A 140,665-nucleotide genomic window follows, 5' to 3' on the forward strand; every position below is an offset into this window, starting at 1 on the left:
CCCGCTGACCTCACCGCTCCCTCCCCCAGCCCCACTTTTATACAGAATGATTATTTCAAGGAAGACCTGCCTTGGCAGCCCGACCAGAAATCTGGTCTGTAGGAGTGACCAGCAGTGCTGTCTGAAGGACAGGTCATGGCACGGCGCCAGGCTATTGCTACCATTGCGCCTGCCAAGAGTGCGCAGATGAAGAGCAAGGCTCATTGAAGACAAGATGGATTACTCTTCTTGCTGCAGCTGATTTATCTAGCAGCGATAACAAACACCCCACAGATATAACATAAATCTGGTGGGCCAGATAGAGCTGCCTTAAGGCCAAAATCGTTGGTCTGGAGCTGTAATTAGCCCCTGGCTGTGGCCTCCAGGTGGTGCTCGCTCGGGCCGTGCCTGGAGCCCTTCCGTGAGCGCGTGCTGCGCTCTGCCCGCACGGAGCTGAGCCCCATGCTGGCGTGGGACACAGCGCGGGTCCTGGTGCTGGCGTGGGACACAGTGCAGGTCCTGGTACTGGCGTGGGACATGGCGTGAGCCCCGGCGCTGGCGTGGGACACTGCATGAACCCCAGTGCTGGTGTGGGACACAGCGTGAGCCCCACGCTGGCGTGGGACACAGCGCTGGTACTGGTGCTGGTGTGGGACACAGCGTGAGCCCCACGCTGGCATAGGACACAGCGCTGGCTGCTGGCGGGTGCAGCGACGCGGGCCTGGCCGGGAGAGGGTGACTGAGCCCGAGCCGGGTGCATCGCGGGAAGCGGGAAGCCCCGTCCGGGTTTTGCTCTGCAGGCTGTGCTGCTATAACTCTTCCTGTGCTCTCTCCTTTCCAGGGCCTGTATATATTCCTCGTCTATGCAATCTATAACAGTGAGGTAAGAGATACCGCAGTTGGGGTTCGTTCGATCTTCAGAGCAATGGTTTATTAGTAATTAAGGGGATGATTGGGATTTTGGCAGATGGAACAGGCAGCATAGCCCGGACTATGCTGCTGGGGCAGCTTTCACTTATGCCCCATGACTTGCTGGAGGATTTCCTGCTGTTATTGTGGCCTCCTCTAATGTCCTTGCTCTGCTGCAGGTGAGGAATGCCATCCAGAGAATGAAAGACAAGAAGAAAGCGCTGTCATTCACAGTAAGTTCAAGGAAGCCCTGCTGCTCAACGTTCATCGTATGTCTACTGGTGAGAGGCCCTACATAAGCACCTGGACTCTTCTAAGGGGACGGAATTGGAAATATAGGTCATTTTTCTCCCCGGTCATCCTGTGCAGGGAGAGTGGCAGAGTGGCAGAGTGTGCGCCTTCTTTGCAGTCCTACTGAGAAATGCAGTTAATCTACCCTGAGTCAGACTCAGTAGCAGCAATGCAGATGTGCTCAGTCCTTAATTTAAGAGCTGGGTTCACACTTTCCTAGGAAGGCAAATGTTGCAGTTTCCTGTGTCCTGTATCCCTTCTATGTCATTACAGAACTGCTCTCATCCCATCAACTACTTATCAAGCCCAAGAAATACAACCTCCTGGGAGACAGGGAAACTGAGTCCCTCTGCAGCCGAGGGTGTCGTGTCGAGTCCCGTGCAGAAAGAGCCTCCAGTGAAGAACATCACCAGCAAAGGTAGAGCTGTCTGCTGGTCCAGGCTGTGTGAGGAGGCTTGAATTGTAGTGTACATTCATTTGGCTCTGTGTCAAACCCGTTTGCACGCTGCGAAGGATACAGTTCAATGGCTATGTGAATGCTTTGGGATTGGTGCCAGAACCCCAGGGAGGGCAGGCAGCATGTCCTTATGGATTGCAGAGGGAGCAGGCTCGTTCCTGCTGGCTGGCTGAGCGTGGGCAGGGGGTTCTCCTAACCACATTACGCAGCATTGCATTCTCTTGAGTCAACAATCTGTGCTTGTATTTTAAAGTGAATTTTCTGGATAAAGGGAAGCAGTGGTGGCAGTAGGAAATAAGTTATTAAGCTTCAGGGGAATAAAGGTATTACATGCTCCAAACAATTTATGGATGCAATGATTTGCTTGCTTGGAATTGTGCAGATAACTTGGTTGGTCCCTTTGATTAAGTGGGAGATACTCAGAGGGCACAAAGCACAAGTTCTTGGAAAATGTAAACATTTCTAGCTTCCACACTCACTGTGCTGTTTCTCCCCTAGGAAACTTTGGAGCCAAAATTCCCATGGGGATTTCATCAATTATGTCCCCAGAGAGACCGGTATGTAATGTTTTGTGTTATTTTTTACCACCTTCACCCATATCCACATATGTAGAAATGTGTCTAATGGTTCCAGCAAAGGGCTAGGGCTCTGGACACCTGGCAGTGTTACCAGCTCTGGCACAAACTCAGTGTTTTATGTTAGGCAAATCACAGAAGCTGACTCATCCATCCTGTTTGCAGACTGAGGATAACAATAAATGCCTCTGTCCCAGGATGTTACAAAAGTTACTCAGTGTTTGCAGTGGACTGAGTCTGTCAGCACAGCATATATGTGCTCTTCCTGAGGAGCACTCCAGACATGCAGCCTCTTTGTATTGAAAAGGAAGGTTTTAATACAAATTGTGTACATCCTGCTTTATTAAAATGTATACTTGTTATTAGCAGTGTGTTAGTTTATTTAAATCATTTGAGATTCATGGTTTTGATGCCCATAATTACTGCTCTTGGTAATTGAAAGAAAAGATAAGAAACGAGTATTTATTGTCTTCTGTAGGAGCATAAAGGAGCGCAGGGTGGTGGCGAGGAGCAGCTCCTTGCCAGCGAGCCCTGCTTGGCTCTGGCAGGGTGGCAGGGCCTTGGTCATGTCACCTGGCGTGTCGGGGTGGCAGCGCCGGGGCAGGCAGAGGGTCTAGGAAGCGACTGCTCCCCACGATGTGGGGCCAGCTCCGAGGAGGGAGCTCAGCCCCGCGTGGGGCTCAGCCCTGCGTCCCCCGGGGGCCAGCGGCTCCACTGCGGGAGGGGAGTGTTGGGACAGCGATTTATAGCGGGGGATATAAATGAGCAGAAAGAGATAGTGAATTTGAGTAAGTAAAGCATCACACAGAGGGTGGCAGAGGTCAAGGCTAGAAACTACCCCCAGGGACAGCAAATTAAAAAAGGGCAGCGGGGGCTTGTCTGTTCGTGTAGCCAAGTTACACCCGTGCAGCGAGGGCAGACCCTGTATTGTTCTGCTGGCCGTTTCACTCCCCCTGCAGAGGTGAATCAGATCTAAAGCTCAGCAAGGCATAGCCTAAAGTGAGGAACAATTTAAATTTGACTACTCTGATACCACTTCCATCTCTCACTATTGAAATGATCATCAGTCCTTGTGCACTTGACATACAAGTGCTGTAATTTTCTCAGAATAAAATCTAACACTTCTTCACTGAGAGCCTCATATGAGAGTATCTCTCTCTCCCCCTCTCTAATATTTATCCTTTGAAAACCTGTGTCACATAGACAGCTCTTATTTATCCAATAGATAATACTTCTGTAGCTGGCATATCATTCTGAAGCCACTCAGTAAAATCCGTATTATCGTTTCTCGTTATTTCTGTTGTGGTTAACGCTGTTCCTCCCCTTGTGCTAAACACCTACCAGGAATCAGAGGTGATGCTTTTCTCAGCCAGCCAGGTGCTTGCTGTGCAAGCTGGGACCAGGGCTAAGCTACCTGGCACAAAATACGAGATGTGGGCTAAAGAGATTAGCCCGGAGGCCTGTGTTTTCTAATGCAGGGAGCATTAACATAGGAGGCAGCAGATTTCCTAAATGCCAAGGCCATGGTATTTCCTAGCAGGCAAAGATAGAAACTGCTTTCCTCCATGTGAGGGTCACCTAGGACTTCTCGGTATCTTTGCTACTTAAACGTATCATCTAGAATGGATTTGTTTCCTTTCCAACTAATGTGTCTTTGACAACCTTCAAAAGGCAGGGCTGATCCCGGTGACTGTGTGGGGGAGAGGGAAGCAAGGAGCCTTTTCCCCTGCAATTGGCTTCAGCAGGGCAGCCCTGCAGCTCCTGCTCTTGCAGCCCTGGGCCTGAGCCCAGCTCTGGGACAGCTCTGCGCCTGCGCACAGGGTGACACGGGTGACATGGGTGACACTACCCTCAGCTACAGACGCTGCTTTCTTTGCTCTTCAGTTATATAAGTCAGTGCTGTTTTTCCTGCTCCCTGAGTGAGTCATGCAGCTCACTGGAGGAGCTGTGAATTAAGAATGTCACTGGCAGCTGCACAATAGTTTGGAGAAAGAGAAGATGCTACTTAAAATGTTTGAAAACACTTAAAATGACAAAACACTGACAGAGTGAAGGTGCAAACACAGGCATGATGTTCTTTGTGTTTCAGGATTTAAAATTTTTTGTGGTATCACTCTGTTCTTGGGCTGGGAGCAGGAATCCCACGTCTTGCAGTGTTAACCATCGCCTAGGCACACGGTGCAGGCTTCTGTGCAGTCTCTTCACCGCAGCACGGGGGAGGAAGTTCACTCTACTGTTTTCCTGAATTTTCCTGTTGTCTCCAACATGATTTTCAGCCGCTGGGTCATCCCGGGGCTGGAGGGAGAGTCCCAGGAGAGCGTGCGCCGAGTGCAGCTGCAGCTCGCGGCCGGGGCGCTCTCTCTGCCTCCTGCTCCTCAGGGCACAGATTTTCCCAGGGAAATTCTCCACAGTATCGCGTCTCTCTGGGACGTGGACGCAGCCTTTGGTTCCTTGCGTTTGCAGCAGCTCGGCTGCAGGGAGGGCGCACGGAGGCAGCTCGGTGCCCGGAGCCGGGCGCGCTGGCCGCGAGGCAGCCAGGCCTCTGCTCCTGTTAACAGATGTTCTCTTCTCTTTCAGGCTGTAGAGCTAACAGCATTCAAGTCCTCAGGTAACGTTGGCCTGCCCTGTGGAGTGCCGGTTGGAGGGTGGAGGGCAAGTGATTGATTCTCCTCTTTGTTTTGTTTCCCCTCTGCTTTTAGAAAGTTTTTTATTATTATTATTTCCAGAACACCCTAGTGGGTTATTTAGCTATTTTCTCGTGCAAGTCGTCAGTATATTTTCAGAAAGCAACAGTGTGCATGCAGAGGAGAAGGGGAACATCGCAGCAGAGCATCTCTCTGAGTTTTCCAGCCAGTTTAGGTGAAGTGCCTAGGATTGCAGAGGAAAAGCCTGAGTCAGGCCCAGGCGTCTTGACCTGCAGGTTTCCTAGTGCCTCCCTCTCTGCAGATGAAGCGCTCGCGGCCGCGGCACAAAAGCTGCGGAAGCCCCGGCGCGGCGCAGAGCCGCCTCGCGTGCGGCCACCCTCTCCTCTCGCAGCGAGAGCAGCTCCTCGTGCCCGGGGGTGGCGGAGCCGCGTGGTTCAGCTCCTTCAGCCTGCGGGTGAATGAGAAGATCTCCTTGAACCACAAGAGCACTCCTGTGCGCACTTGTGCGCTCCACGCCGGAGCGCGGCGCGCGGCTGCTGGACCGCTGCTCCCGCTGCTCCCGCTGCTCCCCGGCCCTGGGCTCCAAGTCAAGTGCTTCCAGCTACTGCATAAAAGGAGAGCGGCAGCACTGCCCGGCTGCAGTGACGGCCCAGGAGGCTTCGGGCAGCTCGGCGCTGCGTGGGCACGTTCTTCAGCAACCCCGAGTGCTTGGAAGCAATGAGGGATAACAAAAAGCAGCTGCTAACGCCGTGTGCGTATCCAGGCAGCACCCGCGGGGCCGGGCACACCAGGCTGCCCCTGCGGGAGCAGCAGCCCCCGGGACGCTGCCGCGGGGGAGCAGCCGCCGGCCCCGGGGCCTCCCCGCGGCGCCGCCGGATCTGCAGCAAAACGAGGCTTGGGAGAGCAGAGAACACGCGGAATCTGAACTCTGACTGTTTTTGGCACTAATTCCAAAAGGACTGGAAGAGTTTACGTGTATGTTTATGCATCTAGCTATATATTTTACTTATTCTCTTTCCTTTTCCAACTGAGGAATACTTTTGTTCAATTATTCTTGGTCTTTATTTTTTTTCCTTGGATCATTTTTGGAAGCTGCTTTGGAAATTGATGAATGGGAGACAAATCATTTCAGCAGAGAAACCACTTCCCCTTTTCTATTTTTTTTTCCCAAAATAGTTTAATGAAAAGAGGCCTATTTTGTCCTAAATAGTTCCACTTGAAGCATCCCAGCCAGCTGTAGGGAAAGTTATCATGATACCAGGGTTAGTCCCAGAGGAGGCTGCACAGTGAGACAGGAGGAAAACCTCCACCCCCAGGGCCCAAAGAGGGGGAGACCCAGCGGGAGGGGAAAAGCTGGACCCAGGGTTTGTAGACGGGGAAACTGAGGCATAAGGCTTAAAGGGCTTGCCCACAATCTCCCAGGAGGACACCCAGGTAAGCATGGGCAGGCCTAGGGAACGCAGCAGTGAGGAGCGTTGCAGCGTGCAGGCCCTGTGGGCTCCTCGTCCCGCCGCGGTACCGGCCTGTCCCGCGCAAGGGCTCAGCGCGCCGAGCAGCCGCGCGTTTCTGCAGGGCTGGCTGTGCCCGGCTGCACGGGATGCGTTGCACCCTGCATGCACCAAGGGGCTGGCCGGGGGGGTTCACATATTTGCACAAACAATAACTACCGTCTTCCTTGTCTTGGAAAACAAGAGCTCCGAGAGGCCTCCACATCCCCGTCTCTTCAAGTGATGGCTTCATTGTTTCCCCACGATAATTTCATTATTCTGTTTGAATACGTTTATATGTTGCTAAGCCACACATAGCAACATGTAGCTCCTGGTCTCCATGGCCCCCTCTTGCTGTGATCAATACTAAGTAATTATGAAACTCTCCTGAAACCGTGTTAAGTGAAATTTATTTTAAAATGGCAAGAAAATTACTGATCTTTGGGATGCAGAGCCAGTCAGACGGCTGACGTGGTCATGGGAATGCACCTGCTGAGTGCCAACGGTGGGAGCTACGGACACGGCACGGACCTGCCGGCCCGTGGGCAGCGCAGCCCGTGGGGCCGCGGTGCTCCAGTCCCTGGCAGCGCTGGTGCTTTCGCGTAGCCTCCTCCGACCAGGCTGGAGAGCCGGGGTCCCCTTTGCGCCGCGGCTGCCACCGCGCTCTGCCCGGCAGGACCCTGCCCTCCCGCCCCGGCACCGCTCAGGTCTCCGTCCTTTCCTTGCAGGTTTCTGAGCGGCGGTTCCTCGTGTCTCCCCACGACGACACAGCCTGGAGGGCGGCAGGTCGGAGCAATTGACTTCCCCGTGGAGGGCAGCCCCGGCCGAGGCAGAGCTGTTAACCCGTGCGTCCTCCTCCGGGTGTGCATGGACTAACCCAAGGCAAGGCAGGGTAGCGCGGGGCCCCGCGGGCTGGACATCATCCTCTAGGGAGGACGAGGACCGCGCTGCTGCTCCCGGGCAGGCACCCTGGGCGCGGGGACCACGTCCCGCTGCGCCGGGACGGTCAAGGAGCCCCGGGGCTGCTGGCAGCACCGGGCCATGTTTCTGCCTGCCCGGGGTGCTGGAGCGTGTTCTGCGGGAGGCCCTGGTGACACGGGCAGTAGCACAGATCTGCCTGCAGCAGCAGGGCCGGGTGCTGCCTGCGCGGTGCCCCTGCGGCCTCCCTGTCCCTTGTCACAGGACATGGTGCACGGGAGACGCGGCGCCCAGCAAGGCACTAGCTGGCTTTGACTCTTTTTTCTAAACCATCTGAGTTTAATAGTGTCTTTTGCTGTATTCCTGATGAAACCCTCTCCTGCTCCTGCCTGGGCTTCCTACCCAGGTGGTGTAGCTCTCCTCTGCAGCCGGGTTGTTTTCCCTCACTCTCTTCTCATATCAGACTGTTTCTGCTGTTACTTTCCTAGTGTTTAGAGCACATGAATGTGTTGGGTTCTTTCCTAATTATTATGACAGTAAACGCTGATTTTTAAAGGCAATCTTTTCCTCTTGTATTTTGTCCATGTGAATGGCCGTGCAAGCAGTGCAATGCTCAGCGGCTCTGGCTAGTTCAGCTGCACTGCGTGGGATCAGGGCACCTCGTCCCGGGCAGTCTCTGTGCTGTGTTCCCCGGTCGGGAGCACCGTGTGTGCTGCTTCACGTGCACTTCACTGCTGTGAGAAACCGCAGCCCTCAGCGCAGCTCTGCGCTGTGCAGAGAGCCAGGGCTGTAGCCCGGCTCCTGCGTGTGCTCCGGGAGGCCGCGACAGCCGCATCACACACCGAGCATCTCCCGCTGACGAACATCTCGCCAGCACAAAGCTTTGTCATTTGCTATGATTTTTTTTTGTCCCCGTCAGTACATGGAAGGGGCTCCTGCCCATAGCAACAACCAAGCGCTGCATGAACAATCCTGCACCTGAGATGCTCGTCCCCTAAACGCCATCATTCCCCAACTCACTTGGAAAACGCACTTGGAGTCGCTATGGCAATTCACAGCAGCACTTTGAACCAGAGCCATGAACCGAATTCCAGCACCATTCCCCCTCATTCTGGTGCTGGCGTCCGGGCCCGGAGCAGTGCAGGCGAGCGGGAGCGCTGCCGGAGCAGCCACGCGGCCAGAGGAGCTGCAGAGGAGAGGTGGGTGCGAGGGGAGGCTGAGAGAGGCACTCAAAAAAACACCATGTCTGCGTTTTTAAATGAACTGCAAAATTTACTACAGTGGTTTGCTCCTGACAAGGAAGTTAATAACCTCCTGCCTGGGAAGGAAGGGTGGGGAGTGAAGGAGAGGGAGGAGAGAGAGACAGACACTTAAGGACACTTTTCATTTTCTGAAAATAAAATGTCTTTTGCCTCCCAAACCATTTCCTCCAGTTCTTTACGTTCACAAAAAGAAGGTGAAACTGAGCCACAGAATTCAGGAGGAAAATGCACAAACATGTCGAAAAGCTGAAAACAAACATGCTCTTCTGCATAAAACAAGCGGCTCAAGCACGGGAGGCTGCAGCACCCGAGCGCCTCGAGGCAGCAGCTCCAGCCGAGCCCAACCACGGCTCCTCCGAGCGAGGAGCAGCCGCCTGCAGTGGAAAATCTACCTGGAGCAGCGCGGCCGCGGTGCCGAGGGCGCCGCAGGAGGGGCCGGTGCCGCCGGGCAGCAGAGCGCGGCCGACGAGGAGCGTTTGCAGCCAGAGTCCGCGTGCGGCTTCGGCCTCCAGGACTTGCCGTAGTCCAGGACCCCGGCGCCGCCGGGCGGGAAGGCGGCAGGGACGGGGTGCGGGTGCACGGCCCGGCCTTGCCTCAACCCCAGGGCAGCACCCAGCGCCCCGCAGCGCGTGCGGGCGCAGGAGGGCAAGGGAGGAGCTCTGCGGCTGCACCCTGGTGCATACGGGAGCTGCTGCGGCATCGGGGCAGCCCGGACCCGGCTGCGGCTCCGCTCGTGGCGCCTGCAGGCCCCAGCGTGTCCCGTCCCCGCTGCTGCCCGCCGGGCACCCGTCCATGGCCATGTCCCGCCTTCAGCCTCTCTCTCCGTGGACACCACGGAGGAGGCCAGCCCTGCGCTGCTGGGGACGCTGTCCCGGAGGGCCCCTCGCCTTGCACGTCCGAGCGGCCCGGGCTCGGTGCCCGCGGTGCCGCATCGAGGCTCAGGGAGCGACGGCGGCTCCGCTTCCTCCTGGCCCCGCTCCTGCCCCACGCGAGGGCTTCACAGGCACAGCGGCTGCAGCACCATACGTGTCCCAGGACCCGTCCCACCGAGCATCTCGGTGCCGCTGCAGCAGCGCGCGGATGTCCTGGACATGAACCGGCTGTGGCACCTGCAGGCTCCGGCACCCGCGTGGCGGCCGCGAGGGACCCCAGGGCACCCCACCGAGGAGGGGCAGGCCCGGGAGGACGGCAGCGGGAGAGGAGCAGCATAAATAAGAGGAGACACCGGGGACAGGCTTCACCCTTCCTCGGCCGGGGCGCGCGGGAGACGCCTCCGGCCGGCGTGGCGGCAGCGGGGCCGCGCGGGTGGCGGGCGCCGCGGTGCGAGGGGCCGCGCTCACGTGCGCTTGGCGTGCAGCATCTCGATGAGCAGGTTGTTGCAGGGCACCTCGCCGCTCAGGTGCTTGTGGTAGAGGTACTCCTCGGCCTGCATGCTCAGCGCCCGCACCTCGGCCAGCCGCAGCAGCAGCTGCCGGAACTTGTCCGCGGCGTGGGGGTAGTGACACACCGTGTACTCGAGCAGCGCCGCGTTCGCCTTCTCCTGCGCCTCCTTAGCCAGCGTGTGGTTCTCCAGGTACTTCACATCTGCAGCGGGCAACGCGAGAGGGACGGTGAGAGGTGCTGGGCCCCCCTCGCACCCGGGGGAGCCCCAAGGGACCCCCAGGACAACTCCAAGGGACCCCAGGACAGCCCCAAGGGACCCCGTGCTGCTGCTGCAGCGCAGAGACTCCCAGGCCCTGCTGCTAGAACCCCTCCCTACAGCCATTAATCTCCGAAGGTCTGGGCAAGAAAAGCGGAATTAATTCCCCTATAAACCCGGCCTTTCCAAAGCGGCAACAGGCTCAGCGCACATGGTAACGCTAATCCGGCAGCGCGCCGGTAATCCCGCGAGGGCCGCGCGCACCGAGGGCGGCGCGGGGCAGCCACGGCCGGAGCAGGAGCCGCGCGGCCAGCCCTGCCGCACGGCCTCCAGCCCAAAGTCCAGGAAATTCCCACAGAAGCGGGAACCCACTGGGAGTTTGGGCTTTAATCCTTATGAGCATACAGAAATAGATGATATAGAACTATATGGAAATGCTGATATTAATTAAAGTGCTTCTATTAATTAAAATCATTATATAGACATGCTTTCAAAAGTCTCCTGTTTCCCAAGAGAGAAACCTCAGGGCGCAGAGGTGGCCCTGCACTTTGGGCCCCGTTTCTGGCTCTTCTGCCCCCAGCAGCTCCGCTTTTGGCCAAGCTGCACCTTATCAGATCACGGGTCCCTCTGTGCTGCCGTGTCGGCTCCCATCACGGCCGCCTCCCTCTGCCCGGGCTTGTTGTTATGAAATCTCTTTATCTGCATAAGGTTATTGTGCATGTCATTAAGGAAAAAAAGAAGTTATATTGATAAATGTCAAACCTATCCCCTGAGCTGGCTCAACAATAGCTAGTTCTGCTCGATGAACTCACCTGGTTCTCTGAAAGACCCTATTCACTGTTTAATTGAATATTTGAATAATCTTTTCATTCCTGCAAGGAATAAAGAATGTTGTCCAAATAACATTGACTCACTTCATTTAGAGACACTGCAGCAGTTGCAAAGACTGTCCTGTGACAAAGCCGCCCATCACACATACAGATATGCCTGGGATTATTTCTATGCCCTCAAGTGTTCTTCCTATTCACGGCGCCTTTTGTTTGGGAGAAGCTGCTGATAAATTGCAAACGCTTAAGGGAATGTGGGCTATAAAAGCCTCTCTTCCTCCCCTCCCCGAGAGTAGCTGCTTCATGAATGTAAGTCATGAAATCGAATGATAGGTCAATCCATTAAGGCTCTATTAAGCCCTTCTGTAGAACAAAGCTAACCTGTGCCGTCCTCATAAATATTGCTATTTTGAGAAGCCCTAATTTTAATTAAATCTCTTTACCTGCTCAGGAGAGAAATCTATTTAGGACTCAAATGGCCGCTCTTGTGAGCGGGGCTCGGCTTTGATTGCACTGTGGCCGAGTGGGGAATGTGGAAATTCTCTTGTTAAAGGCAATTACATCCCGCACATAATACACGGGCCCGGCCACTACAGCTGAGCCTGCGAAGGGCAAATTGCGCTGAGAGCGCCGCAATACGGGCAGGAAAAGTTGCCTTTGGGGCAGGGGAGCTATGGGAAAGCACAGCTTGCTCGGTTGGGTTTTGTTTTGTTTTTCATTTTTTGCTTTCTTTTCTCCCCAAACCATCCAGAAAACTGCCGCTAAAGGAAAAGAGGACTAACAGGAGGCAATCCCAGCTCCTTGGGGTGCTTCCTGCTGCCGAGCCCACGCGGTGCAGGACCCGGGCCGTGCATGCACCGAGGAGGCCGGTGCTCAGCAGCTCTCCCACCCCGGCTGCAGCGCTGCTGTTCCCAGCGCGGGCACTGTTTGTGTTGCTGCTTATCGCCGCCTGAGCAGCAAATTGCCGGATTTGATTTCCCTGGGTTCCATAACAGCTTCGGAGCAAAGGAAACGTGGCGGGCGAGGGCGGCACCGCTGCGGGCGGCAGGGCTGACCCCAGCGCCGCGGGGCGGCGCGCGGGGCGCAGCTCCCGCTGCCGGTGCCGCTGCGGGGCCGGGAGGCGCCGCGGCCGCGGGGCGCGCGCTGTTGTGTCTAGGCGAGCGGGCAGCGCGGGAGCCGGCCCCGCGCCGCGGCCCGGCTAATCGGGAGGGAGCTGCGGCCCCGGGCGCGCCGCTCCGCGACGCTGACGCAAATGCCGAGATAGGGCCGGCCCTGCGGCGGCCGCCGTCAACACGGCTGTTTTGCAGCGCCCCTATCAGCCAGCTGGGCCTGCGGGCCGGGCGCCGCGGCGGGTTCAGCGCCAGCCTCCGCGCTCCGGCACGACGGTGGTTTGGGGCGCCCCGTCCCACGTCCCTGCGCTGGTGACACTCACCCAGGCTGAAGAGGATGAGGAACTTGAGGCAGACGAACTCCTGCCGGTCGAGCTGCAGCGCGTGCAGGTGCAGCACCAGCTCCTGTGCCCGCAGCACCAGCCCGTGCAACACGGAGCCCGCCTGGACCGCCACGGTCGACACGTCCACCTGCAAAGCAGGGGTCAGCGCCGCCGCAGCCGCACAGGACGAGGCCGCGGCGCTGCCCATGCGGGATCCTGCCCGTTCTGCCCAAGCACCTCTGCAGCCCGGCCGAAACGGCCCCCGCTGCAGCGCCCGCCGCCCCCCGCGGCCCAGGCCGGGCGCTACCTCCTGGCCGGTGACCAGCAGCACGCTGTGCTCCTTGCCGTGCTGCACCTGCCGGTAGACGTGGTCGAACACGAGCAGCTCGCTCCAGCAGTTCTGCAGCAGCTTCATCTGGTCGCCCACCTGCAAGAGAAGCCACCGCATTGATAAGGTCCCCACTGACACTGCACAGGGCTGCATTTTCCCTTGGGCAGTGCTGGGCAAGCCTAAAACCCTGGGCTGAGCTGCTCTGCAACCCGCAACGCCTGGGCTGGCCCCATGGGATGGGCTGGTCCCTGTCCAGGCTGGGTTTGGTGCCACGTTCTCTCTCCCGGGATCACCTGTGAGAGCCAGGTCTGGCCTGACCAGAGTGGAGGTTTCTCCACCTACATGGTGGCTTCTTCACCAGCGTGGGGGACCCGCGGATCACAGCACCATCGGCCTCACACACTGGGCACAGCGCAGCCCTCTCCCTGAGCCGGGAACGCGCCGGCGGGAATCACTCCGAGGCCACCGCGAGTCTCGGACAAGGCGCTCACGGGGCACTGGGAAGGCGCACGAAGAGCAGTGTCCGTGCCGGCCGCTTGAGTGCTTGTAAAGCCAAGGAGCCAAGTGTCCCTGCGCTCTGTGGGACGTGCGGTGGCCCCTCGCGCCGTGCGACGCGACGCATGGTGCGGCCCAGCCGCTCCCCACGTGAGCGCGCGCACGCGGCGCGACGGGAGCCACACGCACGGCGGGACGCGGCCGCCCGCGCGCCCGGGCACGCGCTGCCCGTCCCAGCCGCAGCGTCGCATGCGGCACCGCGCGGCCAAGCCTCGAGCGCGGCCCCCTCCTCGCCCTCGCCGCGACTTCGCGGCCGCCCTCCTCATCCTCACACCCTGCACGCGCAGGGCCCGGGGCTCCAATTCACAAACGGCCCCGCACGGTCCAGCTTCTCCAGCACAAAAGGTGCCTGCGATTGCCCGGCTCATCCCGCGGGAGCGCTGCAGCCGGAGCGGCCACCACTGTCCCCAGGCTGGTCCCTGCGCCCGCAGCACACGGACACCAGCCCTGGGGCACAGCTGCCCCTGCAAACGCAGCCAAGCAGGAGTCCCTTTTAACATCTCGTCAAGTGAACGCTTTAACAAGGACCTCACATGGACTCTCTTTAAAGATGACTTTTCTCTTTTCTAAAAAGAATAACCCAGCATTTAACCTACGCACTAAACACAGTGGCAAAAGCACACTCTCCACGGGAATTGCTCCCTGATAGTGGCTCGCTCTGGTGCTCAGTGGAAAATCCCAGCTGACTCCGTTGGTCAGGAAAGGCAGCGAGCGGGAGCGAAGGGCCAGGGCTGCTCCTGCACGCGGGATGGGGCGAGCAGCAGGGGCAGCTGCGTACGGAGCAGCGCAGGGCCCAGGGCCCGGCCCTCACCCCGGCCACTGGCCTGCGGCTGCTCCAAGCCACTCAGAAAGTCCTGGGTCGGCATCATTACGCCACACTATTACCAGGAATTAACCCAATGCCCATTTCTTTTGCCTTTGCATTTTTTAAGAAAAGATGGCAACAACAAAGGACACTAAAGGGGTGGGCAGGGAATAATCTTGTTTGTAATAGCCACAAAGGTCGGTATCATGGGGGAAACCCAAAAATGCCATGAAATCCTCAGCTGAAAGCAGGGCGCAGCCGCCCGCGCAGCACGGACACGTCCCGGGCCCCGTCCCGGGCGCCGCGGGGTGCCGGCCACGCGGCAGCCGCCGGAGCGGTTCAATCTGCTGGCGCGGCGCGGGCTGCCGGCCAGGCGAGGGTCAGGCTGACCCGCGCGGGCTGCGGCTCTGCATGCGCTCCGGACGGGCCTGCAGCGCTGCAGCCCGGCCCAGCCTCCGGGCTGAAACCAGGGGCGTTTAGTGCCCGTTCCCGGCTGCTCACCCCCGTGTGCAGGTCACCTCGCGTGGGTGTGCGGCAGCTCGTGCACAGGCAGCTCAGACACCTACAGAGACCGGGCGCTGTGCACGACCCCTTCCTGCAGCAGGCGGAATATGCGAGCCAGGCCACGTGCGTGAGCCCACCCCGCTCCCTCTGTATATATATGAAAAAATTACAGCTGAAAGGACAAAGTTGCTGGAGACTCGCGACCTGGCAAAATATATTTCCCCCCCGCCCATATTTTTCTTCCCGAAGAGCCGCCGCAAATCTTCCCCAGGGGTGACACATCTCATCTCGGCCCCGTTAAGGTTGGTATTTATGGGCGCCGGCGGCGACCTCGGCGGCCCCAGCCCGCGCGGCCCCTCGCTGCCCGCGCTCGCCGCCCGCCCGAAGGCCACCACGGCCCGTAATTCTCTGCAGTGACACAGGCTGCGGGGCCACCTCCACTCGCCCTGAAGCCAAGAGACACCCGTGGGGGCAATGCCAGGGCTCTCCGTGCTGGCATCCCAGTGGGGCATTCCCATGGGAATGGCCTATGCCTCGGGGGCTCACGATCACTGCTGGAAAACACCCCCCCCACTGTTCCCAACGCCCAGGCGGGCGCCAGCACAGTCAGACGGGCCCGCGCCGCCTGCCCGGCGCTTCCGGCCACTGTTTTATGTGGCGGGAGGCTGTTTTGGTCAGCAAGAGCCCCTGCGCCCTGCACTGCCCCTCGTAGCATGGAGGCAATTCCCAGGGCTGCTGCTGGGAGGGAGCAGGAGCGGCTAGAAAGCCGGGCAAGCCAGGATGCAGCACTGTGCCATGCCAGGATGCAGCACTGTGCCATGCCAGGATGCCGCATGCAATGCCGCACTGTGCCATGCTGCAACATGCAATGAATGCTGCCCTGTGCCATGGCGCACCCTCAGTGTTTCAGCCACCAAGATCTCCCCTCACACTTTTGCACCCGTTTGAGAGCATGGGCAACTCGCAGGCACAAACCCCGCTGCCGGCTCCCCACCCTCCACCCCGTGGTGTTTGAGACCATTTGCCTGAGTTTGTGCCATGGTTCCACCCCGGCGCCGCGTGGAGCCCGTCCTCAGCCACGTGCCCCGTGCCCGCCGCGTCCCGCTGCCCCGACCCACCTCCAGCTCCTTGAAGAAGACGCAGCTCCGCGCCCACTCCACGATGGAGAAGAGGGTCTGGTCGGCCATGCGGCACATGAGGCCGAAGGTGCTGAGCTTGTCGTGGCGGCCGCGGCCCTGCTCCTGCTGCAGGCAGCCCAGGATCCGCGCCTTCACCTGCGCCTCGTCCGGCTCCAGCTGCAGCAGCTTGAGGATGAGCTCGGGCAGGTCGGGGGCGGCGGTGCCCATGTAGCCCTCGCTGTAGCCGTAGCCCCCGGCCGCCGCCGCCGCCTCGGCGCCCGCCGCGTAGTGGTCGGGCAGCTCGGCCTTGATGGCGCGCCCGGGGAAGGCCGGGTAGTGGTAGGCGGCGAGCGGCGCGTGGGCCGGCAGCGCGGCTGCCAGCGCGGGCGTCCCGAAGGGGCCGCGCTCGTAGTCGAGGGGCGCGAGGGCGGCGGGGCTGGGCGGCAGCGCCTTGGGCCCCGCGTGCAGCCCCTGCAGCGACGCCGGCAGCCCGTAGTCACCCGGCGCCGGTGCCAACAGCGGCGGCACCGTCTCCAGCTTGAAGCCGTTGGCCCGGATCAGCGCCTTCTTCTGCTGCTTCAGGGCTCGGTCCCGCTTGTACATGGGGCCAAACTTGTTCCTCCCTCCTCGCATGCGGTCGGCTCGGACGGCTGCAGGGCAGAGAGAGGCCATGGGGCAATATTGTGCTGTGCGCCTGGGACAAGCATGGGAAAAGCCACGATGCAATGGGAAAAACGCAGTGCAAAGGGAAAGGCAGCAGCACACGGGGATGGATGGACACATGGGAAAAGCCATGGCATGCAGGAGTGGGTGGATGCATAGGAAAAGCAGTGGCACTTGGAAATGACTGGACCTGTGTGGCAGGAGGGCACCGTGGAGACCTGCCTGCGCTGGGAGGGCTGAGTACCTACTCGTCCTTTCCCAGATCCTTCCCAGCACTGGGATATGCCCAACTCCAGAGGGTCCCCAGGACACCTACGAGTGCATCCTGGCCATGAACAACAGCTTCCCTGCAGCTCCCTCCTGCTTTGCATCCTCCCGCAGCCGGCAGCTCCGCCGGGACTCCGCTCACCCCGCTCGGCTCGGCCAGAGGAGCCGGCCCCGCGGCGCTCGCCCGGCTCGCAGGGAGCAGATGTTTCCTCCGAGGCCAGAGGAGACCCAAGAATGTGTCACAGCGCGAGGAAGCAGGTGCTTCTCTGCAGCGCGGTGCCCCCGTGCGCCGGCCCCAGCCCCCGCCTGCAGGAGCTGCAGCCCACGGGAAGCCGGGCGGATGCGGGGGAGAGCCAGGGAGCCCTCAGCCTCCGCAGAAATGGGAAAAAATATATAAACGTACACATGTACATATATATATATATATATGTGTGTATATACACACACACACACACACACACACATATATATATATATATATCCCTGGAGGAGCTGGCATCACCGCTGCCGAGCACAGGGGGCAGAGGCTCCCGTTTCTCGGCCGCCCGCAGCAGCTGCCCAGGCAGGCGGAGCACAGCCGCTCTCCCGGGAAGCTCCCGGGGAATCTCCTGCTCTCCGTGGCCACACTCCATCCCTGCCCATGGAAGCGGTTGGAGCTTTTGTCCTGCCCAGCATCTGCCCCGGCGGTACCACTACCTCGGGAGAGGGAGCATCAATTTCACCCCAAAGCAGGGACAGTCTATCCGGATCATCCTTTCTGCTCCGGTGATTCCCCCGCGGGATCTCTGCAGGGTTTCCCAATGCAGCTAGCAGTGAAGCCACAATCCAGCAGCTACACGGATCAGCTGGGACTTGCTCTGCCGGCCGCTGCCCCCCAGGCTGCCAAACTCAGAGCGAGGGAACAACTGCCAGGACCAGGCAAGTCGGGATGCGGCGGTGTCTGCACCTCCATCTCCCGATGTGTCCCAAACCCCGGAGCAGCGGCTCTGCTCGGCCTGCCGGAGCGCGGGAGCTCGCGGGGCCGATCCTGCAGCGTGGAGCCGCCTCTCGCTCCCGCTCTCCCGCGCTCACTCCCCGCTCCCGCTGCTGCAGAGCGGCTGCTGTTCCCATGCAGGACGTGCAGCACCGGCTGCTTAACCCACCCTGTGCCCGGACCGCACTGCACACCAAGCCCCAGAGACAGCCCCGGCTCCGTCCTCTCGAGCTCCATGAAATGGGAAGGTTTCCCCTCTGGAAGGGTCGGGAGAGGGGGGTGGTTCATCGTGTCTTTTTTTTTTTCTTCCCATTTTTGCTTTTGCTTTTGCTTTGCAATCGTTTGCCGACAATTTGTGCCCTGACTGAGTTTTGTTGGGCTGTGGCAAGTGCCACAAAAGCCACAGTGTTAATATCTGGGCTCAGGCATTTGAATTAGCATCGACTTCCCCGACACGAGTGGAGTGACAGCAGTGCAAAGCTCACGGGGAAGTGACTGCACCTCCGGGAGCCAAGCAGCCCCAAATCCGTTATCCTCTGTGTCACCAAAGGGGGAAAAATAATTCGTAGTTTGTCTTTAGCAGTTTAATTTCATGTCTCCTAATACTGATTTGCTTTAAAACCCTAGCTTCTGCGATTATGCAATTGGGAAAAACGAAATTTCCACACTATTTTCACCTCCTTCTGCCAGTCCAAGCTCAAGAACCCCCCCTCCCCCCCCAAAAAAAAAAAAAGAAAAGAAAAGAAAAGAAAAAAAAGAAAGAAAGAAACTTAAAGGAACAAAACAAAACGGAGCCGCGGGTGAAGCGCGGAAACGAATTTGTCCTCTGCTCGGGAGGAGCAAACGGAATCGGAGCCGCGCGGGGACCGGCGGGGGCGGCGGCGGGCGCAGCCGCTGAGCGCCCGCGGGCGCGGCCGGGGGCAGCGCAACCCCCGCGAAAACGCCGCGAGAAAACGGGAAAAGCCCCCAAACCCCGCGCAGCCCCCGCGCGCCCCGCGCAGCCCCGCGCGCCCGGCGCGGCGCTACCTTCGAGGCGCATCCCCACGGTGAGGCACTTCTGGAAGCGGCAGTAGGGGCAGCGCTTGCGCTGGGTCTTGTCGATCTTGCAGTTCTGGCTCTCGGTGCAGGTGTAGTGCTTGTTGTTCTGCACCGTGCGCTTGAAGAAGCCCTGCGGCGGGGGGCGGCCATGCGGACGGGCAGCGGCCCCAGCCCGCTCCGGCCCGGGTACCGGCCCAGCCCCGGCCGCTCGCGCTCCCGCCACCCATCGCCGCTAACGAAAGCGGGGGACCCGCGGCCCGCAGCGCCCCGGCCCCGCAGCGCCCCGGCCCCGCCGCACAGAGCCCCGGTGCATCCATCGGTCCCTGCCCGGCCCAAAGCTCCGGCCCCGGTGCCGCCGTCCGCGCGGAGCCGCGGCCGGTCCCTGCGCGCGGCTCCCGGGGCTGCCCCAGGGCCCCGCTCAGTGCCCTGCTCTGTCCCCGCGCAGCCCGGCCCCGGTGCGCGGCCCCCGCGCAGCCCCGGTCCCCGCGCGTCCCCGCCGTGTCCCGTGCCTGGCGCCCGGTCCCCGCGCAGCGCGTGCGGCTCTTACCTTGCAGCTCTCGCAGGTGAGCAGCCCGTAGTGGTACCCGGAGACCTTGTCCCCGCAGACCGGACACAGCTCGTCCAGGTCCTCATCATAGGAATAGTCCATCCCCTCCGGCGGCCCGGCTGCGGGACAAGCTGCGGGTCAGCCCGAGGGGACGGGCGCGGGGAGCGGGGCGGCCCCGGCCCCGGCGCCGCTGCGGAGCGGGAGGGCGGCGCGCAGAGCGAGCGGCAGGTGCCGGCGCCCGAGCCCTTTATAGCGCCTGGACGAGCAGCTCGAGGCTGGTGCGGGAGAGCGGCCGCCCCCCCGGGGCTGGGAACCTCCTCTGGGGAGCGCGGGCGGCTCCCGCGCCGGGGCAGCGCGGGGGCGGAGGGAGCCACCGCGGCCACCACGGCCACCGCGGCCACCGGGGCCACCGCGGCCACCGGGGCTGCGGGAGGGGAGCAGAGCGCGGGCCCGGCCGCGGGGCTGGAGCGGATCCCGCTGCCGGCTCCGCAAGGCCGCGCTGCCTCCGGAGCCCCCGGACGGGGCGCGGGATCCCATCCCAGGCAGGGGCCGGAGCAGCCAAACGTGCCTGGCAGGAGAGACACCCCGTTCCCGTTGCGTGCACTGCGAAGCCCCACCAGGACTCCTGGGCTCTCCCCGCTCCGCTGCCCGTCCATCACCCCTGCGGCCGCTGGACCCTGCTGGGGAAGCGCCCAGAGGAGAGCGGCTCCCGCCGGCCGCGGCTCCTGCAGCTCCACGGGGCTGCCGATAACAACGCGAGGACGAGTGCACCGCGATGGCCGCCCTGACGGGCCCGTGTCCCGGCGTTTGCTGGGTGGTGGCGTCTCAGAGTTGGGATTTGAGTCGCTGAATTGCATTTCGATGCTGCAGGGCCTGCTCAGGCCCATCGGCACAGGCCATCCATCGGCCCAGCGATGGGCATGGCTCATCGGCAAGGCCCTCCATTGGCACAGGCCAGCGCAGAGCCCCTCGGCACAGCTATTCCACAGGGAGGAAGCACGTCCGCAGCGGGCTCTGGGGCAAGCAGGAAGCCACCTCCTCATCGGAGCGTGCTGGGACACCGGGAATGGACCCCCGGCTCCAGGGAAAGAGCCGGAGCGCAGCCCGGATGCCAAACCACGGTGTGGGAAGCCGTGAGGGCCGCGCTCCCGTGGGAGCCGCCATGGGGCCAGGCAGGAGGAGTGGGAAAAGGCCTGTGGAATGCGGCCAAGGCCGCAAGGGCCAAGGATGCGGGGCCGGGACGCGGAGCGGGATGCGGCGGCGGCCGGGGCGGGTACTCACGGGGGCGGCTGGGCACCGCGGCGGCCTCGCGAGCCCGGAGCCTCTGCGGTAGCGCTGCGGCGCGTGGGGCCTCGGCTCTGGCCCGGCGCACGCCGGCGCCGCCAGGACACCGCGCAGTCTCCTCCCCGCGGGGCTCGGCTCCGGGACGGGACACTCGCTTCGTTGCCTCATTGGCCTCAGTCGCCACGTGACCGTGCCGAAAACCACCATAATTAAGCTGCAAAATCGCGGCCCATAAAGCAGCATTAGAGAGTGACAGGGGAGATAAGCAGGACCGCAGCCGCCAAGAGCGTGGAGGGAGGCCGCTGCTCGCCGAGGGAGGCCAGGGCACCGGTGGGGAGGGAGGCCGTGAGCTGGTGAGCACGCGCCAGCGCCCAGCTGGATTTACGGCCATGCACAGGGAGGCCCATGGAGGAGGCAACGCACAGCGTGAGCAATGCACACCCTGAGCAATGCACACTGCAAGCAATGCACACCACGAGCAACACACACTGTGAGCAATGCACACTGCAAGCAATGCATGCTGTAGGCAATGCACACCATGAGTAACACACACTGCGAGCAATGCACAGTGTGATCAACACACACTGTGAGCAATGTGCACCATGAGCAATGCACACCACAAACAACACACACTGCAAGCAATGCACACCATGAGCAACATGCACCATGAGCAATGCATACCGTGAACAATGTACACCATGAGCAATGCACACTGTAGGCAATGTGCACCATGAGCAATGCGGATTGCAGACAATGTGCACCATGAGCAATGCACGTTGCAGGCAATGCACACCATGACCAATGCACACTGAGGTTTTCCTCGGTGCAAGGGGTCGAGGCCGGGGGCCGCTTGGGCTTCCCCGTCCTGCCATGGGGCTCCGATTTCCTGTGAAAACACGAGGAGGGTGAGTTGAGGCCCAGGGGTGAGAGGCCGGCACCCGCCACCTCCCTGCTCGCCGCCCTGGGGATTTATTCCCCGTCCGGCACCACGTTCCCACTATCCATCACCGCTGCGCCTGGCCCTGCAGATCCCACGGCGCCACAGGCCCTAGAAGAAGAGTCATTGGGGCTGGGCCGGGGATACAAACAGGGCCGGGGACGGGGACGGGGAGGGGGACGCTTGTTTTCACCTTACTCTGCAGCTGAAGCCGGGGGACAAGGCACGAAAGCTGCTTTGGCAGAGGCGCCCGGCCTGGAGCAGTGGCTTCCGCCCCGATGGCGAGCGATTATCAGCCGGGTGCCAGATGTTCCCATGCAATGCCAATGTCATGGAAAACACATCTCCGGAGGGTTCAAGGTCCCCAGCGGCCAGTGCGCAGCGGCCCGTGGGGCGGCGCGGCGGGGCGGCCGCTTCCTCCGCCGAGCATTGTTCCCGGCTGCCCGTCCGCGTGCCGCGCGCCTGCTATTTTTTGAAGCGAGGTGTTTCCAGGGGTAAATGCGTCCGCATCGGCCTTGGGCGCCTTCCTGCGCCCGGGCTCGCGCCAAGGCCACAGCCCCAGCACATTAGCACATGGGTCCGTGCGGCTTGGGAGCATCACATGGGAACGGGGCTGCGGTGCCTCCACAGGCTGCAGGGGCTCTTCCCACCCTGCGCCAGGCAGGGCTGAGCACTGCTGGCTCATGACATGCCAGGGGCCAGAGATGGCTGGTGGCAGCACCATCCCCATCCCTGCACCGGGCACAGACCCTGCTCCAGCACCAGGCCAGAGCACCAGGGTGTCCATTGCCAAGCTACGGGGCCGCAAGTGCCCTGTCCCGTGTGTCCTGGCCCTGGAGGAGCATCCAGCATGCAGGCTGCACCGGAATGTGGAGCTGCACACGGGATGCAGAGCTGCACCGGAATGTGGAGCTGCACACGGGATGCAGAGCTGCACCGGGATGCAGAGTTGCACCGGGATGCAGAGCTGCACCGGGATGCGGAGCTGCACTGGGATGCCGAGCTGCACTGGCACATGGAGTCGCACCAGGCTGAGGAGGGCTCGTGGCCAGCGCGCAGCCCCGGTGCTCCGCGGCGCACGGCTCCTCGCGGGCCTTTATCTCCATCCCGCGGGTTATCGGCGCGGGGCCGCGCCACGTTCCCGGAGCGTGCCGGCGGGGCCGGCCCTCCCTGCGGCCGCGTCCCCCCGCCCCGAGTCCCTGACTCCGGGGCCGCGGCGCTGGCGTTGCCAGCGACATCGCCTTGCCCCCGCATTCCCGCGATGCCGCCGCGCGCAGCTGGAGCGCCGCAGCGCCCGCCCCGGTGGTCCCGCCCGGGGGGGCTCCCGCGCGGCGGCCGCGGCCGGGACGCAGCCGCTGGTCCCGCTCGCTCTTGGCAGCCGCGGCAGCGCTCCGGGGTCGCGGCGACGGCCTTTTGTTTACTACTGCCGTGGGCGCCGCGCTTCCTCCAAGGATAAGAGCTCTCCAGAGGGATCTCCGCGCGGAGGGAGCGGGCAGCGGGGCTTCTCTCCCGCCCACCCGCCCTCTCCTGCAGCCGGCGAGCGGGAGCGCAGCGAGGAGCCAGCGCCCGCCACGGGGTCCCGCCACCGCGCGCTGCTCCGGTGCGTCCCCAACGTGCCCGAGATGCCTCCAACTCCCAGCAGGTGCCAGGACTCCCCTTTGCACCCGCACCGGCCCCGGGCTGCCGCGCACTCACAGCGGCCCCGAAAGCAGGAGCCGATATCGAGGGCAGCCGCGTGCGCAGTGGGCGGCTCCTCGGTCCGGCGCGGGGACCGGGCAGGCGATGGGACACCTGGAGGTGCCGGGCGCCCTCCCGCCGCCCCGCGGACACCCCGGCGCGCGGCCGCGCGGGCCCCGTCCCTCCCGGGGCCGCCGGCAGCCTTGAGAGCGCCGCGGCGAAGGTCGGGAGCGGGGCCGCGGCCGCGGGCTGACAGGCGCGTCGCCCGAGGCCTTGGGCCGTAATGTATGCTCCGCGCAATGTTGACACTAGTGATCCACCAAAGATCAGGTTAACAAGTTTGACGCGGGTGACAGCGTGATTTGTTCTGCGCCGGCTCTGGATTCATACAGCCGCTGGCCTTCGGCGATAAACTATTGCACGGCGCGCGCGAGGCTGCGGCACTTGTCACCCGCCGGCGGGCGAGATGAAAAGGGGGCAGAGCTCTAATCAAAACACGGCGGTCAGCGCAGGTTGAGCTGGAAATTAAAACGTGCTGGTACTTTTCCTGTGCGGGGCTCACTGCCCGCGCAGCCCCCGCGATGGCCGGACACCCTCTGCGCCCACGCGGGCCCCCCGTGCCTGCAAAGTGCCCCAATGCCGGGAGAGCCCTGCGGCAGCGCGGGGAGGAGCAGGAACGCTGCAAACGGGAGCGCCCAGAGCCGCGGGGAGAGCAGCCACCAAGGCCCGGAGCGGCAGGGCGGCCGCGCAGGCAGCCGTGCAGAGCACGGACAGCAGGGACCGGGATGCAGGCGGGACCGGGATGCAGGCGGGACCGGGATGCAGGGAGGGCGGTTGCCATGGCAGAGCCTTCCCGAGTCTCCGGTTGCCAAGGGAACAGCTTTCCCTGGCCAAGGGGAGCCAGGGTCTCCCAGCTCTGGCTCCCGGGGTGCTGGAAGGGGGTTCCTGCGCTGCAGGGGCCCAAGGTCGGCAGTGACTCGAACCCTCTTCCCATCACAGGGCGGTTGTGAGACCTGGTGCCAATGTCCCCCACGGCCAGTTGGTCCCGGGACCCTTTGGCTTCTCCAGTGCCGCGGGCAGGGGTGCCTTGGCGGGGAGGCGCGAGCAGAGACGAGAGGGGCTGGGCTGCGAACACGTCACGTTTATTAGTCCGTACAGCTAACACTCGCTAAACATGCGGTCAACACTTATTGGTCACATTTCCACAGGTAGTCAAGTCGCGGAGCGGCGGAGCCGGGGACCCGCGCGGCAGCTCCGGCGCGGAGCAGCGACATCCTGCTTCCCTGATTCAGGCAAGGGAGCGTGCGAAGGAGGAGCCTTGCGGAGAGCATCGTCCGCAAGGCGCTGCCGGCGGCGCCGGGCGCGCGGGCCGGGAGCTCCTGTGGGTGACACGGGCTCAGAGTGTGGCCGCGTGCTGAGCCCGTGTCACCGCGGGAGCTCCCGGCCCGCGCGCGGCACCGGACACCGCGCGGTTCCGATTTTCACACCGTCCCTTTGAGCTGATGAACAGGATGTCACACGAGGTAGTTTTGTTATGGAAATTGAGTCAATAATGTTATCAACTATTACAAGACATTTTATAAATCGAAAGAAAACAATGAATCACAAAAGGCTTTGTTAAGGTTGATCGTCATCTGGTTTCAATTTCGATTTGCCCTTGGGGGCGTTTTTCCCACTGAACCTTGTTGCTTCCTTCATGGCCCTGCCGGAGCTCGAGCGCTCGCTCCATGCGCCTGGGCACGTGCAGTCGCTGATACCAAACCGCTTCCATGCTTGGGGATGTCTCAAAACGTTCCGAATGGACCCGCCACACTGTGATGGGAAGGCGATCCAAACCTCCAATTTGTGCGCAACGGATCAGCTACGGCAGTACCACAACGGCGCTGCCGGCCGCGGCGGCAAACACCCATTTCCCTCCTTTCCAAAGGCACCAAGTGTAATACACTTAACACCCAGGGCAAAAAGGTAGGTATTGGCCAAGCGCTTTGAGCACGGAAATGAGCACGAACCAGCCCCAGGCGCAGGCTGCGTGCGGCACAGGCGTCCCAGGCTTCCCAAAGCCACAATCCACAGCTCGGCACGCGTGGAGGCCGCAGGACGGCACCGGCACCGGCACAACCAGGGGTTGTCCCCCAACATCCCTACTCGGGGAGTTCGTTCAGATTTTAAGGGTTCTCCAAACAGGTCATGAAGGAAGCAGCTGCTGCAACATCAAAACTAGGGTTTCTCTGGGTCACATTTTAAATACTTATCCCTGAGCTTCTGTGTATTGCAAACAACACACGGAGAACCCAGAGAAACACCACAGCTTGACACTGACAGCTTGTGTATCACCCTCAATTTACACATCATCTAAAACTTAAAAATTAGTTTCATATTTAAACTAGTTCCCCCAGTTTCCCCCTTTCTCCTGCCTTTCACGTGGCAGGGATGATTGCCGCTTATTATCCTGAGAAATACAGAAATAACAACATTTTCACAGACACCAAGCTTCATAGCTTCAAATCAAAACCAAGGAAGAAGAAAGAATGAATGGTAAATAGCACATTCACAGGAGAATTCTTCTTTTTTTGTTCTAAAAAAGGCAATAAAAGAAATTCAAGTTTTTTTAAAAAGGTTGGTTTGAAGGACAAGACAAAATGGTTAATGCGGGTCGGCTGCGTCGCGGTGCTGGAGCGCGCGGAGCGGCGGGAGCCGGCGGCTCCGCACCGCGGCCGGAGCACAGCGGGAGAGCTCGGCACCGCGCCGCGGCGGAGCCCTTCCGAAGCGCCAAATCCTGGAAAATTCCTGCTCGCTTTCCTGGCCCTGTCTGCTCCTCTGGACTCCTTCCAAGCGATATGAGAGCCCCGAAAAATCTCTTTCTGGGTGCTGGTCTTAAGCAGCAGCAGCTAACAGGCTTGGAAACAGGCTTGGAAAACTCTCCAAGGAGCCAGAAAGATCCTCTGCGGTGCAGAACACCCTGCAGTGCTGCCTCTGGCTCCTTGCTCTCACAGAACAGAGCAGGGTTTTCCACAGCCCTCCCTTCCCCACTGACCAGCGTGTTTGCACGGATCATCCAGAAAACCTGTCTTCCCTTTAGCCTATACTGCGGTGTCACTGCAGGCTGGGAAAGCTCCTATTGGGAGCTACAGACAAATCCAAAGGTCCCGTCTGCTTCCCAAGCCTGTGAGGGCCGAGGGCTCCCCGAGGCGGCAGGAGGAGCGGAGCGGGGTCGGGAGCGCCCGCCGCATTCGCTGCAGACCCACGGGACGCAGCCCCAGCGCCCGCAGCGGCAGCGCCCGCCGCATTCGCTGCGGCGCGCGACACGCTCCAGGCTGTCAAACCCCAGTTAAGCGGCCTGGGCAGAGCCCTCCCAACAGGGGAGCCAGGGCATTTCAAAATTTATGTCCCAAATCTCTGTTCAGATTAAAAGTAACTCTTCAGCTTTCTATTTGCACAAATACTGTGAAGGAGAGGAGGGGGTCAGTCAGCCAATTTATCTTTCAAATCGGGGATAAAAATTGACTTGTCATGGCAGAAAATTCTACCAAAGACTATTATTGTTGATTGATTCCTCTATGACAGAAGGTCAGATAAGCAACAGCAGATAGATACCAAAGATAATGAACTTCCCCCTACTAGCATTAAGCACAAATAAAATATGAGTCCCTGTAAACTGCATGTTACGTGAAGAATGGAACAAAAATTCCAACCTTTCCAGGGTGTCCTTCAAACCAAATTCACAAATACATCTAGTGACTGACCTAACATCTCTACATTTCTATCTACATTTCTATCTTCTCATAATACCTGAGTTTGCAATGCAACACATTCACTTTACCCTGTTTAAAAAATACAAGTCATTAGAGGACTTGGTGCAGAAGATATTAATAAGGACTGTCCAATGAGATAGATTCTGGTCTGGTACATGAGCTTCTTTACCTGTACGTTTAGCAAAGCTCTCCTACTCCCTACAATAAATCCATTATTTGTAAATGGATACTGTTGCCAATCAACCTTTAGAAAATTTGGTTTATACAACAGAGAGTAGAACATCCCTGTCCTTTCATCATCACAAATAAGTTTAGGGTTTTTTGGACTCTTGGGAGTCTATTTTGGCTAAACGCAGAGTACCTTGTAGATGCTTTCTGTTGGGTATTTGGCAATAAGATAACCACTTTTATGTACACTAATTAAAACAAACTCTTACTCATTAACAGATTATAATAATTCAGTAATTGTAGAATAAGATTACTCCTATGCAAGTTAACATTTCCTTGAGCGTATAAAGCATCAAGCCAGAAGATAACCCGTCATAAAAAGATCGTATGAAGCTATTTGAAAATCAATGTTAAAAACTGAGAAATACTTTCTAACTTACAAACAGATATACTAAAATCTTCCCATTTACACTTGAGGTATACACGGTATGCAGAAGGCTTTCCTGAGAAATATGTGCTTGTCTCATTTTACAATCAGAAAATAAACGAGATTTACAGAACTAACTTTGCATTTGTGAAGCTCTATCAAACTGAGCCACTGCTGGTCCCAGCAGCTGTTACCCGTAACATCATATTTAAATAATGAAAAATGAGCAGCGTGTGGACTTTTAGAAAAGGGAAACCACCAAGCTGGAAGATTCCCAAGCAGAATTACAAAGAACGCAATGCTGCTTTGGGTCTACGTGGTTAGTCAACAGCACATCCTTAAGGGTGAGTTCAAAAGGAGCCCTCGAGGTGTCTGCAGAGAGGAGCGGGCAGCGCTCGGGCTCCCTAACCTAGAGCTGTGCCAAGCTAGCGGGGTGCAACGTCCCTCAGGCTGCCCCAGATGGGAACGCTCCGGTGTGCAGGAAACACGGGGGAAGGAAAAAAGCCCGAGCTGAGTGACATTCTTGTCCTGTCCCCACGACACTAACTTTGATCTAATATCAGCTGCAGTACTTTCAGGAATACCTACTCTGTGCCATGAGCAGCTGTTAAGACAAAGGTAGTCCCTCCTGCACTGGAGGAACAGAACTTGCTTCCCAAAGTAGTTTAAAAACAGCATTCCAAAACTTCTTGACTAGCCCTAACTCGCTACATAAAGACCAGATTCACTACTAAGGATGCAGGGAAGAGAATTCAGCCAGGGCCACACAGCTGCCTGGGAGAATGACTGAGTCTCTGGAAGTTAATCCTCAAAGAAGGAGGAAAGAGGAATAGTATCTCACCTAACAGCATCACCACCACGAGCAGGAGATAACGAGAACACCCATGTCTACATCAACACCAGTGCTGAGCAATTGCTCAGACCTAACCAGTAGTCATTAAACCATTTCTCCATGCAGCGTGATGGTGTGGACTTGCTAGGTGGAAAATCCAAGCCTTTTAACAGCTACGGTAAAAGAGCTTACCAAGTGTTGTAATAACACTAGTTTTTCCTGGTAAAAAGGCAGTAACACATCCTGGTGGGATATGAATCATGCATTCCCTGAGTCCAGCAGAGAAAGCCATGACGGAGGATGCTGGAGTCCCTTACCACCGTTACACAGGCTACACGTAGGCACGGGGAGGTGAAGGGCTCCCAGGAACGGGCTGCTTGAGATTGCTGCAGCGCAGAATTCTCCTCAGCAATCAGGAATCATCTTGGGGGAAATACACTGAAAGGGACAATCCTGCCTCTTCTCTACATAGGTTTTCTTCTGCTTTCGTGAACCTAAAATGGATGTGAAGGAAGTGATTAGAAGTTATTTGCAGCCCACCTGGTTTCTACCAACAGGGACCCTGTTGCTGGGCACTCTGAGCTGCCCCTGGGCACGTGCAGTGGGGCTGGGCTCGGGGCTGAGCTGCTGCAGCCTCCCCGGGATGGGAACCGTCTCGGGAGCCCTTCTCAGCTCTGCAGCACCGAGGAAACGGCCCGCATCCACCTGCGTCCAAAACCTGCCTAAGGAAAAGAACCTAACCGGCTGGGCAGACTTTCCCTTCTTCTCCCTTCCCTGCTTTTTGTTGTCGCTTTTTTAATTTTTTTTTTTTCAATCAAAAAAAGCTTGGCACTTCTCTAACGCCCTTCTCCAAAACTGTCCATTTGGGATGCTAACGGCTCTGTCAATGCAGTGAGGCAGTTTGCTCTCTGTGACGAATGCTTTCATACACAAATCATGGAAAGAGCAGCGCGCAAACAGCATCTTCTCCTTGAGGTAGTCTTAGTCATCTCGGTCCCCAAATTACAAAAGACCTAACCCTAACAAACACTGTAACATTAAACATCTTCACATTCTGTAAACTGCTAGGGAATGCATCTGCTGCACTCCTACAGAACCATGTGCATTGTGTTGAAGATCATACATTCAACTCTGTCGTGAAATAAATATATAGGAAAAAGAGTAAAAAAACAAACAAACAAACAAACAAAAAGATTCTTGCTACAATAGCAGGGGCACCCATTGCCCTGTCTCAGCAATTCCCCACTGCCTGGATCACGTTTCCCCCTCTCCTCGTGAGCCGGGTCCCTGCCTGAGGCACCGGAGCAAGGCACGGGCCGGGGCCTTGGGCTCACTCTTTGCTCACGCTTGTCTTGCAGGAATGCAGGACGGCCTTAAAAAGAAGAGGCAGCTGCTCCAAGGGGACATTCACCATTTTTCCTGTTAAGAAAGAATCAGAATTAGCAGCCGTTCCTGAAACGGGTTTCAGACACCTCAGCTGGCTACGCAGCAAGAGACCGTTTTACCTTGAACCTTTCTGAGAAACAGTTAATCATCCTATTGCTACATTAGACATTTGATATTCATTTGGACACAGCAGGATTTATTATTTACTGAAATGAAAGCTAAATAAATGGGCAAAGTCAGACCAAAAGGATTTCTCCACCATGGAGCTGTTTTTCTACAAACTGGGAAAGACGACCCGCCGCCTCTCCCTAGGCTCCCTGCAATCTCCATGCGTAAATTATGGCAGTTATGCTGTGATTATTATCTGGGTTGTTGCAACAGAGCAGGGTGAAGTATACAGAGCCCTGACATGGGCAGGCAAATATCGTCCCCTTACCATAACATCCAGGAACAAACGATGTTTTAACGGGACCAAGCCCTTCAGATACAGTCGGTGACACAACTCAGTTTGAAAATTCACCTGTAGATTTCAGCTGCCCTAAAGTCCAGAAGAGCTGAAACCTCTAAGCTGGGGTTGAAAGGAAGAAACTAAGTGGACAATCCAACTAAAGTGCTCAGAAGCATCACCGCGCTGCGACAGCTCCCAAGAGCCAGTCCAGCTGGGTGAATCAGATTACCTTAAAGACAAAGGAAATGCCTAAATAGAGAAAGGTCCCACATAGGCAGGCAAGGTGTCCACCTCAGTAGACAAGACTTTACTTTATAAATGGGGCAATATTTGCTTTTGGAAGTATATTCGCTTTTGGAAGGTTGGAAATTTCATAATTTTCACATGATCCCACAGGGAGAAGAGCTCAAGAAGTTACCTGCAATGTATCGTATCTCTGGCAAACACATCATTAAATCTGGAAAGCGGTTTGGCTGATGTGGGTATTTGTACTCTGTGAAATCCTGGCACACGTACCAATACCGCTTATTCAGCTGCTCCAGTTGGGACGCATTAGTCAGACCCCTGATGTCTGAAAATAAACATGATTAGAATAATGAAAGCACAATGAAAATAACAGAACAGCAGCAGACTTGCACTCACTCTCACCACCATTTCTTCAGGAAGGAAAAGGCATTTCTAAACCTCTAAGCTGGGTCACTGCTTTGGAGAGGGACTTCAAGTGTACAGTTACACGGAGATTAAAATTTCCATCGCCTCTCCTAATATACCCATATTGCAGCATGTGGGTACAAGATTTCCTTCCAGAAAAGACACGGCCAGGAATAGGCAATGTCCTAAGCTGCTCATCTTCAGAGATCAATGAACTCTCGGGGAGATAACAGCTCTAGCAACCTTAAATCCCTACCTGCCTTTTGTAAAGTAGCTGTATGTCAAGGCTTTAGTCCCCGCACTGGCTTCAACGTAATATTTCCTCAGACAGAAACATGTTGATTTTAGCTATATCATCTTGGCTGAGGAAAGCGTTCAACTCTATAATACAAGGTATCATCATATTTCTCCCCATCTGCCTATGAATTATATCATATGAGCTTTATAAAACTTGTCGAGCTTTTATTTTAAAATGTAGCTTTACCAATGCCAAGCCACGCACACAAAGGAAAAATGGGCATTTCTGAGCTCTCCCAAGGGCAGGAAGCCCCGCTGCCGCGTTTCAGCGTGATCAACGACACTCGCACGCTGCTTGGTGTCCCGGCAAGGACCCGGCGCGGGCGCAGAGGCCAACGCCGCGACCCTCGCTGCGGGCTCACTATTGTAAGACAATATGACGGAAGAGGCATTTATCTACCGCCCAAAAGCTGACTTTCAAAAATAATTTTCAGGTATTTCACATAAAAAATTGCCAACTTCAACTAAAAATAAAAGAAGACAGGAAGTTAATGAAAATACATTTTGGAAAACAATGGAAACAGCTAAAGAAGTGTATTATCCAGTGACAGGAAACTGTCCAGGGAAGCAAACCGGAATCCCAGCCCCGGGCACACACTGACGCGTCAGCACTATCTCCTGCTGAAAACGAGTGGGGGAGGAGGGAGTTTTCAGCACGTTTTTACAGAGTGCAACTATCTTCCACAGCACGGAAAGCTCCGGAGACGCCGATTTCCAAAACGACTGCTGAACAGCACCAATCCAGCACTTCCCTTTCACAGTTTTCTTCGCTTAGGCGCTGCAGCACAGAGATGCTAAGAGCCCCCAGACCCGTCATCACAACCGCTCCTGGAAGGGGCCGCGGCAGCCGGGCACCACGCACAGGCGTGGGCACAGGGACACGCGTGGCTGAGGAACCCCCATCTATCCCAAACTATTTCAGCCCAATAGATGGGTTAAGAAATGACTGGGATTTTCAAACATGTTGAAGAAGCAATTTGCATTTCATTTTGCACTGACTTTATGGATTTTGAAACACCCAGGGCCTTGCAACAGACTGGACTACCAGCTTCAATCTGCTGGCTAGTCCTTGGGGGTCACAGTGCCCAATCAGACAGGATTCACTGCCTGCAAAGAAATACTTCATCAGTCACTACTTTTCACTTTTAGAAGTCAACATCAGGCACAGGGAAGTGTACTGATGAATAATCTAAACAGCAGGAATCCAGCAAGGCAAAAATCATGAATGTAAACGTTTTAAGGAGTCACTAAAGCTCTAAAAAATATGGAGAATCAGGAATACAAAGCCATTCTTTAAAACAGAAGAGTGAACAAATATATTTTTCAATAAGGAACTTTTGAAAGCTCTTTGGAAAAAAGGTCATGCAAATAATGGTTTTATGAGTACCTTAGTTAATTGCTGAACAGTTACCTGGCACGAGAGTGTTTTTAGATGACACATCCTTGACTGGAGAGAAGGTTGCTAGAGCAGCTGGTAAGAACCCAGTTACCCTTCCTCCCATTTTCATCAGTGTAGCCAAGACTGTTCAGATGTTTTAGACAATTTCGCCAGTGGGATTGATTCCTTCCTTCCCTTTGCTCACCTTGATTTAGGAAGTTAATGGCTTTCATACACGCGTACTCCTCGTTGCTGACCTTCAACTGGTTAAACTTGCGGAAGAGGTAGATCAGGCGTTCCATCACCTCCATCCCCTCTTCACTGAACCTGGAGGACAGAGATCACACAGCAATTTATACAAAGCAGAGTCCCCACAAGGCAGGCAAGAGGCTTATGCCAATAACCTCAGGAATCCTAACATCCTGCAATAGAATCCAAAAAGTCCGTGTCGCACTGCTTCAGGTCTGCTGGCATTAGTGGATAAAAGCAGAAGCAGAAAGAAAAATCACTCACTACAAACTTGACTGCTACACATTTAGTAAAACAGAGGTTTTGAGCATAAAACTGTCTCTTGGTACTGCAGTTCAGTGTGGGCCTCCTCTGATGGAGGAAAGGTTTGATGGAGTCTGCACAGCGCTCTTGAATTAACAGCGGTTTAAATGCTGAGCAATCAGCCAGCCCATGCACAGAGTGCGGCCGGGTTTTCCACGTCACTCTCCTAATGGGCAGGCAAGGGAAAACACCCTCCAAAATTCCCAGGAGTCACTACTGATAGAGTCTCTACCCCTTCGCTGGGATTGCTTATGGCCCATGGTTATGGTTTGTGAATCTGCTGGGGGCAACACGTACCATGAGGAGGATGGGGTCCTTTCCTCAGACCAGGACGGCTAAAAATATAAGTATTACAAAGTGAAATCCTGAGTTATAGATTTAATGGCTAAGCAGACTCATGATTCTGCTCCCTGATTCTGTACACCATGCCCTCTGAAACCTTTTCCCCAAATGCGGCATGCAGGATTCATCCCGCTTCATAAATGCTTATCAAGACCAAATGAAAAGAAACACAAGGACTGCTGATAGAGCAGATGTCCTGGATTCTGGGGTCTAGAATGGCACGTGCATGAGGAGCCGGTGCCGTCCGCACGGAGCGCTGGCAGCTCGGGAAGGCCGCGCGCGTTTGCGTCGGTACGTGCGGAGCCTGCAGCAGGTGAGCGGGCGATAACGGGCCCGCGGGGGAGGCTGATGCTCAGCACACGATAATAAACATCTAAGGAGCTCCAGAGACAGGAGGGGCCGGGACCTTTCCAAGAACGCCGTCAGCATGGGAAGTCTGCTGGAAACGAGCTGCACCGTGAGCTGCCCGCGTGCCAAAGCAGCCTGGCAACGGGAACAGGGAGGTGGCAGAAGGTGCACAGCTGGAAGGAGTGCAGCCTCCCCAAATCCCCTGGGAAACAGCCCGATGGAGAGCTGGGGGTGGAGAACAAGGTGGTCAACGCAAGGGAGAGACGGGCTTCAACAGCAGCCATGTCCTGCATCAGCGAGAGAGAAGTGGTGCAAGCAGGAGCGGGGCCGGAGCAGAGAAGGCACCAGAGCTGCGCTCCCGCACCCAGCGCCGGGCTCCAGAGAGGTCCCATTGTGCCCACGACCAGTGACAGGCTCTCCTGAACACGCAGTGCAGCAGAACAGCAATTTGAAAGAACCTGTGCGTTGCATAAGCACTCAGAAGTGGGACAGAAGAGCCCTGGCAAACTTCAGCTGCATTCTGGTATTGTGCAGCACAAAGAGCGAGAGCACAGGCAGAAAGGCGGCTCTGAATAGAACAAAAATAGAACTCTTTTCACTGAATAATACCTTATTTTGGCATGTATGTTTGTTTACTTCAAAGTTATTTGTAAAATGCACGGTGGAGTTTGGCCCCAGAGAAGTGAAAACAAGCTATTTGAACCTCGGGTCAGTTCTTCAGGAAAGTAATATTGCCAGTGATGAAAGCCTTGTCGGCTAATCTAAAGTTGTACAAGTTTTCGTGCTCTCAAGTTGACATTAAAAATCTTGCAGGTGCAAGATTGCAAAGCTCAAGAAGTTAATGAGCACAAAGACCACTCAGTCGTCTGTTGGGTTTAATTGTTTTTAGAGCATGCACATTTTTACCAGCCACTCATCACTTCATAAATCCAGGAGAGCTCTTCTCTCATTCCTGTAGTTGAACTGTCTTACTTTTCTGTGCATACTTTCCTCCCCCTTTCAAACAAAGCTGTTCTGTTTTTCACAGCCCTATTTCTTCTCGAGGACCGACTCCTCCACACACTCTTCCTCGCAGTTTACACCAGCAAGGCTCGGGCTATGAGTTATCGGGATTAGCTCCGGAGGCGGGGGAAGGGACGCGCTATCCGAAGGGTGTTGGGGGAGGTCAGGAATCTATTCATTTCAAATTCATCTACAGAAAAACAGCACACAAGGAAGAAAACATTTGATCTAGGAGGCCAGCAGAACGTGTAGCCTGTTGTTAGAACTGATTAGAGCCCCGGCGCTCGTTGGCCAGATCAAACAAACATCAATCTGCAATAACTATAAATCGATGCTAGCACTCGCCAAGGAAATGTAGGCTCTGGAAGGCAGCACAGGAGTCAGGCACCTCTCTGCAGAATTCCCTTGGGATTTTCAAGGAACTGGTCCCAAAGAAGATAGAGGATGATGCAGCTTTTTAAGAGAATCTTCTTTTTAGAGAGTATAGAAAAGATTAATACTGATGTACTGTGCCATTGGCATACACAGATATTTATAGTAGATTATCCATGGCTTAAAGACAACTGAAAGACCAAAAGGGACTCATACAGCTTGAGATCTCTCATCTGTCCGACTTCCCACTAAATGGACTTTTTGGTCTACACTTTCCCATTTTACTAATGACAATTAATGGTACTTGAAGAGCTAAATCACAAAAATAGATTACAGGAAACATTCTGCTACTAAGAACACCTCTTTTAATCCACACGCACGGATCTTCTGTGAAGGACTTCCCAAGCTACCAGCTTTGAATTGCAGCTTCTGAAGGGCCAGGACTCCTCTTTGTCTTGTTGTTTTACCTCTCGTTCATATTTATCACAAGCCCAAAATGAAACAAACACTTCTCTTCTGAGCCTCTGACCAGGACAGCACGAACAAAAGGAAGGATGAATATAGGAACAAGTGTTACTGTGTTTTTCTATGACCCTTAATATTCCTCATAGGAGCGGCACCAGATGCTCGGTGAATGGGCAGGCAGAGCAGGGCTGTGTTTTGGAACCCACCCTAGGAAATGAGGCACCTGGGTCCAGTTCTTGGCTCTTGCACCTTCTTCCTCTGCCGTCATTAGCAAGTCAACCTCGCTGCGCCTCTGCCCCCAGGGAGCAACGACACAAGGGTCCCCGGCACGGGCAGGCTGGGAGAACGGAGACACGGAGAAACCTCAGGGCAGGGGGAGACGCTGCCGCGACCGAGGACCAGGGAACGTTCTGAATCTCTGCTCACCAAACACTTGGGTTCCTCAATGACCTGCAAAACTGCCAGCCTAGCAAGAAGAGCCAGAGCAGGGCAAATATTGAAAGGGAGGCTAGGTGGCAGGTTAGGCACATCGCACCTCTTTTGTCATAATACCCCCTGCCAAAACAAGGCTCTGCCTGGCACCAGGATGACAAAAGGGAGAAAAAAGAAAAAAAAAAAAAAAGACAAGACCAAAATGATAAATGAAAGGCAGGTTCTCCAGATCATCAGATAACACAAACTATGGAAAAAACAAGAGCCAAGTTGCAACATCCTTAAATTTATGTAATCAAAACAATGACATAGCAATTAATAATACGACATTGTGTTAGTAAAGACAATCAGCTTGGGAACAAGCTTTCCACTGGCGCAGCTGACTTAAGCAGGGCCTTCCCCCTGCAGCTCCGGTCCCTGAGCGTCACACGGGTGACGTTGTCCTCTCCACTCGTGCTGCAGAAGGGCAGCAGGCCCTGGGAGAGGCGGCCTCCACCAATTTTACCAACTCGGATGAAAGAAATGAGACAAAACACAGATTTTAAAAATGTAGCAAGGATTCCTAAAGATGGGTCTGGAGCTAGTTCAGGAGAGCAGTCACGCTCCCCACAAAGCGGTCAAAGCAACCGGCCACAGCAACCAGGAGGAAGAAAACAAAATCACCAGTCTCAAAAGAAAATATAAACTGAAGTCAAGGGATCAGTGTGAAAAATATTGTCTTGTCATTTTTCTATGTATAATTCCAAATGAATACTTCAAAACATGATTTATATGTGGCTGTCTTCTCACAGTTTGAGGATGGAGGTAAGTAAATCAGCTCAGAAATCCTGTACTGAGGAATTCTAGCACAAGTCACCATAAGGGAAAGTGACATTTAAACCCTACGTTTTTGTCTTGAAGTAATGGGCGGTTGAAGAAGGACAAAGATTTCAAATTACCCAAAATAATATTTTAAAAAAGAGAACGTTTAAACAAAAATTTCCCTGTAAATCCAGATATGACAGACTGTAAGCAAACATACATAGGGTTTTCTAAAAAAGCCTACACAAACACAGTGCAGAAGTGCTGCATCGACATGAGCTTTGGGCACCCAGCGACACCAGAAAATCAGCCCGTGATATTAAGAATTTACACTTGAGCTTTGTAAATGCAACCTCCCAAGTTTGTCTGAATGAGGTCTGCAGTGCTGAATCCTGTTTGTGATAAAGAAGCTATTACAGCTGAAACACGGGGTGCCCATCCAACGAATCTCCTAGCTCCCTCAATGCAGATTTTTAAGACAGCCCTCATAAGGCAACTGAAGTTTTTCAAAGCGTGCTTGAACTTAATGTGAGCAAGCCTGAGAGCAGAGCAGGAGGCACCCACGGTGCTCCAGGAAAGGGGAGCGTGTCCCACGCAGCTCTCCTCCAGCTGCAAGAGCAACGGGAGAGCTGCGTACGGTCAGCAGAGCCCTGTGGAGGGGGTCAGCTGAAAACAAGTATTAAAAGACCCTCTTCTCCCTTGCAAAAGACAGCTTTTATTCAGTATTTACCAGGCACGGCCAGTCATGAATTTTCAAGTGTACTTTATAAGCAAAGAATAATCCTTTCTTGGATATAGAAGAGGAAAAGAGGAGCAGGTTAAGTGACTTGTCCCGGGAGACGTGGTTAGGTGGTCCCGGAAAGGCAGGGCAGAGCGGCTGCCTGCCCGCCGCGCCGTGCGCGCCGCAGCCCCGCTCACCTGTGCAGCTCGTCGTCGGAGGGGGAGTACTTGGAGGTCACATCTGCAAGGTCACCGAAGATCTGCTTGCTGTAAACCGTCAGCGAGGAGAGCAGAATCAGCTCCTGCCACGTGGAGCTCAGCAGGCAAGTATAGTCCTTGATCGAGAGCTCGCAGAAGAACGGCAGCTTCTTGATCCAAGCAATCTGCCTGAAAAGCAATTCATCCGCCAGGCGACACAGCAACGCAAACAGCTCTGCCTGAGTCACTTTATACCTGCAGGAACAGTTAATAGGAAGGCATAAAAATAATTAACAACATTGAATGACATAATCTGACACGGCACTTGAAAAGCAAGGGAAATGTCATAGGAATTTATCTTCCACAGCCCGAATCCCGGGGCCCGCAGTGGCACCTGGTGGCAAGCACGGTGAATGCTCGCTCCCCGGCCCAGCCTCAGCCGAGCTGCAGCAAGAAGCCCCTTCTCTCCTGGCCCCGACGAGCTCCAACAGCCCCTTGGTGATTACTCTGCTACCCTGGGGGCAGCCAGCAGCCTGTGCTGCACGAGCTGCAGGAGCAGGGCCTGCAGCCCAAAGCGACCAGGAACTCGGAGCTCTGCGAGGCCCGCGGCTCGCGCCGGACACACTCACCCGTCCTCAATAAGCATCGGAGTGCCAAGCGGCTCCAGGTCCTCAGCCGACACCAGCTGATTGATGAGACTGTGCGACTGGGGGTCCAGGCTGCGCGGCTGCGGGGGCAGCAGAGCCGAGTGGGCAGAATAGCTAAAAAGGTGCGGGAGGTACTGATAGTGCGTGGACACCGGCGTCCCGATATACTGATCCCTGAGTGCAGCGAATCCGTTCAGCTCCACGGACCTGCTGGAGAAGCAGGGTCTTTTTAATACCCAAAAAATCCTACCGTTAAAACGCAGCTCGGTCAGAAATGTTAATAAAAATAGAACAGGAAACAAAAAGCAAAATGAAAAATCCCTTTTTATCTGAATTCTGCAGTAGAAATAATTGAGCGCGTGTAGATCGCATGCCTTGCACCTGCACTGCGCTCAGCCTGACCTCCTCGCTAGCTCCATTTAATGTGAAGAGCTGCAAACTGCTGCTTAGCAGCCATTCCTACTGCAAAAAAGAAATCCAAGACTATATTAAACACTTTCATGTCTGCTTTCTTAAATTTAGGATTGTAAATTAAGTGCCTTTATACAAAGAGTGAACACAAATATCTCCTTATTTAAGAAGAGATATTTGGGAGTACTTGAAAGCACACAGAATGCAAGTTTGAGATTCTTGCTGCATTTAGAGGCAAATGCGAGTTAGAAAGGCAACATTAAAGATAACTGACCTTAACACAACACTATCAATTTGCAACGTAAAAGAGTAGTTTATTTCAAAATCTAAGCACAGTGGGAAAAAAAGAGTTTATACAGAATGAACACTGAAAGTTAACCAAGTCCATGTGATCTGCAGAAAAATCAATACAGGTTGATTTATTTTAAATATCAGAGTTTTAACTCAACATTGCTTTCCTTTGGGATTTCCTCATGAACATTTCATCTCTCATTTCAGACTGACTTTTTGAATTCAGGGGGTGTTGGTCTGAAAAAGCACCTGGAGATATAAGAATCTGCATTATGCTCTATTTATGCAAATGTGCACCGATGGCCTATTTTTCTACATTAACCCAATGTATCATTCAGGAAAACACAGCCAGAATTAGAAGAATTTGGATCTGAGGGACGTGAGGGAATTCCCACCTTGAAGACGGAGTAGACACTGGTGAAGGCTGGTTGCTCTCAGAAACTCCATTTCCAGGGGAACTATGGTCACTGTCTCCGTTGTTGCTCCATGACACGTTTGCTTCTCCCTCAAATTCTTGTCCAGACATGATTCTTTCAATCTCTTCCTCTGATATCTTTCAGATACAAGAGCATCACAGTCAGTGCCGGGCTGCTGCTTCAGCTGAGAGCACAAGCAGAGCACAGTGTCCCCACGCAGCCCCCTCGGCCGCGCTGCCACCCCGAGCACCTCAAACCACACAGGGAGAAACGCATCACCATTCCTAAAACTCACCTGTTTTTCCTCCCTTACGTTTAATAACACAGATGAAAAATCCTATTTACAGCAAACCAAGTGACCTTCAGTTCCAGTAGTACAACTGAAGTGACAATAACACAGCAGCCAGTAATGGACACATGAAAAGATAGCATCGAATATACACACAGCAATGAGCCATAAATCAGCCACTGTCACACACGTAAGAAAACTGGGAGTAATTGAGTCCAGTCCATTGAAAACATCACTCAATACTCAGCAGAGGTATTAGGCAAACAGAAGGCAGACTGGGCTTTGGTTTGACACCGCAATTGAAAAAAGACAATGTGACACAGAGAAATTAGTAAGGAAAATCCTAATAGGGAATTGTTGCTGACCGTTTTTTCTCAGATGAAGACCAGATTGCACCTAAGCGAGTAATAAAGCTTCAGATTTAAAAGAGGTATTAGGAAGTATTTTTTATATAATGCATATAATTAAAAAACAGAATTCCCTGTCTCAGGATACCGCAGAGGCCAACAGTATATATAGTTACAAGGAAGAATTGAATATACATCAGCAGCAAGAAAAATGCACCATAAAGCTTTCTATTATTGATGTATTTTTTTTTCCGTGCACGTCCCCTAGCAAGGGTGTCTCTACACGCCCAGACCCCGAGTTGAGATGCTGCAGGAAGCGGGCTGAACTCTGAACCCTGCCCATCGTTTTCAAGAGGCATAAAGAACCCAGCGCTGCTTTGACGCTTCATTCCAGGCTTGCAGAACTGTCAGGAGGACGTACTAGAGTCACCCCGGTCCACGGCCTCCGGAGCAGCCCCATCAAACAGGCTCGTGCTGGGACAGCGAGCGGGTGACAGCCCGGCCCGGCGCCGCGCCGGCTGCCAGCAACGGGCACGCGCTCCTCCCCGCCATGCCCGCGCGGCCTTTAAGAACCAGCAACTAACACTGGTACAAACACCATGTTTCCAAACATTGGAAAATGTCAGGTAATTACTAAGAGTGTTTTTTTTCTCTTTTTCAGTTGAACCAGGTTCCCATGCTGTCTGAGCCAGGGGGCTGCTCTAACTGCACCAGACCCCTTGCTGCCTTCTTATTTAATGCTGGAGGACCTTGCTGAGCTGGGCAGAGCTTTCTCACTGCTGGGTCTTTTGTGCTTTCAGTTTTGCACTGGAGCAAGCAGTACTCTGACAGGCACAGAGTTACAAAAATAGCCTCGGTGTTATTTCTGTTTTATTAAAATGAATAGTAAACTTTTTAAAGAGAGCTTTCCTAGAGGCAGGCTGGAAAAGGGCCATCATTTCTCAGGCGTGCAGCACAAGCTATTGTGCTGAATTACCTGGCGTTTTACAGGACAGCTCCAGACAAGCTGCGCCATCCATCAGCTTGACATTTACTGGGCGCCCCACTTGCAACAACTTAAGAAATTGCAGTCCGGAGACTGCGAGATTTACTGGGAGCTTTGCAGGGATTGAAGCACTTGCGCTGCTTACAAAGGAGCAGCCGCTGCGCGCGGCCGCAGCGCCCGGGCGCAGATTGTCGGTTTGTGCATGCAGCCAGCGAGAGGCCGGCGCTGCGGGCAGGCCGGCGCGGCGGCGCTCACAGACCCGCTGCTCGTGACACGCGCTGCCCGCAGGAAGCTGAGCAACAGACATTGAGAAGAATTTGGAAAATGCACCTACTGCGCACAGGCCTCCCCCTTCTCCCACCAGAAAACTACTCCACTCTCCCCTGCTTAACCAGAAACTGCTTCACTCTTCCCCGTACAGAGGCAGGTTAATATCCTTATTGCAGCGGTGTGTGCAAAGCTCAGGAGAGCCATGACTAAAGAGAACTGCAGAGAAATCGTTACACGTGCTCACCTGGACAGGTCCAATACTTTTGTTTCTGCCTCCTGGCATGCCATCCTCTCTGATTGCTGAAAGAAACAACCAAGCATTGGTTAGGAGCACTGCTGCTCAGTATCCCCAGAACAGATAAGAAGATATCCACAAACTTTCAATAAATAAAATAAAGGAATCTCCAGAGATTGATTTCTCTACTCAAAGCCATTTACACAGAATCGCCCTGCACTTTCCAGGGCACTGCAGGGCTGCAGTACGTTGCACTGTGATGCTCACCCCAATGGGAACAACGGGGCCACGAGCACTACCCACGGGGCTCAACGTTGCTTCTTGCGATCCTCGAGCGACAGGGATGGAGCAGCAGCTCCTTTACCACAGTCAACCCTACGCGTGAGGGGGAAGCGCTGCGTCCGGAGGGACCTCGTGGAGCAGCCAAGCGGCAGCTGGACGAGGGGACACCAGCGCGGGCCCTTCCGTCCGAAGGGGAACGGATTGCTCCACCCGGGGCCGCAGCCTCCGTGCAGATAAGACGCTTTACTTATTAGCTGCCACCCCTGCTATTTCAGAGGGCAAATCCCCTAAAGCTGTTGCAGCAAATGGGAAGGAGACACTTTCCCAAGTGGGGTGGGTGCAAACCAGATCTTTAAACTCCAGGTACCAGGCTAGGCTAAGCTGGGTCATTGCAAAATGCACCTCTCTCCGCCTTTTTGAGGCTGTACTTTTTAAGGCTCTTCAAGTTCTAGAAATGGTTCAGTTCAACTAAGAAGCTTATCCAAGGCTTGTTTCTGTCTTCTCCTTGCCTCTGCTTTTCTCCTTATTAGCAGAGAAGCTCTGCAGAAGAGGAGGTTGTTTTTACAGTTTCCAGCTGTTCCTGTTGCTCTCCGTGTGCCGGTCCCGTCCCTCGGCTGCGTGTGAGGTCACAGCTCCTTCCCCGCGCGGTTCGGGCAGCCTTGGCGGGAGGCTGGTCCCAGCTGCGCCGCGGCCTTGCTGCTGCGCGGGCGCCCCGCACCCAGCCCGGCACCGGGCGCTGCACGGAGGCGCCCCAAGAGGAGAAAGGCACAAAAAAGCAAGAAAAAAAAGCTGCACTAGAAAAGTCTTCTGGCAGCCTCTTTCTTTAGCGATCCAAACGCAGACCCTACCACCTCAGTACAGCAGCAAACATTTTTATTAAAGTGTCAGGCAGCATTTGTGTCCTGCTCCTCGGATTGCCAAGGGCAAGCGCAGCACCGGTCACTTCCCGTGGCTTTCCTCGCGGGAGGCTTTGGGAAACCTGCCCACAGAGCCTTGCAGGCGGTTCTTGACCGGGCGCTCTGCAAGTTTTGATTGCCAGGCTGGTCTGTGCTCGCTGGCCTTGCCCAAAAGCAGACGTGCAGCAGCTCTGCCCTGCAGCTCGCGGCGCCGCTCCGGCCTCCCCGGCCCTCCGGCCCATCGGGACCTGCAGCCCCGGGAGCAGCCGCTGCCTGGGAGCCGCGGTGGCCGCTTCCCTTCGCAGTTTAGCTGCACTCTTCCTTGTGGCAAAGGGGGCAGCTTCAATCAGAGTCCTCTTCAAGGCCCGGGTGCATGGGTATTTCTTTAGGCTTGGTGATATTTTTCAACTACTGGAGGATAAACAAATTCCATTGCTCGTATTCAACTTTCCCCTAGCGAGTTCTGTCTTTAAAAAAAAGGCAAAACGCGCAAAGTCCTAGGAATGCAGTATATTTAGTTTAAAAATTATGCATTTCCGCTTTTTCGGGAGTGCAGAGGATTCCCAATTGGAAAGTGCTCCCCAGGCCTCCGCTTTTTCAAACATGAAGGAAAACTATAAACATTTTCTCGCATTTCAAGACTAGACTTCAGCTTCAACAGCTCTAAGCTGAGGTCCCAAAACAGCCTCCGGGGCTCGCGAGGGCTCCCTGCTCGGGGATGCTCCCCGGACAGGAGGGTCTCGGGGCGCCGTGCGCAGCGCGGCGGGCGCGGGGCCCGGCCCAAGCGCTACCCCTGCAGCCGCTCCGCTCCTTCCTGCAAACTTAGTTGTCCCCAGCACAAATGGGGAAGGCAAAGACTTCCAGACCAGCTCTGCAGACAGCTTTATGGGGTAACTTTGCAATCTGATTAGGCAATAGCTTGGGCACAATGACAGGAAAATCTTAACCTAGTACCGAGAAGGGGAAAAACACCCAAGTACACAAGAGGGAACACTGGTGCTTTCCAGCGAGAGCAGGGTGACCCGGCGGGGCCGCCTCTCCGTGTCTGCGTGGCTTTGTGAAGCGGCCGTGCTGTGCTGCTGCAGAGGCTCTCCAGCTCCCTCTCTTCCCAAGGGAGTTCACCACGAGCCCCTGTCGACCACTGTGTGAGAGGGGCAAGGGCTCCCCTTCCTAAGCAAGTTCTGTTTTGTGCTGTGTAGGTTTGCTTGACAACTCTCAAAATGTTTATGTTTGCTTGAAAGACTCTAACGGTACCAGTTGTTCTTTAAAACCCAGTCCAAGCACTTGCGAGCAGCTATAAACATCGTGTCAGTCACTGGCTGCTTTCCTCAGGGGCTGCTGGCTCCTCTGCCAGCCCCGGTGGTACCGGCACCGGAGGAGGGCAGCGGTGCGGCCCCGCGCAGCCAGGCGAGGGCACTCCTCACCGCGCAGCCGCCGCAGCGAGCGCGCCCGCGCAGCGAGCCCTGCTGCTCGCAGGGGACCGACATGGACTTCCCTCCTTGGAAATGAGCCCAAACGGCCTCTCTCATCACCGGGAAAACCCATGTCCACATAAGCAATGTACCTGCATCCAGAATTTGCCTTATGCAAAGACAGGATGAGGCAGACGGTGTAACTGGCGCTTACTGGGGTCTGGAAAAGGGTAAGGTAGGGAGAGACCATGCAGCAGGGAGAGCGCAGAGCAAAGACACGGCACAGGGCTGGCCGGGGGCACCGGAGCGGCGCGCGGCGCCTACCTTTGCGGTTCATGCCCATCTGGAGGCACTTGAGCAGCCGGCAGTACTGGCATCGGTTCCGCTGCTTGCGCGACATGACGCAGTTCTTGTCCCGGCTGCATCTGTAAACCCGCTTGTTGCAAATGCTCCTTTTGAAGAACCCCTTGCAGCCCTCGCAGGAGATGATCCCGTAGTGCAGACCCGTGGCTCTATCCCCACAGATAAGGCAGGTTCGCTGATCCACCCGCTCATCTGCAAGGCAAGAAGAACACTTGGCAGTCAAGAAAACAGCCTGCTCGGGCCACCCGATCCTTTCCCTTCCGCACCAGGGTCACCTCCATTTGACACCCTGCGACCTGCGCGAAGTCCCCCAAGCAGATCCAACCCTTTCGAGCCGAGGTCTCGCTGGCAGCACCACGCACGAGACCTTGCAAGGACCCCCTGCAAGGCAACGACTCCTCCTCTGAAGACACCAGTTTCTGTAACTTTTACTACTTCATAGATCATATAGGTTTCTTCCTTTTTTTCCCCCACAACCCCATTTGCAATGCTGTGGACCAGCAACACCTGGGCACAGGAGAAGGCTACATGTGAGGTGTAAGTTTCCCACCCGCAGTGGTCACAGCTTAGCGGTGTTTACTACTAGAGGAAAACAGGCCCCGGGAGAGGGGGAACAGTGTAGAGCAAAGATAACGTGGCGGGAGGAAGAACCCCAGAGGGGGCAGCTCCCCAGCAGCGAGAGGCCTGGCGAGTCCCCCCTGCAAGAGGAGGGTGAAGGACGCGGCAGGGAACGGTGACACCGCACGGAGAGTTTCCTGCAGCCGCCGCTGCGAAAACCCGGAGAGCGCGCGGGGGATCTGCCCCGATCCCTCCTTTCAGAGGTATCTGGTGTCTTGTTGGGGCAAACGGAGACGCGCAGAGGAACGCGCTCGTCTCCACCTTCCCTGCTAACCCAAGCAGGGCCGGCGGGAGCCTCGCTGCACAATTCACACGCCCGGAATCGGAGCCAACCTTATTACAGAAATGAAAACAGGCTTAAGCCACAATGACTTCATTTTACTATTCCTTTTGCAAATCTTTCAAAGGCCTGAAAAAAATGTAAGTTGTACGACTCCCAGCAATAGGAGCTGTCATATTAAATTTGGTATTGTAAGGCTTTAACGTTCGCTCTGCGACAGAATAGGGCTGATGTGAGGCCCGGCAAGGACGCCGGCGAGCACGTAGTAATGTTCATAGACCGAGACGTCAACCTGAGAGGAAGAAGTAACTGACAGCTAAAGCAACCGACTTAGTTACCCTAGATGTTTGCTCATTAACTTGCATCTACATAGGGAGACCCAAATCCTGCTTCACGTTACAAGTCAGCTACGCTTAACATAATTCCAGCAAATTGCACCAGAAGCCTTTTCCTGCAGAAGACCCTTAATACGGGCAAACAGATTGACCCCTCTCATTCCAGGTGAATCTCTCCATCTTCCCATTTCCTCGATACTGTAACCCAGTAATAATCCTGCTGCTGATATTCAGAAATGGGCACTGTTCGAACACAGTCATGGATAAGCACAAATCTGTAGTAAATTTCATTAGGTTTCTTGTTCAAATACCAACTAGTCTTAGCTGGATGATGACCCAGGATGCTGATATTTTTATCTACTGGACTTCTGGAGCAGCAGAAGGAAGAAGCCTCAGCCAAGTCCGCCGTAATCCCGATAAACCTTGAACACTGTGACAGACCCGTGCTTAGCTCCTTACGGCTGCACAGCAGATGAGCCCAACAGAAACAAACGGGTCGGACACGCTGGGATCAGAAATGAAACCAGCCTGCAGTTACCCGAGCAAAGCGAAAAATCGCGAGCGCTTGATTTTGGTCACGAGCAGCTCTCCAGAGCTTAAACCCTCCAATAACCCATCACTTTTAGCATCACTTTTTTTTTTATAAACACTTGCTGATGCACCGTAAGCAAATTTGCATTTTACTGTGAATTTTGCTGCAATTGTGTTAAGACCTTAAAATAAAGGAACAAGCGAAGGAAACACAAGCTGTAACTGCAGAAACCCTGGCAGGTTGCAGTGCGCGCGGGGCGCAGGAAGGGAGACCCCCTGCGCGCTGCCCCCTGCGCACGGCCTCCCCGCGGGGCTCCCCGCACGGCAGGGTGAGCGGCCCATGGAGCTCGGCACGGGGATGGCCCCGCGCGAGGTCCCGGCGCTGCCCTCGGCGCCCGCTCCCGGGACGGGGCAGCAGGTCCCGACGGCCGCAGCCGCTTCCAGGCCACCCTGGCGAACGCTGCGAGCGGAGGCGCCACGGGGGTCCCTGCTGCTCAAACCAAATTCGTAGCCAGCAAGAAGCACCCGCGGAAAGCCTCAGCGTTCCGGGGGGTTAGAAATCCCTGCTGGAATCCCGTGCGATGCTGCCACCCCGGGTGATGGCAGCTCTGCCCTTTGCTGCTTTTCATCCCATGCAAGGCGAGCTCCTCCTGCAAGCGAACACGGGGAGAGCTGAAAGGAGCTCGAGATCTACCCCTGCTCCGCAGCCTCCGCGCGCCGGGAGCCCCACGAGAGCGCGGAGCCGCGTCCCTGCGCCCGGGCTGCGCCGCGGCGCCTCTCCCCGCGGCCGACGCCGGGAGGGACGCGGGATGCGGCGAGCTCCACGCGGAGCGCTCCTCCTTCCGCTGCTCCCCATGTCCTGCCTTCAGCCGGCTCGCACACGGGATAGTCCGGCTTTGTTCTCGCAGCCCATTGTAGCGGGGGCCACAAATCAAACAGTTGCTGCTGCAACAAAAGCACTCACAAAAATCTCAACCTCATCTTGAACCCTGAAGATTTTTATGGCTGCGGCCTCCCTCGCCCCTCCCCGAAGCGCACTAAAGGGCGCATTGTTCGCAAAGGTCACGGCGGGTTTCATACCACGTTTCCATACAATGCAAATTCTACGGGAATATTAAGATGTTACACAGGAGTCACGGAGACGGTGTGAGAAAGCGCAGGAACACTCCACCCCTCTACGTTTCGTGCTGCAAACCACTGAACAACACCCTTTTTAAAGAGAGTTCCTTTTCCCCTCGGTGGAACAAGCAGTGCTGATAACTCTTCTGTGGAAACTCATACGAATTTCCAAAAGAAAACAGCGCGGAAGCACATTGCAGCACACGAGGATTCGGCTTTCCATGCACAGCTTACCCACCGTGTAACACATAAAATGCCTATCAATTATTTTAATGTATTGGGACGCCTGCTCAGACTCCAGCAGCACCCGGTGCCCGTCCTGCCCACGCCACGCGCCCGGCGGGGCCGCACGCGTCCCCTCGTGTCCCCAGGGAGGCCGCGGGCCCGGCTGGCCCCGCAGCAGTGAGGGCCGTGCTCGCCGGTGAGGGCCGTGCTCGCCGGGCGCGCTGCTCTCGGGGCGCAGGCGGCAGCGGCGGCGCTCGGCACGGCCGTTCATCGACACCCTCCAGCCCTTGGGCTTCCCCTCATCGCCTTGCTCCCAGCAACGTGGCAATTCCGAGCTCTCGCGTGCTCCCCTCACCTCGGAGCCTTGGACACTGACAACTGTGTCCCCTTGTCCCCACATCTTCCCTAACGCCCAAGGCAAAGGACGGGGCTGGGCGCAGGGAGCGAGCGCGTGGCCCCGGCCGAGGCAGCGCTCAATAGCATTAACCCTCCGCCAGCTAAAACAAAAACGTTTGTGTGCCCAGCTGCGAGGGGGGTTAATTCAGACGGACAAGGCTCCCGCAGCCTGCGAGGAGGCCGCCCCGCCGCGGCCTCCCACGGGCACAGCGCTCCGCGAGCGGCGAGGAGGAGCAGGAGGAGGGCTCGGCGCCGCGGCTGCGCGCAGGCAGCGTTCCCCAATAACGCCCGTTTCCCCCAGATCCGCAACGCGCTCCCTGCCGGCCACGGGGACCCCGGAGCGGCAGCCGCACGGCCCCGGCCCCGCGCAGCAGCCAGGCGAGGGCGGCCGTTTTCGACCACCCTTCTCCAGGCCGGTTGAAAGTTAAAAACCTCCAACTTTTTGTGCGGTCACGCGCTCCTGTCCCGGGGTAGCTGCATGCTCCCAATCCAACGTAGGATCCCGCTCTGTTACTTCAGTTTGGCAGACTGCAAAGCAGTAAGATTAAAACCTGCCTAAAAGGAGTCCTGCTGGGCCTATTCCAGCTACCTACACACAGTGACCAGCAACGCTGCGGCATTAGGAAAACCTTGCGCTCCCCAGAACAGTGTCCCTGTCCCCGGGCAGACGGGGCCCCGGCACAAGCTGCAGCAATTGCATTTCAAACACACTGCCCCAACACGAACTACACTCATCCCGAATTTGCGCTTGGCAGCGGCTCCGGGCGGCCCCGGGGGGCCCGGCCGCGCTACCCGGGCCCTCTGTGAGCCCGGCACGGGCAATAATTAACAAAACCAAAAAAGGCTTTTCCAGATGGGCAAAGGGATTAGGAAGTTTAAAATATAAACAAACTAAGTCACAAAACAAACTAATGCCATTTAAAGAAATGATGCGACCCCTTTTGTCACTTAAGGTTTGCAATTTGCAGACAGTGCACCAAATAACTTAAACGCTGCATTTAAAATAAAAAATAATAACAACAACGATGGAAATAATAATAATAAATAATAATAAAAACCACAGATGCTGCTTCCCAAGCGTAGGCGAAGGGGCAGGTTGCGGTGCCGCTTCCGCGGCCCCCGCGGGATCCCGCGCCCCCCCTCCGCCGCGGAGCCGCGGCTGCCGGCTCGGCCCGGCTCGGCCCGGCCCGGCTCGGCTCGGCTCGGCCCGGCCCGGCTCGCCTGTCAGCGCGCACGAACAAAGCGCCCCCCCCCCCAACCCCGCGCCCCCCAGCCCCGCCGGTACCGTCCATAAAGGTGTCGTCGCGCCTCATGCCCGCCCGCCGCCGCGGGGCCGGGGCCGGGGCCGGCGCGGCCCGCGCCGCCGCGCACGAGCCGTGACGTCAGCGCCGCTTTGAACGCCCCGCGCGGCGCCGTTCGCGCCTCCTCCTCCTCCTCCTCCTCCTCCGCTGCTCGTTATCCTTTCTGGTCTTTTTTTTTTTTCCTTTTCTGACAGAGTCGCGAGGGGAAATAAAGACCAGAAATGTGGCTCATGGCCCTCACTAAGCGCCCGTCTCAACCCACCTCAACTCCTTGCTGCTATTTCAGTGTTCACCTGCACAACCGCTCCTGTGCGGTGACACCACACCGAACACGGTCTGCTGAGCGCACGCATCGCGGCTCCGAGTCCCAGCTGATCTACCCAGCGATTCAAATGACCCTCCGGACCGCGCTGCGCTTGGGCGAGGGGCGCGTAGGCCCGTCCGGCCCGTCCCGCGCTTCCCGCTCCCTGCTCACACGCACCCCGTGGCCTCTGCCCCGAGCAGGTCACACCAACAGCTCCTCACGGCTTACGGCGCTGCTTCACTTGGCCTAAATACAGATCCATAGAAACTAAACGCGCTCCCTTTGCTGTCCTCGCAGGCCATTCGACACGGCCTGGCTCTAGCAAAGGGATTTTCCATCAGCTCGGGCTTTTCCCATCAGCCCCACAACAGCTGACTCGAGGATTAGTGCCCAGATTAACACCAAAACCAAACACGGCTCTAGGAAAAACCCACCTGCCTGGGAACGGCAACGAGCGTGTGCAGGAGCCCGCAGAGACGGGCCCTGCCTTCTGCCTAGGGACGGCTCCAAAGGAGCCCGGGAGGCACCACGGGAGCAGTTGGAGAAACCAACCACCACGCAGAAAACAGCAGCGCATGAGGGATGAGCAGCGCTGTGCCAAACGGAGCTAAAATGACACCGTTGCTCCAGGAAGGAAAGCCTCACCAGGAGGCACGGCTCGTCTTGCCTCCCCTCCCGCAAGGGAAGGCCCGCGCGGCTCACGCCATCCTCCCGCGGTCCGACCCGCGCCCCTCGGCAGCGGCGCAAACTCCCCTAACAACAACAGCACGACGGGTGACAGCCACGTGTTTGTCCAGCAGAAATCCTCGGGGCTTTGCAGAGCTCGGGCCCTGCTCTGCAGAGGGCAGCGAGGGGGATCAGCTCCGCTGCCTGACGAACTCCCCAAAGCGAGGCCGCCAGCAGGAAAACAGCGTAGCTGGCCTTTTTTTAGCCAAATCCCACCCAAACAAGCAAAAACACAGACACCGCCGTAACTGACAACTACATTCATACAGTAACACCAGTTCAGAACAGTAAAAGCCACCGGAGTTGCCAAAACCTTGGCGAGCCAACACTGCCGCGACAGATTTATTGCCTCAACAGGATGTCCACCAGGAAGGGCCATGGGAAGCAATAGCAGGAGCGATCTCTCTCCTGGCTATCCAGGTGCTCACGCGGGAGAGGGAAAGCCGCCTCCCAGGCCTGCAGCCTCCACCGCTCCCTGCTCCTCGCCTGCCCGTCCGGACCCCTTCCACGTGCGCATTAGGAAAAGCTCTTAGGAATGCGGATCTTCCCGCTCGCAGGGCCCAGGCGCCACAGGAGAAGCGCCTGGTTGCCTCTCCGCTCACAGTGCTCCTCTCTGGTCCTCACCCCGCTGCTCTCAGCCGTCCCTGTCCCCTTTGGCAGGGCCGCGGGGCATCCTTGGAGCCGGCGCTCTCCCGAGGCCACGCACCGCGTTTCACGGAGCGCGGGCAAGGCTGACCCTCCTGCTGACACGAGAGCTTGTTGGCACCAAATTGGTGAGGACATTACCAAGCCAAAGGAAACACCCTGTAAATAACTAATTAGTTGGGGAACCAAATTTGTGAACTCGGTTCACACTGCAAGTTAGATAAGGCTAATGTGTGGGCAAAAGGGTTTTATTATTTCTAGACTTGGAAACACTTTCCTTTTGGGGCAGGAAAGCATTTGCTTGGGAGCTGCTGGCACGATGATGTAGCTTAACTTTCATCAGTGCTTAAAAGGATCTTTGAATCAAGAAAAAATGTCAAATTGAGATTCATTATGATCAACCCATCAAAACACACAAGTCATGAGAAGGCAACTGCAGAGACAAAAAATCCCCGACTTTTGTGGAAATATAGAAGTATCACCAGAAAAGGCAGCAAGCCCCATCCCCAGCAGTTTCCAGTGATGAGGAATCCCAACAGTGCCAGTTCTTTTGAGACACTGCCCTGGGCAGTGTCACCTGCAACATCTACCTCCTAAAGACCTTCTGAATTTGGCTTCTGTCGCCAAAGCCTGAAGGGGCCCTTAAACGCCCGTGAGCGCCCTGCTTTAGGACCACAACAGCCCCTACGGAGGCTCTCGCCCTCCCACCATCGTGGTCACTTCATAATTCCTTTGAGTCTCAGGGAAGCTTTGCTTATTTTCATGACAATCGGCGCTCTGTTATGTTGACACAGTTTGAGACATCGGCGCCTTTGTGGCAGGGACAGCGTCGCGCTGCCGAGGACAATCTCACGCGCATCTCAGCTTTAAGGCAATTTCAAATAAGAGCTGGCCGGACACAATTGAACGGGCGATGCAACTTTCTAAAAGAAAGGGGAGCCAGGCACAAAATATGTGGTTTTGTTTTCAAATAACAAATAGCAGATAAGGAGATGGCTGGGAGAGGGAAAAGCGGCTGCCATTTGCTCACGGCAGGAGGCTCCCCGAGCTCCTCAGAGCCAGGGGCAGCGTTCGGAGCCGCCGGCAGCCCCTGGCCGGGAATCGCCACGCAGGGAACGACAGGAATTGCCATGCGGGAAACGGCAGCGCCGCGCCGGCCCGTGCTGCGCCCGGCTGCTCCGGCGCCGCTGCCGCAGCCTCGGGAGCGCGGTGGGGCGCGCCGCCCAAACGGCCTCCTGCACCTCGAGGAGAGGCGCAGCCCTTACCGAAATTCAGAATCACCGTGACGCAGCCTCCTCGTAGCGATGGCTTTGCAAATGCGCCTGAACGCAATCTACAAACTCAGATTAACGCATTTCACCTAGGAGGTCTAGGGTGACAACTTCATTACTAAAGAGGCTGCTGCTTTCATCTACTGTCATGAGAGTCACTTCCACGTAAACGCGGCTGATTCTGTCCACCCAGCTCTCTTCCAAATTCACCTCCCTCCTCAGTATTCAGGTATTTCAGAGTCAACAAAGATTTTTAAGAAAAGCTGTTTACAGAAACTATGGAAAGAACTGCAAGAAGCAGTTATAAACATTAGTTTGACTTTTGATAACAGCATAATAACAGATGCAAGTAATTACTCCAGTCCCTAGTATTTAAAACACCAAGGATGTGGTGTTAATTATTCTAGTGGAGAGACCCATTTGGTGCACAAAAAGTTAACAATATTCCTTCTCATTACTAGTTCAATAGGTCACGGGCAAAATGGATCTTTCTATCAACTTTCCATTTTTCTAATATATATTTTTATTTGCCTGAGCACCAAAGTTGCTATTTGGGATTGCAAGAAGCATTTCATTGCATCTTGCTTCACAAACAGCAGATGATCTCTACACAACAGAGGAGAAAGCAGCAGGGAGGTTAAAGGCTCCTTAGAGAGGTCACCTTCAGAGGAAAGAGGGAAAACAAATGGGATTGTAGGCATGAGGAGTATATGGTTTTACTGCCTTGGTGGGCAAGTACAAGAAAGGAGAGGCGCAAAGGGGACGGCTTTACATTTCTATGAGCGGCAATCGCGGTCCCTTGCAGGCCTTGCTGCGCGGCGGCTTCGCCTCCTGCGGCTGCCCGCGGCCAGGCCAGGCCACGCAGAGGCCCCGAGCCCGGCCGGGACCGGCAGCAACCGCCAGCGCCGCGCTCAGCACCCGCGGGGACACGGCCGGGACGGCAGACACGACGCAGGGCAGCGGCAGGAGGGGGACAGGGCCCGCTGGAGCTGCATGGTGCCGCTCCCGCCCGGAGCGTGTGTCGGTGCCGCGCACTGCGGCTCCCACCCGGAGCACGTGTCGGTGCCGCTCCCACCCGGAGCGCGTGTTGGCGGCCGCCGCTCCACACGCCGGGGAGCAGCCTCGAGGAGGCTGCCGCGCGCCAGGGAGGAGGCCGTTCGTACAGCCCTAAACCCGGGGCAGAGCAGACGACGTGCAGGGATGCGCGACACGGCAGCAACGCCGTGCAGAAAGGCCCCCGCCGCGTGTGCTTTAGCAAGGGCACCTCCAGCAAAGATAAACCTCGGAAAAAAGCCGAGAGCTTCCATCCCTTGGGGCACCCAAGGTGCCGCGGGCGGGCAGACGGCCGCGGAGCTGCTCCCGCGCAGGCACGGGCAGGACGGGGTCCCTCGGGCCGCCCCGGCGCGGCCGCGCTCGCCCAGGGCCGCGTCGCGCCGCGCTTTGCTCGCAGCAGGCGCTGGGTTTTCCAGCACGGCTGCTTCCCGAGCGCAGCGGACGGGAGAGGGCAGCATCCGACAGCGCGAGGGAGCGGGAGGCGCCGCGGGCAGCGCAGGGCCCCTGTCCCCCGCGATCCCTCCCCTGGCAGCTGCGCAGCAGATGGACGCTCCGACCGGCCGGGTCTCAGCCGAGCTTTGAGTCTCGGTAACGTCAAGGCACGAACCAGGATTTGGAAAACAACCGCGTTTCTCCAGGCCAGCAGCTCCCGGGCGATGTGCCCACAGCGCCGTTCCCGTTCCTGCGGCGTCCCCGCTTCCTGCACGACCCACAAGTGACCAAGAGGTAACGCAGCCCCACTCGCTGCTTAGCTGGCTCTTCGCTTTCATTTTTTTTATTGCAATTAGCTTTTACATCACTGGGAAGAAGCTATTTAAAACTTTTTTACCTGCCTACTTTAGACTTCATATTTAACTTGTCAAGGCTTGTAGTAACATCTATTCCCTTGTTTGCATAGGCTTAACTTTGAAAGGAATGTTTTCTTTTTTTAATATCCTCCTTTATTTTGCTATTTGTGACACTGAGTTTTTGCTCTTAAACATCTGTTTTACTCTGAGCTTGACATGATGTCTTAAAGAACAACCAAACAGCCCAACACTTTAAGCACGGCCGTTGTCACTTCTGTCCTCGCTGCCTGTCTAGCGCACTCAGCGCACACCGAGCTCTCTGCCCACAGACATTTGCCCATCAGCCTTGTTGGGCTCCCAGGGCCTCGCCGGGCACCCTGCCCCTCCGCCCCGACCATCCCCACCGAGAGGGCGACAGCCCTGCAAGGTGATGAACCCAGAAAGGGCTTCCTAAGCAGAGACTGCCAAAGAGGGGGGATTCCCCTTGGGATTTTTCCTGTATCGCTATCAGATACTTCAACACGTCACCCCATGTCACTCTATAGAAAACATGTCTCAAACGAAATGGTCTGGCGGCAGGTTTAGAAACAAACATGCCATTTTTTCCCATAAAATAAAGCACACAACCTATTAACTCGCTTCTGTGGGTTCCTGCACACTGCAAAAGTTTGCAGAGGTTCAAGAGCCATTAGACAGTCGTGGATGAAGGCAGCGGGACGAGGGAAACCCCATCCTGGGCACTTGGGCGCTGCCACCATCCCCTGCTGCCCTCACACAGGGCGAGAGCCACGTCCTGAGAACACAGCCGGTACCTCCCGCCTTCCCTCTCTCCATTCCACCCTGCTCCTTCCCTTGCTAATGAGATAATTCCTTAGTTTTCACACAGTTTGTATCCGCAGCTTCCAGACGCAGCTACCACCCACCCCAGGCAGCAGGAGGTCCCAAATGAAGACGTCCGTGACTGCCAATAAGAGCCAATTTTGCCAGATTAACGCTATCTCCTGCGCTCCCCACGCGCCGCGGCGCAGGACGGACCATTCCCTGCTGGTCACTGCTCCCAGCGAGACGGCGCCGCGCGGCGACGCTGCCCCGCGATGCAGGGGCTGCACCGAGCACGCAGCCTTTAAGACAATTAGATTTTCAAAGAAACTACACTAAACATTTCTTTCATGTGTAATCAAATTATGTTAAAGCAAACCTCATAATTTAAATCATTCCATTGGTCAGCTCCTATTTGTTTTCCCTGCACCCTCGTTTTTGCTCCAGATCTGTCACATTACATTAACACCTTTCCTACTCACTGCCTACAGAAATAACAGCCTTCGACATGCCTGCACAATCCATTTGTCCTGCTCTAATTACTTTTTGACATAGCCTCTTCTGCTGTTATCTTGCCTTTTCTGACCTCTGCCTGAATTAAAGCCATTTAAAACAATCTTTAAACGCGGTATCTATTGTGAAGTGTCATATATGATACTATTGGAGCAGGAGGCACTAGCATTCTGTAAATCAAATATTTAAATCTATGCTAATCAGATGCTGTACTTGAAGAGGAAAGCAACTACAGATGGGCAACAGCTCCAACTTGCTGTTGGTAAGGAGTGCCCGAGCCATTTCCAGGACGACATTCCTGAATCATAAAGCTACTCCACAGCGCTAGACAGCCCAGGGACAAACCGTGTTTCCTGTGCCCTAAGGAATTTCCCTTCATTTCACAAACGGGGAGAAAACCAAGAAAAAGGGGGGAAAAAACGGGTCACCTTGCACAGCCGCGTGCAGAGCGGCCGCTCCAGGCACGTCGGCAAGGCCCAGAAACGCCCCCTTTGCTGGAATCTTCCCTGTGTGTTTGTAAAGTTACTGTTTTCTCCCATTTCACTGAATTTTTATAGTTTTTTTTTTTTAGTACAGCTGTTTGAGCAGACCTGAGACATCAATTATCCAAACAGACACTAGTAACCCAATCCCTACAACAAATAGTCACTGATAACTATAAATTATCACACATATCTAATATCAAGGTCCTGTGTCATAAACACAGCTCTGCTGGGCCAGACTAAACCAACCCTGTGCAAGCCATGGCCGGGCCAAAGCCAATGTCTAGGAAAGAACGAATTACTGCTGTTAAAATCAACTCTCTTGGGGCTTTAATCTTTTCTTAAGTAAAGAATGCATTTACTTTAAAGAAAGACATTTAAACACAAAATAATCCTTCATGTTCAAACCCTTTAGGAACTCTACCAGAGCTTTCATCAGTTCCCTTCCAAAACTCAGTGCTGCCAGTAAATAAAGCCAAATGGCTCGTGCTCACACACGGTGTCACCGGGAGGAGGGCACTCACGGCCTTTGCATTTTGCCTCAAAACAACCGCAGATGTTTTCTGGAACAGCTGTGAATTCAGGGCGAGTTCACAGAAATAGTTCAATAGAAAATAGCTTTTTTTCTTCCTTTGTCCTTTTTAATAAAAATCCTACACAACACCCTAATTTCCCCAATACAATTTCCAATTCCCGCAGCATCCTTCAGTTCTTGCCCATATTACTCTGTGTTTGGTACTTGTGCGGCGTGCTCCCTCGCTGGCTGTCACATCCCCGCTCGATGCTCCGCGCTGCGCAGTGTGCGCAGAGGCAGCCGGGCTGGGGCTCTGCAAACGCAGAGGACGTCGGCGGTGGCACCGCTGCAGACTGCAAGGAGCGGGAAACGCGGGGGAAACCCCCAGGCCGCGGCTCGCGCCCGCAGGCGGCTCCGGGCCGCCGTCACCAGCGCGTTCCTCGCGGCTGCACGCCCGGCCACGCGCACCGCGGCACCCCGGGACCGGCTGCCGGGGGAATGAACCGCAGCGGCGAGAGGACCCGCTGCAGCGCAGGCGCCCACGGGAGAGCGGAGCAGCGCCCGCCGCAGGGACCCGCGAGAGCGTTGCCTATGGCGGCTGGCCGAGGGGCTCCGCGCGGCTCCAACGGGAGGCTCCGCGGGTCCGTCCGGGAGCCGCGCGCAGGCCGATCCGATCCGATCCGATCCGATCTGCGCGGCTGGGCCGGGCCGCGCCGCCCTCGCGTTCTGCTCGCAGCGGCTCTGCCGCAGGAGGCAGGAACAGGGCCAGCGCCCACCAACGAGCCTGCACGACGGCCAAGGGGACCCGCAATCCCGCACTGCTCCCCACCGCGTCCCGGAATGACGTCGAACCATCTCCTTGAACTGCACGAGCCGGACACGGAGCCGGTGCCCCGCGGCACCCCCGCCCGCGTGCCCCGTGACGGGGCGGCCCCTCGGGATGCTCCTCTCCCGAGGTGACGGGGCCGGGAAGGCCGGTGCAGCGGGAAGGCCGGGGCTGCCCCCGGGACGTGCCCCGCGGGGTGCCTGCGCGCGGCCCCGCGGACGCGGCGGCGCTGCCACGTGGGGCACACGTGGGTCAGCGGGTGCCACCCTGTCCCCGGAGCTGGCGGCGGGCCGGGCCGCACGCAGTGCCCGGCTGCTCCCAGCGCCTCCGCCAGCCCCAGGGAGCTGCTCCGAGGAGCGCAACGGGATCCTGCTACAGACAAGACTGCGAGCTGAAATTAAACGGTCTATCCCTGCAACCCGGGGGCTCCAGGGCTACATTTTTGAAATGCCAACTGTATTATATTTCCAGGTTTAGCTTAGGTTGCTTACTGAAGGGCAGCTTATTCGTTTCCAGAAGTTGAGAGTGAAAATCTTGCAGGCCTGCACTAGTATTTGCACAATGCTTGAACACAAGACAAAGAAAAAAAAACCCTCCCCATGCTCAGCATAAGGTACCTCACGAGCAAAGCGACGGGCTGTTTGCACTGTGTTTGATGACTTTGCAGCGTGCGTTCTGTAGAAAAATCCGTGCTATTCACAAAAAACAATTCTCGGATATTTTAGCTCCACGTACCTGAGCAACAAGGGTGCAATACCATGTGTTAGGACAAATTAAACACATATAGCAAAGTCGTACTCCATATTTAGCAAACTACACCTACACTCTAATTATATGAGTAAATGCAGAGATGATAAAAGCAGAGCCATAATTACAACGAGGTCAGTATTTGTTTACGTCAACAGTTAGGCTCATATAGTTCTATAGATACGAATGCCACTCACAAAGCAGAGCATGAATCCCCCCTGGAAAGTGACCCGGTTACTTAAAGATTTCCATCTGTGTGAATTATCATCTCAGATACGTAACGCCTGCAAAATCTAACTACAAAGTTATTATATACTATTGTTAATAAAATACAAAGACTTTTTTATGCTCGTGGACAGCAATCACAAAATACCTACACTCTGATACACACCATTATGCAGAATATAAAGCATTCTGGTCTAATATCATCTGCCCGCTAAATTGCTGCAGACTTTTTCTTACACATATGATCTGCAAGCCCATGGAGGAGCTGCTTTCTGCGCTGGCCCTACTACCAAGTTTAGGGTGACAATGTAACATGGTGTCCTGCTGAGATCCAAGAATAGCAATGCCTTAAAAGGCAGTGATGTTGAGATCACAAGGAAAAGAGAATTAGGGCACAGCTGTGGAGTTCTGTAGGCTAAAACATAGACTCAATATGTCAGAGAAAATTAAATCACAGAGCTACATGTAATTTCTGGTCTCATAACTTAGCTGCAGAGGTACAGACGTGGTACTTAGGTCATACATTTCAGTTGCTGTTTCTGCAAGAAGATAAAAATGGCATTAATTAAAAAAAAAAAATTACATGCAAACAAAAACACAATCACCTTTGTTCCGAGCAGCACGCACGTGGTACCGCGGCCCAAACTTGGGTTTACAGCCGGCCTCACACCCAGGGGGACGAGCAGCAACATCCCCGCGAGGCCGCGCAGAGCCCCGGGCGAACACAAAGGGAAGCGAAACCACCTCGACAGCAAAATAACCTGTCCCCAAAACGCCTGCCTGCTTTCCGTGGGGGCCAGAGAGGCAGCAGAGACCTTCCTCAAACGGAGTTACCAAAACTGAAAACAAACTTGTGTAAAGGCTTCGCCCCCTTTAGAGAAGTGACCTGCTGATAACGAGACGAACTGCAAATGTGAATGGTGTGGGAAGCTGCAGCCCTGCAGACCTTGGTTAAGCGTGAGCTAGACTCAAGCTGCGGCCACACACGCTGCAGCAGCGCGGCCTGCGAAAGGCCCACGCGCGGGGCGGCCTCTGCGCCGGAGCCGGAGCGCGAGCGGCCGCGCCGGGGACGGGCTGCGTCGCCCGCAGCGCGAGCAACGTGTCAGCATCCAGCACAGCGGCACAACCGGGGACACGGAGCAGGAGCGGCAGCACGGCCGGAACGCAGCGCGCAGGACGCAGCGCGGTGCAGCCGCCCCGTCCGCGCGGGGACACGCGGCTCCCTGCGCCTGCAAACGGCTCACGGGCGCTTTGCAGCTAACGAGAGCACGTCCGCCCCCAAATCCAGCGAGGACACCCGCGGTTACACACACATCTGTTCAAGAAAAGCATTTTTCTCTGTATAGCCTAATATTATCTATATATTACCTATTTCAACAGACAGCCTAGTTCATACGTATGCAATGCTTTCCACAAACACCTCACGTGACGCAGAAAACAACATCTTAAATAAGGATGCAAAATGCAGTCACTGATTATATCTCAGCACATATTTGTGGGGAGGAAAGGAATAGAAGGCTTATCACAGCCACACATTTCTCCATCCGCCCCCAGGTCCGTATGATCCCCGCTCTCCTCCTGCTTTCGGAGCTGTTATCCCTTTAAGTTCCATTTGCGCCGGCTCGGCTGCTCCCAGGGCTCTCTTAGTGCTGTGACCCACTTTCCTGCAGTATTTCTGCATAGCGACAGAGGTCCTAGCAGGACAAGCAGAACTTTGCAGCGTACAGGATTCTCCATTTCCTATCACTTCGCTTGGAAGAATGTGGATAACATTTATATATGGGCACTCGCAAACATGGCATAAAACCTATACATGTATCGAAAACGCATGAATCCCATAAACACAAGGAATCTGAAGAACAAAAACAATCTGCCTTCTGAACTGCAGAATATTCCTAAGAGGCACTTGCAGGGCCCCGATAGCTGCTAAATGCTGTATCCTATGGGTCCTCAGCAAGGGCTTAAAAGAAGTCTGGCTGTTTCTGGCTGAAGTTCTGTTAAAGGAACTCTGCTCATTTCTCCCCACTGAGTTTGAGCATTTCTGTTGCCCTGAACTAACCCTCTCTATTGACTTGTTCCAAATTAAAGACTAAAATACTGAATTGACCATTATTTAAATTACTGAAATTATTATTCCTTCATTAAACCAACCCAAGCTTTGACATTTTATGTTCAGCACATCTCACTCACTGTCCTACTCCCTATTCACTGGGCCCTACAGAAGTACAGGATAACGACTGCAGATGCACATATAGTTTAAAATGTGATCTCGAGGCATTGTTTTAGGTAAAGCTGCTATTCTGATATTTTGTGGTGAAATTATAACAAACCAAAAATCTCTTCAATGGGAAATTTCACAAACAGAGGATTATGACTTCAGCGAAGACTAAGCAGCAGGAGCAGATGGAACTCTTCAGAAACAATGATTCTATTTTCATGCAAATTTCCTTAGTAGTTAAAAAAAAAAAAAAGAAGGAGAAGGAAAAAAACACCAAGATATCAGAAGGGTTTCTAAATGGAGGGATTTTGAATGATGCTAAAAGCAAAGGGCTGATAGCTCTCCACAATCCCGAGCATTTTACCAGCACGCAGGAAAGAAAGAAAAGCATGATAAACTAAAAACAGAGCATGCACCTTCCTTGGAGTAACAAGAGAAAGGGAAAAGAGAGTGAAAGTATATTTTAGTTCTTATGATTTTCAACATCATGTTATGCTTTGTGATAATGCGTACTTCAGAGCTAATTCTTATGCTCTTTAAGAGCACAGACTTCATTCATGAAGCAGCATGACAAAAATTCTTTATCCACTTGATGACTACAGAAGGTGACAGCCACCGAGAAAAAGACAGCCACAGGGACACTGTCAGAGTGCTAACCTGCAGCGTGCCTCTCTCTGAGTGTAAGTGCTCCCCTGATTACAAGCATACAGACATGCATTTTTCATAGCTGAACGTGGAAACTGAGCCAATTCTTTTGTTATTAATACTGGCAGCATACCCTAAAAAACAAATACACACACAGTTAGCAGACCCCATTTCTGGCTCTCCAACTGACCTGCTATTTCAGTTTGGGCTTATTTCTTTTTCTCTTTTCTATTTATGTCTCAAGTGAGAAAATTTGAGCTACTCCCTAACCTGCAAATGTTAGGAGGATAACTGTTTTTGTACAATACTATAGCACAAAACGCTACAGTGCTTTATGCAGTAAAGTGCGTTTTAATGGTAATAAACAGGAGTACTTTGGAAGGCCACCGTAATCCCGGTTCTAAAGGCAGCTTGCTGTACCGCGGTGTCCAAGGAGAGGAACCCAGCGACACGGGCGCGCAGGGAGGACAGGACGGTCCCCGCGTCGCTCCCCAGCGCCCCGGAGCGGCTCCGGAGCCCTCCAGGCCTCCCGCTCCCAGGCCAAGTCCCTTCCCAACACTCATTTCTCCTATGCGGCTCTTCAAGACTTGTAGCAAGTCTTCAAAAATATCTGTCAATTCTATCTGTCAACTTCTACCTCCTCAGTTTCAGGTTGGTTCTCTTATTTAATTTTCTCCTTTCTCATTTATGTGGAAGAGATAAGAAGTTAGCTGTACATCAGGCTGTGAGAACGGTAGAGGCCTCTGAGCCATATGGTCAATACCAAGAAATCTGCACTTTAATCCCGTTTTACCTACATTTGTGCCTTCTGTCCTGTCACTGGCCAAATCATCTAACTTGGAGAGCTCTGGCTCTCAAGATGCATCTATTTCTTCCTCATGGAGTCGGGTGAATTGTGGTTATCGAGTCCGGTGAATTGACCTGATGCCTGCACGATTTTTCACAGCTACTGAAAGGACAGAACACTTAAAAAAAAAAAAAAAGTGGGGTGCGCAGATGAATTGCCAGCTTTCCCTTGCTTATTTTTTAGCAGAGGCTACACAAGAAGAAACAATTTCCTCAGTTAATCCCTTTTTGACCCAAATTAACTTTTGTCCAAATTGTTTTCTTAAATAATTTATTTTACAGCCTTGCCTGAATGAGGCAGACGATGGACATGTTTTAATAACCAAAAGCCTTTGGGGAGAGGAATGGTGATGCGGAAGGAGAGGAAGGCACCATGCAGGTTGGTGGAAGATGCGGGAATGCGCAACGCGCATCGTGACGCCTGCTGTAAAGGCAGGGCCTCCTCGCCAGGTACAGGGAGTTTTTGGTTTTGCACAGCCTGGCTCACTCACCAGAAACGCGCATCAGACAGGAGGAACTTCCACGCCACAAAGCGGCAGCAATCCAAGCACATCCCAGCCTTCGGCTGCCGGGATTGAGGGCAGGCTTGGTCCTGATCCCGAGGAGCGCTGCACTGTTGCAATGGAGCCGTGGTGCGCGCGTGGCGAGCATTGCGCCGCGCCAGGCCCGCGCTGCCCGCGCGCCTCGAGCAGCGGAGCCCCTCGGCCTCCTCTCCGTGCGCTCCAGGCGGCTCCTCCGCTCCGAGCCGCCTCCCGCCGCGCGGCCACGCGGGGACCGGCCCGGGAGCCCCGCGGCCACGAGCCCAGGAGGCTGCCGCACAGGCCCCCATCCGCATTTACATTCCTCATACATCCCACTTCTCCGCAGCTATGATAAAGATGATACTGGAGAAGGAAAGATAAATAGGGCCTCGTTTGCAGGACTTCAAAGTATGGAGACAAATGACACCTGACCCACACACTTGCCTCTCTGGGTCAAGCACCTTTGACCTGACCAAACCTACTGAAAGATTATTCCCTCCTTCTCCTATTTTGTTGTAGTCTTTCTCCAAGGTTGGAGTTGCTGAAAATCCTTGAGGGTAACTGGGAAAAGCAAAAGGCAGTATTTGCACTGCGCTTCCTTTATCACAACAGATTTCCAGTTTTCTTTTTTCTGTTTGAAATGGACAAGTTGTCTGCAGCAGAGTATCATGCAAAGTTGATTACAGTATTTCTAAATGGCTTAAGGGTCAAAAACTGGGTCAACCCCCCACCTTCTCCTCCCAGCCCCATCATAACTGACAAGGTCAGGGCCCAGCTTCTGTTTCCAGGAACAGTCATGTCAGAAGAGTCTCTGCTGAGGTGCCCTTGCCTGGGGAACTTCTGCTTTACAATCTCTCCATCAGATTATTTCCCATTGGGAAATGATGCTTTCCACAGATTTAGTGAAATACAACTCTAATTTAGTAATCATGATGTACATCCAGCTGAACCGGATCTGCTCTTTTGATGCAAAGTACAATTCAATTAGGACAAGCCTCAAAACATTCAAGCAACTCGACCATCTGAAGATAACCTCTGAAATGGCAGCAGAAAGGGGCGTCTGCAGGTTGGGAGATACACTGCAAAATACTGTTTTTTTTTTTTTTTTTTTTTTTTTCCAGGCATTATCATTTCATATTTGGGCACTCTTGTGTTATTTCTACAACCTAAAACTGGTTTTCCAAAGGAATTCTTAGTCTTAGCTGTTAAAGTTTCAAAATTAGCATCACAGTCTCGCATTGACACACAGCACCGGCTAACGCGCAGGCAGTGCTCCGGGTGCACAGCACACAGACAGCAGCAGGCTGGGCTCCACTCGAGGATACACAGCTACATGTTGTTCAAAGTTTGTTTCCCTCCAGCTCTTTTTTTTTTTAAAGCAAGTCTTAAGAATAAAGCACTAACAGAAAGCATAGGGATAGTATGTTAAAACATTTCTTTCCTCGGACCCCACGAGGGCTCTGTAAAATGCAGCAGCTTTATGAAGCCACAAAGAGGATTCTGTAAAAGCTGCTGGAGTTCAGCTGCCATTTAGAAGGCTCAGAAACACCCTCCTGCCCTCAAAGAAACTCCTATAGGTTTATGTTTGTTTTTCAAAAACAGAACCGCTCAAAGATACTGTCTGTTTTTCAGCCAGCGTGGCCCATAACTGCCCGACAGCTCAGCAGCAGGTTCAGAGACCGGCGTGCACAACAGAGTGTATTTTAGCAGTGCTATCAGCTACATTTTAGAGAAACGGTCAAGCAGCTCAACCACTGAAAGATAATCTCTGAAATGGGAGACAGAAAGGAAGCTGTCTGGAAACCGGAGAAGGTACCAGAATGTTTTTTGGGGGTAGAGCAGACAGCAGATACGTGAGCTATCTCCTTCACACTCATGAAAAGGAGGTGGGAACCTCTTCATCCACATCCAGAGCAGCTGCATAACACTGATAGGAGCCTGGGTCACCATTTAAGCAGCATATTAACCTTTTTTTCAAATTGCTTTCTTTCAGATTAGTTCCATGTAACTCTCATTTGTACATTTTAATTTATGAAAATGACTCCCCAGCACTCGAGGGCTGAATTTTGCGGAAATCCATGCTAGGAATGTCAAAAAGGAACCTCCCACCCAGCAAAGCACACTCCTCCACGTTACAGGAGAGACTCCTGATGCAACCATCAGGACATGTCCAAAAACGCTCAGCAAACTCCTGCTCCAGCAGAGCAACGAACGGCCCGGATGGCCTCACACAGCATCACCTTCTGAAAGGCTCTTCCGAAAGGATCGCCCCAGGCACCTGCGGCTTCAACCGTCCCCACGCGGTGCCTCGGGGGCTTGGGTGCCGCAGGGCTACTGAAGGAGAAGAAACCAGAATACCCAGCAGGGCTACCATGAAAAGCCATCAATCTTCATTAAAGGTGTTTTAGCATCGGCAGCAAAACAGAAGCACAGAGAGAATGGCCATGTAGCAGAGGAGAAAAAAAGAGAATGAATTCCTGGCATTTGCAACACCTTCCCCCAGTTTGTGGATAAATGCTTTCTGGGGAAATGCAATCCTCTGTTCATCCCAGTGGGACCTTCATTTGTAAAAGTGTCTAACCTGGCAATGAGGTAAATAAATAAATAAATAAATAATGTATATATACACACACATATATATAAAAGCCAGGCTGAAAAGGACCCCAAAAAGTCACCTGGATCAAACTCCTGTTCCAAATCAGGTTGCCCCATACCTCGGTCTCCTCCAGTCAAAACTGTTATAGTGTGGAACAAAAGGTGAACAACTGAAAGCAACCAGAAAAAGACTAACGAGACCGGAGAGGAATGAGAAAGGAGAATATAAATCAACTGCTCCTATTTATCCCTGAGATCTTACGTGCTCAATTAGAAAAAAAATCAAGGTTGCGCACTCTCCTTACGTAGTGCTACACTATGCCAGCATAGGGCGAGATTACAGACAGGTCTGTGGAAGCAGCTCTGAGTTTTGTTAATCTAAAAACACCGAGACTAGCAAATTAGCGGAATTCATCTATCATCAGGTGGCCTAATTGGGGAACACGTTGAAAAGCCTTTTATTTTTGTCTGACAATCCAAAGGGCAATATTTGCTCTTGCTACACTCTGACTGCAGAGTCGCTAGTTGCAAAAAGAAGAGTTCCCTGACCGTGCAAACCCGTGCCGAGAGGGCGAGAAGGGAGAGCAGGGAGGGAGCCGCCGAGCTGCCCTCCACGGGACAGCCCCGCGGCCGCTCCCGGCAGCCGCGGCGTCCTCGGGCCGCGCGGCCGCTCGCAGGACACGGCACCACCTCTAAGCGCAGTATGAAGTTGACTCGCGTTAAATAAATGAGAGCTACTTTTATGTGCTAAACAAGCTAAACAAAAATGCCGTGACTGCCAGAGCTGTATAATGACCTAGTTTCCCAGTGGCCCAGAAAGCCTAGAAATAAATCCCGAGGTCCAGTAGTTCAGAGAGGCTGATGAGAGCAGACCCTGACTGTCTTGCATGATTAAAGGCTATGTCACAGCTCATTGGGGACTAAGCTTTTCAACGCACCCTCGTGGCACTGCGCTACGTGACTGGATGCCAGAATAAGGGCGACGACCCCACAAAAGAAAAAGAAAATAAAACAGAGGTTTGGCAGTTTGGAGGCTGAACATAAATTTGGTTCATTTTGCATAATTAGCTTGTGCTGAATACACTATAATTCATTTCAGAGCATTTTAATCACGCCCTATAACAACATAGAATATAAAATAAAGCCTTAAAACGTTAGCGCTTAGAGCGGCCGGGGCTCACGCAGGAAGGAGCGGTGCGGGACGGCCCCGCACGCCTGGCCCGCGGCCCCGCGCGGCGCAGGTGCAAAAGTAGCGCGAATTAGAGGGAAGTTGGGCGGCGTGGCGGCGGGCGCGACGCGGCCAGACACCCAAACAAGCGGCGCTGCGCGGCGGCCCGCGGCACGGCGCGCGGCTTCACATTTCACTGATGGGGGTCTGGCCCAATCAGCAGCACAAGCCGTACCCTGCCAAGGATCAGCAAATGGGCTGAGCCCCAGCCCTGCACATGACTGAATTTGCTTCTGTCCATCATCTGGGTCATATATAGTTCAATTCAAGTGGAGCAGACAGGGCTGCGAGGAAATCTGGAGCCGTTCAATAGCGCGTCTCGCCTGCATTCGAGCCTCTGCCGCGCGGTGACAAACTCATGGCTGCGTTGGGAGCCGGGAGCGGAGCGCGGGCGAGCGCGGCCTCGACGCGACAGCCGCTCGCCGCGAGCTGCGGGAAGTTGCTCGTCTGCCTGCACCGCCCGCAACTTTTCGGACAAAGATCCAACTGCAAAAATCTTTCCCCTAACAGTGCAGGACTGCTCCCTTGGTTGCACTAGGTAAGAATTTTAATTCATGTTTCAATATTCTTTTGTGCTAAACCTGCTAGAAATACTGCTAGGAACTTGCGCCTGCCTCGCGTAGCGAAATGCTGTCAGTGAATTTTTTCCCAGTCTCATTTCTGCACGTGTTCCTTTGTTCTCCGAACAGAAGCTTTTTATATACATCTCCTAATATAACACAGCTGGAGATAGTTACAAAACCAGTTAGTGCATGATGAATGCACAAAGCTTTTCCTGCTGCTTCGCCTGCTTAAAAAAAAAAAAAAAAAAAAAAAGGGAGGAAAAAATGATTAAAAATGAAATCGCCCCCTAAGTGGGGGGAAAAAAAAAGGCAGAAAGGAGAAGAAACTTGAATAATTGCACAAAGTTTGGCGTGGTGCTGGTGCTTAAACCTGTAGTTTTATGTAACCGAACACTGTGCAGCCCGCAGGGCTGGCGGGGGCAGATATAGACAGGGAGGAACTGAGCCAGACAGGGACAAAGGCGGAGGCGCAGCCAGACAGCGCAGGTCGCGCACCAGGCCGGCGCGGCCGCCACGGGTCAGCCAGCTGCTGCGCGCGGCCGCGCTGCCGCGCCGCCAGCCATCTTCCCAGCTGCGCTTTGTGCGCTCTGAAGGAATGCGGCCCCCAAAGGCGGCGGGGGGACCGCGGCGCAGCCGGGGGCGAGGCGCGGGGCGCTGGAATGCGGTGAGTGACAGGAAATGCCCCGGCCCCCCCTCCAGTCGCGCCGGCTTTTGTCTGACCCCGGTAATCCCCGCGCTGCGCCGGGGCCGGCCGCGCACGCACGGGCGCTACCTGCGGCCCGGCCGGCCCGCGCGGCCTGCGGCAGCGCCCGCCACCGCTTAGCAACAGTTGTGGGGCGCAGAGCGGGGCGGCTGCGGCCGCCCGCCCTGCGCCGGGTTGTTTCACCGCTGCGTTTTGTTCACGTAGACCATTCCTGGCAGGAGGCTTTGCTTTGGCGAAGCAGTACATCGCCGTTATTTTAGTTCAAATTACCAAAACTATCATCTAAAAAAATATAAATACAGCAGAATTAAACTCGATTTGCAATTTGCACTAAATCTGACGTGCATGCGCAAACTAACATATGGGAAATTTTATCTATCATAATTTATCATTAAAATTTCATATGCTTGCTGTTCAAGTATCCACAATTGTTAACTGGGATGCTTTTCAATTGATTCTGTGTATTCTAAAAGACTGAGTCAACATATATACATATGGTAGTTCTAAGAAAATAAATTTGTTGAGTTCATAAACTTTTCCTATCAGTTAGATTTGAAAGCGGAATGGGTGTTTTTTTGTTTTTCACTGTAAGCTGAATTCTTCAACAAGTTCAGAAAGTTCATAAGGTGGCAATTTACCCATCTTTTCTCCAGAAATGCAAGATGGTGCTTTTTAAAAGTTACTGAGCATTACAAAACCAAGAGGGGCATTAAAAGTGAATTTTCGGGCCTCGTGCATTCTGCACGCGAGGAGTTTGGCTGCAGCCCTGCGCGTTGTTAGGCGCCCGTAGCCTCCATGCAGAGCAGAGGTTATTCACATGGCTGTTCGAGAAACTCCATTCATATATCTGACTACCTGGATTTGAATAGAAACCAGACAGCAATTCTTTAGTTCCAGCCACTATTGGAGCCCCTGGACAATAGAGATTTGTTAGCACGCAGGCACAAGCTATGGGACACAAAGCTTAAGGCAGCGCAGAGATAGGGGGCTTCAGTGAACAGGAAATTACAGCTTTTGATGCACTATTGGCAGGTCTGCTGTTCCAGAAAAGCAACATAACCATGCCATGTTTAAGAGCTCCTTACTGCCATTTTTAAGCACCTAGAATGTCATAAAAGCTTTATTGTCCCAGTACATAAAATCCCGAAGCCCGTGCGGCCACGTTTCCGCTGGGGCACTGCCCCATGCGCAGGAAGGCACGCCGGCTTAAGCGGCGTGATGAGGCTGGAGATATTAATTCACAGAAAAAAAAGAAAAGTTAAAAGAATTGTGAAGACAGAAAAACTCCCAGAGCGGGTATAAAAAGCAGAGACTCTTTACCGAAGCAGCTGATGTCTAGCGCGAGAGGCGGTCCCGGTGTAATAGCCTGCATTTTAACAGTGCCTGAAAGGAGACCTAGTTAGACAGCTGATTTCAGCACAAAAGGTATTGTAAATTTAGTTCCTGTATCTACCGTATTTAGAATGGTATTTATTTGTCTTGAAATTGGCAGAGCAAAATAAATTAAGAAAACAAACAAACAAACTATAGGGTGTGGTTTATCCTTTTGCTCCTTTTTCCCCTCCAGTCCTTTGGAGTTAAAATGAGAACTCCTCAGAGACAGGGCTTTAATCCTCTGATTGGAGCCAATGAGCAGAAATTATAAAGATTAGAAAACCAACCAGCAGGATTTATTAAATTAAAAGCCTGCCCCTAGCTGTGCATGTTGCATCAGCAGAGTGCCAGGAGCAGGTTCCATTTTACCAGTATGGCAGAAAGGTGTGGGGGTCCCTTGGCTTTTTTTTTTTTTTTTCCTTTTTTTTTTTTTAATTATTATTAGATAACCTCGCTTATTCTACCACTGTAACATCAGATGGAATTCCCAGGCAAATTGGGTATTAAAACCGTTTTTGCAGGCATGCAGATACAGTCCTTAGGTACAGCATTCAACAGTATCTCTACTTGCGCGTATCACTAGAAGTGACTTAACTATTCTCTTTGTCCAAGAAAAATAATTGCAGTTGTGAAATGTATGCTTTTAGTAGGAACTGCAGAGATATGAAGTATCATTGAAGTAATGCACTTTTCCCCGTGTGTGTTCTTAAGCATGCACATTTTACCACTGCAATTTTTACAACCTCACCAAAAAAATGATGTGTCTTAAAAGAAAAGAAGGAGAGAAAAAAAAAAAAAAAAAAAGAGGAAAACAGATGAGCTTTCAAGTGTATGTTATTCCTGGAGATACCTAGGATGAATCCTGGAGAGCCTTGGCTGTGCTGATACTCTGCACCAACCTATTAGGTAGACTCTGGAGTTGCTTCCATTCCACCTTTAGCCAACATGGAGTAAAAAAAGAACAGATGAGTAAAACAACACACACAAAAAAAAGGAAGGAAAGAAATATGTAATAAGATTATATAAAATAGCCCTATTTATGAGGGGCCACCTCATACCACTTTTGGCTGCTATTTCAGGACACTAAAAATACAAATGTGAATATAAATACTTTCCATAGGAGTCAGTTTTTTTCTGCATAATTATATAGTTCCCCTGAATTCTCTCTCTCATGTAGTACAATGGTAATACATGCTAAGAATCAGACTAGATTACAATCAAGCTATTTTGATTTTTCTCTTTTTCTTGCTGACATTTACAAACCCAAAAGCATCTTCCAAATGCATGCCTTTGAATGAAATACTACAGATTATTTTTAATCAAGGTTAAGAATATTGATAGCTCGACCTGTGAAATAGTTTTAGACTTAATGTCATGGCACTGGTATTAAATTACAGAAGCTTTTTCTGTTACCTCTAGAATTACTAATACTTAGTTTCCATCAAGAGATAGATGTAAAAACCTCTGTCTCGAAAAAAGAAATATTCTGCAGAGTTATCTTCTGCCTTGCAATCAATTGAAACGTCTGCAAGTCTGAATACCTGCTAAGCATATCACTCAGAACAGAAAACAGACTGCTAGAGGCTGGCGCAGAGGAGTTTCTGCCTCATCAAAAAAGCCATAAAAGGAATGTCCAGGCACACACTCCCATCTGCAAACATCTGTACTCTCATCTTCGACATGGAAATAATCCATCATGCACATAATAAAAGATTGCCGATGGCTGTCAAAGTTCCTGTCTGGAGGAGGGGGGAAGCTTTTTGATTTTTTGTTTTAGCTATGCATAGAAACAAGTTTTCCCAAATCCAGTAATGGTTATTCCAAGCTTACAGAGAGACCCAAATGCCCCTCCAGAAAGGAGAAGACACCTATTAACCGCTGAAGGACTTTGAAATCGCAGGGGGTGCAAACTACCACAGTGGCTATAATGAAGCTATTCACCAGTACATAATATGGCTTACGGGGTTACTTTGCTAATGAAAATGCATGTCGGAATTTAACAATACGCATAACAATTTTACAAAAAATATGGAATTTTCTTAAGAATTTCATTTTATCTCAAAGTGGCGAGTGGATGCTGTAATCATTTCAAAAACAAAGTGTTGGTTAATATCACTCAACCATTACAAATCATCATGAACTCAAAAGGCAATAATTAGGTATTTTAATATTAAACACAATATGAAGACATGTGTTTTCATATGAAGAAGTACTTACACAACAGATTGATAAAATGGACTTCAGTCATTCTTACTTTCTCCGTAGTTTGAACCAGGAGCAGCTGTCCTGAATGTTAATACAACTAAGGAAATTACTGCAATAATTGACTACTGGGGGGGAGAAAAAAAAACCAGCAGCAAATCTGGGGACAGTAGAAGTACTGCAGCTTACTACTGCAGAAATCCCTGTGCATTAATCAGCCAATTGCAGCAGCTAAACACACACATTGCTATAGCTGGAGAACCACAATCCTGCCCTGCGAGCAGGCCCGTCATCACGGCTGTCGCGCAGGCCGGTCGTGGCGCTCCGGCACGCGGCTCTGCGGCTCCCGGAGCTCGGAGCGGACCCTCGCGGACCCTCGCCCGAAGGCACCGCTGCACGCGGCCATGGCCGGCGCCCACCGCACGGCGCCCGCTGCGCTGAGCGCCCCGCGCCGCAGCACGCGCCTTGCCGAACACCAGCCACGTTACAGCAGGCAGCGGGGTCCACTCGGGTGACCAATCCGAGACACTCCTCTGCAATGGCCGCTCTCTTCATTTGATAACCTACATCAATTTCCTTTTTTTTTTTTTTTTTTTTTTTGGAAAGTACCTTGTCATGTGATCATTTAGGGTTCTATTACTTAGCTCCTTGCGGCCTTCCTGAGGCCGCTCCTTTACACGTCCCTCTATTTTAACGCGCGGATGGTGTGCGGTGCTTGCTGTAAACAACGCTCCCGGGGAGCTCGGCCGGCGGGAGCAAGGCCGCTCCGCCTGCCGTGCAGCGCGCGGGACCCGGCTGCGGGGCGGCCGCGGTGCAAAACCCCTTCTACAACGGCCGTGGCCACTCGCCTCGGGTACGAGATGCTTTGAGTGGCTGCTCATATTCACATTGAGCCCCTTAGGTGGAGCCTGAAATTCAGATTAAGATGACCGACACATTTGCAGACCAAGTTCACAAGGCAAATTTAGATTTTATTTATAAGAGAGAATGCATTCAAATTCGCAATATATTTTTTTCCTGCTAAAGATTTAAATATCATGTGGCTTTAGCTTTCTCTCTGTTCACTGAATATCAAGGTCAATTAGGAATGATGTCTGGCGAGTACTCTCAGAGCAGATTAGACAGTTGCATCAAAAACTAGGACCACGTATAGGTCATCTGTTACTGTGACCTAGATTTCTGAGAATCTGTTCAATTTGTTTTATTGAAAATGCAGTACTGTCTCAGTTTTATTTCTCCTAGTATACCTTTCTATAATAGCAGAAAATAGCTTTATTAGAGACATGCAGACATTGCTTACCACGTCCACTAATACACAATGAACAATCAAATCCATGCAGCAGGCCTGTGCCCGTCATCCATTTAATTTTAAAATAATTCAAGGTTCCAAAAGGCTTATGCCTCATAATCTAAAACATTTGGTCCACGTGCCAAATACTGAGCAATCTGAAATACGTAATGGCTTAGCTTCAATTTCTCTTTGCCCTATTTAATTCATTTTCCCCTCAGTAACCAATGGGTAGATGTGGTATTTCCAGATTCTACTTGGAAAATGAAGAACGTACCGAAATATTTGCGTAAAGTGAGGCTGCTTCATCTGTGCCCGTCTACAGGAGCTTTGAGGTGTCCTCCAGGGTTTGCACTGCTCAGTTGGAGGACAGAACCAGACTTCCCTCCAAGCATTTGTTTCATGAATATGGAACAAATAGTAAGAAAGTGTAGAAAGCAGATAGACGTTGGTCACTCGAATTCTGAAGAGACTAGATCACGCTAACAGCTGGGACGCAGGACATCCTCATTAAGGTGGCAATGGCATCAGAGGAAGTTAACCTCCTTTCAAAGAAGTTTATGAGCTATTCAGGAAACAACAGGCCCTGGATTTGGCATTTGTGGATGGGCAAACCAGCAGCAACTGTTACAAAGAACCAAAGTAGAGAAAAACCACTAAAAAATACAGAGTCATCTGGCAAAGTCAACAATGGCTTATGTAGAAGAGACATCTTTTTGTAGAAAAGGCACCCCAAATGTGACAGTTTTTTGAAGGAGATGACATAGCTAAGGATGATCCTCTATATCTGGATATAAATCCAAATATTTGGATTTCAAAAGGTTCCTGGTGGCGTCTCTCATCAAGGACTCAGACAAGCTAAGCTGCCGGGAGACAGCACAGGCGGTCGGTCCTCTCGCGGGTTAATATTTAACAACTGGTTAAAGAATGAGAAACGAGGTATGAAGGAGGCACCAGCTCTGAGGAGGGAGGGAAGCTATGAAGAAAGTCCATGGGAGCCTTCCCGAGACGCTGCAGCGCGGGCTGATTTGTGATCTGGAGCAAGGAGCAGAGCGAGGAGCTGCGCGCCGTGCTCGCCATGCACCATCATTCACGGGAAAGAAAAGGGAGCGCTCAGTTACCATTCCTGAGCGACTGGAGATGCAGCAATAAACGCATACTAAATCTCAAGCAACACGCAAGAAAAGCATGGCCTATGCATAAAGAAACGTAGACCAGCTAGATCCCATCAAGAGCATCATAAAAAGAGCTTTGATTTTGTGGACTGATGCTAGCAAACAACAGCTCAGTGTGAGAAGCAGTCTCAATAGCAAGCAGAATGTTAGGAGAGTAAAGAGAACTAAAAAAAAAAAAAAAAACCCATTGCGACAGCCTTCAAATTTTAAAGCATAGCATTTTCCCAATATGGTTGTTTACTATTTTTTTTTTCCAGAAAATATCATTTACAAAAAGAAATGTTCTTTTGAATCCTTTATGCGCTTCATTTTTCACTTTTAATACTAGAACTGCATTATCTTATGCTGCATCTATAAACCTTGCAATGCAAGGTGGGCTTATGAAACACAACACTGCCCAAATTCAGGACTCCAGTTCCTCAGAGGAAGCCCCCGTGCCCTGGTGACGCGCCAAGGGGCCTGCCCCGCTCCCGGGGCGCCGGCCGCGTTTCGGCCAGGCCGGCAGCTCTGCGGAGCCGCCGCCGCCGCCGCGGAGCCGCCGCCGCGGAGCCGCCCCGGGAGGACGCGGGAGCCGCCTGCGGCCGGCGCCCCGGGAGCAAATACCAGCGCGCCCTAAGCAAGAGTCTGCTTCTTGGTGAAAATCCATTAACCAAGTGCAGCACATACCTTGGGGGCACGGCTGGATCATTAATTGACCATTAAGCTTTTTTCTTTTCTCTCCTCCAATCTAATTGCAAAGTGAAATGGTGGAATAAATTAAATGTACAAGGGGAGAGGAGAGGGTACCCAGAAGCATTCTGCCACAGGTCTCGGTATTACACATCACTCTGGGCTGCCAAAAATTCAGCCAGACAGGTTCTTCCACATTCAAGCCTCATATTGAGCTATCTGAACAATTTTTGTAAAGATATTGTGTTCATGCATCAAGAGGAATCGTCCTCATACACACTGAGACAAAGGCAGCAAAAAATTGTTTTAGCCACAGATTAGAAAACTTATGCTAACACCTAATGACTTAAGACACTATTAAACATAGATAAGATTTTAACTACCAATCTAAAGCAAGAAAAGGAGACTTAATTTAAAAATAAGCAAAGTACTAGGAAAAAATACAGAATTAAACAGTTGTAGTATCCTTAAAATACATTGATTTAGTTCATTTGCAAAGAGGCCTAAATGCATTATTTGTAAAAACCTGAACGCAGAGGAAATGCATCCACGGTGGAGGCCAGAGCATGCCCCAGGTGTAATGAAGTTTTTTCCCACAGTAAGAAGAATGACACATTGAAGCCTTGTGGTACCTGCTGTGACTAAATTGGAATAACCAAAACCAGAAAATGGAAAGCTGGAATCTTGCACGAGTTCACTGAGATCAGTGCCTTTTTTGTGTGTCTACAGCACCATGCAACTTCATGAGGAAACCACACTCCCCATTAAAAGACTATTACATTTTCACCCAGAAGCCAAGTTAACCAGACAGTGCCAAGCTGTAGGAAACCAGCAACTGCTGCGAGGAGCTGATGGACAGATCCTCCCTCCCATCTTCCTGCCCAGCACGCCGCATTTTCTTTGCTTCAGTTGTTTAGCATTATTAGAACCCAAATCTTTATTGTTCTGAATGATTCCTGAAACAGAATCCTGCAAGACAGCAACATAAAATTGCCCCTAATGTGCCAGGCTGCCTAAACTAAGCCCCCAAAAACTCAGATTTTAGACCAGTTTCTTGTGAGAAGACCTGCATGTCTAGAAATCTATCAGATGAGAATTACTAGATGGTATAAGTGGAAACAGAGAAGCTAATTAACTTCAAAGAACAAGTTATCAGTGAATCAGAAGGAGACGTTATGATTATGAAAGGCAAATGTGTAACTGATCCCTCTCCATACCCAGTGCACCCAAAGCAGATGATCTCAGCTTTATCCAACCGGGACTGGTAATGTTGCAACACAACTAAGTTGAATAAGACAGTCCTAGTCAACACAGGAAAAATCTACATTTTGATGTTGTAAAGCACCAAAGCATGAACACGAATGCCCTGCAACAGCCAAGGCTGGGCAGTGTCCGAGCGGGGACCCGTGTCCTGCCCTCCCGCTGCGGCCGCTTCCCCGTGGAAGCAAAACAAATACTTACATTTCTCTGGCTACTTAAGATATTGCTTATATTTGCCAAGTGGGTGTACAGCTTCTAGACATTTCTTCAATATCAAAAATTGAAAAATTGCAAGGACTTACAGAATACACACTGTAAGGCAGAAATCACCCCAAGGAAGAGCTCACAGCGAGCAGGCTTTGCAGCATGCACCAGTTCAGCCAAAACAGGAGAGAAATCCATTCTTTTGACCATTATGACCTCCAAGCACACTATGTATTTCAAAAACAGTAACGCAGGGATCCCCGTTTGACTGTTAAGGCTAGTTTGAGAACCAAAGACATTGTCTGCTCTCCCTAGGATGAAAAAGCCTAGTTCAAACATTTTCTATCTTCAAGCAGTCTTTTTTCCCCTAGTCACCTGCCAGCCAGTGTTGGGGTTGTTTGCAATCAGCCCTGGTGCTCGCACCCAGCCGCGAGCCCGGTGCCCGCTCGTCTCCCCACTGCCCCGCGTGCCGGGCAGGGCCGCCGGTGTCGCGCGTGGTGCAGCACGGCATGCAGCACGGTGCACACCATCGCATGCAGCACAGCATGCAGCACGGCGCGCAGCACGGCACGCAGCGCAGGGAAGCTCCACCAGCATCGCGGGCCTGTGGCGCAGAGCGGCAGGAGGGCTCCTCACCACCACCACGGCTTCCAGCCCCACCACCAGCAGCAAAACCGACTAATACTTCGCTCAGCAGAGCACAGGAGCTTGAGGTTTTAATTCGGAATGTTTATTTTAGAAATATATCAAACACATTTTGTCTAAAAAGATACAGCTACTTAGCTGCAGAAGTTTCAGTGGCTTAGGAAGATATCAGTAAAATGCAAAAACAATCAAACAGCAGGCGCCAATTGCACAACCTGGGTTGTCAAATTTTAAAACTTGGAGTTTAGCTCATTCATAAATGCCTTATTTCATGCTGAAAGAAAAAAGAAAACTAACTATGGAAGAGTTAAGCCTTTTGAATCAGAGCAATCCTATATCCTACCTATATTCTGGAATTAACAAATGATACACAAAGTACTGGGTGCTGCCGTTGCAGTTCTGTATCAATGCACATATTTTACACTGGAGAAAAAATAACAGAAATTCAAATTCATCCCTTCTTATACAACTGCAAGGAATTATTCAATTGGTTAACACCACTGGCTAAAGAAAATAAACCACCCTGTGCTCCCGTGTGCACAAACCACTCGTTCTACTCGTTTGAAAGAATTGTTCCTGCAATCCTTTTACATGTCCAGTGTCAAACCGTGCTACTTTCCAGGCGTCAAGGGAAGGGTGATGCTACTGCACCCTACACTGTGGTGGAGAGCCCACGCTGTAATAAGGTGTTAAGTGTAGTTGTCTTTTATTATAAAACAATCTAACAAAAGCAAAGATAATTAAATACCCTTACTATCTGAAAGACTCCATGCTGCATGAATAATCAAAGCATCTATTTCATATTTGAAGCTTTTACTATTTATTTCTCTGAATATACTTCCCCTTTAGAAGTTTTGAAATACTAAATATAACCATTATTCCAAGACTGCAGCAATTTGCTGGAGTTCCCATTCAGACCTGCATCAAGACCTACCTGTTCGTCATTTTTAAATCCTCTCAGCATTTTGCACAGCAAATAGGTACCTATACAGTAGCAAGACCTTACAAAAGTGTCTTCTGATCTTCCCCCATTGTCCGAGGACTTGCCAAATAAGAGTCTGAAGAACTCTTGGACGTTTGCGGGGCAGGGGAGAACTCTGCAATGTGATTATACCAACCTGATCCTTCTGAAGTATATGGCATTAACATTGCTCAAATGCACAAATTTCAGTGGAACAGCAGGAAAAACTAAGAGCTATACCCAGGATTTCATCCACTTGTTTTGTCAGTATTTGGAACGATGGAGTTAGCGTGTAAGAATTGTTCAGGCACCAAAACTCCACAGAATACCAGAAATATACACAAAATTAACAAAATCCTGTCAACCTACTTCACGCAATTAGCTCATGCTTCAGGGCTTGCATACATACTTTGAGGAAACTATTTTCTGTTTATAGAAGTCCATGCTCCCCCGTACGCATTGAGCGCACGCGCGGCCTCGCGGCGCAGCGCGCAGCTCTGCTCCAGCAGCGCTCCCGTTCGCGTCACTACGCCGAGCAACCCTGCGGAGATCCCAGCTACAGGAGCTGGACCAGCAGAGCTCATCACGGCCGGTTTCCACGTACGGCTCCCGGTTCACTGACTAGTGTCTAAGAAGGTGCGAGCTTCACTTAATGCTTTTCCCATTCCTGAGGCATTGGAGGGGTGTGGATTCTCCCATGTCTGCCAGGATGCACATACATGCTGCAGGGTCTCAGCAAGTTCCTTATCAGGTTATTTTCTCCAATTAGAGACTTACTTCCACCAGCTTTAAGGGAACTGTGGATTATGAAGGTCCTCTCACAGTGACAGGCAAATCTTCCAGAAATTGATTTATATATTTATCAGAGATATACACAAACACACACACACATATATAAAGTTAAGACAAAGCTCTTGGAGCTTCAGAGTCTCCAAAAATAAGGATTTTGCATGCAGTTCTGGGGATGGTTATAAAGCTTTCATCTCGTTGATGCCAACCCTGGCATATATTGCCCACATACAGTCTTTCCAGAGAATATATTTCTTTCATCTCCTCCTCCTAAATATACTCAAACTATATGCTAAAATTAAAATTTCATGCTTGACTTGAACTTGGTTTCCTTGGTCGTACCTAGCACATGCAGTTACCCTTCCAATTGAATAACTCATGAGGCTTAAGACTTGAGGTTGATCATTGCTTGTTAATAACTGATTTTTTCTTTGTTCTTTCCACCAGTTCCTACTCCAAAAAGATGTCAAGAAAGAGGTGAGAGGATGTTTAATGTTATTACTAAAATCACTCAATTCAAGTTCATTCTACAAACTGTTCTGCTAACAAGCTACTCTCTCAAAAGCAGATAACAGTTTACTTAATATAAGCAGGTGAATTGACTTCAAATATTTTATTAGGCAATACGCTTATTGTTTAGTGTTAAGTTGCATACATCTGCTCAGGGCCTTGAGACACTTAACAGGCCAAGGACAAGCAAAACTTCTTGGAATTCAAAGTCACAGAACTCTAAAGTGGGAAGTTACTCACTCCTCTTGCCATCACCTCTGCTTAGCCAAGCAGTCGCTGAGAACTGGACAGCCTTCGAGCACTGGCAGAGCCAAGATCAAGAAAGGGTAAGAATTGTAGAGATAGAAACTGAAAAATCGACCGAGCAACAGACGTGGGGCTGCCCACTGCCCCCTTTGTTGGTTTGCAGCTGTAGAATGTAGTGACCCCCCCACTTTGCTTTTACTTAAGGGAGCTTTAGAAAGGAATCTAAAACATTCTAAAACCTTTTTCTATACCTATTTCGAGCATTTATATCCGCAAGAGGAAAGCCTTTTACACAGCTCTATTTCAGGTATGTTCAAAGCTGCTTTAAGAAACATTAAAGCAATTTAGCATCAATAACTGTAGTCTTACACTTCTGCAACTCATTAGCCATCGTGGTTCCATTTCGTAATTAAAATACTTTAAGACTTTACAACAAAGAATGTGCAGCCCTCAGCAGTGTTTCCACTGCTAGTCTATGGAAAACATATGCATGGAAAGTATGCGCAGTGCATGCACACAGCCGCCGTCGGATAGCTTCAGCGAACATTCAACGCTGTCGGTGAGTTTGAGAACTAGAGAAAACCATCGACCGTTGACTGTACCTTGAGGTTTATCACCAACCCTCTGATAAACGGGAAGCTTGAACCTTCATAACGTTCCACGCGTGGTTGCTATTAACAGGTCATGATTTACAGATTACATTAAGAGCAAAGAAGCTAGTGGAGTTTTCTTAGTTCTACCTTTCTTTCAGAAAGAACCAGTGCGTAAGAAATGGCTGTTTTCTATTTAAGAAAAAAAAAATAATATAAACTAAGGCTAATTTCTGAAGGACAAAGCATCTGAGTGTAATGGAATGATTCGTATGAACAGCACAAAAACAGTAACAAACCCATAAGTATGTAGTAAATTTAGAAACGAATTCAAGTACAGGGTTATGTTCAAATTGCAGGAAATGGGCAGGATGAGGCTGGAAACCTCCTTTCCATTTGGGCTGGCTGGCTGCGCTTGCTTGCGCCCTCAGCACCGGCGCGATGGCGCTGGGCCTCGGGGTGCTCGCAAGGGCTGCTCCCAGCACTGCCAGCATGCGAGGCGGGCGCCGCCAGGCCGCGGGCACCGCCAGGCCGCGGGCACCGCCAGGCCGCAGGGACAATCCGTGTGCGAGGCAGGCCGCCAGGCCACAGGCCACCAGGCCGCAGGGACCGCCAGGCCGCGGGCACCGCCAGGCCGCTCTGCGGAGCCACCACTTCATGCGGTCCTCGAGGGCGTCCCGAGACGGAGACGACGGCAGTGTCGTTCGCGCCATGGGGAGGCTCACAGACACCTCGCTCACAAGACGTGCGGTGCTGTCCTCCAGGCACCTAATGGCTGCAATCAACATTCATTGCTGTCGGTGGGTTTTCGTTTCTATCAACTCACTGATCAATGAATGCAAACTGCGGACCAGCGAGCTGCGAGTCTGCGTGCGGCGGGCTGGTAGTGAACGCGCCACGCGTCCCGTTGGGCAAGCGCTGTGTTCGAGCGCCCTGTGCAGGGAACGGCAGAGCCCCAGACATGGTCTCCCTGAGGAATGCTAGGACGGGACATTGCAGTTTCTGCCTGCGCTGATGCTCTTTATCACCCGGCAGCCACCTTGAGGATTCACATTTTGCAAAGTAGTGAACTGCAGTTAAAGCGAGAGAACCATTACAGAAAAGCAGACCTCGTAACAGGGCACAAGTAATTTTTCAGGAAGCCCGTTAACTATATGAAGCATTTGAGACACATCCTCTCGCACAGCAATGCAAAAACAGACCCCAATTCAATAGCGGAACTTGTAGAAAACTGAGAAAAAAAAAAAAAAAAAGATTCTCCTCGCACAAAACCTGAACCTTTGGAAGAGTCTGCAGTCTGCCGTGTACTGGACTGCAGTGTGTCTATTGAGGCCCTTTTCTTGCAAATACAGGGAAAAAAGAACCATGATCCATCTGCAGTACAGATTGGAGCAGACTTCTGTCATCTATCAGCTTCGAGAAGCTTCCTCAATGCTGAACACTTTATAGAGAATATAGAAATCCTACTGTTTAAATATGAAAACCCCACCGTCATGTGCATTTTTATACAAGTCTGTACTGCTTACTGAAGCATGTAAAAACAATTTTGTGTAATCTACTTCTGCTGTGAATATATATATTTTTAAAGAAAATCCATTTGTGCAAAGCAAACTTATGGAAGAGTAGAAATAGCCCAGTGATTAGCTGTTATCATTAATTTCATTTTTTTCATGTATATTATAAATGTCAACATTAAGTATAACTTCAAAGAAGTTTTTAAAAAAAAAAAAAAACACAGGAGAAACCAAAAAGTACATAAGAAACGCAGCAGGCTACAAATGAGGAATGATTTAGTGATCATTAAGTGGGTTTTCCAGAGCTGCAGTTATATCAATGGCCTGACTACACAATTCAAGTTAGAACAAGGTGTTTGGTGGCACCTTTCCCCTTGGCAACCTTGCAGAACAGCCTCTAGCCACACCGAGGTGTTCTGCAAAGACAGTGTGCCAGCAAGTTTCTCCGTTGTTCCTACGGACCAAACCGAGGTTACAGCCCACTAGCACCAGCAGCTGGCTGATCTCCAGCCCAGCATTTTCACCTTTAGAAGGCCAAAGGTGACACCTATCTGCTATTGCAGCAGCTCTTCTCCCTGAAATTAAAGCCAAGGCAGGCCAGTGTGCATCAGGAAAACACCAGAAGAAATGCAAAGCTGGAATGCACATCGTTAACAGATGTTCATCAGGTGTTAGCCCAAGCCACATTTCATGGGTCATGTTTCAGCCACCCACCAAGTTCATTCTTTGTTTTACTGCGTGTAAGTGATAGCGATAGAGCCAGCCTCTATGGGCAGTATCATTATAATCCTTCACAGGGCTCTGTGTACTACGAGCAGAGTCATCACATTACCACTAAACAGGAACTTTCCCGCCCTGGGAAGGGGTCACATTTCAGAGGAGAGGGGCCGAAAACAATAGCCTCTTTCTTGTGCCCTTCTCGCCCCTGGATTCCCAAAGTTTTGGCTCCCAGGCCACCTTGTTCTCCCAGCAGAGATGTTCCTGAAGGACGTCAGGCAATGCAAAGTGGTCCCTCTACCTTCCTCTGCCTTTGGGACGCTCTCACTACAAACCCTTCTTGCTCCACTCCGCTTTTCTCCCACCCTCAGAGTTGGGAACAGTTATTAACAGTTCTGTATGTCCTGGGAAAAGAGCAGGTATCTGAGCTGCCTGGTGAGTTAAAGAGAACTTGCAGGGGCCGAGCAGAGCCAGGGTGGTCAATGAGAAGCAGCAGGGAGCTCCAGAACACAGCTGAGCTCCAAGCCCGCGGCGGAGGCAGCTCCAGGAAGGAGCTCGTGGGCAGCCAGCACAGGCTGAAAGCTGCTGAGCTCTGCCCTTGTTCCACTGTTTCAAGTCTGGACTAAAACACGGAGTAATTCTTCTCCTAGGCACCTCTGAAGTTATTCTGATAACTCCCAGGGATCTACCTAGGCCATAAGAGTTAATGTTTTTAGCATTGGCTGATATCAAAAGGACAGCTTGTTCTGCCTAACCACATTCAGGTTTATAGGCAAGAAATTTCATTGATTTCAACAGAACTACAAAACTAACAGACGACCCCTTGCAGAACTGGGAATTAACAGACAAAAAACTCCTTCCCATTCCCCTAGGTCTGACAGTGGAGGACACAGCTCAGTCACACTTCAGTCAATGCAGAGCATTTCCACTAAGCTCTCTGTGAGGATGGCAGTTTGACATCGAAAACTCATTGCATAACAGGAAGAGAACAACCTGCAAGGCTTATTAACAAGCGCTCCTGCTGGAATGCTTAGACACTGTTAAACAGACGCATGACAGAAGACTTGGTTCTGAATCCGGCTTGACATTTTGCCTTTTAAATTTTGAATCTTTCAGACTGTTTCGAGGACTCAAAGTGTGAGGGCACAATTTGTCTTCTTTTCCCCAGTGCCCTCTTAAATGCCGTACAAGAAAGTACTTGTATGTCGTCATTTTAAACACCCAAGTTTCACTCAGCCTATTAGTTTTCCCGGCATACACGTGTATGAAAACACAAAACAAAGTCCTGGCACAGATGTTCATCCTTAGTGCAAAAAAAGTGAAAATAATTCACGGCACTTGCACTGCATAAGACATCCCAAACAAACTGGAAGAACTACAGTAAAGGGGCCACTGCCTCCTCTGCTAATGCCTGACTTGAACCTGAGATTTAAGCACATACTCCACAGTTCTTAAGGACTCTCAATGCACAAATAAGAAAAAGAATTCAGTTTGAAAGCTGTTTAGAATTCATTTTTCTCTTGCACTGTGAAAATCCTTAGAGCTTTTGCTTTAATCGAGTTTGGTAATAAGACAGCAAGATCTTCGATCAAGGAAAACACTAGGGAAAAGCAGCCAAGCAGAAATGTATAGAATTCTAAAAAATTCATGCCCAGGAGGTTTTGATGCTTTTGACACCAACTATACGGTACCTTTCAGAGATCCCAGCTCCAGCACAGGCAGCACAACCTGCTGCTGCGGGTCTGGGCACAGCGGGACGAGCGCGGCCGAGCCCTGCGCGCCCAGCGGAGCAGCGGGGCCCGTCCCGGCCGCGCGGGATCGCACCAAAGACGGGAGGACATCGGAAGAACTCCAGGAGCTCAGTTTATTTGGTTCATCAGAAATTTATATCGGTATCTTCACAAGTTTGACAAGCATTTTCAGATCAGCAGAAGATAACATAGACATGAAAGCTCCAGATAGGCAAATTAGACTAGCAAAAATATATGAAGATTTAAGAGAGAAGAAAGGGTCATTCAACTCTTATTAGACAGCATTGCTTTTAGTATTTAGCAGATACATCCTGATAGGAAGGTGTCAAGGAAAACTGAGTTTTAATATCCATTAACATAGAGAGCTGAATGCAGTAAAATTAAGATATTCCAGGCTATAAATCCATATTTTTTCATAAGTCTAATTTAAACTGCCATTTAAATTTGACTGAATATATGCATGTGAAGTTTCATCTGTTTCCATATGTAAGCAATCAGGCAAGTGAAAGCCCTGCTAGATGCATAAAACACTGTGCTTTACCATTGAACACACAAAACTGCATACACATATGCAACTCTGAACCTATTATACATTTAATATACACAACTCTTCTCCTTAGAGGGAGGAGCCACTTTTCTCACTATAAAGGACCCATAGTTCTCCAAAGCCTCAGTGCTCGCCCATAAATGCAAGTAAATCCATCAGCACAATAACACGCATGGCAGAGCCACAGGATCTTGACTGTTAGGATTTTGGTCAGTTTCTAACATCTGGGCATTATTTTTTATTGAGCTGTCAGTTAATCTGTTATATTTGAAATTACTTAAATTTCAGAAAAAAAAGTGAAATGTTGTTTCAATTTAAAAATTTGCACAGACCTCATTCCTCTATTACATACACACAATCGTTCTGAGTTTAAGCCTGCAACTTCCAAGTGTGGCAAGGACTTGTTGCCACCTAGTGGTTTATTTTCAACAAAATACCTTTGGTCCTTTGATTCAATACCACTAGATGGAGTATTAAAAAGTAATTCTGAATTTGCATTGTTTTAAGTGTCTAGCAGCTAGAATTTTAGTTTTATAGTTACAGGCCCAGAATTCATTGAATGGGAAGAGGATTTTACCAACTAACCGCTTTCAATTTCATCAGAAATCTCTCTCTGAGAATTTCAAAGGATAATGCTGCTACACTTCACACAGGGGCTTTCACACCAACAGTTCCCCAACACCCCATGTTTCAGTCATCGTATCACTGTATGATACAGCACTTACCTCCCAGCTCCCGCTGCCACCTCGCTATGGGAGCACCTTCCACCAGCAGCACTAGACGGGCGCAAATGCTGGGGCCCGTGTCTGCCCACTCGGCTGTGCTGAGCAAGGGCGACGCAAGCGCGCCAACATCGGCACCCCCGCGGCCATGCACTAGCACTGGCTGCTCAACTTGTCAAGGTTTGTACAGCAAAGTACGAATCCTCCTCTTTGGAGAACCTCAGAGTAAGAAAGTCCACCTCGTGTGGCAATAAAAAGTGGTACTTACTGCCCATGGAGTTCACGGGAAGGACAGGAGAGGAGGAACTCATCTGCTCCACATCTGTCGCTAATGAGAAAATGAAAATGAGAAGATTGTCGTGTGCATTTTACCAAGCACTTGGCTTTAACATTTTAATGGAATATTCCTATCTTCATTTATCTGTAGACAGAAGTTGCTCTGAGAGGCAGTTAACTAACAGCGCTGTCCTTTCCTCTTCAGATTTCTATCTCACATATACATTGTCTCCCAGGCTGCTCTTCAGAGCAGCCAGTTCTGTAATCTGCCAACTTGAGAGGGTTGGTTTGTGAATGTTGCATCAAACAACTTTCACCACGAAGAAATCCTAAATCCTGTCAGCTTTAAACTGCACAGAACCCCAGCTCCTGAAGGGGAGCCTTCCTTGGGGCTGTGCGGCTGCCTGCAAAGCATTCCCTGCAAGAGGGCTGCTGTCACTTCCCGTGTCAGCAAAAGGCAGCTCTGAAGACAAAGCTTTATTTTCTGATGAAAGAGGAAAGGAGACTAGAGCCCTATGTTTTGCTAATTAAAATAAACAAACAAGCCAGAACCTGATCTGATTCAATTGCCACATACTCTTGGCATTTGGAAAGGATCCATCTTTCCAGGACCCAAAGCAGGAAGAAAACCATTTTCCTGGAACAGAGTCAGTTTTCATCTAATTAAGTGAGGTAAAACAGTAATGCAGCCTCTTTGTGGCTTGATCACTTGCTTGTTTTTTAAGCAAGTGAAATTCAGCTCACCACATTTTTACAAATTTCAAGTTATCAAGCAAAACGATCTCTATCATTTTGATGCTAGCAGATACCATGTTATTATAAATACCTCTCATATAGCTTTAAGACACAAGAAATGCCTACTATAGCTTTACATTCCTCAACTATAGAATACAACCTTAGAAACATAACTTCAGTCCACAGCTCAAGCTTGTGATTGGTCCAAAGATTGTTTTTACATTTGTAACAGTTCTGATTTATTCCACAGCATGCCACTCACTGAAGAGTGTTTACACTAAAAAGCGTAAAAAACATTTCGGTCTAATTATGCAACCTACAAACAAACAAACACTTTAGCAGAGCATTTTGCAGCCACGTCGTGCCTAGCGAGAGCCCTTTGCTTGGGAGCCGAACGCGCCGCACGGCGCAGGGCCAGCAGCAGCGCAGCGTGCCGCACGCACAAACCGTGACGGGCTTGTTTGGAAACGCCCTCTCCACCACGTGATGGAGATATTTACTGCCCGGAATTTTTGAACAAATTAATTGATATCTGACATGTCTCTTACTTGCGTTTCTTTCACGAGTCTTTGGAAAGCTGCACGCAACGCTGCAGGACTGTGGCTTTTCTGACAGTCCTGCTCTATGGAGTGTATTTTTCAGCTTCTTAAAGACAAAAATGGGTTTGGCAGTTTCCTGTTTGCTACCTTATTTCTATATGCAGGAATTGCTTGTCCCCCTTCCCCCGTCCAGAGACGGCTAGCAGGCCACAAACCAGGCCCGTGTCTTTGTAAGTAAAGATTCTTTATATGCAATATAGCGATTCCAGATACTTACAAGGGGCTTAGCATTTTCTCCTATACAACATAATATACACATGCTTCCATATATAGCCAATATAACCCTAAAAGCAGCACTATATTTGTGCTTCTGACAATGGTAAAGATTTAGTTCATTTAGGTATCAGTTTTGCGCACAACTCGGCTTTCAGAAAGGTTGGAGGAGCAGATCAGCAGATGGTCGTTCCGAGGGTACCTGCTGCTCTTTGGCAAAAGGAGGTCAAGTGCCCTGCGAGGCGGCCAGATGGCAGGAGCAGCGAGGCCAGCGGCGCCCGCGCCGCGCGCGGCGGCTCCGCGTCACCCTCGCGCAGGGCAGCGCCGCACACCTGCCAACATCTGGAGCCGCTTATCAAGTGTCACTGCAAAAGCAGCCAGATGAAGCACGTGCCTCCTGAACAGAAGTTTCGGAGTGGGAAGAGATGCAGTTTAGATTTAAGTCCATTACTTTTCCAGATTGTTCACCGTAATGTCACACCAAGGGTTATCAACAACAGACGTGTATAACTATTCCTAGAAGGGACAAGTTCAGTCAAGCCTCAAGTTATGCAGGTGTTTGAATTACGATTGGCAGCACATTCCCCGTGGCTGGCACAGCCGGGCCCCGGCCCAAGGCTGAGGTTACCGCAGCTCCCTCGATGCTCTTGCAAGTGCTCCTAGAAACACAAGCACGTCCTGCTCGGTGGCCGGCCGGGATCCCACCAGCGGTATCAACAAGAAACAAGTCTAGTCCACGAGGAAAGACAGACACTTGAAAACATCCCTATTCTTGTACTAGTGGCAAAGTGGCTATTTACACCCTATTAATCTCAAATCATGCTTCCAAAAAAAAAAAAAAAAGCTTCATAAGACTTCAATGTGCCTTGAACGAGTAGACTTTAAATGCCTCATCCATGTAAATAAATATTTAAAAAAAATCAATTTTCTACAACATGTGAATATTGCTTTTTCTTTTATCCTTTTCCCTCACCCTCCCCTCCAGCCCTTTCCATTTCCGTGATTTTATGCAAAACATTGATTTCCTAAAAACAATTCAACTAAGAGAGGAGGTATGAGTTCACAGCCAGCTAAAATTTTGGGAACAGGTTTGCTCTAACAGATGAAAAGGACAAAAGTCTGCTCAGCTATGAAGCAGCTGCTGCCAATGCTGCTATTTCCCCTCTGACCTTTCCTCTGCCCAATACGTGAACAGTGCCAATTGTTTGCCTGTATTATACACTGTTTACAAGCCCTGAGTGGCATGAAAGGAATTAATAATTTAGCTCACGGAGCTGATGACCTTTATTGGGGTACCTCCTATTTGCTGAGCAGAAATCAGAGCAAAAAGCTGCCTTGAAGCCACAGGGTTGCTTTAAGAGTTTCTCACTTTACAACCTAATTGGCCACCATAACATAAATCAATTATTTCTCCTGTTTTAAGCAACAATGCTAGCTATTCTCAGCAACTTGATTTCAGCTTCCCTTGTATCAAGCCAGGCCTTGTTCTTTGAGTTTTACAGCTGTATAGTAAACACGAGGGCAGGAACAGCTCGGAGAGCTTCGCAGGACTAGGAACGCTGGAAACGCTGCTAGAAGAGGTTATGCTATTCTGAACTTCTCTTGACCTTTGACTGCCCTTGTCCCTGCTTATGCTAATTGGAGGGGTATAAGGAGGCTACTCCTAGAAATGAACTTAGCCTGAACCTGCGACATAGCATTGGACTTTGAAGATTTTGGCGCGTCAGTTTTAGTCCCCCTGCAAAGAGCTGTCACCTTCCTCCGAACAGGAAGGCTAGAACACGCTGCCCCGAACAAGCACAGGAATACGCAGGACTAGAAGAAGCTCCAGCGCATGCAGGTTCCACGAGTAACATCTTTTCCCACCGTTTCTGACCAACAGGGAGCTGCTAAAGATACATTTCACACGTGTTGCTTGGGTAAAACACAGCAAAGCTCGTGAAGTGGCAGGAAGAATTTGCCTAGTCAAATATCCGTTAGTTGGATAATATTTTGGTAAAGACCTCCCAAAACATATGCTAAAAACCAGGAAATACGACTTCAGAAAAACACAGACCATGTAGGTTAAGGACTTCTCCCTCTAAAGCGGAGATAGAGGCATCACAGATGTCTGCAAAGATGGCAGTATCAGCTGTTGTGAGGGATGGATCCCATCCTCAGCGGGTAACTGAGGCTGGCAGGGGTCTCTGGGGCTCGTCCAGTGCTCCCTTCCCCACGCTGCAGAGCTGCTGCAAGGCCGGACCCGGCTGGGCAGGGTCTGTACAAACACGGAGCCTCTTCAAGAATGGACATCCGCAGCCTCCGGACACCAGTCCAGAGCTGCAGCACTCCCACCAGCAGCTGGTTTTTCCTCCCAGAAGAAGTTTCCCTTGTTGCAACCTGGGAGCATCTTGACCCTTCGGCAACCACCTCAGAAGATTTTGGCTCCGTTTGACCCTTAGCACCCCTGTAGGCAGAAGCTGCCATCTGACGTCCCGCGGCCTCTCTTCTGCGAGAGCCTCCGCGGGCGCTGCCGCCTCGGCCCTCGCGGGGCGGAACGCTCCTCCAGGGAGGATTTTCTCCATGTTCATCCCAGGGATCGAGGTGACACTGGCCAGTCTGCACATCCCCAGATCAGCTGCTACTGCGCAGAGCTGAGTAAAGGTGATTCATTATCCCTTATCAGCTAATTTTATTATACAGAGACATTCCTCCCCTTTCCCCTACATCAGGCAGAGCTTCTACAATCTCACCTCAACACTGAAAACACACGCTGTTAGGAGAGGGGACTGGCAAGTAAGGTCACCCCGCAGTAAATATTCTGAACTATTTTCATGAACACAGGAAACAACCACAGTTCCTATTTATTAACATAAGTCATGTTTCTTTCTTTAATGTTCCACATACTTAAAGAGCTGGTGCCTACACTATATCCTTCAAAATATACTGTCCAGACATTGCTATTTTAAATGTCTGTTTACATTCCAGGAAAATGCTGTTGGCATGGTATCTGATTTATTGATGCCATCAAAAGTCACAGGATTCCTGGAATGCTTCCCAAGACACAGAATCTAGAGCAGGGAGATCTGGGCTGCAGTGATATCAACTCTGCCGTGTGAGTTATGGGCAAGATTTTCACACGTCTGCTGCATTTTCTGCACAGGGCGCAGTGCACTTCTTGAAATCTGGCTGCTCTGCTACCCCAGGGAATTAGAAATACGAGCCAAGAGGTGCACTGGATATTCAACTCAATAGCGAACAAAACTGTCATAATCAAATCTACACACGTCTTACTGAAACATCTAGTTTCTTTACCCGTGAATTGACTCATGTTAGTCTTTCTCCGCAGATTCACAGGATCACACCAGTGCTGCTTCTGCAGCATTGCAGTGACAGGCACTTATCAAGGTATTATAAATACCTTCCAACTGTTTCACAGCCAATGCTTCCCAGAATGTAATTCCCTGTTCCACAGGCATGCTGTCTTCGTTCCAAGACAGGGAGTTTTGCATCTGCTATACCTGGAGTATGTTTTGGTTGAGCAGGATATTGCCTACCATGCAGTCTACCCTTCTCCAATATTGAAACATCATTGCATAATCATTTTGTAAATCTTTGTACTGTCTACAAATTAGTGGCAATCCTTTCTTTGCTCTTTGATCAACTGATAAAATGTTGGCTAACACCAGTCCCTGGCAAACTACTATAGCAATATCCATATATTCAATCGACCACAGTTATCTACTTAAAAAATGTTACGCAGGAGTAGAGATGACATTGATGCTTTAAGAATTAACATCAACCCAGATTAATACTTGCCTGCTGCTATGACATTGTAGCACCCAGAATATGCTGGCAATTAGGTTCCAAATCAGCCAGAGATGGGTGCTCCTAGGAGCCCAACACCACTGCTTCAGACAGTAACTCGGCACCATAAATAGACCTTTTCATTGCAAAACAGTGTGTGCCATTTTACCTCAATAGCAAATGTGTGCCAAACTGTGATCCTAGAGAACAGACCCAAAGAGCTCTGAAAACAGCTTTTCCCTAAACACAAGGCAAATGATTTAATAGCATTTCTCTCCAAATTTTAATTAGTGTAGATGATATTACAGCTTTAACTTTAATAGACTTCAGCTGGACACAGTCAATGCCCCCTAAACCTCCGCTCGCTCCACGAACCCTTCCAGCCCTGGAAATGAAAGGAGACTAACTAGTACTTACTAGCAGATGAATCACGTTCTGTTGAAGGATCTCGACAGAATCCTAGAATGTGAAAAACAGGTATAAACACCAGGCATTTTGAAACAATTTTCCTCATTGTCACCACACACACGCACAAAAAAAACATTAAAATCAATCACTGAACACATAATCAACTTTAAAACACATTATTAGGAAAAAAGTGAAAGCTTTACAACTGCCTAGGTAGAGTATATTTCTATAATGCTTATAAAAAAGATGATCTAGTTACAGCAAATAAGTTAACAGTTTCAGGCAAGAACTACTGATGAGAAGCGACAGGTTTTGCAAATAGGATATAATCCTAACTGTATAAGCCAGAGCAGTTCTCACTGCATGCCACGTGAAAGAACCAAAGCAATTAACGAGCCTGAACTCAAAGTACTGGGCACCTCATAGGTTAAACGCTTTCATATCAGAGTCTTCGGGCTGCAGCAACCTACTTCAAAAGGTAGCACAAGCTGCAGAAAAAGGCTCAGCTGAAAAGCACCGTTTTGAAACTCAAACACGTGATCAATGCTGTTCCACAGCTTCAGCATCATCTTAACATGTGTGACCAGCTCATTACAAATTTATTAATAAATCTTTGTTTCGTGAAATCTATATAGTTATCTACAGCCTTCTAGCCTCATTGACAGCTTCCCTTTTAATCCCACAAATACCAGTATTTGGGGCTTTGTCAGAGAGAGAAGCTTACACTAAGAATTTGGCCTCCCAGGGATGGGGATTATGTACACACAAGAATCAAGAGAAATTTGATTCTTTCTCACCACCTACCCCTCTGCCTACTGTCTACCGTGTTTGCAAACCGTATTAGCTCCTGCTGTTTGCAATTCCAGAAACACTTTCCTTTCTCTTGCAGAGTCTTTCCATCCACATCTGTCTACTGCTAAAAATCTCATTTTGCAGGATGCCATGTCTCTTATTAGCTTTTTGTTTGGCAACACACATCTAAGCGTCTTAAAAAGCACACCAGAAAGTGCTTGAGAACTATCAAAGATTCCTCAGGGCAGCAGCATCATTCCTTACGTTTTGAAGACACTTGTCTCCAGTTGCACTAGTAGATCACTTTAAATACAAGGAGAAAAAAAAAAGCTACATTTTAAAGAGGGAAGCTCTTGTTCTCAATGTGAAAGTTATTTTGGAGTGAATTTAGTATACACCGTTGCTCTGAAGGAAAATCTGAAACTTTAATTTTATTTTTAACAACTTCATAAAGATATAAGTTTCTTTAATAGTTTAATTTACTTTTTTGTCTTAAGATTTATCATTACAAGTTTTATAATCCTAAAGCAATTGTTACATTCATTCCTATGAGAAATCTATTTGTTACTCTTTAAAGCTGAGTAATGTAAACATTTTGATATTTGCTAACCTAGTAACATACACACATAAATACCCACACCCAACGTATTCCTAGTTCATTTCTCAGTGGCATCCCCAGCTTTGCTGAACAAGGATCTGAAGAAGCTGCTGCACGCAAGTGGTGGCGAATCAGCACTGACATCCATGGCGAGTTGAGGAGAAGGAAAAGCCCCCAAACGCAGTGAAACCAAGGGGCAGGTAGGGGCCGAGAGGCCCTGGCAGCCTCAGCAGCAGCTGAGTCTCCTGGTGCTCAGTTCCCGCTGCGGCGCTGGCCCGGCTGCTCCGGGCGGGCAGCGCAGACCGGGGCGCCAGCGCCGCGCGGCTCCGGTACCACCGCTCCGGCGAGCGCCTCGGCAGCGCGGGGTCTCCGCGCTCGCACGTCGGGGTGACTCGCTCTTGCCCGCTGTCCCCCCTCGGTGATTCACAGATTGATCGCTCCATACAAGCCGCGCAGGAGCAGCCCCGCCTGGGCACTGGCTGCCAGTTCATCACTGTCACGTTTCACAGATGGCCCCCGTTCTGCTTGGCCAGCGGCCTGGTGCTGGGCCTGTCATCTGAGCACCCTGGGCCCTCCTGCCCTGCGACCGCGAACCGCGTCCAGGCTCAAAAACACCTCACTCGACCAAGAAAAAAACCATAAAATTTAATCCGAGTGATCCGATCTTAAATGGACCAAATAAGGTGAAATAGGCCATGACCTCTCCTTTTGGGTGCTATAGAACGACAAGTAGCTCAGAATTTTCACTGACTGAGAGAAAAAAAAAAAAAAAAAAAAAGCTTTTTTTCGAAAGTAGGGAGATACTAAGTATCCTGCTGGACTTCTCAGGAAGTAAAGCAAGTGAGTCCTGGTAAGCCCCTAAAAGCCAGAAGAGCTTCAGTTTCCAGAGAGGCAGGCGCGAGGCGGCAGCTCTGCCCTCTCTGCTCGCGGCTCCGCGCGCTGCCCCCCGGCCACCGAGGCTGCATCAAACGTTTCACCAAACGGCACCGTGCGCCGCTGCACCCCGCTCTGTCGCAAGGAGGAAAAGCCATAAATTTACCTCAGGACAGCTTTAGATTCAAGGTCATTTCAAAGCTTTATTTACTAACGGGGATTTTTGTATTTTGCCCTCGGTATTTAAGAGCAGCTGGCGATCTCGTTCGTTAGCGGCTGCACATCTGCATGGCGGGCAAGTCACCTTAACGCCGACGCAGCGGTTGGTGGCAAGCGCGGTGAGCGGAGCTGCACGCGGGCCGAGCCGTCACGCAGGGCCCGCGCGGCGCGGAGCCGCGGCCGCCCCACGCACCGCTTACGTGTATTCGAGTGCTGGGGCAGGGGGGCGCGTTTTGTTTAAGTGACATTTGTTTCAGATGTCGCTAGTTATTCAGGCAGAAAGCCACGGCTTTCCAAACAAGCGCCCCGCTCCGCAGCCGGACCCCTCCGCACGTGAGGACGGAGGCGGGAAGCGCCCCCGGAGCGGCCCTGCTCCTGCAGCCTCCGGAGCAGCACCCACAGAACAACTCCAAACAAGGCACAGCAGGGATCACAGTCGACTGCTCCTTATTCCATAGGGGATACGGAACAAATATTTTTCCAATGAAGGATTTCCAGCAATATATATTCTTGCATGGCTTCTTCATCCCCAGTGTCACAGTTCGCAAAACAAACTATTTTCAACTGTCTTGAAGGGGCTGTAAAAATCTTAGAGTTCTGATCCGGCAGAGGAAAACCAGCATCTGTTGAACTTGCAGTTTACAGAATGAGGTGGTTAATGATGTGGGGACAAAACCTTTGCCTATCAGCTACAGAAAGGTGAAAAATAAAATGTAAAAGCGAAACATAGGGCAACTTAATCACTGGGGGTGGGAGGGAGGAATCGTTAGCCTAAGCTTAACCCGTTTTCTTCTCAGAGTTCTTCGCACCAAACATGCAAGCTACTACTTGGGAAGAAGCACAAACACAACAATCTTTTTACCCTGTCAACATGAAGGGACATTTTTGGTAGGGCCAGTGATTCCAATTTCCCACATTGCGTGATTGATTATGCTCCACTCCTTAGAAGGTTGATTGGTTTCCTGGTGCCAGGAAAATGATTGATGAATATTTCAAGACATGGGCCTCTCTTCCTGCTGGGTGTCCTTTTTACAGGTCTCCAACAGGCCTGGGGATTTTCCTTTATGCAGTTTTGTTTAATGCATAAGTTTCCAGGACTAGAAAATGTCATTTTTAAGGATATCAGCCGGCGATAGTGACAGTGAGCAAAGCTGCTACATAAATCAAAAAAGAAATGCTAATGGTCAACTGCAGGGTGAGGGTGGCAACCAACACACTATACACCAGGTTAGGGGGGAAATAGAAGCAGGCAAAGAAAGACTTAACAAAGCCAACAAGACAGAGGTGGAGGGCACAACAGCAGCCAGGCTGCTACCTCTCCACCAGGGCTGCTCTGCGGTAGGTGCCACCCAGCACTTGCCTCAACGAACCAGCGTGTCCAGAGCCTGCAGGTTCAGCGAACACGGTGACGTTTCCCACAACGGCCTCCTCGGGCCCCTTGCCAGGGAGGACTGGGGTGCTCCTCTCCTTAGACACCCCCCACACTGTCAAAAACAGTGCACCTACCAAGCACCAACTGGGAATTTCCAATTAATTAATTACGAGTAAGCTACGATTTCCCATGCTGGATCAATACCATCAGCATAAGCCAAAGAGCTTTACGAATCTCTCAAATCCATCTACAAGATCTTTCCATTAGCAAACACTTTCAAGTTAGTATCAGACTCTAATTAACAAAATAATAGTTATGTTTTATGGGGGTTGAAGAAAATTTCAATTAGTTTGACACCATTAAAAATAAGTCAGGTTGGAGCTTCATCTAGAGGAAGTATCTTCTCCAACCCCTGCTAAAAACCTGCCAGGTTAACAGCCTCTCTTCTAAAGAATCTAGACACTAAAGTTTGTGTTTATAGTTATTTCAGCCTAAAAATAACTTTCATTTCCATAAATGGGCAGAAAAGTGACTTTTGTGTAATTTAGAAGCCTGACCAGGATCTGACGGGAAAGTGGACCTGGGAGCACCACGGAGGCCGGGAGCTGCCAGCCCCCCGCGGCGGCGCCGGCCCCGCGGGGCTCCCGCCGATGCCGGAACCGGTTGTGTTTGGACCTGGCTCCACCACCTGAAACGCAGGGAACCACCGCAGGGAACGCGTGCGCTCGCAGGGCGAACGCAGCAGATGCTGCCGATTTGAACGGTAACTGCGCACCGCTGCCGCAATATTAATTACACTTGTAGCTGATCAATTAGCACTAGAGAGCCTGAGCAGGGCTCAGCCTTTAGAAATGTGACCACTGCCACTCCTGGCTTCTGCCTGCAGAGCTTCTATGGTTTTACGTGACAAGAAACTTGTCTGAGAGTTGGTCCCAAGGGCCTCGCAGTTCTGGGATCCATTTACAAGAACTTGAAGAGTTTCCATCAAGTTTCAGAGAGATTTGTTTCGAGACAAGGATGTTATGGCAGTTTATAGTTAACCTGACATTAGGAGTTTGGGGAATTTTTAGAATTTTTTTCTAATGCATTCTCAAAAGGAAGAGGATTAAAAAAAAGGCAGTATCACTGTGGCTACTCTGTCAGCTGTGTTCCCTCTTTCTAAAAAGTCTGTTAGAACCATTTTTACTAACGTGAAAAACCTGTAAGTCTTCTAATTAGGTAATTAGAAATATAATAATTAAGACTAAAGCTAAAGCTCGAAGGGTCCTCCTGTCCTGCAACTGCCCTTCCTCAATTAACTTTGCAAAGTGATAACCACTCCGGCTTAGCGGAGGGGGGGAAGCGAGAGGATCAAAAGGCTGGTTTAATACAGCTGGAGGGAAAGAATGCGTTTGGGCTCACCAGCAGCCATCTGATGAAATCCTGGGCCAATTCTTTATGTAAATGACTTAATTCCAATTACCAGATTACACTGCTAAAGGCTTTAGTTAAACAGGCAGTTTATCAACAGGATAAACTGTGTTCTCATTCTCGGAGAATGCAAGCGTAAACGCATTTGTTGAAATCACCATCACGTAAGAGTTAAACAGAAATTTAATAAACTGATTACACACAATAATGTCACAATGTCCTCCAAAAAAAAAAAAAAAAAAAAAAAAAAAAAAAAAAAAACACAGAAGCAGTTTGCCAGAGAGAAACCCTGCTTCCTCACAATCAGGAAACAGTGTACTCGGTGAAAGAACTCCCTCTCTTCCCCAAGTACTGCATCTTTGAAACACATCATAGGGTAGCAAAAAAACTGTTGCTGTCATGTCACATCATGCTGTGCGTCTGCTGAACATACATTGCTAGCCTTGTTTTCAGTACAAAAAAGCTTGCATGAAACTACTTTCCTGATTAATGATCTACAGACACCATCCGTGCTGAATTCCAGCTCTACACCGAGAGGTTTCTCCCACCTTATACTCAAATCAAAACAAACGTAGGAGTTAAGTTCTTGCTAAATTACAAGTCTCTCCTCATCACAAGCTCAAGCTCAGAATTCTGTTATCAATCACTTTATGAAGATTAAGAGCCATTTACATTCAAAAAGCCAAACTAGTGTTTTAAAACACTGTAACTTCTTGTTCAGAGACATTTTGAGTTTAGCAGCGTTCTCTTTCGACGGTTCCCTTTGCTGCGCTCCCTGATCTTTCAAAAAGTTTATAGCAAGTAAATTAAGACCTAACTATATCAATGAAATTGTCTTTAACTGAGGCTTATCTCAACAGACGCAAAGCAATCGAGCGTAGAGAACCACTAAAACCGTCAGTGCGGAGCCAGCAGAGTTTCCACGAGCGCCGGGGAGGGAAGGGATGCAAGCACCAGGGTTTCTCTTTATAAACTCTGCAATCTCTCTGCTCTCACAAACCTGCTCTCTGCTGCAGACTCTGTTCAGATTGGAACCCTATGTCTGAGTTTGGTATTCCCCTAAACGCAGTTTCCCAATATGTAAATCTGCCTTCAGAGAACACATAACAAAGCATGTCCCAAAGTATCTTCACTCCAGATAACCCGTTTTACCCTTATTTTAGGAAAGAAATTAAATAAAAGGATGCAAGAACCACTATGTTTTCCTTCTCCCCTCTTCCCACAGAAGGGAAAGATTGCTGGCTGAAATTACAGATAACTTAGTCTTAAATGGGACCTGTTGAGAAATAATTGCTTGGAGTGCAGGGAAAATGAATGCCCTAACATAATGATTTAAAACAACTTGTCTAAATAATTATTTGAGAAGCACTATGTGGCAGCAGCACCAACTTACTGCTGGTGTTCAGAGGAGCGCATACCCTGTCATTTACCAGGAAAGGTAAAAAAGAGCTCATTTTCCTCATGCTCCATTTGATTGAGCATAAAATATGCTCCTTACATGGCAGAGGCTACGTGCTCTAGGTGGTAAAGGGAAACTATTACCCAACGTGTCAGATTAACCCTCAAAAAGAGGGAAGCTGTGAATGGTGAAATAAAATCACGTAACTGCCTATCAGAATTATCCGGATGTTTCCTTCACTAAAGGTGCCAGGAAACTTGTCCCACCGTTTACTAGGGGTTAACCCGGCAGCCACATGCAAAGCTTGAGTTCATTAATGACTTTAACACAGCAGCCGACGATGCAATCCTACTCACCACATACACGGCACACGATTTGATTTTCCTTGTCCTCAAGGCATCAGAATTTTACGAACCTTCCTCAAGGGGCGGGAGCGCTAAGAGCCCGAGTTTGCCACGGCCGCTCGCAGGTATTTCCTAAGCTGCGGCGGTGCCACCCGATGCAGGCGGCTCTCCACTCCTCCCCCGGCTGCCGGGGCTTTGCAGAGGCTGAAGGTCAAGCAATGTCTCAATAGCATGTCAGCATTTCACATTTGGGGAGGCAAAGCAGGAAAGGGTTGTTACATCACCCATTCAGAACCGACTGCAGCCCCAGGTACAACGTCTCTCACGTGGAACAGCCACGCGAGACAGGCGGCCGATTTTTAAAAGTAAGCCAGCAAATCAAAAAGAGATTAAAAAGTCAAAGTATGCACACTTCGGGGGGGGACTAATGCGGGCCAAGTGTTAATACAGTTAAATCATTAAGGACACAGGAGCAACAGACACTTTCCAAATTAAATTAAGTTAGAATGTTAGAGAGCATAATATTAAGGGGGAAAACTATCCTGCATCTAATTGTGTATCTGATTAAGGAGGAGGGGGGGAAGAAAAAAAAGAGGCTTCTAGAAGCCTCACAAAGAGACATAATTAAACATTTGCATTTGAAGGTGTTATAGAAACATCTCATCAGTAGTCCTTGTATCTAAATATTTTCTTAAAAGAAATCTCTTGTTTGAATAAATCCTTTCAAAGAGAAAAAAAAATCACCTTAGCATGGTAAAATACAATTGTAAACCATAAAAATTAGCAGGGACATTCAAGTGCAGATGCAGTATCTGCATACTGGAAGTGTAAAAGTCTTCCAAATGGTGCCTATAAACACCAAAAGCAGCACAGCCAGAAAGCAACAGCATACGCACTGCCCAAATAAACATTTCGCGCATCCTAAGCATCCAGATGTCAGCGGAAAATAACTCGCATCACACAGAGCACAGCAAGGGGAGCTCAAAGCAAACACGGCATCTAGCAGAGCCGTAACTTACTGCACAAGATACGGAAATACAGCAAAACTGTGGTGCATCTTCATACTTCTGAAACTACATCCTTTCCTATCTCACCCTTACATAAAATGGACTTTTGGCAATTTTTGAAACTACAGCACATAAACAAAAATTCATTTAGATTAAAAAAAAATGTGCTTGTTTTCTACTGAGGGTAAAGTAGCAGCAAGCATCATTACCTTAGAAACAAATTCCTTATAAAGAGATAAGAAACAAACAAGCATCCCCTGAACTTTACCGATTTGGGCTGGCTAACCCGGTTATTATCTCTGAAAGGGTCACAGTGATTGATTGGTATTTCTTGTTAAACTCCTGCCTGAGCGGTATTACAACCTGACAGTGATAATAGGAGCCGGTAAAAAGAAAGTCGCTGCGAAATAAAGCAGAGATTCACAAAGCAGGAGCCCGGCTCGGGTGCAGAAAGAGCGGCCGCTTTTGCATTTGCAACCGCAGCCCCTTTGTTATGCTGCCCAGGACGGGCCCGAGTTGCATGTGTATAGCGTTTATTGATTCGCTGTATAACAACAAGAGGCAATGCCGCGAATTCCGCCGTTATAAAATATTCAGGCTCTGTTTACACGCGGGATGGATCCCCGACACCGCGGGCGCGGCGGGAAGCGGCCCGGCCGGAGGGAGCCGGCACCGGGCCCGGCGCCGAGGGCGGCCCGGGGGGACGGGCGCGACCTCCGGCAGCGGCACCTGCCCCCGGGGACCCGCGGAGGGGCCCGATTGCGCGTGGGGACACGCGTGGGGGCGCGGGGACACGCGCGGAGCAGCGCCCAGCAGCGCGGTGCCCCCGGCACCCCCAAAACACAGAGCCCCAGCGGGCAGGCACTTCCAAAAACACAGAGACCCCCCAAAAACACAGGGCCCCAGCACCGCAGAGCCGCCCCCCAGAACACCGAGCCCCAACACATACACGGACCCCCCCCGCCCCAAAGCACAGGGCCCCAGCGCACACAGAGACCCCCCCCCCCCCGAAAACATCGGGTCCCAGGGCGCACAGGGACGCCCCCCCCCAATACAGGCCCCCCCAACCCCGGCCCTCAGCGCACACACGGGCAACCCCAAAACGCCCGCCGGGGCGTCTCCCCAGCCTCCCAAGCGGGCAGCCCCACGGGCACACGCAGCCCCGGGCGCCCCTGCCGGGCACACCGGGCACGCTGCCTCGCGGGCCCGCCGCTCCCCCCGCCAGGCCCGCCCGCCCGGGCCGGGGCGCCGCTCCGCGCCGCACTCACCGTTGCGCGGCGGCCCCTTGGCGGCGGCGCGCGGCTCCGGGAGCTCCGCGGGCGGCTCCAGCTCCATGGCCGCGCCGGGCCGGGCGCGCCGGGCGCGGGGCTCTCAGCGGCCGCGCTGCCCCATGGCCGCTCCGGGCGCTGTGACAGCCCGCGCCGCCGCCGCCGCTGCGGGCGCCGCGGGGCGCCACGGGAAGCGTAGTCCCGGCGGCACCGCCCTGCCGCGGGGCACCACGGGAGCTGTAGTCCTGCGGGCGGCGCCGCGGGGGGCGCCGCGGGGCACCACGGGAGCTGTAGTCCGCCCGGCGCGCGCCCGCCCGGGGCGTCACCGGGCGCGGCCGCCCCGGCAGCGGCAGCGGCGCTAGGGGGCGCCCGGGGCCGCAGCGAGCCCGGCCCGGCCCGCCCGGGAGTCCGCGCGCCCGGCCCGGGGGCACCGGACCGCCGGGACAGCGGCGCTGGATCCCCGACGGCACCCTACAGTCCCGGCCTGGGGACACCGGGAGCACCGGCCGCCCCGGGATAGGGGTGTTGGGTACCCGATGGCACAGGACATCCCGGCGCGGGGGCTGCGGACAGTCCCGGGGGCACCGCGCGGCGGCGCTGCGGGTGCCGGTGGTGCCGGTGCCACCGGTGCCGTCGCGGGGCGGGCGGGGCGGGCGGCGGCTCCTCCCCGCGGCGGCGGCCGGGCCGGGCCGGGCCGGGCGGGGCGCAGCGCAGCGAGGCGGGCGCGCTCGGTGCCGGGCGCTCGGCGCCGCTCTCGCCATGCGGCCGCTGCTGCTCCCGGTGCTGCTGCTGCCCGCGCTGGCGGCCGCCACGGTAGGAAGCGGCACCGGCGCCGTCGGGGCGGCGCGGGCAGGGGGCAGGCGGCGAGCGCGGCTCCGGCACCGGCCGTGCCCCCGGCCCCCGACCGCGCGGTGCGCGAGGGGCTTGGAGCGGCCACGGGAACGGGGATGTTCGCGGGACGGAACCACCCGGTGTCCGCGCGCAGCGCTCGGTGCCCGCGCTCGGTGCCCGCCCGGGCTCCGTGGGACTCGGTCCGGCCGCCGCTGCCCCCGCCGCCCGCCTGGCTCCAGTGTCTGCTTGGGGACCAGGTGCCGCGTCCGGTGCCCGCGCGGCCGCCCCGGTTAAGGAGCCGTGAGAAGGAGGAAGGCCAGTTCCTTGGTGCCTTGGCGCAGCCGCTCCCCCGAGCCCGGCCCGGATCCGGCGCTGCCCCGGGGCGCCGGACCTGGCCCGGCCGCGCTTCCTTGCCCCATATCGCCGGGAAACAGGACGCGCGGCAGCGCAGGAAGCTTCAGGGCGGCGCGGGCTCTGCCCGCCGGGCGGGCGCCGGGGCGGCTGCGGCGCCCGACGCCGCCGGGAGCGGGAGCCTGGCGCGTGTCCCCCGTCCCGTCCCGGCTCCCCGGGCTCCTGTTCTCCCACGGCTTCCCCGGGGCAGTGGTGTCCGGGCAGGGAGCATCCCGTTCCCACGGGGCCGCCGGGCCGGCAGCCGGGGAAGGCACCTGCTTGGCCCGGAGCTGGGCACGGAGGAAAAGCCTCGGGCTGCTGCTCCCCGGGACCCCGGGAGGCAGGAAGCGCCTCCCGGCGCTGGCGGCTGCCTGCGAGGAGCCGGCTGCCCGAGCTGCTCCCCCCGTTCCGCAGTCCCCAGCCAGCCACGGAGCCGGGGAGACAGGAGCCCTGGGCACGGATAAGCCAGTTTTTCCAGGTCAGCAGCCGGGCCAAAGCCCGGCTTCCGGCATGGATTTTTCCCATGGAGGGGTGTGAAGTGGAGCGAGCGGCCCTTGGTGCCGCTGCCAGACGCTCAGCTCCCATCCCCGGGGCCGGGCACAAGTCGCTGCTGTCCTGGATGTGGCTCCGCAGCAGTGACCGAGGGACGTTCCCGGCACTGGGGCTGCAGCTGGGCAGGGTCCCACGCAGCGTGTCCCGCGCAGGCGCTGGGCGAGGGCGAGCAGGTGCGGATGACCTCGGAGGGCTCCGACTGCCGCTGCAAGTGCATCCTGCGGCCGCTGAGCAAGGAGGCCTGCGGGCGAGCGCGCGACGGCAGCCTGCGTGCCGAGGACTTCTACACCGTGGAGACGGTGAGCTCCGGGGCCGACTGCAAGTGCTCCTGCACCGCGCCGCCCTCCTCGCTCAACCCCTGCGAGAACGAGTGGAAGATGGAGAAGATGAAGAAGCAGGCGCCCGAGCTCTTCAAGGTACCGCGTGCTCCGTGGCTCTGCGCGGGGCTGGTGCCTGCACCCCCGGCTCAGCCTTGGCACCGCCTCCGCAGCTGCAGTCCATGGTGGACCTGCTGGAGGGGACGCTCTACAGCATGGACCTCATGAAGGTCCACTCCTACATCAGCAAGGTGGTGGCCCAGATGAACACCCTCGAGGAGGTAGGTCTGCGCCGGAGCGGCCACACACCCGGGTTGCAGCCTCGTCCTGCCCCCTAGGGACCCCCAGCCCCACACTGAGCTGTCTGCCAGGTCCTGTGGTGCTGGGGGCCACATCCATGGGGGATCCCTACACCGGGCCTGGTCCCTCCGCTCCCCACAGACCATCAAGAGCAACCTGAGCAGGGAGAGCGAGCAGGTGAAGCAGAGCGTCCTGCACCTCAGCGACCAGATGCGCCGCTACGAGAACTACTCCGACATCATGATGGGCATCAAGAAGGAGATCTCCAACCTGGGCCACCAGCTGCTGCAGAAGGACGCGGCAGCCGACAGCAAGGCGCAGGTAGGGGCCCGGCTGCCCTGCCCGTCCACATGCCGTGGGGCGCCGGGGCAGCAGGGCTGAGCGCTGCGCTCTGTGCCAGGACACGGCCGGTGGCCGCGGCAGGGAGGCGGGCCGGTACGCCGGTGCCCGCAAGAGCCCGCCGGAGCGGGGCAAGGCGGCAGAGACAGCCCCGCGCGCGCCCAAGGAGAAGCAGCCCAAGGCAGAGAAGCCCAGGAAGGAGCCAGCCAAGGGCCGGGGGGTGGCGCAGCCCACGCCAAAGCCCCGGGCGCCCGTGGCACCGCAGCCCCTGCTCCGCGGCGTCACCTACTACAAGTCGCGGCAGGAGGCGGAGGGGCCGGCCGGCGGCACCGGCCGTGGTGAGTCTGGGCCGCCCCGGGCGCGGGGAGCAGCTGCCCCGGCAAATCCATCCGGGCGCCCAGCCCGCATCATCCCCCCGTCCACGGGCACCGCGCTGGGGCCGGAGAGCAGCCCCCCGCGGCCGGGCACCGCCGAGCCCCCCGCCAACAGCAGCCACAGCCCCGAGGCGCCCGGCGGAGGTGGGTGAGCGTGGCGGGGGCGGGAGGGCCAGCAGCGTCCCCAGGCGCCCGTGCCGAACCTCCCTCCTCCTCTCGCTGCTGCCCCGCAGCGTGCGAGGGCACCCTGGCCTCGGTGGAGCCCCCGACCGAGCAGCACAGCTACGGGCGCAACGAGGGCGCCTGGATGAAGGACCCGGCAGCCAAGGACGACCGCGTCTACGTCACCAACTACTACTACGGCAACAGCCTCGTGGAGTTCAGGAGCCTGGAGAGCTTCAAGCAGGGTGAGGGCGTGCGGGGCTGAGGGTGCCAGGGGTGCGGGGTGCCCGGCAGCCCCTCACCGCCTCCCCGTGCCGCTCGCAGGCCGCTGGAGCAACGTCTACAAGCTGCCCTACAACTGGATTGGCACCGGGCACGTGGTCTATCGCGGCGCCTTCTACTACAACCGCGCCTTCACCAAGAACATCATCAAGTACGACCTGCGGGAGCGCTACGTGGCTGCCTGGGCGCTGCTCCACGACGTGGTCTACGAGGCCGCGACGCCCTGGAAGTGGCGGGGCCACTCGGACATCGACTTTGCCGTGGACGAGAGCGGGCTCTGGGTCATCTACCCGGCAGCGGATGACGACTACGCGCAGCAGGAGGTGATCGTCCTGAGCCGTCTCGACCCCGCGGACCTCTCTGTGCGCAAGGAGACCACGTGGAGGACGGGGCTGCAGCGCAGCGCCTACGGCAACTGCTTCGTGGTGTGCGGCGTCCTCTACGCCGTGGACACCTACAGCCAGACGGACGGGCACATCTCCTACGCCTTCGACACGCACACGGACACCGAGGCGGACCCCAGGCTGCCCTTCCTCAACCAGTACGCCTTCACCACGCAGGTCGACTACAACCCCAAGGAGAAGGTGCTCTACGCCTGGGACAACGGCCACCAGATGACCTACAGGCTGCACTTCGCGCTGTGAGCGCCCGGCCGGGCCCCGCGGCGCTGCCGGCCCATGGGGAGGTGCTGCCATGGGGCGCAGCCGCCGGCCCCGCGATGCCCCTTTGCTTCTGCCGCTTGCTAGCTTGTTATTTAACGCACGCGCGGCCCCGGGGTTCATCCCCTCCCGCCGCCGCAGGGCCCCCGCGCTCGCCAGGGTTTCCTGCCCATTTAGAAGTGAACAATATTAAAAAGCAACGCGCAAACCAGGCTCTGCGCTTGTGTCATTGCTCCTGGCGCGAGGCCAGGAACAGTGGGCAGGGCGTCCGTCCCTGCGGCGGCAGGGCGTCCCCCCGGCCATCCGTCCTGCAGCAGCGCGTCCGTCCCCGCTCCCCGCCGGCTCCCCCCGCGTTTGTGGGCGCACGTGGGGCGCTGCTCCCCGGGCCGCGCTGCCCCGCGTCCTCGCCCGGCCCCGCTCCGGCTTCCTCCCGCCTGGGAGCAGCGTTTGCAGCTGTCCGAGCTCCAACGCTCCTTCCCGACCCGCTCTGCTGCCGGGCAGGCCAAGGGCAGCCCGAGGCCCCGCGTGGGCAGCTCCCTCCCGCCGTCCCGCTGCCCACGGGGGCCACGTCCCCGGCACACCAAGCTGGCAGCATCGCCTGGCTCCATCCCGGGGGAAAGAGGGGAATTCTGCCATTTCCAGGTCCGAGCTGCAGCCTGAGCAGTAACAGCTGGAGCTGGCTCTCGCTGCCAGGGAAATGTGCTCTCACTTTAACCTGGCAAAAGCAGCAGGAGCGGATCCTGCCCGGCAGCTCCCGGCTGGCATCCCTGGCTGGCAGCACCGTGCCCGCGGGAACGGGCTGCCCGGCGCGGGGCTCCCGGTGCGCGGCCCAGCCACAAGAAAGGCCGCGGGCCGGACTTTCCCTGGCCTGGGTCACTGCCAGCCTTTCATCTCACACTCCCCGGCAAATCCCTGTCCAAACACTGCAGATTTCTGACATTTTTTTGCAGCAAAATAAACTCCCAGTGCATCTCTAATTCCGGGGCTTTGTTGTCCTTCCGCAGGGGCTGCAGTTTTGCTCCGCGCCGCCGTGCTGTGCTGGGGTGAGGGCCGCTCCGATGCCGAAGGAAAACACGGCAGCCGGCTGGTCCCCTCGGAGCCCCATGTCCCTCTCCATGTCCTCGCTCTCAGCTCCCTGGGAGCAGAGGGAAAACAAGCGAAAGAACAAACACGAGGGGAATGTTTGTCATTGCAGAGGGCAATGCTGGGGATATCGCAGGGATGTGAGACATTTCCGCAGCAGCGGCTTTGTACTGGCAAATGAATCCCCACGTAGGGCGGCTGCGGCCAGGCAGCACCAGGCAGGATGCGTGCGGTGCTGGAGTCCTCGCCGTGCCGGGATGTGTGCCGTGCCAGGCAGGATGCTCGCTGCACCGGGATGCATGCCGTGCCAGGTGGGATGCATGGGATGCGTGCCGTGCCAAGCAGGATGCTCGCTGCACCGGGATGCATGCCGTGCCAGGTGGGATGCATGGGATGTGTGCCGTGCCAGGCAGGATGCTCGCTGCACCGGGATGCATGCCGTGCCAGGTGGGATGCATGGGATGCATGCCGTGCCGGGCAGGATGCTTGCTGCACCGGGATGCATGCCGTGCCAGGTGGGATGCATGCCGTGCCAGGCAGGATGCTCGCTGCACCGGGATGCATGCCGTGCCAGGTGGGATGCATGCCGTGCCGGGCAGGATGCTCGCTGTGCCGGGATGCATGCCGTGCCAGGTGGGATGCGTGCCGTGCCGGGCAGGATGCTCGCTGCACCGGGATGCATGCTGTGCCGGGATGCCCACCCTGCTGGGCACACACAGCATGTCCAAGCCAGCAGCTGGTGAGAGCCCGGCCGTGCTGCGGAAGCCGGGTAGCGCCCGGCCCCACTCACGGGGCAGCGGGAGGACCCGCTCCACAAAGCGGCCCATGCCCGGGAAGCACCGGCTGCAGCTGCCCGGCTCTCCCGACCAGGCGGCGCGCAGGGAGCGGGTGCAGGAGCAGCCGCCGCGGTCCCTGCTCCTGCTGCTCCTTGTCCCTGCTCCCCTGCGCCCGCCCCCCGCCAGGTGCAGACCGGGACGGGTGACCGGTGCCAGGACACGGTGCCGGGCCCGGCCCTCCCTGCTGCTGCGCAGACATTCCTGCCCCCCGCGGCCGGCACCACCTCTGACCGTCGCGATTAAGGGATTAAACCCGCCCGGCAGGGAGGCAGGCGGCACCGCAGCGGAGACGCGGAGCCAGCGGGTACCCGAGGCCAGGATGTCGCAATGCAACGATCGGGAACGGAGCCAGGGCGGCCCCCAGAGCCTCCGCTGCAGCACCGGCCTCCAGCCCTCTCTGAGCAGGGAAAGGGAGGCAGCTGGGCCTGGCGGTGTCCCCGCTCCCTCCTGCACGATTGGGTTATTGGTGGAGACTTGCTGCATTCCCAGCCCAGGGAATGGGGGTTGGCAGCTGCTCCCGGCACGGCCGTGTTCCCTGAGGAAACGGGCTGCAGAAGGCAGCGACACGGGAGCGGAGGGAAGGGAGGAAGAGCCCGGCCAAGGCACGCGGCCGCGTCGCTCCCGAGTGGAAACGGCCGTTCCCAGGCTGGCTGCCCGGGGCCCTGGGCACGGAGCGCCCGGCCGAGCTATGCAGGCTGCAGCTCCCGGCCCTGCTGCCCTCGGGCGGGTGGCAGCGGCGCCGGGCGGGAGAAGGCTGCTACAGGACACAGGACTTTTCCAGACGTCAGGACTTGCTCCGTCACAGGCTGCCGCCCCCGCGGGACCGGGCGCAGCCCCCGCACGCTCCCCTGGCCCCAGCACAGAGGCCTCTGTCTGCGCGGGGCAGCACTGGCCCCGCCGCGGGGAGCGGGAGCCGCGGCCGGACACTGCCCGCATTGAGGGGCCGCCCCCCCGGCGCTGCCCGCGCACAGACGCGCATTCAGGGGCTGGCGGGTCGCACGCAGCGGGGCCGCGGCCGCGGGGACGTGCAGGGCTGGCGGGGTCACGGCTGAGCGCCCTGCGCCTCCTGCACCACGTCCTGCGCAACCTGCTGCAAGGGACATCTGGCACCCGCCTGCACGCGGCCCCCTGCTCAGCGCCCTGCATGTCCTGGGTGCACAACCACCGCCGCAACCTGCCCCCGTGCACCCCCTGCACGTCCTGGGTGCACAACCACCGCCGCAACCCACCCGCGCAGCCCCCTGCATGTCCTGGGTGCACAACCACTGCCGCAACCTGCCCACGTGCACCCCCTGCACGGACTGGGTGCACAACCACTGCTGCAACCTGCCCCCGCGCAGCCCCCTGCACGTCCTGGGTGCACAACCACAGCCGCAACCTGCCATATGCACCCCCTGCACGTCCTGGGTGCACAACCACTGCCGCAACCTGCCCACGTGCACCCCCCGCACGTCCTGGGTGCACAACCACCACTGCAACCTGCCCCCGTGCACCCCCTGCACGTCCTGGGTGCACAACCACTGCCTCAAGTTGCCCATGCTCAGCGCCCTGCACGTCCTGCCCGTGCCCAGCACCCCGCAGCTGCCGTGCGCAGCCCCCTGCACATCCTGCCATGTGCAGCCCCCTGTGCAGCCCTTGGCCCCTTCCCATGCCCGAGCCCCTGCCCTGCACCAGCCGCCCCCGCAGCCGCCCTGGGCGCCCGGCCAGCGCCTGGGGCGCCGGTGAGGGAAACATCTGGGTCTGGCGGAGCCGTTCCCAGGGCGCGCGGCCAGCGCGGTGGCATCGCCCCGGCCCGCGCGCAGGCAGCCAGCAGCTGCTCCTCAGCCCCGGTCCCCACCCTGGAAATTATTTATTTACTGAAGGAGACTTTTCCCAGGAAGCTGCTCAAATGCTGCGCCACAGCTTCAATTACAAGGAATAAATAAGCAGAGGAGGGCTCAGAGGCCCTGATGCTCTGCAAACACCGGCACTAAGGCGGTGCCGGTGCCGGACGTGATGTGGGGTCACCCAAGGACTCTGCTGCGGGGGGACCCCGCGCTGCAGGCAGCGTCAGCGCCGCGGGAAGCCCCGTTCTCCAGGGAAGCCCATAGCCACCATGTGCCTCGGTGGCGCGGGAGGAGCGCGCAGCCCTGCGCCCAGCACGGCCCGGGCACGCACAGCCACCCCCTCACCGGGGCACGGGGGCCGCGCTGGAACAGGACCCGCAGGCGTTAGGAAAATCTCCCTCCCTGGAGGGTGTGAAACATGACGGCACCCGGCTGGGGCAAGCAGTTTAACATCAAAGCTGGCCTGGCCTCGAGGGGGCCGGTGCACCAGGAACCGAATCACTCCGCGATGGCAACGGCACCCTGCGGAACAGCCAGGGCACCCGTGCAGCAGCAGCCCCTGCCGCCGCGCCCCGGCGCTCGCTCCCGTCACCAGCTGCAGGCGGCTGTTCACGTCCCCAGCTGGGTCTCAGGTTAAGTCACGGTGACGCTATCCGGAGCTGGTATTCCAGCTGCACTTGCCCCTTTCCCCCTCCCCATCCTCTCTTCCCACCGTGGTGGGAACAATCGGATCTTTCAGAGGGAAGATTCCTTTCCTCCAGGCCGTTGTGCTGCAGGTGGAGCAGCAGCCCCGGCTGCTCTCGCTCTCCGAGGCTTTGCCCTGTGCCCAGCTTCTTCCACACCGGAGCCGAGGCTCCGCAGCCCGACAGGCACCCGGCTGCCGGGCTCACACGCAAGCCTGGAACTCGCAGCCCAGCATCCCGGAGGGGTTGGCAGCATGACCTGCGTTTGCTTTGCCACGCTAGGAAGCCTGGCGAGAGCCACGCGGCTCCTCTCCGGATGGCACCCCAGGGCAGCACGGGGGCACAGCAGGCGCCCCAGGAGGAGGGCCGGGCTTCACGGACGAGAGGAGCCCGCTCCCTGCCCCATTCCCGGCACCTGCCCTTGAGGCAGCAGCTTCCTGGGACAGAGCACGCGGCACCGGGAAGAAGTTAAGGTGCTAGTTACATATCTTCACCAGCAATAAAGAAATTAAAACGAGCCTTCTGCGAGTCCTGATTTTTCTCCGTGAAACTGAAGACCTCTCTGCCTCGCTTCTATTAAAGACAGATCAGTGACACCTTCCAAACCAAGTTGTATTTAATGAGAAATACTCAGCTAGTATAAGAACTTTTAGTACACTACAGTTTTACGCCTTGATGGCGTATTTCCGGAGAGGGTACAGGCGTTCTTTTCGCAGTTGTTTTTTGGTCTTCAAGTTTTCTTCGTGCTTATTCAGTCTGCGTCGCATGGCACGAGTCTTCTTGGGCCGCAGATCGAGAGGCTTGTACTTCTTGCCCTGGTTGCAAAAATACACAAGAGTTAAGTTTGGGAGACTGCAACGAGGGGACGGGGTGCATGTGCTGCCTGTCAGTGTTTCAGCAGCAGCACTGGGAGTCTTTCACCTGCCCGTTTTCCAGAACCACCATTAAGATATGAGTTCATATTAACTGATACAAACTTCAGGACCAGCAGAACCTTGCAAGTCTTTCCTGAAATACTTTCTTCTCCTGCTCTAAATAATACAAATGTATGATAAAAAATATTCTGTAAATAAGAGAAGCATCTTGAGCAAAAGACTTTCTCTATTATCTGGCAAGCCAGTAACATTATTTTTCCAATACAGTAAGCAGCACCTGCAGTTCAATTCCAAGACCTGTTTCTTCTGGAAAACACCCTAGACCGTGTAACAGTGACACTCTACAGAGGATTCTCTCGATGAGACCAAATCCATGCTCTGCTTACCGAATTTAAGGCAGTAGCAGGCTAAAATTTACACCGCAAGGAGCCATGACCCGATTGCCCCAAAGCCCAGCATTACCAAACGCTCTCCGATCATTAAGCTTCCCGAGCGGAGGGCTAGCACAGGACTAACGCCATAGCGGCCGGCACGCCGGGCGCTCACCTTGTAGAGCTTCCTCAGGTTCTCCTTCTGGGTCTGGTTGATGACGGTCAGCACCCTGGCGATGGACTTACGGACCACGCGGCTGCGGGGAGACACGGGCGCGATGCGTGGGGCGGCCGCGCGGGGCCGAGCCCGCCGCCCCCCGCGCGGCCCCGCACTCACATCTTGGACAGCTTGGAGGCGGCGCCGCCGGTCACCTTGGCCACGCGCAGCTGCGACAGTTCCACCTTGAGGTCGTCCAGCTGCTTGAACAGCTCCTCCTTCTTCTTGCCGCGCAGGTCCCGCGCCTTGATCTTGGCCTGCCGGCGCCGGGCGGGCCGTCAGCGCGGCGCCCCCGCCGCTCCCCCCGCGCCGCCCGCTCCCCGCGCGGCCCCGCCGCTCCCCGCGCTCCCCCCGCGCCGCCCGCTCCCCGCGCGGGGCGGATGGCGGCGGATGGCGGCGCATCCCGGGCCCCAGAGCCGCTCACCATGATGGCACCTCCCGCACAGCGCCGGCCGGAAAGGACGGAAGCCGCGCGGGGACTCGGCGCGGAAGGCGCTGCCGGACGGGACCTACCAACAGGTGCCTAGAGCGGGGGGCGAGAGGGAGGAGCTCGTTGCAGTGCCCGCCCCTCTGCTCCCCCCCGTGTGCGGCGCGGTGGTAGCGCCCGGCGCGCTGACAGGGGCCGGGCGGCGGCGGGCGCTGGCTCTTCCCCGCGGCGGCGGCGGCTCCGCAGCCGCTCACGCGGGGGCTGCGCGGCGGTTCCGCCGTGACGGAGGTGCGGGGGCCCCATCGGGCGGGCCGGGGCGGCGGGGGCTCCCGGGGGCTCCCGGGGGCTCCCGGGCACCGCCGCGCTGCGCCCTGCTGCGCCGCTGCTGCCCGCGCGGTGGCGCCGCCGCTCGCCGCGCGGGTCGTCTCCAGGCAGCGCCGCCGGCGGGGGGAGCCCGGGGCGGGGCACTGGATTGACAGCCCCCACCGCCAATAGGCGGCCGCGCTGCCGGCGGCTCGGGCGCTCGGCCAATGGGAGGCGGCGGGGGCGGGGCGAGGCGGCCGAGACTAGCGCGGGGCGGCAGCGGCGCTCCCGCAGCGCGGGCGGCAGCGGGAGCCGGAGCGGGAGCCGGAGCGGCGCGGGCGCGCGCGGATGGTGAGAGGGGCCGCCCGGCAGCGCTTGCCCCGCGCCGGCCCGGCCTCCAGGTGCGGGCGGGGGGCGGCGCGGCGCGCGGGCGGGGGGCGCGGCAGGCCCGGCGCGCCCCTCACGGCGCTCTCGTCCCCGCAGAGCTCCAGGCCCGGCCCAGACGCGCTGCCGCCAGCGGAGGCCCAGGTAAGCGGCGGCGCGGGCGGCAGGTGGGCGGCCCCGGCCTTCGGGGCTCCGCTGCGCGGGGACAGAAGCCGCTGCGGCCCGGCGCGGCGCGGCGGGGGCTCCGGGGCTGGCAGGCGCCCGCGGGAGCCCCGCTGCGGAGCGGCGCTCTCTCGGCAGCCCCGTCCTGCGGCCCCCGGCTTCGCTGCGCGCCAGGTGCCCGCGGAGCCCCGCGGGGAGGGTTTTACTGCACGGGTTTCTCCCCTCCGATTTCGTGTCCGCTATCATTCGTGGGAAAATGATAATTAAAAAAACCTTCATAACCAGCGGCTGCCTGAGTAAAGCATCATCAAAGCACCTGTCTGGCGGCTTTGGCTTCAATTCCACCCTGCACGGAAGGGGAAGAGCTGCCATCAGAGTTCTGGTGGCACCTGTGTAATGAAAGCAGCGGCCCCGAGCACCCGTGTTCGGGCTGTGTCCCTGCCGAGCGCTTCAGCTCTCCAGCCCCAAAATGGATTCCGTGATGTAAAAAACCATTGGGTTTTGTGGGAGCTGCCCAGGAGCGCGCCGTGCTTCGAGTGCCCTGCGCAGGCTAACGCGAAGCGGCTCCCTCGGGCGAGGTGATCGGTGCTGACGGGAGCGAGTGTCCCGGTGCTCCTGCACCGCTGCTGCTGGCCGCGGAGCTGCGGCGCTGGTGGCAGCCCCAGGAGCCCTGGGAGATGGTGCTGCTGCCGGCCCTGCTGCAGGGGTGCACACATGCAGTTACCATGCAGCGTGTCTCGTGACCTTGGGTGAACCCTGTTGCATAACAGTTGTAACCTGGATTGCTCAGAGTGTTGAAGGAGCAAATACGAGGGCATGACAAGTGACTGTAGATCATACTCCTAGGAAAAAGAGCCTTCCCCTTGGTATGGGAGAAGCTGGACCCGTCTGAGATGGTTTGATGAACTGCTACAAATCATGCTTTATATTAACTAAAAGAAATAGTGAGTCACTTACGAAGCAAGGAGTGTAATTCGCCAAGCATCCTGGGCTGCCAAAATAATACAGAGCATGCAAATGCAATGGCCAGGTATTTTGCTGCAGAAATAGAAACCGATTTGTAGAAACGTTATGGAAGGAAGTGATATTTTTGTGTGCTGTAAAGAAGGTGGGGATCATTGGTTATCAATAGAATTTTGTAGCTTTCAGTTTTATTATGAAATATGTATAATGTCACTTAAAAGCATTAAAAGATTCCTTCAGAAAGATGACTGGTTGGGCTGTGCTCTAAGTGCAAGAATGATAAAGGTAACAGTACTGTGCTGGGTGCTCACGTGAGAAATCGGGCACACGATAAAATGCTAAAAGTGTGTAGCAAGAGGAAGACGATATGGCTTGGCTGCATTGTTATTCACTTCTGTGCTACTGTTTTTATTTGCTGGAAGGAAGTAATAAAAAAGCAAGAATAATGATTCAAAGGCCTGAGACGCTTATAACCTGAATCCATTCCATAGACACTGCTCTGAAAAGAGCATTAAAAAAACGTGTTTCCCCAAATGTTTCCTTGCAGGCATAGATTTACTGAGGAGGAGGAAGGGGGATTTTAACCGGCCTTCCTCTGCTGCGAGCGCCGCTGCTGTCACATGATGTGGCTGCCGCTGTGTCGGCCCGCTCTGCGCTGCTCAGGCTCCTTTTCGCATCACCTTATTCTGGTTTAGCTCTACTGGCTGCAAATAGAGCTGCGATAAACTGCAGTAGCATAAATGGATAATGGGAATTAATTTGATCGTCTGGACTCATTACATTGTTGGCTCATGTTCTACTGTGTAGGGCATGCACGATGTGAGGGAAGAGGAGTTCTACTATGGAAATCTAAACTGCTCTGAGATGATTTTTTTTTGTCTTTAATGGCATTATACAGCTGTCAGTTTTAACGTATAGAACTGTGTCTTGATGCGATTTTTCAAAGAAATGTCCTATCAGAGCAAGTTTTGTAGAAGGAAAGCCAGGGCCTGTACAGGCAAGTTTTCTATTAATTTTCTTTGGTAATCCTGTGTGAGGACGCTCTGCAGGCTTGCCTGTTCCAGCCGAGTTGCTCTGGTTAAGCACGTAAACTCCATCCTGGATATGGAGTTTTTATAGAGGCTGGAAAGAGAGGCACGGAGCGGGGAATGCGCTGCAGCAGGAGAAAGCAGTTTAAAGGAGGGGACTGGGCCGTACGTGGGAGCCGCACGGAGGGTCAGGAAGAGGTCTGTTTCTGTAAAGTATGCGAGCTGGTTGCCAACACAAATATTACCTAGCAGTTTACATGTGCTGAGGGAGCCCAGCAGACCCTGCAATGGGAATAGAATAGAATAATCATCAGTCTGATTCTCAGAGGATGTCGGTTGGGAAAGGAAGTGTGTTATCCCAAAAGCCTGGGTGGAACGGCAGGTCCAGAGCATTCTTTGTTTGAAGTATTTTGAATTATTGCTATTATTATTTGAAGAAATTCGGTTTCTAGTCTTTGTTCCAATATAATTAAAGCTGAAGTTAGCAGAGGGCTTTCTCTGCTGTGTGGTAGGATAATGGTCTAGGAGCAATTTCTGCTCTGGAAGGTGAATTCCCCGAGCGATGGCACTGCATGCACTTCTTGTGCTTGCTGGCAGCCCAGCTCCAAACACTGGCTTGGGAGAGGAAGTGAATTAAATTAATCAAATAGGTTTCCTTAGCTTGCGCTGCGTTCTGTTCCTCAGAGTGAGGTTCCAGTTGGAAAGCAGCCATTAACACCTTGGCTGAGAAAGCTAACGAGATATAGAGTATGATGATGACTGCCCTCCAGGTTGGATAACACTGGTCTGAGCTGCTGTTTGGGTTATCTAGTAAATAATTTGGCTTGCTAGAAGGAGGCCCCCTGATTCCTGCACTACCTTGACATCAAGTTGTATCACAGAGCAACCTTTTTCTGTTTGAACTAATGAGGGTATATCAAGGGGTTAAAAAACCAGTGGTTTTCTGAGAAGAGAGAGAGGAAAAAAAGAATCTATCCTGTAATGTGGATGCTTTTCAGGAACTTGGCTGCTCTGGTTATGAGAGGCATGTGCTTTTCCACAGTGCTCTAGGTGATGGCTTAGTTCAAGGGGGCCCAGGTTTGGCTCAGTCAACACTTGTGTTGGCATCTTGCCATCAAATGTGCATAAAATGGAGCTGACTGCAATTCCCTCCACTCGGATATGGAAGGGCAGCCCGGAGACCTGAGGCCCCGGATGCCTTGCTGCAGGTCGGCTCGGCTGTGAAAATTACATTATGATGTGCAGTTCCTGCAGCGTGAGCCGCTCGGTGACCTGAGTTTTCTAGTCCGAGTGCCGTTTTGGCACCTTGCCGTGTTAGCAGGCGCATTTCAACCCTTGCTGTGCCCGCGCTTCCAAAATCTGTCTCCCTTCTTGCAGTGGCTTATGTACGAAGTTCATGTCTGATTTGCAGACTTTCTATGATTTTGTGGCTTATGGGCCTTGTCACAAATTAAGGAAAACCACAAGTGGCATTTTAGCACATTGTATGTAAATAAACCACTGAATAGTTTAGCTTGTGAAATGTAGATACAGTTCAGCCTGCAGTAGCTGATCTTCCCCTCATATCCCTGCTAAAAGCAGACTAGACTAATGTTCTTCTCTCATTTTCCTTTCTTTTTCCCTTCAATTGTTCTTTCATACCATTCAAATGACCAATACTGTTTAGGTGGCATGCAGGGACCGCTGTAGGGTCTGAGTTAAATTAAAAGTGGATAAGAGGAAACTGTTGCGTCCTCTTCCACGTAGCTTCTGAACCATCTTCTGGGGATTTCTGGACTCGTGACTGAGTAACTCTGTCTCGGGGTCTGGCTTTGCTACTAAAAATGAGCTCAAACTAGTTAAGTCAGTAAAAGAACAGAGGCCAACTGTGGTGACATTTTCAGCCTTTGCCCTTTCTTCATCTTATATACAAGGGGTCATGAACTGCAGGGAAGGGGGGATCACAGAGGGCGCAGAATTGACAAATGCAGAACAAATTGCCAGTGGCAGAAACAAAGACAAGAAGCAAAAGTTTTGTGTTATGGAGATGATTGAAAATGACCATAGGCATTACATGATGATATCGTGTCTCCTGCATTTAAAGTGAGTTTAGAAGAGCCTGCTGCTTAGGTGTGGGCTAGGTGATGTCTTGATGCAGAAGACAGGGTTGGAAGGGACAGCTTTGTGTTTCCATGGCATGATGGTAATGAGTAGCTCCATGTTGTTCTGGGGAGAAAAAAAAAAAAAAGTTATCATTCTGGATATAGACAGTCTGCTTTAAGCAATAACACGCACATGTACACACACACACACACACACACACACACCCAAAAAGCCAGTAATTTTCACAAAACTTGGAGGAAGTCAGAAGAAGGGAACATGTTTACTTCATGTTTAGGGGAAAGACAGATTGAAAAGCATTACTTCATGTTTAGGGGAAAGACAGATTGAAAAGCATTACTACATGCCTTAGGGTCCGGCACGTGTAGCCCTGAGGTAACTGAAGCGGTTCCTTGTGCTCTGTGGGAAGCCCGGGGTGGTTGTGGTAGGTAGGAAGGATCAACAGGGTGAACACGGGTTGATCTGATACGGGGCTTCCTGGCTGACTGCGCATATGTGTGTGGGTAGTGTCTAAGGCTCGGCTGGTTTTGTATGTTCTTAATCCTTTTTAAAAATGTCTCACTTCTCGCTCAGCCTGCAGAGCTGCTCTAGCGCTGCTTCTACAAGGTGGCTGTAAAAGTGGTATATTTTAGTAGGAAAACTGCTTGTTTCAAGAATTCCCTGTTGCAGAAGGGCTGGTGGTATCTGCAGGTAATCTGGGCTCAGCCATGTTGTGAGCTGCTTACAAAACAGGAGTCTCTTGTTTCCTTCCCTTCTCCTTTATGCTGCATCTCTCCTTGAAACAAATATCCAGGCAGAGAGAACATGATTTGAAAAGCGTTGTAAACTGAATAAAATAGCTACTAATTTCCCTTTCCTAGGTTGTATTTGAAGTTACTTTGTGTTGCATTCAAACAACGTGTTCAAAATCCGAGAATGCCTCCGAAGCCCGGCTCTGCTCGGGTGCTTTTCGTGGTGTGCTCCGCGTGCAGGTCGCACCGCGGCGGGCCCCGGGGCTGCGGCCGCCCTGCGCGGGGCTGCGCGGGTGCTTCGCTCGGCCTGCAGCGGCCACGCGCGCGAGCGGCACGGCCGGGGGAGCTGCAGCCGCTGCAGTGCGGACGTGCCCCGAGCGAGCAGTGCTTAGAGACGAGGAATGCCTGTGTTTGCTTGCAACCTCTACTAAAAACCCCAGAATAGTAAAGAAATCTGTATTTTTTTCTCATATTTCTTTATAAAATCACCATAACTGACACTTCTGATTCCTCTGTTTGTCAAGCTTTAATGTGTCTGATATATAACTGTTCTCTGCCATCCTCGCTGAAGCATTCACTCCAGTAGCTATGAAGCGCTTAGAGTCTTTTATTTTAGCTCAGTATTTTTCTTGAATAGAATTGATTGCTGTCTCAGAAATTTTGGGACAGTGGCCCGCAGTGGAGAATTTGGTATTTTGAGCAAAGGAATGAATTTAGTTTTTAATTAATCTTTGTGTTGTCTGAAGCTCTGTCAGGACTAGTGCTCTGAGCTAGATAACATGGAAACGCACAGATGGTTTTCCAAAAACATACAATTTAGCTTTGAAGCAAAATGCAAAAAGTGAAAATGCTGGCCTTTAGGAGGAGAGGAGAGGCAGATAGGAGGAAAAGCTGGATGTGTTGCTTGAAGGAGGCAATAAGCAACCTTACCTGTCCCAGCCAGTGGCAGCAGTGGTGCTGGTCCATCTGCCATGGTTCAATAGCTTTCTCTTAGCTTCTGTGTGTGTGGAAAGGGTGAGATGGGAAAGGGCTGTGGTATAGTGCAAATGCAGGGTTTTTCTTTTTTATTTTGTTGGGCACTGCTGTCAACGTTTTCTTTTTTCTTTTAAATTAAATAAACTATCAACAGTAAAGGTGGCACAATCGGCAGGGATAAGGAAGATTCTTGGCAGCCGTCTTTTCTTTTTTGCAAGGTGTCAGTGGGCTGTTAGGAGGCCAGCGCGGGTTTCAGCATCGATTTATGGGAGTTGGAGGCTTTCTGGAAGCAGAACAATGTTCAGATCTGATCTGGAAATCGGGAGAAGAGAATTAGAAGTGTTTCTTGGCAGAGAATTGAGAGATGATGGTTCCAGGCTTTGAGTATGGCTGCACAAGAGCTTAGTTTTATCTGCGTTATTAAATTGCTGATAAGAAGTAGAAATCAGCTGGACATCCGGCTTCATATCACGTTCTCTTCTGCCCGTGATGGATGTGGAATGTGCGGCCAGAACACCAGTCTCTGTTACTCAAGGTTTGTGCCTTTATAGTCCCAGGAGGTTGGAATGTGTTCTCCACCTTTGCATTTTTGTGGGGGAACAGTTCAGATTCCCTTTTTTTTTTTTTTTTTCTCCTTCCTATCTAATATTGCTTTTGCTTTTTGGTTATCCTTTGTGTCTCTAGATAAAGAGTAGGAGGCATTTGAGAGGCAGTGTGTAAGTATCTGTGCCATGATCTCCGGATTATGATGATAAAACTGCTGGTGAAAGTGCAAGGCAGTGTGCAGCCGCCACATACCAGCTCACATGTCTAAGCACAGGATTATATTTTCTGCTCAACTCTACTATTTTAATATTAATCAGTATCTCAGATGAAAATCCTGAGCAGTTTATGTTTGATGCAAGCAGTGAAACTCGGGATCAGCAAGAGTTTAGGACGTGTAGTTCATATGGCAGTTTACTATTGCGTATAATATCTGTCAGAAACACAAGTTCTGATATTGAAGCTGAAGGTTAATCAATATAGTCAATCTAGCCTAGTTCACTGCTTGGTTTTCAGTTTGCTGTCTTTGGGGGCAATAATTATGAAATTAATTCATTCTAAAAAGAAAAAGCTCTTTTTCTCCCCCTAGCCCCATCCCAAACAAGAACAACCTGTATCGTCCTGTTAGATTTGCATCCGCAGCCTTATTCTGAAGGTTACGTGCAGGTTATTTAAGGGACCGAGCTGAAAGCTCAGTAATCAAAAGGGCTGGAGCCTGAAATAAAATACAAATTCTCTTTCTAATTTTAGCCAAGAAGCTTCACTGGGTCACATTGATCAGTTCTCTGGGTCATGATAAATTTGTTGCTCTGTGGTTTAGCTGATACTCAAGGAATTGTCCTCCACAGACAACCCTGTCTCCCCACCCCCAAAAAAAGAAGTTAAAAAAAAAAAAAAAAAAAAAAAGCCTTTTATGGGTGGCGCTCGGTGGGCGATGTGCAGAGTGCCACCCATGGGCACATAATTTCAAGAGATGAGCTGGTGCAGCAGTAAAGCCTAGGCTAAGGACACGGCCACAGCTCTGCCTGTAAAATACCGGGCAGTGCAGAAACAGAGCAACCTGCTAATTCCTCTGAACCCAGAAAGTGTGAAGGGGAAGTCATCTCCTTGTACTGATCTGAGCTCTCCAACTCTCCGTATGGATACTTCTTCAGTCTAGGAAATGAACTGTTTTTAAGAGAATGGAAATATATCAAAACACTTTGCTTCTTGACTGAACAACCGGCCTGGCTGAAGGGGCGAGTGTCTAATTGTGTTGGTTCGCTGACCTGTGCTGGGCCGTTGCAGGCAGCTCCATTTCTGTGAAGCAGAGTGTCCTTTCCCAGCCCACGAGGTGAGCCTTGCTGCACGAGCCTGCCCCGAGTGCCGGCCTGGAGGGAGAGCCCGCAAGCCCCTGATTCAGCAGCCTCCTTCCCCTCCGGCTGAGCCTGGAAAACCTCAGCCAAGAGCCAGCAAACCTCCGGGAAGTGGAAACGAGTGTGATGTGACACATAACTTTAAAAATACGAACTAGTTCATGAAACTTTCATACGTTTCTTATGCAATCCCGTCTCCTGCTCCAGCTGCTTTGCATAGTCTTGTCGCTCTGGAATGCTGCAATGAGGTGAATTTGTGCAAACCTGGAATATGGAGCTCCGAGAGCCCTTTGGAACAAAACTGGCACGTACAGCGCTCAGCTAGCCCAGTCTCCCTTGCATAGCCTGAGGAGCTGGAAAAATCTTTGAAAGGATAATAAGTTTTGCTGGAAGTCACCATTTTCTGACTTATTTTAAGTTTTTTAAAGTAATGTTTTAGTGCCTCCTTTAGCAAGCCATGGAGACTTTTATTTATTTATTTATTGGCAGCATCGTTCTAACCTGTGCTACTTTAAAAAAAAATGTAATGTAGAACAACCCAACAGTTTCTTTTGCATGAAATAAAATAAAAAGCATCAAGCACAAAGGCATGAAATTGAGTAGGCAAATATTTCTAATGTAGCTGGTTTCTCACAGCTGGGAGAACTGTCTGTTTGCAAAAGAGCAGTGCAGATCTGGCCTTGGGAAAGGAGAGGTCCACGCTGCAGTGTACTACTGTTTGCATTTTATGTGTGTGTGTGTGTGCGTGCGTGTGTGTATGTGTGTGTATATATATGTGTGTATATATATATATATATATATATATATATATTTCATTTGGAGCCCCAAAGTCCCTGAGGGAAGGACAATGTCAGTAGCTGTCTTTCTCCTTTTGCTCTGCCCACTTGCTGTTTCTAATGATAATATTCTCCTGTCTGTAGTGCTACTGCAGTACAGCACAGCCTTTAGTGCAGGGAAGACCTCCTCCTTTCCTGAGAAGCTCATGCTGATACTTCTCTCTCTACACAGCACCAAATACCATCTCCCCAGTGAATGATAAGCTAAAAACAGTGCATGAGATAACTGTATTTTTCTTCTCTGTCAGACTGGAAAAGCCCGCTTCACCTATCATTTAGCAGCTCTTGTTTTGTTTTCTCCCCTTCCCATCTTTCCTTTGTATTCAGACATGTGTTGTGGCTGAGTGAAACCGGCATTGAAATCGCAGCAGCGCCCATCTCATGTCTGTAACAAAAAATGCTTCTATGAATTTGGAATCCATGGAAGAATTACCTTCTGGCGGCTTCTCTAAAAATATCTCACAGATGGAAATCGTCATACTTATTACAGCGCTGCTTCGTCTTAATTGTTTTCTCATTTCTGTCTTGTTTTAAACCCTGATTTGTTTTCCTGGTTATTTTTGCCCTAGAAGGGAGACTCTTGTCTGTTATGGGCATTAGCCTGAATATTTTTATAATGTAACTGCTATGTGATTTTTTTTTTGTGTATTCATAATGAAGGTAAATTTACAGTGGGTAAGAAACCAGTCCATTTTAAGTAGGATTTGTACTTATAGTTAAAACGTAATCTGAAGGATTTTTCAGTTGGCCTTTACATTGCACCATGTACATTTGTAAGTGCAGTGTATGGTAAAGAAGTGCTTCTGCTTTCTGAACACAGTACGTGTCAGAGCCAAAACATGCCTGTAATCAGCAGAGGAGAGCGAAGCCTGAGCTCGTCCGTGTCGCCGTCCAGAGCCGGCTGTTTGCAGCAGGTCCCTCCTCTCACCCCAGCAGAGGGGGTGTCTGGATACATCTGCTTTATCTGTTCCACCCCATAGGCAATGATGCTCACATGTCCAGGTTGTTAGAATAGAGGTTGTTTCTTAATTGTAGAAATATGAACAGTTTTATTTCTCTGTAACAGAGATTTGCCTGTAAAATCACCCACGAACTAAGGAGGCGTTGGAGGCTTCTGTGTTTTATTTACTACATACAGATAAAATAACTTGTCCCAAGTGCCCAGTGGCTTCTCCATTAATTCGAATCAAATGCCTTCTGGGTCACCTCCCTCCATCTAAAAGCGGCAGTAGAAAATGAGATTAATTTTGTGCCTGTCTTAGTGTTCAGGTGATTGAGGTTGGCTGAGAGGAATACCATCAAAATGTTTGACAAAGAGATGAATTTAGCCTGTGTGGGTGAAAAGCTGGCAGATAGTCTTTGCAGCTCATGACACAGGTTCAGGTTTCAGGTGGAGAGTTTTGTGCAAAGCCTTTTGTGGAATAAGCATTAAACTTGTCATTTAAGGCGTGCTGATGAAACTATGCATTGCATGTTGGACTCTGAATAAAACACTCAAGTCTTTCCCTTCTGTAATAAGAAATGCACTGGCAAAACAGAAGGTAGAAGGTATGTTGAGAATGGACAATAGAGACATTGTCATGGCAACAAATTTAGTGTTTTTTTTTTTTTTTAGTTTAATACCTTTAACTGTATTTCAGTGTTTTTTTTTCCAAACTTCAGAAGGGACCTTTAGCAGGTATTTGTGATATTGTGATTGTTAAAGCAAGACAAGCCAAAACGTTGCTGGGCATATGCAGTATGGGAGTTTGAAGGTTTCCGCTTACACAGCTGTGGGGTAAGGATGCAATTTTGTGGTACTGCGTGGTCCTGAAGAGCTTGTCCTAGGGCTGCCCTGCTGATTTGGAGCCTGGCCCTTGGTGACCACGCAGAGACACACATAATGCTTGGCTTTGTGAAACGGCACCAAATCTATTTTCTACCACAGCATTTGTTAACATACCGGCTGAACGACTCTTAGGGTAAGGACAGATGACCTCCTGAGATGCCAGGTGGCAGCGGGGGTGCGGCGGGACCGGATGCCTTGCCTTGGAGCGCTGCCTCCCACGGCATCCGCGGGTCTGCAATGCCTCCGTCCAGGCTAAACAGGCTGCTCGTTGTCTTTATAGCATGCCTGGCTTGGCTGCAACCTACGGTCTCCATCCCTGAACCTGGGAGAACAGGGGGAAACAAATAATGTGCTAGTGGAGCATATTAGGGTTTACGCATTTCCCAGGCCTTTCTGCAGTGTAAGAATGTGCGTGGATGGGGTTGTGGCCTGGTTCCATCACCAGCGCTCTGGCAAGAAGGCAGGTTGCTCCCCTGCTTTCAGTGGGCCCTTCGTGAGCAGAGAGACGGCGCTGCCCCCTGCCCAGGGCGTCGCGCGGTCGCCCCGTTGGGAAGCTGAAGCTGCACAAGACTTTCCAAACCCGCACGGTTTTACCTGCGGCATCTCTCCATTCCTCTGGCTTTGCACGGATGAGTATGGTGCCGAAGATAAAGGAACCGGTTGGTTTTGAAATAGGCTCTTAAAACACAGCATGATTGTCTATAGTCAGTCTGGAATACTTTATTTATTTATTGTATTCAGAAGTTCTCTTTTTTTTTTTTTTAATTCCCCTGGATTTTTATGGTGTGGAGATTGCTTTTCTAAAAGTGATTTTCCTGCACTCTCTTGCCTTCCAGAATGGCAGGCAGTGAATTTTCTAGCTTATCGGTTGACTGCATGAGCAGCTCCTTTCCCAGGGGTCTAGCAGAGTCCTCTAGCATGAGAAAGCAGCGGGTTCAGTTGTCTGCCCCGGGGCAAGTGCAGATCAACTGGGTCGCTGGTAGTGCTGGTTGCGATTGGTTAGTTCAACTAGATGGCTTAGCGTAACTTAAAGGTGGCATAAAATAAAACTGAGTTTACCGTTAGATTCAAGGAATGATATATGGACTGTATTAAACGCACTTTGCAACTGAAACAAACCTCCCAATTAAAAAGTATGTATCTGTGTCTGGAGTTACTCTAGAGCATCGTGTCCTCTGGAGCGGGGCGTGCAGAGCCCACGGGCCTCGCCACGGGACGCGCTCGAGCTCGCTGTGCGGCGCGCAGGACCTGCGGTATCGTCCTCTGCCGGAGACTCTCGATCCACCTCCCGGCTGCTCCCAACACCTGGTTTCCAGCTCTCGCTATTTGCTCTGGTTTCGTGTGTTGGTGCTTGGAGTACTTCTCGTGTTGTGTTCCGTGCTGTGACTGTGAGCGTTCAGAGGTGCTTCAAGGTCTTCCCGCCCGCTTTGCCGGGCCGGCCCCGGAAGGCCTTGGCGTCGCCCGCTGTGTTTGGGCGCTCTCGTCGCCCACGCGTGTGCCCGCGCTGCAGCACCGGGCCGACGAGGAGAGCTGCCGCACCGCGCTCTGCCCGGCCGGGGAGCTGCCTTTGGTAGGCGTTAAATTCCGGCTCGGGGAGTATTCCTAAAGCTCGCTCTGTAACGGTGAAGTTTGTCGGGATAATTGGTGAGGGAGATCTCCGGGTGCTTTCCCGTGACTGCCAGAAGCTCGCCTCGACAGCCCCTGGCTGGAATTGGGACCTCTAGCTAATTATTTATGCAGATAGCAGCCAAACAACAAGTTGCCGTTTGGGCAGGAGCTTATTAACAGAAATGCTTACCAGATCTAGCAGCGAAGGTGCTGTCAGCCGCGGGTTCTCTCTGCATTTGCCTGGTTAATGGCGTGTTTATCTTGCCCTGCTGTTCTCAGGGTGCAGAGGAGGCCGAGACGTGGCAGCCATTTCCAGGGCTGCGCACCGGCTGCCTTTGAGAAATTTGTAGCTCACTCTGCAAGGAGCAAAAGGATACAGTTGTATGTATGTGCATTTCAAGTAAGCTTTTAAAAGCTGCTCTGCCTTTTGTGGCCTTTTATATTTCCTCAGTCAGTGACTAGATTTATCTGCATTATATCTTAAACCTTTTTTTTGTTCTTGTTGTTCAGGTGGCATGACATGGCATTTTAGTCCTGTGAACAGTAAAAATAGATGCAGGTATCACTGTGGGCAGTACAAACCATGGCACTAAATCTTGCAGAAGCAGAAAAAGCATGATCTGTATGTATTTTTTACCATTTTGTCTAAAATTGCTATGTTATAGCAGTAGCAACTAGTGAGCTACAATTTTCAACAGTTGCAGAAGAAAACGAAATGTAAACAGAACTTGGGCTTCTCTCTAAATACTCTTGCAGGATAAACACTCACTCTGTGGTAAAGGCAAATTTAGAGAGGATTTCTTTGTGCAAGTGTGAAATCCAGGTATTGTTTGTTTAAATCCTTTTATTGACAGCTTTGTGTTTGTGAATACAGTCCTCATGTTATTATTGTGCCATTTTATTTTTAATTTCGGTCTGTTAGCTAGTGCATCTTGCAATAATTATTCCCATGCTTTGATTCTCAGCTGTTGTTTTTAATGAGCATTGAGGAGGGTGACCTGGGGGAGAGCTGCATGCTCCTTGTTTACCATCCCTGTGGAACCGCCCGGGCATCTGACCTGGCTGAGTTAGATTCTCCAGTAATGTGGCTCTTTTCTTCCTCTTAGGATTGACTTTGCCCTAAAAGAAATCATGTCATCAGGAGGAGCTGAAGATGATATTCCTCAAGCAGAGAGGAAGACAGTTACAGACTTTTGTTACTTACTGGATAAATCTAAACAGCTCTTCAATGGCTTAAGGTTAGTGGATTTTTGATAGTGTTCCTTGAAGAAAAAAAAAAAAAAAAAGGAACATTTATTTCAATATGTGAGTGGTGTTGAAGTCAGATGCACGGGTGAAACACAAAAACACTAAGTTTGTCTAGAAGAGAGCAAAGTACACATTTATGAGTAGTTTTGGACCATGTATGCAGGAATTTTTGCAGGAGAACTTGTTTTTTGGGCACTTCTAAGAGAGTGGAGGAGATAGGGAAAAATGTGAGTTGTGTGTCTGTTGTGTCAGGTAACAGTAAACTAGATGTTGGAAATTCCATGAAGAATTTGTGTTTTTAAACACAAAATTAAAATTTAATTTTAAACACACACAGCTTTTAAGCTATGTGTGAAGAAGCATGCAACTGAGGACCAGATTTTGCTGTACATAGTTGACTGAACGTAAGTTCAAGAGATAGCATCCATAAACCTCAGAGTCTGTGACAAAAACAACCAACCAACCTAATAGATGATGAAAGAAGGATAATCTTAGGTGGGGGGAAAAGCCAAAAATTAAAGTGGGGAGAGGGGGTGGATTTTGTAAGAAAGCTAGGAGGTGATAAATGGAGACTTAGACTTCCACAGCCTGTGTGTAGCTGGTGGGATCAAATTAAATTTAATCTAAACTCTGGAGAATGGTAAAATCTGGATTTATCTACAAAGCATCTGTAGCAAAATCCTGTTTTGTCTGGTTATTCTTTCAGGACCAGTTAGAAAAGGAATAAGAATAATAGAGAATTCAAGGAAAACAGTTTGTTTGGACAGTGATATGGACATCCTACTTATTTTAATGTACTCTAAGTTAAGATTATTTATTCAAGAAGTGTTTTATTTCCAAGTGTTCCTGTAGAATCTCATGAGCAACACAGTTCTAGCTCATGTAGCTGGCAGTTCAGCCTCTTACTGGTCTCTGAGTAATACTGTATGTTTGGGCCTGTATAGCTTGCTGTTACTCAAACACAGATGGCAAGCAAAGATGTTTTTTCTTCCTTTTTTTTCCCTCCTCTTTCTTTTTCCCCTCAAACAACTATTGATGATCTCTTTCATTTGTTTTAGGAGATGGTTACCCAAGTTGAAAACAAACAGTTTGTGGCTGGCGAGTGGGCAGTGAAGGCAGGCGGCCCCGTGTTCAGTGTGTCCAGAGCCCCAGAACAGGCTGTAGAGCAGAATGGCTGTGGGCTGGAGGCCGGGATTTGTAGTGCCATGCAGCCCTCAGATGGGCTTTCTGTGGCAGTTTGTATGAAGTTTCGACCTGAAGTGCTGACGAGGACAAAATAAGGCTGTTCATGTGTGCTCAAGCTCAGCCGCGGAGGCAGCAGAGCACCTGTGGCCATTTCGTCTTTTCTCTTTGGCAGCGAGGGAATCGGAATCTGCATCATGTCTCCAAATGAGAGCTCTAGCTTCTATGGTCTTTTGCAGAAAGAATTTCCTAGCTGGGTGAAAGGAGGATGGAAAATCTCTTTGCATGGAATTTGCATGGAATCAGAGTAGAGAGATGGGCTTCGGGGGCCAGCTCTGCTGTGTGAGCGCAGGGCCACACCAGAATGGGAGTCTGTGCCTGTCCTTACTGCAGCGTGATTAATGCAGTTCTTGTCACACTGAACTTAACCACCATTTTACCCACAGGATTTCTGATTCTCTGATTCCTATGGGAATAATGACTAGGAAAAGCAGCAAAATAATTTTCAGGTATCTCCTCTGTTATTGCTTTGTTCTCTTCTGGACAGTTCACCTAGAAGGACTTGGCAAGTATCCTGATTCTTCATCCAGTTGCTTGCTTTTCCTTGTAGCATAATAAACGCAGTGATGCGTGCCTGCCCGGTTCTGTTTGGAAGATGATGGTGGCCTTCGCTGCTGTGCTTTGTGCTCTGCTGCCCCTACAGCGTTTCATGAAATGAAGTGGTGGGGGAGGGAGAGGGGAGCAGCGATTTCCTTCCTGAAGCCTCTTCTGGGCACTTGAGCTGCAGGGAACTGAGCCTATAGCTGTGTTGGCAGCTGCTTAGTTATTGCTGCTGCCAAAAATGCAGGGGCTCAGCCTGCCACGTCTTTGTTTCAGTAGCATTTCCTTCCTCTCTTCCCAATGTAGATGCCAAATACAGCATTTGAGGAAAACATATGATGATCTGCCAAGGTTGCTGCTCCAAAGTATACTTCGTGCTTGCGCCAGCAGTGATATTCATTCTTTTGCGGCCCTACCTGCTAAAATAACTTTCAGAGGAGAGGTCATCCTTATGGTATCTCTACTCCCTCGTTGAACAGCCCAAACCATGTGTTACAAGCAATTGCTAGTGATGTATATTCCGGTTTCTCTTTTCCTTCTTTTCCCAGTCCTAACCAGATTTTCTCTTGGAGAAAAATGCTTGGAGGGAGCAGAGGGAGTGTGGTAAGAAGCAGTTTTTCATGGCATTCTGTTACCAATTATTATTTTCTTTTTACCATTAGGAAGTTTTAAATGTGTTCAGTGTGGTAGGGATGCTTGAAACTGTAAGAAAAGATGTTTGATATGTGTTTTTTCTTGAGATGTAAGGTCTTGTTATTCATTGTGCAGGCTGCAAGAATCATGACAACTCCTTTCTTGGAAGGAAATGGTGGCGTTTTGCTGTTCATTTGTTTCTCAGATTTCTAGTAAGGTGCACGATGCAAACAGCCTCTTCATTCTGCATGATGCTGATTGTTGTCTGTTGATCTTGATGGCTCCCAAAATCTGTCTTTTCCTGAAAACCACTAAGTATAATTATGAATATGTCAAAAACACCAGTGGATGAGTGGCTCCAGGAAAACAAGCATGGATGGAGGAATGGGTTTGTGTTAGAGAACCGTTCATGGCCATTGTCATGCACAAAAGTCTAGTGATCCAGATGCAGTATGTTGCAGTGCAACCATCTTCTAACAGCCTTTCTAGCTTCATTATCTGGATATTTGTGCCTCCTGTGATTTACATCCCCTGCTGCAATTCAGCTATCATCTGACTTTGTGTGTCCCCTTGGTAACAAGTTCCTGCCAGTGTAAGTGCAGCGCTTCCCCTGCTACCCTTTGTGTCTCTGAAAAGTCCTGGGGTTGGAGCTTTGCAGGCTTTCTTCCAGTTTCTCCATTACTAGGCCATTCTCTTCAGTTACCCTTCCAGAAGACCAGCTGTCCAGACATACTGCTGAATGGACAGCTGCTTGCTTTCACTGAGGAAAAGACAGGACCTGTTAGGTTTGGGTGTTGCAGCCGACTGTAGCCCTGGATGTCTAGGGAGGGGACTGACTTCTCATAGTGATGGCATCAGTGAACCGAGTTGCTGCAGGTGCTGCTGGCATGCTTTGTGCTGATGTGCAGGTAGAGAGTCCTGAATCACTGCAGCTCCATGTCATCCTCTGCATCTGAAATGCTTCTTGGTGCCGTATCCTCCCTTCTCTAATGCTGGTCAGTAACTGTGCGAGTGAGTACCTGTGTATCCAGCATCCTGATCAAGTATAGAGGAGAGAAAGAGGACTGCTGCATTTTTGGCTCCGTAGAACTCTATTACCCTTTTACAGATCTTCAAGTAGCAAAATGGGCTGTTTTCCTTTCAGGTTGGGTGTGTGATACCTTATGGATCACGTATTCCAGACCTGCTTCGGTGGGAGGCTGTGTTAATACTGCACTTCACAATGGGCTGAGCTTTCAAAGTACTTCTGGACAACTTCTCGGGAAACAATGCAGATACCACAGTACCTTAATTAAAGAAATTATGCAGTAGATGTCCTTTCTTGCTTATAACATCCACTTTCTCACAGCAAAATTTCTTGATCTGTAGAAGCAACATGCAAACAAAAAACAGCGAAAAGGATAGGAAAACGGATGGCAGCAAAAGCTGCTCTTGTCTGCAGAAATCTGTGATGGAAACATGGTAATGTATTGTCATAAATGAAGTTTTATTATAGCCATGTCAGAATACTATGAAAAGAACAAGTGCTAGTGTCTGTTTCCATGGAGATCCTTCCTGTTCCCTGGGGAGCCGAGGAATTGCATGGTATTGTGCAGCTATGCCAGCTGCAATTAGGCTGGCGTGCTGCTGGAGCAGCACACGTGTGGACACCCAGCAGTGACAGGGACACAATGGCCAGGCACGTGTGCGCCGCGCGGACGGGGCCCTGTGGAATGTGCCCGTTGTCTCATGTAGGCAGGGCAAACGCAGGGCGCTGCGCTGGCCGCGTTCCGTGGGCACGGCCGGGCGCGCGCAGAGCGGGAACGGAGCCGGAGGCGGGGGGGAGCGCAGCACCAGCACCCCAAAACACACGGCAGTTTATTCCCTGATTTCTTTGCTCAAGTAGCTGTTTCTTCCTTGCTGCTTGAAGGAGGAGGGGAGCATTTTGTCGTCACTTTGTGCCAGTCCTTTGCTCAAATACCCCTGGCAGTTTGGCCTGGAAAGCCCAAATTACTACTGGTAGGGTTCTCTGAGTCAACTTGCTAATTCAGCCATTCCTGAATGAGTGCCAGGAAGATTTCCGCCCCCCCCCCCCCCCCCCATCAATTTGAGTGTTTTATATTTGCCTTTTTTTTTTTTTTTTTAATTTTGAAAATTATAAAGATTGGATTTTAGCATGAAAACTTAGCTGTGCATTAACTAATTAAATTTGGTACTATTTCGTGCTATACCAAAGCACATAGTCTATCTTAAACGTTTATTTGAAGTTTCTTAACTTCCTTTAGCTAATGTGCTTACATCTATTATCGCGATAGGAAATGTTGAGCAATTCATTTCAGTAAATGCTTTAAATTTGCGTGTGTTCCTATCAAACTGCATTTAGATGAAGATGTGTGTTGTGTCAGTGCACATGTTTATACTCCTGCTCTCAGTGCACCATAGCGTGTTCCAAGATTCCATGAAACCAACTGTAACTTTGGAAGGACCTTAATTTTTGGTAAAATCCTGCCCAGACTCCTTAGCATCTTCCTAGAACAGCAGTGGCAGGTAGCAGATAAGATTGGTTTTGCATCTAGAAACTCAGCTAGGTCCCCTCAAGCTGTGTGGGAAGTACAGTTGGCTGATGAGCAAAGGAATATTAATTTCCTTTCTACCTAGGGTGCTGTTAAAGCAATTACAGTCAGCAGAAACGAGCCAGTACGTCGCTCTGGAAGTCCTAGCGTGCTGCTTTGCTTGTCGTCTTCCTCCGGAGAACAGGCCCCGTTACCAAAACGGGGGGTTCCCTGCAGCCTGGCCAGGCTTGGGAGGGAGTTTGCTGCTTTTCTGTGCCAGTCTGCTGGAGACCAAGGCATTAAGTGGGTCAGGTGGGGTAACCAGCGCAGTGGCTTCATAGAGCATTCCCTGAAGAAATCATCTTGGATCAAATGAAAAATTATGACTTCTTGCAAAAGCTACTCCACTTCCATAGCAAGGAGGTGAATACCTGCTTTGAATCACCTGTGTGGGCCTGAAAGCCATGTTTGTTCTGTGATCCTGGGGGATTTGGGCTTCTTCTGTTGTGTTTGTTCCAAGACCATCACTGAACAAGAGGGAGAGGGTGACAAATGTTGCTGTGCTGTGACCTGACCCAGGGAATGTTGGCAGGGGGCATCTCTCCGCTTGCTTGACCTGGGGACCTCCGGACAACTGGTTTGGGTATCGTGTTACAGGGTCCAGGTCTGAAACACATTGAGCAGCCTCATCCATTTTTAAAAGATGGTTTTCCTAACGAGTGGCAAGGAATATTATCAATCTAGATGAGTCTAAATGAACTAATTTTCATTAGATTATTCTGCTTGTTCTTGGGTTGGGGTGTTGTGATGATGATTTTTTGCCTATGATATTTTAAGGTTCCAGTTTAGCTTTATGTGCATATAATCACAAGATTATTTCTTAGCAAGAATATACATATAGGCTGAATTTTAAAACATTTCAAGTCAGTTCTGAACGAAACTGTCCCGTCATTGATGTAAATCTGCTGCGGATCTTCTGAGATGACTGAAATCTGCTCAGGAACTCTGCATTTGTCACTTGTCTGTTGCAGGGATTTACCTCAGTATGGGCAAAAGCAATGGCAATCCTATTTTGGGCGAACATTTGATGTTTACACCAAGCTATGGAAATTTCAACAGCAACATCGGTAAGAAACTGTTTTAGGCAACTGTGTTCTATGGATTTAAGTGCAACTTTAATCTCTGGTATTTTGATGTGCCTAGGGGCCCCGGTTAAGACTGAGATTTCACTGTGTTGTTCAGGCATGAAAGGAGGGAGTAGTCATTGTTGTATTCACAGTCTAAATAAATTAAAATGCTGCAGAGTTTTCAGTCTGACTGTTTTTTTAAACAAAACCTTTTGTTGTTCCTGAATATGTATTGCTTTAATGTGTTCCTAAGGAGAAGCTGGGATGATGGCTTCTGCAGTGCAGGAACCCATCTGGAATGGTGTGAAGCGTCGTGCTGCAGTGTGGGCTCTAATCTTTCACACCTTCCATTGGCTGTGTAGTCCATGGGTTCTCATGGGAAGTTGTGACCATTTGTTCTGTGTATGTTGTGCAAAATACTAAAATATAGCTCTGGCAAGTTTTTGTAAAATAATGGTCATCGGCCTGGTGTGTGTATTCAATGCTGCTGGCTCTTGAGGGACTGCTGCCGGGGATGCCACACCAGTAACAAAATGAGAATTCCTTACAGTGGCTCCTTGTCTTGTCTGGTGTGATGTTCTCAGCAATTCTGGAATGCCTTTTAATCTTTCTTTTCTCTCTTGCGAAATAGACAAGTATTGGACAATCGGTATGGGTTGAAGCGGTGGCAAATTGGGGAAATTGCCTCCAAGATTGGGCAGCTCTATTACCATTATTAGTAAGTAAGCACAGAAAAGGATTCAGTAGGGAAATGCAGTGTTAGTGGCAGCTCCATGCCAAATGTATGGATGCTCAGACAGGAGGCTGCTGAGGTGGAAATGAATGTGTCAGTGGAACCTTGATGCCCCTGTCTGAACGAGGAGGCGTCTGGGACTGCATGGGGGTGCTGCAGAAAAAGGCACCTGGAGCCTGATGCCACTTTGCTAGAATCACGTTGGCACTGCCTAAGGACTTATTTTCTACCTCAGAAGTATCTGCAAGTCTTCCATGTGCTGCATTTGATTCTTGTGCAGAAGTGTGATTTACAAGTTTAACGTTCCTTTAAACTTTTAAATTAACCTGTCACCTGTACATATGGGCACAAGATGGGCAGATCTCACTGTTCCCTGAAATAGAATCCAAGCTCTGAAATCTCTCTTCCCTGCATGCACAAGGAATGAGAGTCTGGCTTTCATATGATGTGACTTGAGGAGGGAGTTCTGACACTGCTGCACAAAGGTGGCTGAGGGGGCAGGAGGGGAAGGCTGGGCACGGGTTTCCATCTGGAGCAGCGAGCTAATCTGCATCTTCCCCTGCAGCTTGCGCACTTCTGAAACCAGCTATCTGAATGAAGCTTTCTCCTTCTATTCAGCAATTAGGCAGAGGTCCTACTACTCCCAAGTCAACAAAGAAGACAGGTATGTCTGGACTGATGTTCTTTTTTTGGGACTAGAACTGTGTATGAAAATAATAAGTATAAGCTATGTTTATAGGAAGAGAACTAGGATAAAATCAATGTTGGTGATGGAAGCTTCTTCTAAACCTTCAACCATGCTTACAAACCCTGGTATAAACAAGAGCTTTGCTCCATGACTGAAGGCATATTCTATTCTCTGGCCCTGGCTGGAGAGCTGCTCAGGCCATACCTTCATTGCGCAGGGTCCTGAGCAGTAGCAGTGCTGGGGACTAGCGTTCTGCAGCTGGAAGGTAAATCGGGTGGGATTAAGCAGAGGAACCTGTTTGTTTCTTCTCATGAGGCTTTTCAGAAAGGCAGTACGACAGCCCCCTCTGGCTGGGGCAAAATCCAGAAGCCTTAGGAGAAAAGCATCTTCCAGTAAGACTCCATGTGGGAAGAGAATTATTTGGAACAGTGCTATGCTGTGACAGTAGAGAGTAGGTGCTGCCTGCCTGGAACTTAGAATAGGAGATATGAACAGGTAGGGAACTTGATTTTGGATCTTGTTCCTGTGTTCTAGCCAGTAAACCTTGGTCCCCTCGTTTGGTTAAAGTTAGAAGAAATCATTAGATAGTATCAGCTAAGGAATTTCTTGCTGAGCATTCAAGGATCTCTGGACTTCATTAGTTGTACTTCTGCAGATGTTCTGTTGTCTAAATGCATCTGTGCTCTACACATGAAAGATTGCCTGTGCTGTTCTGGTATCTGTTAATCCTGGGCTCTTGTCTCTTACAAATTCTCGTTTTCAGTCTGAGTGCTTGAACTTTTTCAGACAAGATAGGATTGACTACATATGTTTCTAGGTGCTGTTAGAAGATTTTAGAAATGGATGAGTAATCACAGGCCATGCTGACTTGCAGATGTTGGAGTTCTCAGGTGTTTGGCCTCGGAGCCAGCTGTGATTGTTGTGTGGTAATCTCAGTGGAGTCAGATACAACTGTCGAAAGGTTTGAAGAGTCAGATGTTATGTCTGACTCCCATGCCCCTTCTCAACTAAGGAGCTTAGGAGTGGGGGTGTTTGGGGCTCTCCTGGGCTGTTTTTTATGGCCCTATATGCTAAATATGCCCTGCTGGACTCGATATTTAATAAGGCTCTAAGTAGCCAGGTAGCTGTTTGGTCTCCGTATGAATGTAGGTAGAAATTCAAACCCGCAATCTCTTCAGTCTTGTTCTGGTCTTTGTCTGCTCCCTTCCTCCCTCCCTCATAGTTTGCCAATTGCCCATTGATATTCTGTTTTAATCTTAAATTTCCTTGTGTTGTTCTTGTTGCTGTTTTTAGGCCCGAATTGGTGGTTAAGAAGCTGCGTTATTATGCAAGGTTTATAGTAGTTTGTCTCTTGCTCAACAAAATGGATGTGGTAAAGGACCTTGTAAAGGTACGTTAAAATGAGGATTAAGAGCTGTGGGAGTCTGCTGGTTAGAGTCTATTTCCTTTAAAATCTCGCTTGTTAAACCTCTAGCATAGCTGCTGCAGTAGAGCTTTGCATTCTTTCCTCGTTTACTTTGACTGTGCTCTTGGAAATCATGGAAGAAGAAATCACATGAATGGCTGTTGAGACATGAACATTTGGCTAGAGAGGAAGATTTACAAATTTATATAGTTAGCTGAGAGTAAACTGTAAGATGGATATTATTCATCTGATAGTAAGGATCACCCAGTTACGTTTGGTATATCTTCATTCCTGTAGAGGCTTTAAGGGATCAGTGTAATCTTGTCCAAGTCTTCATGACACTTCATTGCTGTGAAAGCCAATGTCTGCTAGTTTGATGCTGAGCTTATTTCTCTCCCTTTCCAGCCTGTCTCACTTAGTCCCACTTCTAGGACACATCCTGAATACATTTTGCCCCTTCCAGAGACCCATGGAAATGCTAAGGATGTAGATATTTATATGAAATTGGAAAGGTTGGATCTGCATCTCTCTCTGTTGGGGGAGTGAAGTTCTGAGTGCTCAAACACACTCTTTATGTACAACAGATACAGATCATTTGTTCATCACTGCCTTTCTAGTATCCCTGCCATATGCCTCGGAGAATATCTTCTGTGAATCAGATAATGATGAAACTTTAAGATTAAATGACTTGTCAGATTGTTGTCTGAAAACCAACTGATTTGGTAAAGCAATCCAAACTGTAAACTTCTTAAACTGAGAGCTTAATAGTCAATCAGTGAGTTTACTGTTTGTTTTTCTTTGAACTTTTTACATTAGGAGTTGTCAGATGAAATTGAAGATTACACTCATCGTTTTAATACTGAGGATCAGGTAGAATGGAACCTGGTTCTTCAAGAAGTGGCAGCCTTTATTGAGGTGAGAATATAATTTCCTTGTAATTGTCAATTTAAAAATAAAATGAAATCACGACTTCACCAAAGTGTTCCTGTACCACCACCTCTGTGTGGAAGCAGAATTCCTGTCCAACTGAATCACTGAAACGTATTTACAGTAGTGTAGCAGTGACAACTGTTTCCTGAAGAGTCAGATCTGGTCATGTAGCGTAGTGAAAACAGCAGCAGGAAGCAGAGACCCACCTGGATGCCGTTTTTGTTTTTGATCTTGGTGTTCAGAAAATGGTGGAGTTGAATGCACAGCAGGTAACGTGGTTGGTGTTTTGGAAAGGCAGCTGTACAGGACAGCTGTAGTCCTGTGATTGTGGAAGCCAATCCAATTTGCTGATATTTCGACTATGTTTCAGAGTGTACTTTGATTGTTGGAAGTACTGGCCTATTACGCTGGCCATACCTGAGCAGTATATAATGGAAAATACAGTTAATGATAGTGTGACAATTAATGATAGTGTCCCTTAGCATAGTTGTAACATGACTGGCTTCTAAAACTTGTCAAAAAGAAAATAAATTCCTCGGGTCTAGAAAAGCTAAAGTGGAGTTGCATCGTTTGAGAGCGAATGTTTTTCTCTCAGCTATACATTCAAGTGCTTGTGCTGTGTACTTCCTCGTAGTCCCTAAGGGTTGCTGCCTTTCCAAGTGTAAAGGCTCCGTGACCTGCATACAAATACAGAAATATGAGTATGGCAAACTAATTTTAAAAATTTGCCTCACTTATGCAATGCTTGTTGCATATGACAGGACTTCTTTCATCCCTCTAATGGCAAATCTGTATATTTCCTTGAATTCATGATACATTTTGGTTGTCCTTCCAGGCAGACCCTGTAATGGTTTTAAATGATGACAACACCATTGTGATCACTTCCAACAGGCTTTCTGAAACAGGAGCTCCATTGCTAGAGCAAGGAATGATAGTGGGACAGCTTGCTCTTGCAGATGCACTGATTATTGGGAACTGCAATAACCAGGTAAAGATGATTGCAGGGACTTGGGTTTATATCCTTGGAATTCACAGTCCATCCATCTGTGACAGGAACTAGAGATTCCAATAGAGATAAGTGTTCAAACATTTCAGTAGTGATGTTTGCAGGGGCAGGAAGCAGCGAGTTTGTCAGAAATAAGACTGCTTTAGAACAGTGCTGTGTTACTGGACCTATGGCACTCATCTCTTATCCCATATATCTGTCAGGACAATTAAGTGGGTGTAATTGATGATAGCCAGGTTGTATGGATTTCATGACTTCTTTCTGAGCTCTTTTTTGCAGATAAGCAGTGTCACTGTATCTAAACTACAATGCTTGTGCATCTTTCAGATGTTGTCTAAAACCATAGCGCTTTGTGGGTTTCAGCAGTTCACTTATAGACACCTCAGAAGAGCCTGTGATTTGCAAAGCAGGGTCTACACTCCAGCAGACCGGCTAGACAGAGCAGTAATAAATAGACTTTGTCTTCATTGAGCTCTTCCAGAAGTTGTTTACAGCTCTTTATAGATTCAAAGGTGACACTGACAGATCCTAGAGAGACCGCAAGCAGTCTCGCTGGGATGCAGTTGAATCTCCTGCCTGGATGATTCCTGAGGAGTAGACTGTTTAACGTGGCTCAGGAAAAATAAGTAGCATGACTGTCTTGCAGGTCAAGTTCAGCGAATTAACAATTGATATGTTCCGAATGCTGCAAGCCCTTGAAAGGGAACCGATGAATTTGGCTTCACAAATGAACAAACCTGGAATGCAGGTGAGTTCCATTTCAGCGATCAGCCTGGCAACGGGCCCGCGCTGATTTACGGTGTGATCTTCCTGTACTGTCACTGTGCAGAGCGGGGTGGGAAGGCTGGTATAACTCTTAGTAGAAGTTAATGAAGGATGGAACAGACCTGTACAGTTTGACCCAAGTTATGACTTTTTCCATTTTAATTGGAATCTTCACTAGTAGGAAAATTAGCAGAAATTATTTTCACAAATGTTTTAGATCATGGCACCCCCTTCTGAAAGGTGCCATATATACCCACCCTTACCTTTGTGTTGACCCTAGCAGTCATGCATACAGATAGGTTCATCTGCTTGCTGATATAGCTGAGAACTATATGTCCCCTTCAGAGAAAACTCGCACAAAATCATAGTTTTAATGAGCAGGCAAAAGGAAATGGCTATAGTTTCATCTACTTAATTGAACAGGGGAGATTTTTCTTTCCACGTTCTTTCCTTAAGTTACAGTTTACAGAGTAAGAAATATTTGGGCCAAAATTAAACTCAGGAATAATATTAATTTTTGGTGTAAATGCTGTTTACCTTGCTTTGCTATGTACTAGGCAGTGCTGCAAGGAAAGACTGCTATATGGGAGAACTATATTGAAGATGAATATTGTAATAAACAGAAGCTGCTTTGGTGATATTAGGGTGTGTGTTTCTTTTTTTAACAGGAGACAACAGAGAAACCAGCCAGGCGGGAAAACCCTCATAAATACCTACTTTATAAACCAACTTTTAGCCAGCTATATACTTTTTTAGCAGCATCATTTAAGGTTTGTGATATTGGTAATTTTGTTTGTAACAGAAAAATACCCAAGATGGAGTATAACACTGAAAAAAAATGTGGTTGACATGGTCCTTTCTGTTTCCTGGGAAGGGCAGCTTTCTTGACTTCTTATAAAGTATAAAATAATCACCTGAGAGGATGGACATATAGATATATATAATTTGTACAATAAAGGCAAATTTGTTAACTGCCAATAAAGGAAGGAAAAATGTTTTAAGACAGAAATCTACCTTGCTGTTTATACAGAAGTTGTTATAGCACTTCTAAAATATAGCAATTTTCGAATAGAAGACTGAGCTACTCCTATGGAAGCAGTGTTAATAACTATCCAGTATCAGGAGTAGAACATAATGATATCGAAAGCCTTATGTAGTAGTTGAATGTGATTTAACAAGTAATTGTGTTTTTGTTTTTATATATACACACATATGCAAGTGTATATACTGGAAATAACTCTTGAGGTAAGAGACTTGGAGAACAGAAAAATCTTGGTGTTCCTGTAGTGCATAGGATGCCAAACACAATCCAAAATCAAGGAAGCATGTCAAGAAACTATTGTTCTTGAGCATTTCATATACCTTCTGTGTCTCTAATTCTCTGTTTCTTCTGAATTTCACATCTGTCTCCTGGATGTGCTATTTTTGTCTGCCCATCTTTAACCACCTCTGTTCCATGCAAATAATCTATGGACCTGTAAACTTAGTACATTTGCTGAGCTTAGTTTCATTTAATAAAGTCACAGGGGTCATTATATTTCTGTACAACTCAGCAATTCAAAGATTTAGTAGGAAAATGTGATTTTTGTAAAGAAATGAATTTCAAAATTGATAAGAAAATGCTTCCTTACCATTTATGATTTTGAGTGTCTGTATGCTCAGCTTTCTGCAAGGGTTAAAAGTGCTTGTTTCCTTATGAAGACAGCCAAAAGAAAGATGGAAAATAGATTGCTTTTATAGGCATATATAGGAAGTTGGACATGTGTTTTCTGGCTGAGAAGGGGCAGGGCGAAAGAGGTGGGTGTTGCAGCCACGGTGTATCTGGAAACAAAGACCTTAGTTTAGAAGCCTGGATCATTTGGGAGTTCAGGGCTGCATGGATATTGGCAGTCTGTGGTTCCCACTTGTTGGGAAACCTCAGAGCTGCTCTGGTTGTAGGAGTCTGCATGGAAGCAAACACTGATATTCTGCTACTGCTTTAACCTCGGATGTCAGCCTTTTAAAGATCCCTGTGAAAGAGGAAAAAAAACCTGTGTGTGTATCATCAGTTTGTGTTTGTGTCTACGTGCTCCCCTATTCAAAGGGGTGTATGTAGTGGGACGGGCTGTATGCACATACAAAGAACAGAGGGAAGTCTGAAGCGCAGGCTTCAATGACAAAGCTTCTTTGGAATTGATGATAGACTATAAAAATATATACATTTCTTTCCTTGCTACTTGTCTCTTCACTTGAATTTCAGGAGCTGCCTGCGAACAGTGTCCTGCTGATTTACTTGTCTGCCACGGGCGTGTTTCCCTCAGGTCGTTCGGATAGTGAAGGTACAATAAAGGAATGCTCCCTGTCATGAACAGGGCTTGAATTCTCTTTATGTTCCGGGTCAAGTGACCAAGAAAGTCACAAAGCTCCTTTTAAAAGACAAGTCAATTTTATTCTCCTGTCTGCTTTGTAAGATAGCCTTTTCTTCACCCAAACAGTAGTTAATTTCCTATTTTAATCAGTGTGCTTTAGCTTGAAAGCTTTTCTAAGGATGTACTCTGTTTTTTGGTACATTAAGTTTCACCAATTTAAAGATTATGTGTCTCAGTCTCTAATACTAGGAGAATATACTGTCAGAAGGGCGGAAAAAGGGCTGAAAAAGTGTCTGCAGAGATGGTTCTTTTCGCACGCATGTTGACGTGACAATTCAAGCCCTTATCATGATTTTTGACAACTTTTCTCACTTCATTATTCTGTTCTTTGCAACTTAGCAGAATATTTGGATGCAGCTGCAATCTAAAAGCTGAAAACTGGCTGAACTGGCTGAAGCAAAAGTGATCAAAAATCTGTTTATATTAAATGATTAAAAGAAAAAAATATTTTAACATCCTAAATATTGTACATACCTCATCTGTTTGAGACTTGCATTCCTTTATAAAATGCATGCCTGGTCCATCCCCATGCATGATTTATAGAACTCTTAAAATGTTAAAGAAAAAAAAATGCCACCTATGTGAATGGCATTTTTTTAGTGCTTTTACCATTTTACTTTGCGCTGCAGCTTGGTGATGCATTTTAACCGAACTGTGTCTTTTAAAGCCTACCTTATACCCACTTTCCCTGCATGTCTTCTTTCAGTTTAATGCCTTGCTCTAGAGGCATCCAGTCTCTGCCTTCTCATGAGCCGCACAGTCAAGCTCCAGTTTTCATTAAATGCATGCCATTACAACTGCTTTCTTTTAATAAGGTAGTGTTGTCTGCAAAGAGCAAAATGTTCTACCTTATTAAATGGGAGAACAGCTACAGGCTGCATTGTTGAGCTCTTATAAGCTGTTTGTGTGACAGGTCACATGCGAGACACCAGTGCCAAATTAATGTATATTCTGTTCCTAATTCTGTATTCTTAAAACTTCCCTTAAAATGGAAGAGTTTTAGGTATCTGAACCTGGAAAAAAAAATTGTACTTGGTGGCAAAATATGATTCAACCAAATCTGTCAATGCATAACAGAATTGGGAAATCCTAATACTGTCTTTTATTAATCATGGTGACGCGTCTCTAGCACTTTTTTGGTGTAGGTTTTGATATTTTTATAGCCATTACTTTCAGCTTTGTCCATCAAACACTTAAGCAGGTAGTTCAGTTGTGTGAGCTTAGCAGAATGTCGTGAGCTTACCTTAGGACCGCTACATGCATTTAAAAATAGGTAATCTGTATTTGAAAATTAACCTTTACTGCAGATCTGAAACATGGTTAGGAATGTTTTATCATTTCTAGGAGTACTGAAAGTACATGCTTCCTCTGAACTCTCTTTTTCCCCAATATTCAGCTACTCTTTGAAGTATTTTTTCTGCAGATGATTATATGTATTCTCAGATATTATATTTATTCTGAGAGGCTTCTGTTTTTTAGTTTGATTTAGCATTAAATTTTTTGAGCAGATTCTGTTTCTAGAATATACTAGTTCATGCAGTAATCTAAAAAAGGTATAGATTTGTGTGACAAATGTAGTCATTTTTTTTTCTTTTTGCTATATAATGTGTAAGAGCCACTGTTTGGGTCTTCTGCATTATATTTCTGCATTTTTGAATAATGAACAAATAAAGTTATGAAGTTGCAGGGGTTTTTCTACTGTTTGGTAGATGCTGAAACTACCAAAAAGCATAAAATTAAGTAGATGTTTTGTCAACTGGAAGGTATCCATATTCCTTCTTCCCTTCCCCAGAAATGCAGTATTTTAGATTCGCTTTATTTTGGAGTATTTTTGGTTGCTTCCTTCCTTTCATATCATCGTAAAATCCATAGCTGAAGTGAATGGACTCTGCTAATTTTAGTCTTCCTTTTACCACTTTTAGGTCCGTATGACTTTGGCGGTGTTCTGACAAACAGTAACCGGGACATTATAAATGGGGATGCAATCCACAAGCGAAACCAATCTTACAAGGAAATGCACTGGTAAGTTTCATG

The 140,665-nt window shown here is 51.7% G+C and overlaps 6 protein-coding genes across 7 annotated transcripts in view; 3 read left to right on the forward strand and 3 right to left on the reverse strand.

Annotated features, from left to right (window-relative positions):
* The window catches only part of ADGRD2 (adhesion G protein-coupled receptor D2), a 22,818-nt gene extending 17,943 nt beyond the window's left edge, over positions 1-4,875 (forward strand). The window contains exons 20-24 of the mRNA XM_088525449.1: positions 821-862; positions 1,068-1,121; positions 1,453-1,597; positions 2,135-2,193; positions 4,789-4,875. Coding sequence (XP_088381575.1) covers positions 821-862; positions 1,068-1,121; positions 1,453-1,597; positions 2,135-2,193; positions 4,789-4,875 — 387 coding nt within the window. The remainder of the gene's footprint in view (positions 1-820; positions 863-1,067; positions 1,122-1,452; positions 1,598-2,134; positions 2,194-4,788) is intronic.
* Positions 4,876-9,859: 4,984 nt separating this feature from the next.
* NR5A1 (nuclear receptor subfamily 5 group A member 1) lies at positions 9,860-19,358 on the reverse strand. The gene is made up of 6 exons (XM_088525474.1): positions 19,223-19,358; positions 18,664-18,805; positions 15,735-16,384; positions 12,729-12,848; positions 12,422-12,569; positions 9,860-10,107 (listed from the first exon to the last, which is right to left on the reverse strand). The coding sequence occupies exons 1-6, from the start codon at positions 19,322-19,324 to the stop codon at positions 9,860-9,862; spliced, it is 1,410 nt and encodes a 469-aa protein (XP_088381600.1). The 5' UTR covers positions 19,325-19,358.
* A 10,112-nt stretch (positions 19,359-29,470) lies between these two features.
* On the reverse strand, positions 29,471-100,106 carry NR6A1 (nuclear receptor subfamily 6 group A member 1). 2 transcript variants are annotated; one of them, XM_088525397.1, is made up of 11 exons: positions 100,036-100,106; positions 90,763-90,804; positions 85,005-85,064; positions 44,497-44,727; positions 41,592-41,647; positions 39,436-39,593; positions 38,321-38,545; positions 37,692-37,946; positions 32,665-32,786; positions 30,552-30,704; positions 29,471-29,718 (listed from the first exon to the last, which is right to left on the reverse strand). In XM_088525397.1, the coding sequence occupies exons 1-11, from the start codon at positions 100,100-100,102 to the stop codon at positions 29,630-29,632; spliced, it is 1,458 nt and encodes a 485-aa protein (XP_088381523.1). In that variant the 5' UTR covers positions 100,103-100,106; the 3' UTR covers positions 29,471-29,629. The 2 variants fall into 2 exon arrangements, with proteins under 2 accessions (XP_088381523.1, XP_088381522.1); XM_088525396.1 differs by having other exon boundaries at positions 38,321-38,548.
* Positions 100,107-101,934: 1,828 nt separating this feature from the next.
* Positions 101,935-104,226, forward strand: OLFML2A (olfactomedin like 2A). The gene is given in 6 exon segments (XM_088525400.1): positions 101,935-102,224; positions 102,299-102,406; positions 102,567-102,746; positions 102,826-103,318; positions 103,372-103,545; positions 103,625-104,226. Coding segments are annotated over 6 exon segments (1,794 nt in total). The 5' UTR covers positions 101,935-101,987.
* A 5,089-nt stretch (positions 104,227-109,315) lies between these two features.
* RPL35 (ribosomal protein L35) lies at positions 109,316-110,395 on the reverse strand (the record flags this gene model as incomplete). Its single annotated transcript, XM_088525450.1, has 3 exons — positions 109,316-109,484; positions 110,091-110,172; positions 110,253-110,395. Coding segments are annotated over 3 exons (375 nt in total), but the record flags the coding sequence as incomplete, so codon positions are not given.
* Positions 110,396-111,210: 815 nt separating this feature from the next.
* SCAI (suppressor of cancer cell invasion) overlaps positions 111,211-140,665 on the forward strand; it is a 37,207-nt gene continuing 7,752 nt past the window's right edge. The window contains exons 1-13 of the mRNA XM_088525451.1: positions 111,211-111,263; positions 111,346-111,390; positions 124,482-124,613; positions 130,601-130,696; positions 131,328-131,414; positions 131,995-132,093; positions 133,411-133,507; positions 134,339-134,437; positions 135,288-135,440; positions 136,105-136,206; positions 136,892-136,993; positions 138,463-138,541; positions 140,554-140,653. Of these exons, the coding sequence (XP_088381577.1) occupies positions 111,211-111,263; positions 111,346-111,390; positions 124,482-124,613; positions 130,601-130,696; positions 131,328-131,414; positions 131,995-132,093; positions 133,411-133,507; positions 134,339-134,437; positions 135,288-135,440; positions 136,105-136,206; positions 136,892-136,993; positions 138,463-138,541; positions 140,554-140,653 (1,244 nt within the window). The remainder of the gene's footprint in view (positions 111,264-111,345; positions 111,391-124,481; positions 124,614-130,600; positions 130,697-131,327; positions 131,415-131,994; positions 132,094-133,410; positions 133,508-134,338; positions 134,438-135,287; positions 135,441-136,104; positions 136,207-136,891; positions 136,994-138,462; positions 138,542-140,553; positions 140,654-140,665) is intronic.

This window comes from Tinamus guttatus, unplaced genomic scaffold, assembly GCF_059628265.1.
Source record: "Tinamus guttatus ecotype Peru unplaced genomic scaffold, ASM5962826v1 Tinamus_guttatus_pri_ptg000226l, whole genome shotgun sequence".
Lineage (NCBI taxonomy): Eukaryota > Metazoa > Chordata > Aves > Tinamiformes > Tinamidae > Tinamus > Tinamus guttatus.

Excerpts from the sequence above, each read along its gene's own strand:
- NR6A1 (XM_088525396.1), bottom strand. The coding sequence starts at position 100,102 with ATGGAGCTGGAGCCGCCCGCGGAGCTCCCGGAGCCGCGCGCCGCCGCC. Across the intron at positions 90,805-100,035 it reads CAAGGGGCCGCCGCGCAACG|GATTCTGTCGAGATCCTTCA; the intron begins GTGAGTGCGGCG and ends TTCACATTCTAG. Across the intron at positions 44,728-85,004 it reads TCCCGTGAACTCCATGGGCA|ATGAGCGGGTGGATCAGCGA; the intron begins GTAAGTACCACT and ends CTTGCCTTGCAG.
- NR5A1 (XM_088525474.1), bottom strand. The coding sequence starts at position 19,324 with ATGGACTATTCCTATGATGAGGACCTGGACGAGCTGTGTCCGGTCTGC. Across the intron at positions 16,385-18,663 it reads CGTGGGGATGCGCCTCGAAG|CCGTCCGAGCCGACCGCATG; the intron begins GTAGCGCCGCGC and ends TCTGCCCTGCAG. Across the intron at positions 10,108-12,421 it reads CCTCATCCTCTTCAGCCTGG|ATGTGAAGTACCTGGAGAAC; the intron begins GTGAGTGTCACC and ends TGCCCGCTGCAG.